At 39.9% G+C, this 121,896-nt stretch overlaps 3 protein-coding genes and 1 pseudogene across 9 annotated transcripts; 1 reads left to right on the top strand and 3 right to left on the bottom strand.

The window, feature by feature from the left end:
• The first annotated feature begins 268 nt into the window (after positions 1-268).
• nhsl3 (NHS like 3) lies at positions 269-48,412 on the top strand. 5 transcript variants are annotated; one of them, XM_084738314.1, is made up of 11 exons: positions 269-460; positions 2,303-2,733; positions 3,415-3,794; positions 38,947-39,105; positions 40,137-40,180; positions 40,302-40,440; positions 41,415-41,522; positions 41,615-41,781; positions 41,890-42,084; positions 42,218-45,704; positions 47,160-48,412. In XM_084738314.1, the coding sequence occupies exons 3-11, from the start codon at positions 3,578-3,580 to the stop codon at positions 47,198-47,200; spliced, it is 4,557 nt and encodes a 1,518-aa protein (XP_084594440.1). In that variant the 5' UTR covers positions 269-460; positions 2,303-2,733; positions 3,415-3,577; the 3' UTR covers positions 47,201-48,412. The 5 variants fall into 5 exon arrangements, with proteins under 5 accessions (XP_084594440.1, XP_084594437.1, XP_084594438.1 ...); XM_084738311.1 differs by having other exon boundaries at positions 41,887-42,084; XM_084738312.1 differs by lacking the exon at positions 269-460 and having other exon boundaries at positions 2,259-2,733; positions 41,887-42,084.
• An 81-nt stretch (positions 48,413-48,493) lies between these two features.
• On the bottom strand, positions 48,494-56,924 carry yars1 (tyrosyl-tRNA synthetase 1). 3 transcript variants are annotated; one of them, XM_084738319.1, is made up of 14 exons: positions 56,253-56,924; positions 55,540-55,606; positions 55,300-55,446; positions 53,968-54,143; positions 53,710-53,839; positions 53,207-53,287; positions 52,447-52,539; positions 52,221-52,356; positions 52,027-52,112; positions 50,906-51,041; positions 50,601-50,701; positions 50,289-50,482; positions 49,508-49,649; positions 48,494-49,323 (listed from the first exon to the last, which is right to left on the bottom strand). In XM_084738319.1, the coding sequence occupies exons 2-14, from the start codon at positions 55,594-55,596 to the stop codon at positions 49,213-49,215; spliced, it is 1,590 nt and encodes a 529-aa protein (XP_084594445.1). In that variant the 5' UTR covers positions 55,597-55,606; positions 56,253-56,924; the 3' UTR covers positions 48,494-49,212. The 3 variants fall into 3 exon arrangements, with proteins under 3 accessions (XP_084594445.1, XP_084594443.1, XP_084594444.1); XM_084738317.1 differs by having other exon boundaries at positions 55,540-55,609; positions 56,253-56,923; XM_084738318.1 differs by lacking the exon at positions 56,253-56,924 and adding an exon at positions 56,136-56,155 and having other exon boundaries at positions 55,540-55,609.
• Positions 56,925-57,241: 317 nt separating this feature from the next.
• Positions 57,242-58,392, bottom strand: LOC146312783 (SOSS complex subunit C pseudogene; annotated as a pseudogene).
• Positions 58,393-63,017: 4,625 nt separating this feature from the next.
• On the bottom strand, positions 63,018-84,680 carry mfsd2ab (MFSD2 lysolipid transporter A, lysophospholipid b). The gene is made up of 14 exons (XM_084739111.1): positions 84,460-84,680; positions 80,099-80,224; positions 78,377-78,501; positions 72,213-72,336; positions 71,459-71,537; positions 71,163-71,338; positions 70,952-71,042; positions 69,902-70,020; positions 69,567-69,650; positions 66,445-66,528; positions 66,135-66,247; positions 65,470-65,613; positions 64,417-64,593; positions 63,018-64,061 (listed from the first exon to the last, which is right to left on the bottom strand). Exons 1-14 carry the CDS (start codon positions 84,547-84,549, stop codon positions 64,007-64,009), a joined length of 1,587 nt encoding a protein of 528 aa, XP_084595237.1. The 5' UTR covers positions 84,550-84,680; the 3' UTR covers positions 63,018-64,006.
• Between the last annotated feature and the right edge of the window lie 37,216 nt (positions 84,681-121,896).

Below are 121,896 nucleotides of genomic sequence, written 5' to 3'. Positions count from 1 at the left end.
ATCCTTAGGATGTTTGCTCAGGAGATATAGCATGAGGCTGCTGAAAAGCACTGAGGGTACACTGCATGAGCTACTTGAGGCATGGAGGCCATTAAAGTCTCAGTATATGCATACCAAACTGACAGAGATATCTTTAGGTGGTGTGCCAGAATTAGCCCAGGAATCCCAACAGACAGGTAATTTGGCTTCCTCATCTCAGGAGCTAAATGAAGACAGTGACCCAAAGCTCTCTGACAAAAGATGAAACAGACTGCACTGACAGTGCAAGAGTTAGGTCATAATTATCACGTATCATATCACAAAGATATGCACGTATTTTTTTCCTCATGTCAACTTAGTGTAGATGCAAATGAAAATCTGTATGGGAGTAACTTTCAACCTGTCGGTAATCAATATTAGATGGTGGCTTGACCTGAGAGAGGATTCAAAAGCAAATCTCTGCACCAGCTGGAAAATCAATGTGAGTGTAAAATATTCTTGTCTCACTAAATAATTATTGATGCCATTATTAAGCCAGGTGCTTTGTGAGGTTTTTAGTGTAGCCGAGAAAAGATAAAAGCCCAGAGTTTTGGTTTAAAGAATTAAAACACAGGTTGAATTATTATACTTTTATGTGGTTTGGGGATGATTCCCTCGTTAGTGATATTTCTTTTGGAACTCTAGTTTATTTCAGTGATGCTGGTTGTTTTTTGGGGTTACTGTTTGGTTATGGTTAATCAGTGGGGATTCTGACTAGAGATGAATGATTATAGTGACCAGAATTATCACAGTTATCAGTGTTATTGCTGTATTGTAAAATGTGCTGAAAATGTTCAAAAAGCACTGATACGCACGCTGAAATGATTTCAAAAAGTTTTCTGTTCTGTTCTAACTCTCAGTTTGGAATGGCCACTAATCCTTTGCAATGTCATGGCTTTCTTGACTGTTTAATACTGCCGACTTTGTTCCCTGTTGATTGTGAAATTGCCAGAACACACGTCTGAAACGTCTGTGTAGGTATATTAAACAGTCAAATTGTGTGTGCTGTGCTGTCCTAGTCTTGAATACACATGTAACAATTATTTAGTGTTGCACAGAGATGTCATTATTTGTGTCTGTATCTGTTCAACCAACAAAATCATCTGTCTGTATCTATATTTGGATAGAAGACCAGAATTGGGTGCAGATTATACTGGAAGTCATGTTAGATCAAGCAAATGTTTTATTTTCTAGTACAACATTGATTAGCACTACGTTTGGTGTGCCTTTTTATCTAAACTAGCTAGGTTTTTGAATTGTCTAAAGCCCATCACCACCTCTCCTTTACATGGGAGATATTGAAAAATCAGAAATTAAAAACTATGTTTTATAAATCAAAAGATTTTCCATTAGAAACAGAAGTTTTAAGTAAAGATATACAAGCATATAAGTGCATTAAATAAGTGATTGATTAAGGTAGGTGCAGCCTTTGTTTTTTTGGTTTTTTTTTAACTCTGCCAAGGTGATCATGGAGCTGTCCTTTTCCGAATAACAATTAGCAACTTCGGACAGAAGAAATATATTTCCATTTACAATAACAATAACATATTTGTGCATTTCTATCTGTTAGCACAGGGTTCACCACATGTTGAATGAAGCCCCGTGTTGCTACTTGACAAATTGTAGACTGTAGTCACAGGTGTGTCTCAGTCTGTTCCCCCAAGGCTGCTGCACCTCCTCCACCTTCTGTCCTCCTGCCTCCCCTTCTTTACCCCAGTGGACTCTCTCCACATTCAAACCAGATGAGCCAGTCCCACGACACACACACACATACACTCCACCTCCCACTTCTGACAAGAGTGTCTCCCCCTACCCACCCACCCACACACATACAGTGATGTCAGCTTGTGTCGTCTCCACCACAGAGCAATTTGAACCTTACGTCAGAGGTCAGCGGCGGAGCTTGCATGTTGAAGTACAACTGGACATGACTGAAAGGTTACTGGCACCTTGTGACTCGCCCCTACCTGTCTCTCTAATTGTGTGTAAGTGTGTGTCATGTTTAACAAGGGGTATTGGGTTTCCACATGGCTGCACAGTGACAAGAAAGAGCCACTCCCTCTTGTCTGTAGTAAAACAGCTGAACCTCTTCACCTTTGCCAGACCACCTTTTCAACACTGGACTGCTTAGTAGTTTCACAGGGAACTTTGTCATCAGATTTCCTTTTTTTTTGTACTTCAGAAGAAAAAAAACACCTGTCCCCATCTGGGAAAGCTACACAAGAGTTACTTTAGGATCTATCTATGTATACACTGATCCAAGGTGTGTATTTTTCTTTCCTAGCTGCCATAATGCTTCGTCGCATAGGGGTTCCCCTCCTGTGGGATGCTGGGATGACTGCACCTGATCCCCGGAAAGGAGGCTAGGAGATGAAAGGAAAGCCAACAGCAGGACTAGAAAGTGATAATGACCCATACAGCTCAAGAGAAGGACCCTGTGCTGAAACTAAAATACTGAATACCATCTGTCTGGAACGTGAGGAGAAGTCAACCAGCACTGGAATGGTGTGGCTAACTCCTAACAACACTGTGAGAGGTGGGAGGAGAGACTGGCTTTCATACAGAGGGAGGGACTCAGAGAGCATGGAGCTTCATTCACTCTGCTAAACACACACACACACACACACACACACACACACACACACACGCTCTGCAAAGCTGTTCTCAGGCTGAGAGAAAAGAGGGGAACGGAGGAGAGGACAGCACGCTCGCTGAGTAAGTTGTATACTGTTATTATGTCCTGTCTGTCCATTTTACAGCAAATACTGTGTTCTGCATTGTTCTTACTTACGTGACAGCATGTAGGTGACGTGCACATGTTCATGTGTTCTTTAAATGTGTCTTTATGAGGTAAAAAGTATGCATTTGAGTATTTTTTTCCACTGCTGGATTTATTGAATTCAGCTTCTTTCTCTTCTCTAACTCAAGCATACACACTTTTCTGCTGATGTGAACCACATGTCACACATGCATGCACACACACGCACGCGCGCGCACACACACACACAGACGCTGCAGAGGTCCAGCTCTCCTCCCTGGGGCTTCTCCTCTACATACACAAAAATGAGAAAATAGAAAAAAAGGGGGAGAGTCGGGGCAGAGGAATTGAGGGAAAACTTTAGTAGGACAATGTGGGAATGTTCTTGATACATTGTTAACAGTTAAGCTGGTGTATTTTCCTCTTTAATCCTTATATTTTCATCTTTTTTTTCCGTTTTAGTTTGCTATAATCCTATGTGGGTTTGACTTATTCCAGCTAATCTCCCTATTTTAATGGATCTGCTCTTTTTCTTCATCTTGTTCTTTCTTTCTCATGTCACTCTGTCCTCCCTCTGGCTTTCATTTTCACTCTATTTTTCTGTCTCTCTCATCCTGCTGATCTCATTGTTGTCCCAGGTGGTGACAGACAGGAAAAACAGAGACACTGAGCGAGGCCAAAGAGGGACAGAGGGGTTCATCAAACTGTGGAGAGCAGGGAGATTTCGGACTCTGGGACTTCAGCAGGAGGCACGTTGATCCAGGTGGAGGGACCGGGGCCTTAGCTCCCAGGACCTCCAGGATGTCCCGGAGGAGGTCTACAGGCGACCTGGTGCCCAGAGATATCACTGAGATCTTAGCCCGAGAGGCGAGGGCTCAGCGTGGGCAGAAGAAGCCAGGAAGCTCCCTGGGACAGGCCTTCAACTGGTTAAAAGGGAGCCGGAAGAAGAAGAGCATCACCAATGGGCTGAACAGAACTGGTGTCGGAGTGACGGATCAGAATCATGAACCTGCAAAAGGTGAGTGGGTCAAGATGTTTTGCTTAACCTTTTTTTAATTTTAGGTATTCACCTGAAGCTTCTATACAGACTGATGACACGTACATCACCAAGACACCAAAAATGACGACTCATGCCTCATGCCATGGCATGACTCAAAGTTGTCAGATCGCTGTACTGTCCACACCACACAGCTTTCTGTCTTGTAATCTGGAATCTTGAATCTTTGCACACCACATGACCAATCAGAAACCGAGGATCACTCATTTAAAATCTGTCACCAGGAGGAATCCCTGACAAATCTGTCTTTGTCACGAAAACACTAAATCAAACTGTTTTATAACTACGACTACTTTATAACCTTTTTGCTGATTTTTTTCTGTAGCTGGGCTTTCCTTCCCTACCACTCTCCTCCCACAACCTGTGTCTGCTCTCATTGGCTGTTGCTAGTTGTATTTCTCCCCAACTTGTCCAGATTTAAATCTGGTAACTTTCTGGCATTTGTGAGGGTGTGGGGAGCTCACAGATAGATCACATCTTTGAACAGTTCATGCATAACAATTGAGCAGACGCTGATTTGGCTCTTATCTGGGGGCTTTTGTTGGCGATTTCCAAAATTTGTCATTGAGTAGAAAATCAGGGCTACATTTTTGTAGTGTGAACTCAACATTAGGTGTCAAGGCCCATGTTCAATGTTTTTTGACCATCACAGGCTCAGCTGAGTTTTAAAAAAAAGTTCAGTAGAGGAGGCTCAGTCTTCATGAACAGGAAAACACAGATTTTGAAGTCTGAATCTAATCTAATGTGCACCAATGAACATTTTTACATTAACAACGGATCAAATGAAAGTTGTCACTCTTAGTGAGAAGCCAACAGAGAATTATATCCCGACTCTGCAGCTTGCCTCAGCTCTAAGGAACATTTCAGCCTCTTTCAGCTCATTGTTTTGGTTTTGTGACTGCAACTTTACTCTTTTAATTCACTCTCACCGATATCATGAACCAAATTTTTAGCCACAGCAGGCCGTTGTTTTCAGTGAAAAACACCGCTTCATGAGTTTATGGAGACACAAACAGAGATAAAAGGAGCAAAAGAGAGCCAAAATTTTCCAGGTGGTCAGGAAGACACAACTCAGATGAATATATTAATATATTATGCCATAACAACTTTAGAAGGTCGTCTAGAGAATGAGCCTTATATCAGTAACAAATGTTGTCTGTCTAGAAGCTCTGTTGGGATGGATATTCCCTCTCAAAGTTCAGTTCAGTTGAGGATCAGAGTTACGAAGCCACAGCTTGCTTGTTTGGCATCTCTACTGTGTAATTCTGCCCTGTTTTGTCTGCCGTGATGATCACAGACTGTATGGTCATGACGTTTCAGATAAACAAGTTGACTTTTGGATTAAGATGGAAAGGTAACAGGGATTTTGTTATCGTCAGCACATCAGTCTGTACATTTATAACTTGGCAGAAGTGACACACCCACACCCACATGTAGACTGACATGAGTCTAATCCCTCTTTCTGTTTACTGATGCGTTTGCTTGGTCGGCAGCACAGAGATTACCCACAGTCCCCATTTCCTGTTTTTGTTCCACCACTAAAGCCATCCCTTTCTCTTCTGTCATTGTGTGTGTGTGTGTGTTACTGTAGTAACTATCCAACAACTCTTGGAAATCCAGATTCACGGTCTTTTAAACCCTTTTTGGTCTTTTGTGGTTTTTATGCTCGTTCCGCCTAAAAGGGACTTCTATGATCCCTTATTATGCCTTACATTGTGGTTTTGTAAGGTCTATTGAGAACTATGAATACTGGATGGGTAACAGACAGTGACTGTCTTTAAAACCAAAGTTTAACTAGTAGTAGGGCTAATAATTCCCTAGCAGAGGATGTGGTCAAAGGCTGATGGCAAGAATGTGTGGGAACCGTAGTTTTTAGCTTTTTGTCTCAGTGAGTTTCTGATTTTAATACTACAGTGGACCACTGTCAAAGCATGTTCAAGAAACAGATCATAGATAATTGTGAACCCAGCCAGCCAGGAGATGTAGATTAAAAAATGTGATGCAGAGTTTTGGTTATTCATTGTATTCCCTCAATGTTTTAGGTTGTGTTTATTGCAAGATAGTAACCCTAGCTTTGAGTTGTGGTTAAGTGTTGCTAATTGATTTTGATTGACCGGAGGTAGGTCCTGATGTAACTACAGACGTGTTTGCTATTGGTTGAAATTTTATTTTGGAGAGAAAATCAGTAAAATCAGGAAAGCAGAAAGTGAAAGGTGGACATGATGCCTTTTCCTGTTTTGACTTCAAGGGATAGTTCAGAGTGCTTGATGTGGGGTTGTATGAGGTATTTATTGCAAGTTTATAAGCTAAATATCTCTGTCTCCAAACCAACCAGTCTCCACAGGCATAATTGGTAATTTTACATTGCAGAACACAGTTAGTATAGTAGTCTGTGTTATTGTGTGACTTTGGTGAATCTGGACTATCCTTTTAAAACAGAAAGGTCACGCAATAACACTAACTAACTAACACTTTGAGGTATTGTTGGACCTGCAACTCCCTTCTTCTGTGAGTTTAAATTACTGATTTCACCTGTGGAGACTGGTTGGTTTGGAAAGAGAGATATTTTAGAAAACGGTAAAGTATAGCAGTGAAAATATTCCAAATATAGCGTGCACTTAAACTGATATTGATTTTTTTTTTTTTGGCTAAGTGGCTAAAATACCTTTTGTTGCTGACCCTGTCCACAGCAGTTCATTGCTTAACTTCCATTCTGGTACTCCTCTCTACTTCTCCAAACTGAGGGTGTGCTGACGGGCATCTACTGTAGCTAATACACTGATCGTCAGTAAGTACCTGATACAACCCCACATCAACTAATCCCGAACTATCCCTTTAATTTTCATAGCCATGAATCATTAGTTAGTAAGTTAACTTGCTGTCAACATATGCAGGTGGGCTGTAGCCTGGGGAGTCTCATTTTATTGTAACAAAAGCAACAATCATGCAGTTTGACAGAATGATTTGTTCTTAATTTCACGAACAGCCGGTGCTTTCTCTCTCACCTGTGTGTGTGAACAAATTGTTAGGTTTGGTTTGTCTTGTTTTCTTTGGCACTTTGTGTCCTGCACAGAAAGTGAAGAAAGCCTGTTTTCCCACCAGTAAATAATAATAAGTATTTTTCCTCTTGCTGCGGTTCATTCTTCCTGAACCTGCTGGGTGACTTTTACCAACTTAATAAGACAAAGCATACAAAGAAAACTGTCACACACAGACGCATACTGTACATGATGTACTCATCCAGATAGTCCCCTAGTCTAATTGTCCACTGCCATAATTCTTACTGTAAGAATTAAATCCTGTGTTGTTTATGACTGAGCATGGTTGCTCAGGACTGCAGCAATGAACACACCTATAATGTTAGTTACTGCCTTTACATGTTCCGAATCTGCAATGAGAGGCTGCCTGAATGCTGTAGAGAGAAGGACTCGCAATCCTGCCTGTTTTTGTCTTGTTCTGTTTATCGACACGTTTGGGTGATGCTGTCGTAAATGACATGCTTGAAGTCACATCAGATATATCCGTCTTCAGTGGAACAGTGCCACCATACAGTTTTTTGTCTGATCGACTAATATTTATCCATTTTCACAGTGACTCACCGGGGGACCGTAACGCGTTACCATACAGTGGACATAAATGTCATGGGAGGAACCTTCAGCTCTGGTCTCTCAATTGTGTTTGCCAGCGACATTTCATGAGCTTGGCTGACCGGGCAGTGCTGCCCAAATTTCTTGTTGGAACTCGGACTCTAGAATCCTTCTTCCTGGGCTATTTTGACAATAATTTTCTTGTCACAGGTAGGGTTGGGCATCGAGAACTGATTCCAGATAAGAGTTGATTCCAAAATTACTATTCCAAAGGCATCATTAATACATTTCAATAACAATCCTGCTTATTGATATTACACAATTTGTATATTCCTACACAAAAAGTACCCTAAGTAAATGCCGTTACAATTATCTAGCTAACGATATCTTAGCCCAGTGTTTGAACTGTAATATGGAATCATCAAGAACCTAAATCAATGAGCAGAATCAGAATCGTTAAAATCCAAACGATACCCAAACCCAGTCATAGGAAGTACCGAACTAAGCAAGTCATATAACCAAGTGGATGTTCTGTACATATGTACCGAACAGTTCGGGACAAGACACGTACTGTCACACCCCTATCATCTAATCACTGCACCTTCTTGTTTCCTTAGCAGCGACATGTTGCTTGTACTATAATATGCCTTTGTTGGTGGGTTTGTGTTGACCGTGTCCTCCCTGCATGATTGGCTCAGATCTGCTCATCCGTGATCCGCAGCTCTGCAGTCCAGCGCTGACTGCCGGCTATATTTTACAGAGATTCTTCCCATATAAAAGAAAAACAGCCTTTGATGTGCTGAATTCCTGGGAGCCGTGCATCAGGGCGATTTGTGTGTGTGTGTGTGTGTGTGTGTGTGTGTCAAGGTCTGTCAGCGTGCACGTGTGCGTGCGCGGCAGCCTGGATGCCAGATTGGGCCTAGAGTTATGCGATGGAGAGGAGAGATTACAACGAATCACAAAGCCCCATTCAGCCTTGAGAGGACTCTTAGGGAACACTCTCTCAATGCTTTTTTAATTAGAGCAACTTCTCAGAAAACACACACACACACACACACACACACACACACACACACACACACACACACACACACACACACACACACACACCTATCTGTCTTTCTCTCAGATTTCTCTTTGCCTATTCATTACTGCATATTACTGTTTTTGATTTGCTTCTCAGATTGCTTAATGCCCTCTTTTCAGCACTGCTCTGGGTGTGTTGGTCTTCACTGCTTATTATTGTGTAATCAGCATGTGTTTAAAGTTGTGTGTGTCGATGTCTGCACTGCTGTGTGAGGGCGTGTGACCAAGTGCTACCCTGTATCAGAGGGTATCTCTGTGTTTGTGTGTCAGCAGCATATTGCTGGGCTTAGGGCGGCGCCAACCCAGCGCCAGCACTCATTACATCACCTCCACACGCACACACACACAAACACACACACACAAAGGCGTATAGAGCCCCTGCAACTACCTGCTTTGTCTGGCACAGCCCATCTTCAGCTGCTGGCCGTTTGAGCGGTGAGGTCATTTTTCACAATCCCTGGGATTCCACATGTGCGTCCATGTGTGTAGTCATTGTTTTCTGCATCTGTGAAGTCATGTGTGTGTACGTGTCTGTTTGAGAATACTCTTTATGGTGTCACAAATGCGAACCTTGTAATGGATCCCCTGCTTTGCTTGAGTTTCTCCATTTGCATATGTGTGTATGTATATTAAGAAGTGCTTAGTCTGTTATTGTGATGCTAACGTGTAATGGGAAATACCATTCATGCACTAACAGAAATCAGCATTGTGAATGTGGTAATATTATCTTAACAAACATCCATTTCACCTCAGATGCTTAAAACTACTACAAGGACTTTTTAACTGGTTATAAAATAGTCTTGGTTTAATACTGATGCCTGTTTTTGACCTACATAAGCAAACAAGACCATCAACAAGGAGACTGGCTGTTTCTATATAGTTGTTCTTAATTCTGGCCACCATCACTGCAGGTACAGCCACCAGCATGTACTTCTAGTGAGTCATAAGATTACATTTTATGAGTCTATACATTCTTAAGGAAAATGTTGCAGATTATACCTTTAACAAAAGCTAACAAAAATTGCAATAAATTGTCATATTGAATTGCAATATTTCTAGAATCGCAATAATTAAGAATCTCAATACATGTTGAATCTCTCCTCAGTTATCATGATAGTATCGAATTGGGAGCTAAGTGTATCGTCCCAGCCCTAGTGTGTGTGTGTGTGTGTGTGTGTGTGTGTGTGTGTGCCCACCACATCACAAAACGCAGTCAGGGTGTGTAGTTTCACAAACTATAGTGCAGATTACAGACCTGGCAGAGTAATTGAAGAGCAAACATCTCATTACATAGAGAACGTTGTATACAGCTTTAGTTCTATTACAGGCCACAACTCAGGGCTACTTTAATACAGTGTGACAGGATGAAGGCAGTGAGAGGAGGGCAAAGAAAGGCATGCAGCAGAGAGGGAGGAGTGTGAAAGTTTAATGCCACCACACAATGTTCCCTGCGAGCATCATTCACCGCTCACGCACACACTTTGATGAGGGAGGTAATTTTACCTGGGCAAGCAGATACCTCCAGCCCTCATCCATCACCGCAGACCTGAAGCCACACAGGTGAGGTAAACGTCTCGCGGGCAACAGCATTGTGAGGAGCACGCTGCTGTGGCAGCAATGCTGTATGAGGCAACAATGGGGTCCGACTGTGATGTCAGGGAAACATTAGTCGTCTTTCAGGTCACGTTTAATGTGAGGATGTACAGTGGTTTAGCATGCAGAGGTGTGTTGCAGCAAAGTGATGAAGTTAGAGAGAAAGAAGAGACGAGCATCCTAAGAATTTAGGTCACAAGCACCCACTGTTAATATGTCTAAGTCAATCAGATTTACTTTCACCCTCATTATCACATGTGCGCAAGCAGAGAAAAATACGTTGTAGAAAAATCATTATAATACAGAAACACGGTTACACTTTCATGAAGTTGTCTCCATTAAATTTAACAGTGTTAACCGAGCGTGGCATCATGCTCTGAATCCATACAGAGCTTTGGGGGACACTAACATCACATTTAGTCTTAAAAAGGAATTAACATCCATGTTATCAAATTAATTAACTTACATAAATGAAATTTATCTTGGCAGACCCTGTGGGACAGTGTGTTTCAGGTATCTTTTCAAATTGGTTGTGCTTTTTATGCACAATTTAAATCTACAAGGTGCTCCGTCCTCATCGGGAACAATACACCTAGTCTTTCTTTAGGTTTGATTATAAGAGAGTGTCCACAGGTCGATTCTCCTCTTTTTCCCAACAGAACCAACTGTTTCGTCTCATTTTTACTCATCAGGGCACAACAAACAAACTGTGAAAACCCATGTAACCAACACAGACACACTTATGTACGTAGGAAGAGGTTACTAAAATTACTTGTGATCAGCACCATTACTTTGCTGTAGAGGTTCTGTTTACGGAATATGAGTTAATGGGTTGTTTTATAGGACATAGAGTGTGTTTGATGTGGTGGGGAAGCAGCTGGAAGACATCAGTGTGGGACTGAGGGAGTGGGAGTCCGTATACAGACGGATATACAACTGATTTACCCTCAAGACCCTTTATGTGTGTGTGTGTGTGTGTGTGTGTGTGGCTCCTGTTATGTAACTTGTTGTAATAGATACACCTGTTGAACACTGTTTCCTGGATCCAGCTGCATGTTCTCTCTGTCTGACTTTTTCTTTCTTTTTAAGAGAAGAATAGACCATAAGATCACAAAGCAGTTGAGGAATTCAGTCAGTCTGGAGTTAAAGTGACATTTGAGACCATATATGTTCTTATGCTGTGTCAGTGTCACTTCATCTTAATATGTTTGTTTATGCTCTAAGCTGCAATGTTACATTAAGATATATCATCTGACTGGCCTCTTGTGGCCTCACAGGCTCAAACTCAAACCTATTTATATTTGCAGACTGCAGCAACAAGAACAAGAATGGAAGGAAAAGTAACAGCAGCGACATTTTAGAGCCAAACATGTACATGTCAATGACACCCATAAATGGAAAGATACATTCTTGATCAACGCTGCCTTGTTTTACAGTTTGATTAGAGTTTCGGGAGGCTCTGTTTGAAAGTGGAAACACCATGGCGGCCACCTGGTTGCAATCTTACTTGTATTACAGCTAACCTGTACACTAAAAGATGCTTCTGAAAACATTTTAAGTGAGAAATGGGCAACACAGTGACAGAATTTTGATCTAAATTGGATCAATACCATCTAGTTCAACAGTTTTATCTTTTCGTGAGCCCTGTGTGTTGCACTGGGTGGACTCACTGAGAATGACCCCTTCTTTATCATCTATGTTTCTCTAAATTGGACCATAATTTACAAAATGAACATCATGCTGTATTGAATAAGACTTGAAACTAGTGATTGAGACCATAAACTCATTAGGAAACTGTTTACTGAGGTCATAAATCAATTGAGAATAGGCTCATTTTGCCATATGTGTACATACAACTGGACTTCTTTTTGCAACCAACAGAGACGCCCCCTAATGGGCATTAGAAAGGCTGCAGGTTTAAGGCACTTCTGCAGTTACTTCAATTTTCAGACCCTGAAGCTCTGTCCATTATTTAATTCATAACCTGGGCATGGTTTTGAGAGCTTTGGATCAATGTCACTGTATGTCCTCAGGGTTTATATTGTGATAGCAGTTGCAGTTCCTTGCCACAAGATGGGAGTGCTGGGCTGATGTTGATAGGTTCATTGGATGTAGAAATTAAACTGAGAAGAATTTGCACCAAGTAAAACAGATGCCATCAATGTCATATAGGTCAATCTGTAATGAATGCCAGTGGTTCATTTTGTTACTTTCAGTTGTCTGAATTCAGGCCCATCAGTCTCAGATCTCCCCTGTCTCGGGTTTACACTCAACAATTACAGTGCACATAGAAACATTTAGAAAGGTAGATTCCCATAATTCTGTCCATAGGCCTTGGTGATGGTCACCCTGACAACCACCTCCCCTGACAACTATTCCCTGACAACGGCATTCCTCTACACAAATGTCCTTTAATGTACGCTTGCGTATGTGCACGCACACACACAAACATGCACGTACTGACTTGCTACGCTCTCCTTTGAGTTCTATGCAGCTGTCAAATCCTGAAATCTCTCCTGACAATGACACACACTTTGATCACACTCAATTACATGTATCTAGGGCATGTTTGGCACATCGTATTGCAGCTTGTAGGTGAAGTCGGGGTACAGAGCATCCAACACACACACACACACACACACACACACACACACTTGCTCAATGCACTCTCGTAGCTCTATGACAGATGAGATAGTGAGTGCTCTACCAGCACAAATGTACTGGGTGTGGTTCTGGTGGGGCTGCATTAAGAGGCAGCGTCTCTCTGCGAGTGTTTTTATTGCAGATCATTTTACACTCTGCAACAGGAAGCTTGAGTGATATCATCATCTCACATCTGTCATTTCTCTGTCTCGTATGCAGATGCATTTGTACACATGTGCTGTAAGCATTCACATTCAGAAATTCCCAGTAACTCCTCCTGCTCTACATACACCAAATCGATTCCTCCTCTAGAAGAACGAGGGATTGTAAATTCCTCCTCTCGACTCCTGCAGCAGTCAGTAAATCTGCTTTTTATTGGCTGCTTTTTTTTTTTCTTCCAGCAGTTCACTCTACACATGAGAGGGGGTGGGGGAAGAAACGTGATCAGGGTGACCACGATGAGTAGTCTGTGTGGTTTCATTTTTTCATTCTTCATCGTAACACTCCCTTCCTCTTCCTCCATTTTGTACCTACAAGGAATCTCTGTTTCAGTGTGCTACATGCTGATCTAGTTCATGCCATTTCTCTTCTTCCATATTTCTTCCTCTAACCTCCTTCTGAATGACTGCTATCGATCCACAACCTCTGGGAGTGGTGTCACCAGCGCTGAGTGAAGGCAAAGGTCATGACATCATCATTGTGGGACATACCCCGCCAAGTTGTCATGGTATTTAGGGATTGTTCAGTGCAGTTAAATGTGTTTATTTCAGATAGAGGCAAATGGGAGGAGGCAAGAAACAGAACACCAGGAGTGAGGAAGAGGTTGTTGGTTGTTTTTGCTCACTGTTGCCCACTTCATTGTTTATATTTGCTTTCTCATGTTTCCTACTGTGTTTGTGCTGTTAAACAGAAACAGTATTGCTTTTCTGGAATTCCCCATCACCCCTACACCCCTTAGACATAAGTCGCCATAGGAGAACCCTTTCTGGTTCCTTGTACAAACAAAAGGGTTATATCTAGAACTATCTGGGAAAGGTTCCACCCAGAACCCCTTATTAGAGGTTCTACAGAGAACCCTTTTATGGTGTAATGGTCCTACCCATAACTCTCTCTGAGGGTTCTATCCAGAATCACCTTCTACGAGTGCTAACAAGAACCCACCCAGTGGTTCTACCAAGAACCCTTTTATAATCCAAGGTTTCAACTAGAACTCACCCAGGGGGTTCTACCGCAAACCTTTTCACGTTCCAAGGGTTTCATCTAGAAACCGAGAACCCTTGTATACTCTGTTTCATGTAGAACATCGCCCAGGGATCTAAAAATATATTTTCCAAGGGTTTCACCGATAAAACTCTTGTCCTCCAACGGTTCTACGAGGAACCGTTTTGAATCCCTTATCAGTGTTACAGTTACCGTTGTTTAAATTGAAAACACACATCTTTTAACACCCACGCTTTTAGCAATCCTTGAAGTACTCTTTCATTCAAAAAGGGTTCTTTGGATTATAAAGGTTCTTAATGGAACCCATCGCCTTACAAAGAACTCTTGACAAACCCTTTCTTCAAAAAAGCATTCTTCAGAGGTAAATGGTTTCAGGTAGAACTTCAGTCCTTCAGAGAGAACTCTTTTGGAACTCTTATTTCTAAGAGTGTATTTCTGTAACTCACCCATGTGCCTCAGCTCCTGTAATTTTCCCGAAGCATAGCTGGAACGTTCGCATCACAAAACAAGCTTTGATCTGTCTGACCTGGCATATATCCCGCTCTTTCTACTTTTTATCTACATCGCAGAGTGCATGTGTACGTTTGCACTTTTTGTATGTTGTGAGGAATTTCAAAAGGTGTCAGACAGGAGAGCTACACCTGTGAAGATCACTTGAATTATTGAGTATCTCTATGCTGTTTTTAGTTTCCAGTCTTACCTTTAGCTCAGTATTTATTCCCTTTTTGTGCTTTCATAAACACCACAGATATACGGCTCTGTTCCTGTTTGCAGCTGTGTGTGAGACTGTTGTAGAGGAATCTGTGTTTTCTCCATCACCACATTGTGATGACAGGATCTGCCAGCTGAGCTTATAATGGTTTGGGAATAAAGATAACTGATCACTGCTCGCTAAAAGTGGAAATTAGGGGAGGTGTACAACTGAAGAGCGCCATTCACCCCGAGAGAAAGGTGTATGAATCATTTCTATATGATGGAGGCAAGCGTGCGTGTTTATGTGTGTGTTTGTGTTTTCACCCCTCAGAAATGCTCAGCTGTGTGAACACTCGTCTTGGGAGCTCAGCGATCACAGAGGCAGAGAGTGGGAGGGGCACTTCCACACACAGTCACACACATACACACACTTGCTAGTGAGCCTGTCAGTGTTGGATGCTGCCATTGCTTCAGCAGCTGGATGTACAAGACTGGAAGTGTGTCAGCTCGGAAAATAGGACTGATTTGAGTGTTTGTGTTGCATTTTTACATGCTGGATCTGTGTGTGTGTGTGTGTGGTATCATCAGTGTGTTTGTTTTATAGGAATGGTGTCAGTGGGTCTTTAGCACTCACACACTATACCATGGTGTGTGTGTGTGTCAGCAGGACTGAATCAGCAGGAACTGTTTGACCACAGGGATTCAGGAGCGTGGTATTGACTTTGACTGAGGGTGTGTTTTCATGCTGGAGAGCGACGGACTGTGGGAAGGTCTCAAGAGAAGGAATACAGATGTAACGTTGCAGGACGATGAGATGATAGACCCCCTTTAGGGGCTTCAGGACTGCCCCAACATGGGGAACAGCATCCAGAAGAAGAAGAAGACTCAGACAGAGAAAAACTTCTCTGAACAGCCGTCCTCGAGCCCCAGCCGGGAAAAACCTAAAGGCTCCTGGCTGTTTGGACGTCAAGACAAACCGAAGACAGGTAAGAGGAACACAGGATATCTGGAGTGGATGCATAGGTATCAGTTGTAATAAATGTTTGATGATGATCTTGTTCTTGAAAAACTGAAAAGTAGCATCTTGTGAGCAGTTTGAGAAGCTGACTGTGGCTGTGCATGCCTGTAGGTGTGTACATGTGAATTAGTTCCTACGGTAAGCTTTTTAGATGCAGAGTGACAATATTCCCGTGCTGACTTTACCTTACTCAGCTTCAAGGCTTCCTGCGTATTGCACAAGTGTGCAGAAGGGGGTTGTGTGTGGGCAAGAGTGATTTTTCTGTGTTTGTTCCGGGGATTTGATTCCTGCTGACAGATGAGTAGGGTTACAGAAAATTTTAATTTACAACAGATGCTGAATTTTCCCCCGAACCTCTACACACCTCAGTGACACTCTGTATGTGTGTTTATGCAATCCTGTGTGGCTAAGAGAGGGTATTATTTTGTGATTCTGTGGCTTGTTATTGCCCACCACTATACCTGCATTGGAAAACATCTTAGCCTGTCCCACGCTGATCTTTGTCTCTGTTTAAACTCCCTGAAGCAACAAAAACACCTGACAAACAGGTTTAACACAAGCTCACAGTGACACAGACAGATTACCAGATAATGCTGAGATTCTTAACATTTTCTGTTTCTGAGGTGTTGCTTTCTGTTTCCTTTTTTCTGTTCTCAACCAAGACTTTTTTTTTTTTTTACTCTACCTGTGTTTCTTGCATCTCAATAGGTTATGCTTTTGGTTTGGTTTGTTTGTTGGTTGGTTTGTTTATCTGTTTGTCAGTAGGAATACAGAAAAATCTACATTCCCAGTTTTCATGAAACTTGCTGGCAGGGTGTACTGTGGGCAGAGGAAGTGCCCATTTTGATCCAAATCATAGGGTGGATACACAAATGATTCCACTGGACTTTGTAGTTCCCCTCAATTCTGCAGAGCTTTGTAGAATCATATCTACCAAATGGCCAGAAACCTTTTACCTTTTTCAGGTCAAGTCAGTGTTGTGTTTACAGCTTGTTCCACAGTCCCAATTGGCCAAAAATACATTATTGATGGTTTGGTAAAAAAAAAAATTCAATTTGACTTTCTAATATTTTAGGCTGTACTGTTACATTGCTCTGATAAACAGAGCATAACTGCAAGTAAAGATGCTGATGTGCCTTTCTCTTTCATTTCTATTGCTGGTTTGGCAAGTTCGTTATTACCTTGGCAAAGACCGTCACCTGAGTAATAAGACACAATTGAAAGTGATGGCTCAACGTAAGCCTACACACAGTTTCATTTTGACTTTAATCAGTCTATTTCTATTCAAGTACTTTGTCCTGAAAATAAGGGTGCAATATTGTCTGGATTTTCCCAAACTGTCTGTGTCACATGTGTTCTCACATATTGGAAATGCTCCATATGGTTAAGGCGAGGGGTGGCGCTTGCAGAGGACATCAGAGAAAGAATCAGAGAAAGCTGAAACAGAGGAAAGTCTGTCTGCTTGGCAGATGAGTCGCTTGGATTTTGGAACTGGACGCACACTTTTACTTTCTCTGACTGTTTTCTCTGACTGCTTTTTACATAGATGACAAAGAAAGACATTGAGACTTGAGCTAAAAAATGAGACCCATGTAGGCTAGAATTGATCAGCAGATAATGAAACGATCAATAAAAGAGTGGAAAATAAACAGGCAAGCAGAAAAGATTATGCAGGCTCTCCCTGACTTTGGACTAGGAAGCTGGCTGGGTTAAGTTTGGGGCAAATAAGCAGACATTTGCATTCACCAATATAGTTCCTCTGCTCCTCTGGGTAATGTCTAGATAAGTGCAGAGTTTCAGTGCATGTGTGTAAAGGCTCTATAATATACCAAAGTTCTGATAAAATATTTCCACTTTTGCAACGCATTTGCTTCAAGCTGATGCTTTAAAATTAGTTTGTGATAAATGGTGGTGTAAAGACTTTTTATGAACAGATGCTGATGGAACAATTTGTCCACCGCAAATTGGCAATAGATCTGTGTTGCCTCTTTGGTCAGACAGCTGTCATGGTTTATTACCATTAGTTGGAGCTGGTGCATTACATTATTACCAAATGCATTTACCTGCTCGTGTCATTAGAGCACATGAAATATGACCAACATTAGCTGGAACCAAACAACAATAACAAGCAGACCAGACTAATCAATTCTTGACAGACTTCCTCTTTGCTTGTGGGTGTGTTTTCTGTTGCAGTGGTTACACTTTCAGATGAGACAAAAGCAGCTATTTTATTTTATTATTTTCACTTTGTAGCCTGTAGTATTTTGCAAAAAAGGTCACTTATAATTGCCTTGACAGTTCACTTCAGCCTTCAGTGCATCTTGTGTTTCACAAATGTAGCTGAAATTGGTCCCTGATGCTACTGGTTTCCATAGTGACAGCTGACCCACATGAACCCTGTGTTTTAAAGGTATGGAGGTATACATCAGCTCGCAGTAAACAAGACACTCTTATCAAAACATCAGGATGTATCTGTGGGTGTGTGTACAAAAAAGATGGACCATGTTCACTCTGGATAATGAGTGTGTGTGTGTATACAAGCACATCTTGATTTCATTTTCTCTCAGGGTGGTCGATGTCTATGTGGGTGTGTGTGATTGTGTCGTCCTCTGTTCTCCTGTATTCACCGCCTCATTCATGGGGAGTTTATTCAGACACTTGGGGTGTGAATGCATTCCTACATTCCAGCCGATTTCCTCACGCATGGGCACCCATCCAGCACACAAACACACAACTTCTCTACACCCTTCAACTTCTTCCTGAAATAAAGCAGGATTCCTCTTTTTTGAAGTGATTTTAGCTGCTTTTTGCTACTCAGTAGCCTAAATGAAGCCATATTTAGGGAGATAGAGAAGGGATGAGTGAACTGTATCACATAGAATTTTCTTTCCACGTGTTTATATGAAGCCCTATTGATGCAATACCCCTCAAAGTTGTCTCCAAGTTGTTGATTTTATTTATATACCAGTAAACCGTAGCTAACAGCCACAGAAAAGGCAACAACCACACAGTACAGGGTGTCTGTGCTGCAATAAGGCAGCTTCTCTGTGTAGCAGCAGGCAAATGAAACATGCAGGAGATGAACTCAGTGACTAGATCTTCACTCTGTGCTCCTGAAATATGCGTCACGTCTGTGGAATTGGACGTATTCCAAATCAGAAACCCCGCCCGCGTCCTTCACAACACCTGAGGGGTGTTGTTTATGATGGGGAATACAACACTTAACAGACTGAGAGACGACTGGATGTCACACGTTGAGCACTTTGCTTTTTCTGTATCTATGGTCAAGGTCATCTGTGGGTGGATTTTTTTTTCTTCACATCACATTTCACATAAGATGTTGATTTGTCCAAATCTGGGATGTAAAAAAAAACAGCTGGGAAATAATTACGTTAACACATGTTCTGAACGTTTGGACCTTAACCCTCAGGCAGCATGAGCTCAACGTCCTTTGAGGTCACTTTCAATGTGATCCTGAAAACCCGTCATAATTGCCAAGACCTGTAGTCAAGCAGTGTGTCTCCAGCATGAAAGGATGCCATGCCAAGGTTATTATAGTTATGAAACACTAAATAGTGTTGTCATGATACTGGAATTTATCATTTTGATATTGACTTTAAATACTGTTGGCAATAAGTGACTCAACATTTGAGGTTAAAATTTAGATTTATATTAAAAGATAAATATGACAAGGCTAAAACATGATAACAGATACAGCAAATGAGACGAGTGACAAGAGGAAGACAGTACCATTGAGTGAGAGGAGCCAGGACTATGTGGCCACTGCAGGGGTGTGTGTCAGCTCGCTGCTGGAAAGAAGAGAGAGCAAGGAAATGCAGCTGGTACCAGAGTGTTGAAAGTGTGACAAATGAGAATTGAAAACCTTTTAAATATTTAATATTAATATTTATCGAAATATAAATAAAGAACATTTTAATTAACCGAAATAGAACTGAGGTAGGAATGGTTAGTTCTGACAATATGAAGCTGCTCACAAAAAGGTCTGTGGATTATCTTAAGTAACCAGGTCATGACATTTTGGAAAGAGATGCTGGTTTTTAATTTTTCAAAAGTATTTTTTTGGTGCTTGGAGCAACACATGACATTTGCCATTTAGTCTCATTATATTTGAGAGAAAGCAAGCATTTTCCAAACCTCTGCAACTCACACCAAGACAGTCTAGATGGATAAACAGTACTACAGGCCAGGGGAAAATATATAGGTTTGATATGGGGGTGAACTGTCCCTTTAAAGTATTAGTTACCAATGACTGCATGCGTTTGTCTATATATAAGACACAGTATGGTGTGCTGCAGAGTTGAGATGTTACCAGCTGAGCTCCACAGTCACAAAGATGCCTATTCATCTGGTGATGTGAGCAGCAGGACAGTGGCTGCTGATGATAAGATTAGCTCACTATGAACTCACTTTACTGCATCCACAGGTGGTCAGTGACGCAGAGGGAGCCAGGCACACACACACACACACACACACACACACACACACACACACACACACACACACACACACACACACACAGACACACACACACAAATTCTCTTTGCGCTGTCATCCTTTCCTTCTTGGGTCCTTTTGAGGTTTTATGAACTCATGCGATGCAGCTGATGGCTCTCCAGATGTTTCATATTATCTTCTTATAAGTGTCCGCTCTGCAGGGAGAACCTCAGCTGGTTTTCATTACAGGATAGACTGACTCAGTGTTTCTGAGATGTCAGGATGATCCATCCAACGAACTAGTATCGCTGTAAACCGAAATATTGGGACTTATTGTTGAGATCACACGCCTTATCTGCCTTTTACTTTCATCTCATTCCTTCGCACTCCCCTCGTCTTCCTCTCCTTTATGCTGTTATCTTGTTGACCTTGGATTGTCGGCTGGTTATTCATCTTCCAGCATTCTACATGAGAGATATTTGCATGTACACGCAGTGAAATTTACTCTGACTACTCAACTTTCACTGTGAAAAATGGAAATATTGTGACTTAAGTGACAATGACAGATTGAGAGATGAAGTAAAGTGAAAACTGATGACAGAATTAGGGAGGCAGAATGGAAAGAAGGTGACTTTAGTCTAGAGAATGTAATAGGTAGAGAAGAACAGAGAAACATGTTGTATAGAGCTGCGTATAATTCGAGAACAAGACTGCCAGAAGATTTCCCTGCCATTTTCATTACGACTGGTCTTGTGCGGGGTGTGATATTCCATATTCCATTATCCTGCTGGCTAAGGCTTGCCTAAGCCTTTTGATTTCTGTAAGCGGGGCTAAGACGCTCCCTTCTTGGTCCTCCTTTGAAGATCCCATTTACTGTGTGCCACTGACTCCCCGCAGAGAGCTTAGGCAACGCACAGTTGGATAAAGACAAGATGACTTTTCGTCTTTGCTATCTACCCCTCCTACGCCTCGCCCCATCTTGTCTTCCAGCCCTGATCTTTTATGTTCTGTTGCTGTTTCCCTCTGTGCATCTCCTCTACTTTTTGTGCAAGCAATACCTGCACACATAGGTACATCTTGATGGTATACACATATAACCTCAATTTCCTCTTCTTTTAGTTTTAGTTTGAAGCTCTATTTCCTGACACAGAAGAAAAACAATAGGGAGAATGAGGGAGTTCTTCTATAACAAACCTCTGGCTTCTTACTTTCTTCTGTTTCCCTTTCTTCTCCATCTACAACCTTTTAAATGATCTTTGCTGTAGACTGTGTAAAAAGCCCTCAGCCTGTTTAAAGTCAGTGAAAAGCCCTGTCATTCATCACTCCTCTCCTCCTTCCTGTGACATTAGGCTCTCAAGATCTTAATGGCAGCGCTGCCTGCTTCGGCTCTGCCTGTTTTAATTGACATCAATTTTTCACCTGCAACTTCATGTTCTGCCCTGTTGCACCAAAGTGTCACCTGTGTTTTTTCGCAGATGGAAGGAGCTAGTCTTCCTCCATCCTGTCCTCTTATGCCCTTTAGCAGTAGGAACTTTAGCTGCCCTACTCAGAATGAGAGGACATTTTTGGCAGCATGCAATTGTGGTTAGTCTGCATACTCTGGTTCTAAATGTAGCATGGGAAATTTTTTAGCCATTGGATGGCATTCTGAGAGCACTTTAAAGTCAGGATAATTCCTCTAAATGATGCACAACCCGTTAGTAAGTCTCATGCATGCACAAAGAAAGTGTATGTGGAGCGTATTCATTGGCTATGCAATGACATGTCCCAAATTCAACTTAAGCTGCCACTGGCAAAGAAATCCTGTTATTTCATTCATGGTTAGGAGCAGTGTTGGACCCATTACTCATTTATAAACTATGATTACTACCTGAAGGCAGTAATCCATTACCCCACCTATTAGATTTGTTTTCCATTTTAATGCTACGGTTAACGCTACTTCAAGGAACTGTCATATTTTTTTTACTATAGAGGCCCCTGTGGATAAAAGTGGTAGTGTTTTCATCATAATAAAAACAAAATATAAAATTAACCAAATTAAAATCTCTTCTAATTAAAGCTGCACTAGGCAACAGTTTTATATGAAAAATGGATCAAATTCAAACTCTTTTCACTCGGTCTACGATGCCTTTTAGCATCTTTCAGCTCATTGTTTTGGTTGAACAACCCTCAGACTTTTCTGTTAAAATTCCAGGTAGCTGTTATCAATAAAAAAAATAAAGTACACCTACTGTATTATTGCTGCCCAGCACCAAACAACAGACACACCAAGGTAAGCAATTAGCTGGTGAACATGCTAGAGTATTTAGCAGGTTAAGACCCAGAATTGTGCTGTCTGACCAAAATCCCAAGTTTTTCCAAATTAGCCTTTTAAGATTGCTCGAAAATCACTCCCTCTGTGCCCAAGTTTGCTGCCATCATTATCACACAGTAGCTGTTGATTTTTTTGCTGGTTCAGCTTGACCTACATTTCATTTTCAGCCAATGAAGTTGATGTTTTCTGACTTCTGTCATGCTGTGCATTCAGTGCAGCAGCACAAGCAAGAAATCGGAAGGCAGACAGCTGAGGTAGTTCTGCCTTTCTTTTTTGTTTATACAATCAAATATTGATTTTCCCAGTCAAATGTCTTGTTGTTTTTTTTAAACACTTATATAGTCAAATTTAGAAGATTTTTTGACAGCCCTAATCAGTAGTATTTAGTAGTGTTAATATGAAAATGAGCTAACAGGGAAAACAGTAACCATATTTTTTTGGTGTCATTGGACTTTGTGTTTGAGTAACATTGATTTCATGGAACATAACACTGTTTATGAGTGTGTATAAGCCATGTTGCTGCTTGAATCTGTGTAGCTTCAGTGTGTCAGAGTGATCTCACTGTCTCCAGCACAAAAGGACTCAGTGTTTGGATTGCTCTGTAAATGGAGCTCAGTCCAGTGACTTCCTGCATCGCCACCTTAATTGTATTAAAGCATCAGACCACACCATTTAACAGTACACACACACACACACAAACACACAGACCTGCTTGTGACCTTGCTTTTCAAAGGTCATTATTTCAACCCTGGTCATGGTTTAGATTTGATGTTTATCATTTTAAAACGAGAACAAAATCATCTTTTATTGCTTATGTTAGGCTTATTTTTCCAACATTACTGTGTCCAATCTGTAATTTGAAACTTGTGACAGTCTTAGCTAAGGAGGTCTTGCCCTGCTGATGGAGAAGAAAGCAATATCAGACCTGAGATTAAACTAAAAGGAAATTAAGTTACACATCAAACAAAACCTAAAGTGCTCATTTAGAGACACTGATGAAAATAAATCTGGTTTACTAAACTGCAGTAATTATTTGGGTTCTGTCTCGGGTTAGAAAACCAGGACAGGAAAGCCAATATTTTTGGGTTGATTTAACAAAAAATAAGAAAACTGTGAAATTCAGAAAATAAGCAAGCAACAGGAAATGTAAACAATACAGACTTAAAATAGTCCATCATATTTGGTGAGAAGCAATACATGTAAGCACAACTTTTGTGTTCTTACAAGCCTAAAGCTAAATGTACGTGTGAGTGCTTGTGTAACATCACCAACCTTTTCTCCTACATGTCAATCAGTGTAATACTTTGATGACACCAGCTTTAATTAACTTGAACAACTAAAGTTATGTCATCTTACTGGTGTCAGAAGACGTTGGGGAGGAGGTCACACTGGGGATCCGAGTGACCGTGCCAAGCAGATGGTGTCGAGCCAGCGCCAGCCTCGTCCACTTTTTGTTCTTCAACGTCTGGCAGCAGGTTTCCTCAAACACGCCGTCGTCTTTTCACGCAGATTTACAAATGTTTTCAAAACGATTCAGTCAAAATGGTTTCAACTTGTTTACGAAAGGGAAGCTTAGTTCATTGGCCATGCATAATGGGATTTTACTGAGGCGGAGTGATGAGGAGGAGTGTGTTTGAAGGTTCACAAATGGCAGAATGAGGCGTTGTTTTCCGCAGGCAGGAGGAAGCACATGCAAGAGTTAAAATGCGTACACACACAACTCTCATTCTCTGCATATCTCTCTCTAACATACACTAACACTTATACTGCTGCTGAACATACTAGTACTTTCACTGCCTGTGCATGTATGTGTGTGTGTTACATGTGTGGTGCGTTGAAAACAGGGGGTGTGTGTTCGAGCCTAATGTGTTCAGTGTGATTCTGATGACACACAGTCAAATTAACTTAAAGCTGTCAGTCTCCTCACCTCACAGCTCAGCACTTAGGACGTCAGCAGATATGTTTTTCAGGTAAACTTCACTGCTACCAATATTCTTATATTGATGAAAAGCATCAATATTTCCACGGTGACAGAGGGAGCACTTCATCCCGAAGACAGAGTTTTATATTTTCCATTGTGAAACAGCTTCTATACCAATTCCTCTGCGTTTCAGTAATTTGTGGCTGAATCACATGAGTTTAATCCATTATAATGGACAGAGACTCCATGTACAGAACAGAACAAGGGGTGATTGTCTCGCAGAAAAGTCTGTGCCTGGAAATCTTTACCATCTCTAAAATTTCCAGAGGAGGATGAGAATATGACATGGTGCAAATGACATTTTGGTGAAAAGGAAAGTCAAATGCAGATATACATTCTGATTTGCTAATGAGACCAACCAGACTGTGACATTTGTATTTTATGTCATTATACCAACTGAGAAAAGGTCAAGGACCTTGACCAGCTGCTACATGTGAAACATTTTTTCCTGTAAAATAAAAATCTTTATCTCAGTGGAAGTTTTATGGTAATAATCCAGGCTGCATGAGTATCAGTCTGTGACACTGGAGAGATAAAGTATCTTCTCATTTACCATCTGTCAGTCTGAGTCTCGTGTCTGTCCAAGAAAAAAGATTTTTTGATAAGAGGATAGATAAGTACATCCACTCACTTGTACATTAAGTAAGAGTAAGTGTTTTCAGTGATGGGCAAGAGTTACTTGGATGAACTTGCACATAGAAAAATGGTAGTGAGGTGTAGTTCAGTTTCAGTTCAGTGGTTTTCTCACTGAGGTCTGGGGACCAGCAGGAGTCCTTGAGTGAGTTAAAGGAAAGAATATTTTAACTTTTATCACAGTTTTTTGGAAGTTGGAACAACAGGAGAAGAAATAGGATTGGATGTATTGACGACTTGTACTTTATAGTGATCCTAGTTTGATCATTGACTATGATCAAACTAGGATCACCATAAATCACAATCTTTTTTTGATAAGTGGAGAATTTGACCCAGTGATGAGCATTAAGAACAACTATACAGTAGTACCCGACCTTCTCACAGATAGTCTGATTAACTTATGAAGGTCATATAGATGCATCAGTAAAAAACTGAGATAGTTTCCAGTTAAAAACCAGTTAAAAAGTCCACGTAGTAGCTTTAAAGTAGTCGTCTGCTGGTGAGGAGAGGTATTTAAATTCTTAACTAACTAAAATGGCTTTCAAAGCATAGTTCAACATTTTGGTAACACTTATTTTTTTCTGGCTGAAAGCTAAATAAGATTGATACCACTCTCACATGACTTAGCTTAGCATAAGATGGAAGTAGGCAAAGACAAAACTCCCTGTAAAACCACAACTTGCCGTATATACTATGACTTTTGTAAGGAACTAATTAACTAAAGCTAATTGAGCTGTTGGCTTTAGTTTCTCATCTAACTTTCAACAAGAGAGTGAATTTCCCAAAATGTTACCATAAACTATTAACTATTTTATCATTGCAGTATGTCTCCACGTCCCGTTTACTATTTTCTTAAACCCAAGATGCTCGGCTACACTGGTGGCAGCTGTGTTTCTTTTCTGCGGGCTGTTGTTACTGTGTTTCTTCCACTCGTGCCAATTCTTTCTTAGCTTGGCTTACTCAGTATAGCTGACTGGCTAACTTTGTTTCAGGCTAAACACAGCTAAGTTACGGTCATGTGGTGATGAAACGAAGACACTTTGAAACTTGGCGTGGAGACAAAGGAATCAGACTCGAGGGCGTTGGGCCTGTCCTGTCCTGTCCTGCTGGGAGATGAGTCTGTGCGGAAGCTTTAGGTCTCTCATTAACTCATCAATCATACTAAATGAGACCATTCACCATTAGGGAGACATGCCCTCAAATAACTTGCAGCACCTGTGCCCTTTTTTTTCTATTTTCAGCTGTTAACTGTGTTGCTTATGGACTTTATGTGACTGACTACACTTAACAAAATCCACCTGTCATGAAGTAAATAAATCTACCAAAGCGTGATGTTTCTGTACTGACTACTAGTTATTTTAGAGGCTGAGCTTTCCAGGATTCTTGTCAAGTTATCACAGGATCTGTCTCTGTGACTCTGCATTTAAAACACCTACAAAATAAGCTCAGACGGACTTTTTGGGCAGTATTCTCAACACTTGTACTCTATCTGTCTTCTCCCAGGACATTTTTGTCTGGAGGCCTTTGTGTCTCCTCATACCCTCTAATTTTCCAGGGTCACCCTGAGGACTCCTATGCTCACTCCCACACCAACTGGAAACAAATAGATTTATTATCTTGTTTTAGGAGTGGAGATGAATGTAGTGAACAGTGGGTCAACTGTGTTGCAGCTGTGAGGCATCCATATCTGTATCTGTGTGTTTACAGAGCTTTCGGTTTGGCTCGCAAAAAGCTTTTAACTTGGAACGACAAGGAGCAAAAAACAGCCCATCCTCGTTAAGGAAAAATACCCACAATCCCCTTATCAGAGAGAAAGAGAGGGATAATTACAAAAGAGTGATAGTTACTATTTTTGAGCACGGTGGGTGCTGCAGCAGCTTAGTTTAGCTCCGTGTTTGTGTCCTGAAGTGCAATCAGTCACCTCAGCTCAGGTGCACAACCTGCTTCAGGTCAGGATTAAGAAGTGGAGCAAATACAGTTGATTCAGCTGAGGAAGTGAGACACCAGGGTTAGACTGGGAGGACATACAGTACAATATAAACCATCATTAAAAATATGCTTGATGATTTTGTTTATACTGAATAACATGTCAGTTTAACTGCCTCTAAACCAGAGCTGCACCATGAATCAAAATATATGGAAATCGCAGTATTGTCAAATACAATATCCATTTTTTTAATAAAGGAGTAAAGAAGTAGTTTAGTACTGCAGAGATTCCCTTGCCTACAAATCTTGTTCCTCAGTTATAAGAAAACATGTTTGCTCAGCACTAACCCCAATAATTGTTCCCACTAATCAGGAATCATATCACAATTGCAATATCTGTCAAACTTAATCACAATATGTTTGTTTTTTTAGCATATTGTACACTCCTATTCCTAATCCTTCAGAGTTGTTGTCAAGACCACCTAAAACAAGTCATGACGAAGACCAGAGTATGTCTAGACTGAAACAAGATCAAGATGTTAAGAGGTTGAGACCAAATCTAGACCAAGACCAAGGCAGGGCGAGACCCGAGTCAAGACCGAGTTCCACACTGCATGAAACACTTGCGATAAAGTGTGGAACATGGAAACCATAGGTGTTCCTCAAAAAAAAAAAGGTAATGGTGCGTTTCATGCTAGCTAGTTGCTAAAATTTCCAGGAAAACACAGGATATGTTGGATACATCAGAGAGTGAGGGAAAAATCCAGTGAGCATGACTAAACATGACATGATTAAAACTTTTATATCACCACCAAGAACATTATTTCTGACTGAGTCACGTCAGTTGGTGGTTGCTTAACGGTGAAGAAGACAACTCTCATGATCCAATGCTACTTCATAACGTCATCACACTACCATGTCTTTTTTTTATTGTTTTAATGTGAGAGAGACCCCTTGCGGCTGAATTTACATATTGTACTTTTAAAGGATATTATTGAAATTTTGCCCACAGATGCCAAAATAAAGTGCCTTCTTCAGCTTAAATCTTAACCAAATTTGAGGCTTCCCACAGGAAAACCTAAACTTTTTCTAGGCTATTTGTCTTATAACTGCTATCTTACATATTAATGTGTCAAAGGAATAAAATGATCTCTCATTTTTTATTTATTCACATTATCCAATTAATGGTGGAGAAGCAGAATGTCCACACAATACTATATGCCCGCAAGATAATCTGGGGTTTAGAGTTTCTGCAAATTTCATAAAGTTTTATGACACAGTTTTGCTCTGCAGTGACTCATTTCTCTCTTTCTTTTTTCCTTTGCCCTCTTCGTCCTCCTTCTCACCATTTCTATTCAGCCCGCTCTCTTCCTTTCTTGTTCCCTCTTTATCTCGCTCGCTCTGTGAGCCACCCAGAGGACATCAGAAATGCAGATGGTTCATGGGTAGTGACACTTACTGTACTCAGTGATTTATGTCCTTCCCCCTGCCCTGCTCCCTTCTGTCCTCCCGTTTCTTCGCCTTCCTTCAGTCTCCTTCCTCATGTCTCTGCCCTTCTGTCTCCGCCGCTCCCGCTGTCATCTTACCATCTTCGCCAGGGTCCTGTAGTTTTACATTTTGTGTGATTTGTTTTTTATGCTCCCGTTACCACTATTAGCTCGTATCAGATAGATACAATAACAAATGAGTCAAATATCTCAGGTCATATTTCATTCTGTACAGGCCACCTGAACAGACGGTGTGGTGCCAGATATTATCATAACAAGATACATGAAATATTCCACTATAGATATGAGCATGGAGGATGCAGGTTAGCTTTCCTTGCTCTCCCTCTGGTTAATACCACACCACTCAATATAGGCGAGCTCATAACTCAAGTCCACCACAGCAGCCATAGAATACAAATCAGGGGAGCAGCAACGAGCTGAATAATGACACCTGTGTGTGTGTGTGTGTGTGTGTGTGTGTGTGTGTGTGTGTGTGTGTGTGTGTGTGTGTGTGTGTGTGTGTGTGCTGAGGGGACTGGAGGTTTATTGCTGGTCACATTTTAACCCTCTCTTCCTGTACTCTGGCAGTTTCATTACCTCTGTCTATAGGGTTGGAGAGCAACTGGGAGGGAAAAGCATTACGGCAAATCATTGTGGTCGCGGGACAAACACACCACTGTGTAACTGCTCTGACGATAACGCTGAAGACGGCGTGGAGAGTAAACCCATCTTAAAGTACAACGCTGTTCCATATTTACTTCCAGCAAATCCCATGACAAAAATAAATCCCATATGTTCCTGCATCACCATTAGCATGTGTAAAAATTGAAAATAGTCCACAGTTTCACTTTATTTTGCGGTTCACTAGTAAGACATAATCAGCTATATCTTGTATTAAATTAGGCAAAAAAAAGAAATAATATATATTTTATTAACCCTTAATTAGAGGGTAATTAGGGAAACATTACAACAGCAGTGCACTGTAAACGAAAGTGAAATTAAATATCTCCTACTTGAGACACACCTTCTTTGGCTGCTCCAACAATTAGCAGAATAAAGACTGATGCCTGCTTCATGGATCAAATCATATTATTGGCCTCCAGTATTACAATAAATCTGTGGAGTCATCCAGAGACAAAATATTACAGCTATACCACTTTAATTTTGGCCTTTACTTGGTAGATCTGGTTACCACATTGTTTTTAAATGGGGAAGTAGCAGGTATGAGATTTCACTTTATTAGAGGATAATTACAACAGAACTGTACTGTAAACTAAAGTTTAATTAGGCTCTGTAATAGCGTCTGATACTGTCTAATAAAGAACATATTTTTTCTGGCTTTTGTTGAGTTGATACAAATTATGGCTTGTTACATCTTGTGTACAGTAAAATAAAGTGTGACCAGAAATTACTAAGCCTTTTTAATTAAATTGAAAGTTTATATTTGTCACTTGTTTTTAAAGTTTGCCACAGACAGGGTAGGACAAAGTATTGAATGATGAGCTAATACATCATTGGTTTTGTCTTGTACTTGGATTGCACTTTGTTTGAAGGGGTGGCTACAACATAAGAAGTATTGATCTGACTGAATTACTGATATTGCAAATACAAATTAAACTTTTTAGCACAAAAGTAATAAAAATCAATTGCTTTCCCAGTTTTTTTCTGGTGAGGTCAGCAGAGGTCACGATCAGTGGGATTGGTTGGTTTGTCTGTCTGCATGGCAGTCACATTTTGCTGCAGTGAAAGTGACTAAAGATGAACAGAATGAAAACTTTATCTTATGAGATGAAATAGAGGCTGACAAAGGTTTCCTTTCAGAACATAATTTGCACTTGAAAAAAGGTAATAGATTGCAATTCACTATTCAAATTGTATCATCTTCTTGTGACTTAAATACTGTGATAATATCCTATAATGGGGCCTTTGGTGATTCCTACCCCTAGTGTACATAAGACTGACATGAAGCCATCAAAAGCATGACATGACGTCTGTCATGAACATGAAGGATGTTGAATAAGCATCAGTCACTCAACTATGTTATTTTTAATTAACAGTTGACATTGTTTGATATATGTTATGACAACCTGACATTAACCAAAACAACAATGTATTTGTGGAACAAAAAATGTTTGCAACAGTGTCAAAACCACCAACATATGATGTAATATTAACACATGAAGCTAAATAGTTTGCTTTAAAAATGACATAATTGACAAATGACACTTAATGACAACAGTCATAAACATTCAGTGAGACTCCTTTATATTCATGACGTGTCATGTTTATGACAGTGTTATGTCAGCCTTATGCATACCCCTTCAAATTAAGTGTTACCAGAAAACTATAAGAAAAATGTAGAATAAAGACAGCCTCATACATTAACACACTGTTTCAGAATTATTACAGTAAACCAGAAGCATCAAGGCAGAGCCTGTTGTCCTCATGTCTTCTGCAGCTGTGATGTCGTGTGACGTTATTTAGAGTCAGCAAGTGTGCACCTAAGACCTGGTGGACAACACTGCTCCTTCATCAGTCATCAGTATTTTCTTTTTTACATGTTGCTCATTTTTGTCCTTACAGCTCTGTCCCCGTGTCCCCATGTCCTCCCACTTTTTTTCTCTTGAACCCAGCATGCATGCACTGAACCACACACCCGTTAATACACACACACACACATACACACACACATATACACACAGTGGCTGTTTTCAAGCCCAGCCGGGCATGAAGTGGAAACCCTGTTACCCCACATGCCTCAGTGGCCTGTGTGCTCACCTGATACTGATGTTGAGATCATGACAAAGGCAGAACAGCTATCACTTTTTATTCTCCCTGTCTCTGCTTCTCTGTTTACATCCTTTCTCCGCCGTGCAAGACGTGAGGGGTTGAGCTGAGGTCATGAGATGAGCTAATACTCACCACGTTGTCACAGGATTACGGTTTTTCAATTAGTGTGTATGTGTGTGTTAGCGTCAGAGTTTGGGCTTGGTCAGCCCACTGGGAGTCATATTTTACATTTAGCAGCTTTCTCATCCGGCGTCAGTACAAACTGGCCCCCTGTGTATCTACAGTGAACGTCCTCATCAGATGAGCCGCTGTTTTTGCAGTCTCATACTTGCAGTCCAGACAGAGTCTGAGTTGATACAGCACTCTCTGGTGGGGCAAGAAGTTATATGTGTATGTGCAAACAATGACAGTGTTGATGTAGAGCAGATTTCCCTCAGAGAGACGAGGTCAGTGTCTGCTCAACTAAAACTGATAAATTTGGCTTTTATTTAATTTAAATAGTTCAGTCATTGTCTGATTGTTGTCAGTCTCGTCTGGTTGTTTTATAAATGATTTAGTTGAGGGTGTGTACTTATATATTTCATTTAGAGGCAGTGTTATAGTCCAGATTTCTTCCTGTTGTTGAATAGGTGTGTTGGGTCACTTTGTCTTGACACTAATGCACATGTTTATATCCAGCCAGCTAGACTATTGCAATGATTGCAATGACCTTTCATATTTTGTTGATTTTGGAGGCCTCCGTGGACAGAAGTTGTTGTTGAAGTTGATGTTTCCACAGTGATACCCACAAAATATATAATGTCAAAAATAAAATAATCTAAATAAAAACCTCCTTTTGCTTCTTTTTAACCTGCTAACAAACTGCTCACTGTAACTTTGCCTGGGAACATATAAATACAGCCTTACGTCATCTGATTTCATCTGACTCGGTTTATATTTTATGGCCTTTACTTATTTGATCAAATAATTCATTTTCTTGTATTCATGTTTCAAAATTTCGGCTTATCAGTTGTTTTTAGATTGAGGAAAACAATAACTGTCTCCAGCAATACCTGGCTGGAATCTGCACTACGAGATGTAAATCAGAAAAAAGAGAATGGCATGTCAGATCATTACCGTTATTTTAAATGTGGCTCTTACCAATGAGGCGTGTGTGTTTTTTGGCCTTTGACATTCTAACAGCCCTGTTTTGTTGGCTGCCTGAACTGTGATTGTCCTCCAACAGGCTGTTGGTCCTGCTAACAAGTCCAACAGTCTGGTTCAGTTGATTTATGATGTTATATTTGGCCTTACACATTAAACACTTAAAAAAACCTTCTGAATAGTCCTTAAAAAGGTGCAGTTCCTTGATTTAAAATTGTTGAAAGGAAGTATTTAGCAGCCTGGAGTTGGATATTTGTGCATTTGTTACTTTATTTTAATGGTCAAAATGAGAATTTTTGGGGAAATCAACCTTAGCGTGATGTTAGCATATGTTACTTTTCTCTATTGTAACACCCTGTGTCATTTTGCTTATGCAGTGGAATGGCGTGTTGTGTGCGTTGAATCAAAGGTATTTGAAGCCCCACTCTCCCCTCTGCCCTCTCCCCCAAGACCAGATGGTGTCTCTTTAGGTCCTCTAATGAATATTGATATGAGGGGTCTTGGTTAACAACAGGGGGGTACACAGACTGGGCCAGAGACCTCCTAAAATTGGCAGTTAGTAAAGGTCTGCATTGAGGGGACTGGGTGTGGAAGGGATTTATTTCTGAGGAAAAGGGAGTGTTTGAGCCACATCACTGCAAGACAAAGTGGTTTTCGTATGCCCATCAGCTCCCACATGTCCCATACTGTTAACTATCTTGCATAAATTAGTATGGATTAGCAGTTAATGAGTAGTGACACTGTGGGGCTGGCTGATATGATTTATAAATAATATCTCAGTATTTTAAGGCTTGGCCACCATATACAATCTATATCTTGATATGCATCAGAACTTTGCTTTTTAATTTTGCCGTAAGTATCGTGGACTTTTTTATCATGGTTTATCATGGTAAACATGATTATCTTGACACGATGGATTGCTGTAGATTCAATCACCCAACCGTAGGGTTGGTTATCTGTACAAATTTAATTATCACAATATTTTTGACCAAATACTTAATATTGATATTGCAATAAGATTGTAGGGATGACTGTTGGTGCTTTCATAAAATATTAAACCAATTAAATAGTTATCTAATCTGTTCTCATTAACGTAATGTAAATGTTCAAGTTTTATTGGTTTAAGATAATTAAATTTAAAATTTCTAGTATTTATTTTCTTACCACTTAACACTTAACTCTTAAGCTTGGTGTAAAGTTAAAAAAAACATTTAAAAAGGAGCAGAGGTAGAATCAGCAGGATTTGTCTGAGTTGCAAACATACCAGAGAGATGGTTGATTGTTGAGTCTCATTCCCACGGTGTCAAATAACAACATTTTGGTTTGGTAAAGCGTCCCAAGCACAGCAAAGTAATGAGAAAAAAAATTAATACAGGAAGGAGGGCGGATTCTCTGCAGATACAGCCACCACCACACATTTCAAGGGGATTATGTTTATATGAAATATATATGAAAATGTTGCATATTGTGCCTTTAAGCAAAAGAGTGAGATGAGAGGTTGTGACCGAGGGAAAACAAATGTCACGAGCAAGCTAAGGTGAAGAGTTGGACAGGTTAAGCCACTGGCAGAGTTAATCCTCTGGCATGACTCCCATATTCTAAAGCTGCTCTCCTGGAGGCCTCGGCTTATTCCATCCTCCACGCGACCCGAGGCTGAAGCACCGCCAGCACCCCGGGGGCCGGGCAGTCTGACCCTGGACGCTGGGGTGGAGATTTCTTCACTGGAGGAGCTTAGTATCCCCACTGGTTTTTTGTCCAGTCCTGGAGTTGTGTGTTGGTGCAGCTTGAAGAGGGATGGTGGGTGTATGGATGAAGGTGGTAATTGTGTTACTGCCCTCCAGCTGGTCTGGGAGTATGAGCCAGCTGTAGCCCCCTGCTGTGCCACTTTATTGGGAATAAACATGCATTCAGAGGGCAACTGGACCAAAGTGCTATTGAAATAATGCTGGATCACGGCACCAGTTGCTCGTTTGGCACAGAATCAGCCTTTTTAGTGTTTTTTTTTTCTCATAGCCGTGTTGTATTTCATACCCTCTGCAGTTTGTCAGGAAACATTAGTAGGCACATAGAAACTCATCCACACACATACACACACACAGCGCCATCGGAGCCGCGATGAGAAGCCAAGGCTGTGTCAGCTATTTATAACTCGAACTAGACCTCTGTGGCTAAAAGGCAAAAGGGGCAGACAGGAAGAGAAAAGCAGAGAAAAAGAAAGATGTGAAGGAGTAGAGATTGGCAGAGACAGAGGGGAGAGAAGAGGGCCCCGGAGAGAATGATGCAGGGATACAGAAGAGGGTAAGACACACAGTACAGTGCACTGAAAAAAGCTTTTCACCGTGAGGACACAACCTCTACTGTCAAAATGTAGCCCCTGAAGCCTTTAGATAATGAGACAGAGCGTCAGACAGAAACACGATGCTGAAGGCTTTCATTAGGGAGAGGACACTGACAAATACAACTATATAACCCTAATATATATCAGTGATCATGGTGTCGTTTTAGCTTTCATTATACAATAAACACATGGAGGAATGCCTCCAGTGCTGCTCTGCTAGAGAATTAAGTTTATTTAAAGTAACATTTTTGATTCGCATTTCTGGTTTCTTTTCCTACTACAAATAGGGTATTTCTGAGGATCTACTTACAATGGAAGTTTACATTTGTGAATTTTGAATTAAGAGTAATTTAATTTAAAGTTACTACAAGGAGTTTTTAACTGGTTATGAAACAGTTTCAATTTGACACTGATGCATCTAATGTACATGACCTACATAAACGAACAAGACCATCTGTGAGAAAATTGTCTTTTTCTGTGTAGTTATTCTTAATGCCTGCCACTGGGTCTCTTTGAAATCACATGAATTCAGCCTGTGAGGTAGAACTTTTACAGTTACAATGAGTAGGAGACTTTTACTATGTAATTTTATTTTGATTTTTATTATATTTTGCAGTGATGGTGAGGCAAACACCAGCCCTTTGTCCACAGGGGCCCTTACAAAATCAACCCAATATTAAAGTTCCTTGTTGTAGCTTTAAAGTAACAATTTTGATCCTTTTTGTGCAAATTATTACATTTCTGTTTTGTTTTACTACAAAAAATATGGTATTTATTGTTTGGAGGATATAGTTCATTAAGTTCATTAAGACTTTGAATGAAGAATAATTTAATTTAAGTTGTTTTAGTCATTACGATATGTTGTAATTTTTGTGTGATTTGAGGAATTATTGGTTTTTCAAACCAAGAAACACTGACTTTTTTCCCTTCACAATTACCCAAACCAATTAATTGATTATCAAAATAGTTGGCAATTAGTTTTAATGAACAATTAATAGATTAATTGATGCAGCTCAATTCCCAACCTGTGGTCAGAATCCCTCTAGGGGTCTCAAGCATTAACTGGGGATTCACATGCATGGTGTGTGTGTGTGTGTGTGCATACACACAATCACACGTGTCGGCCTGTATTGAGTGAAGTGGGGGTGGATGCCTCCTGAAAGCCAAACTTTGACAGCCGCTTTTAGCTGGTGGGGGGGTTTCTTAATTTGACAATAGAGAGGGAAGCGCAATGGAGAGAGCCAGTGTGAGCGACAGAGCAAAATAGAGGGAGGGAGAGGGAGAGGGAGAGGGAGAGCGGAGGGGGAAGGGAGGAGGGTATCAGACTCAGGGATAAGGCAGCTGGGACAGGCTGCTCAGCTGGAAGCAGATCTTATTGTGCACTTGTCCTTCCCAAGTCGCTCAGACACTGTGTAGAAAAGAGGAGAGAGCTTCATCTCTTGCTGGCACACTTCATCATTTTTCTATCCTCATTTGGATCTTCTTTCTAAAACAAACAGATTTTTCTCACCACTGACAGGCAGTGGACTTGTTGGACTTTACCACAATATTTCGTATTTTGTACCTGCTATGGCTCCGGTGTAGGCATGGTGATCTACTTGAGGAAGAGCATCCACTCTCTGCTGTCTGTCTTCAAGAAGAAGGGTGAGTGCTGACTCACGTGGAGGAACTTGGCAGGCGGCAGGTTTGACTTTAGGCTGCTGACAAAAGTGAGCACCGATTTATGTGACAGTAATACTATTCAACTCTGCTTTGATTGAAGTTTCTGGAGTGAAGCTGACCTTTTTCAGATACTTAATATATCCAAAAAAGTTTGTGTTGCACGGTTAAGATGATTCATTCATAAAGTGGAGAGAAGGGATGATATCTGCTGCTTTTGTCTTTCTTTCACACACAAACACAGACACACTGGCAAGCGAGTATTAACATTGAAGGCAGTTGGGGGGTCCTCTCTAATGAGATAAAGGGCTTAACTGAGTCTTTTGGTGATCGTCTAAATCATCCTAAACCTCCTGCAGGGGTCTGGCGGAATCTCATCCAGTGCTGCTTTTCCAGTTAATCACAACGGGTAGTTAGAGCACAGCACCTTAAATGTAAGTAACATGCCCTCTGCTGTGTGATTTAGAATGAAATGTGTCTCCGCTCCTTGGATTGCATCAGACAGTCGCAGGTTCACAGTGACCTGAGATTTCCCACAGCCACACACAGGGGAAGGCATTGTGTCTGGGCCGCCTCACCTGTGTGAATGTGGGAGGATAGGGGTGGGAGTGTCTGTTACATTACGCACACAGACATGTACACTATGTACATCCACAGTGGCACAGTGTTACCTAACCAGGCGAGACTGAGAGCCACAGTGTTGACAGTGACAAAGGAGGGAAAGGGGACACCTCGTTTTGACCTTTGATAAGCTAATAACAGACAATATACATCTTACATCACTTATATAGCCTGCACAGCTAAAAGCAAACAAAAGCCATGTACACTAATACTAATAGTCAAAAACAAAACAAACTAGAAGAGTGCACTTAGCAGTGACTGCAACAGATTACAGTTACATTTATTTTGCAATTTAATTACATATAAGTAGTTTAATCTAACTAGTTACTGCTAGTATTCTCTTAGACATTTGTGTGAAATTTTGTCTTAAATAGCGTATCAGTTCTTCAGTTATGGCCAAAAACATGTTTGGTGAGGTCACAGTGGCCTTTCACCATCAAAATCTAATAAGTTCATCCAAGTGGATGTTTGTGCCAAGCCTGATGAAATCCCCTCCCTCTTTGACCACCGAGATCAAAGCCAACATTGAGGAAATTCCATCAAGGATATCAAAGATATTGCGCTCACAAGAATGGGATGACAAAAAAAATTAGGCTGGTGAGTTTTAGAGATATTGGCGATAAAGATGTCTGGATTCTAATGGAACCAGGTGATACTTGGCTTGTGGTGCTCAGTGCTAGAGCTCAACTGATACTGATACTAAAAATATTCTGGTATGTTGGTCAATACTCTAAAATAGAATATAATATACAGAATATAGAATACGTACATAAACACATTGTTTGTAATGACTTGTGACAAAGATGTGTAATGAAGCAAAGACGTTTCACAGTTTAACGTTATTGTCCAAAATGACATCACAGCACTGAGACAGAGAGAGAGACTGCTATAGCTGTGATAGGCCAATATTTGGCCAATATATTGGTATGTATTTTCGGTATGTATGTATTTTTGCTTTTTGGGTTGAGCTGTCCCTTCAAGGTTTGTGTGCACTTACTCAGTGCATTAGAATATAAATCCAGCCATCTCTTGATTTCCACCCACAAGGCTGCAACATCAGGACAAAAATAATTCAATCATTAGCTCAGATTTTACGACTCTGCAAAACCAGCTGGCCCTGAAAGCTTTGACTGCTGTTCATCTAGTGCTTGACTTTATTTTCAATTCTGTTTTTTCTCCACTTGTTTCTGGCCGTCCTTTACCATTGAGTAAAGCTCTCCTGAAGGGAGAGCCCGGTCCAGTTCCCATGCAGGAGGTCCCCCAGCAGGAGGTCCAGTGGCATCTTTACATGGGGACAATCCAGATCATCTAATCCTCCATGGCCTAGTGAGAAAGAGAGATACTGCAGGAGATTAGCTTGGCAATAGTTGAATACCTTTGAGAGTCTGCTCAAGCTGGGACGTCTGCCCGCCAAACTGCTTGGCTGAGGAGATTTGAAGTGTGTGCTGCGTCAAAGGTGCACAGATAAACACACGCTCACGCCAGGTGGAGGTGCAGAGGATTCACTGTAAAGCTGATAACTGTTTTGGCAAATGGACACTTGTTGCGTATGTTTGTACTTGTGTTGATGTTTATATTTAAGAGGTGAATTATGTGCCTGTGGGAAGACTTCAGTGGGAAATTGAGTTTTAACAGCCTGGAGAAAGCTGATGTACATCAGAATTAAGTGTGTTGTTTTTTGTCCAAAGAGCAAAAATGGGCAAAAAGGTAGATACACAGTAATTAGGAGAGGAAGTGTACTAAGCTGCTGTTGAATGACATTTAAGGTCAGTGTTAGCCTGGTACCCATTCCAGCTGATTTACAGTGACTATAATGCTCCCTGAAATGCTCGCTCTAGGACACAGCAGCACAAAAATTGCCATGTAAACCAATTACATTTGTCTTCTTCTCTGTTTTTCATTTTCTTTCTCCACCATCACAACAGCTGGCCCAAAGGGGAATGAAGACCAGAAGAGGTTGGCCGTCCACTACACGACCTCTCAGCACTACCAGGAGAATGTTTTCATCGAGGGCAGCAGGCCACAGTACCTGGAGGACCTGCACACTGAGGCCCAGGAGGGACTCAAGATCCTACAGCAGGAAGGTCAGACAGCTCACTATAAATATGAAAGCATATTTGTTCACACTGTAGACACTTGTGTAGGAAGTACGCAGCTGGGAAGTAGCAGGGACCCGTTTTGGGGTGAATAAATTATGTGACATTAGCTTAGTGCTTAGATGCACATGTGCCGATATCCGCTGCATCAGAGACATTTCCGATACAGGTATCCAAGGCAGGAATTTCACCACACTGCGATGGCTTTGGATGCTGTGCCCCCTCAGTTTGGCCTTATGCCCCTTAAAATTAAATGATACACTCTGCGGCCTTAATGCCCCGTGTGCACTGCCCCAACTGATTTTGTAGTTTTCTCCTTTTTTCTGTCATTACATTTTTTTTAACCAGTGTCTTTTATTGAGATTCCCACTGGGCACCATCAAGTTAAATGCTGCACACATAATAAGTGGCGGGTGTGATTTGGGAACTGGGCTGTTGAAGTGCGAGAACAGCAGCAGAGAGAGAAAGAAAGTGTCCATGTGAACAAGCACGAGAAAAGGAGGGTGCTAATAATGAACAGATGTGGCATTGTGTTATAAACTTTATTTGATCATGAAGCTTAATGGTATGCTACAATTCTGTGGTTTACACTGCAGACAGGAGTCTCTGTTAACACTGATCGGCGGCTAGATCCATGTTACATACACTCATATTTTCACTGCTCTGTGGAAGTCCATAATGAAAGAAAAGAAGATACTGTGAGTCATTATACTGAGAAACTTCAAAACTGTCAAACTACTGACTTAGAATCTCAAAATAATGAAAGCTTAGAAAAAAAAATACAAATTAACAGAATAATCCTTAACCCTTAAGGTAAATGAATAATTTCTGTGGACTGGATTTGGCCTTTGTACCCTCAAAGAATTGACAACACCTTAGGCCAAGTTGCCTTGTGCCTAAGATGACTAAATTCCAGGTCTGCTGGTATCAGTATTTGAACAACCCTGCTGTATGTACATGGTTATGGATGGAGTTTGAGTGTATTTGTCTTCTGATCTTTGTCTGCTCGGTTCACACAGAACACAAGAATGGAGTGAGCTTTCCTGACGATGAGAGCATTGCAGTAAGTATCCCAAAAGCTCTGTGGATAACATCATATCATTTTCCTTTACTTCCTCTACACAAAGAATGCTACCTAACTAAACACTGCTCTTTGCGTGTGTGTGTGTGTGTGTCCTCTGCAGTCCACCGACACTCTGCGTCCGGAGCAGGATATCAGCTCCAAGGACGGAGGTGGCTCTCCGGAGACAAGATCCACCACCGGGAGTACTGATACCACAGTAACCTCTGCTGTGTCGACTAGGCCTGTGCTCACCCGCCAAGGTAAACGGCCACCCTGTTTATGTATGTGTGCAAATGTGTGTGTGTGTTTACAGAGAGACTTGGAAAAGGAAGCATCCATATCTTGCTCATCTCAGTGAAATAGGAGCTAATCATTGTACTTGTGCCTGTGAAAGCACTTTGAGCTTGAGTTTACTGCTTTATGACGAGTCACGGGCGAGTACTTATTTAGCATGCACGTCTCATTCCCAGCTGCTCCGTTCCTCTGCAGTTATGGTGTGAAATCAAAGGAAAATGAACTTGACTCACACGCAGACACACACAGCTGAAGCTTTTTTTGGTTTCTTAAAAGTTCTGAGCGTCTGAAGACAGCGCTGCGGCTGCCTCTGCATATCACAGCTGGAAGGCAGAGTGTGTCGTTCTGTGTATGTGTGTGTGACTGTGTGCATGTGCAGAAAAAGATGTGTGATTGGTATTCTGATCCATAATTCAAACATCATCTTTAAAATCCTTTGGAGAAGCCAGTTTCCCAATATATGTTGCTGGGTTTCAATGCACTATAGTGCATTGCTCCCTTTCACACATGGGAAAAGTTAAAAACAAACTTCTAACACGTGGTTAACGATCTATTTTAATCCAAACCATGAATTTTTTTGCTTTTTGGGCTTTCTGACAGACCAAATATGTATGCTTGGTCAATTCTTCAGTCAGTACCCCTGACCAAGGCATTGGCTTAGAACTGGAGTTGTGTCCTTGAGTGCAACACAGCAGTTTCCCACTGCTCCTAAACTATGTGTTAAATGCAATGACTGAATCTCACTGTACATTGTGCTCTTTATAATTGTATATGTAATCATGAAGTTGAAAAGAAAGAAAAAAGAGCTTTCTGGTAGACAGGCTAATTAACCATGTGCCATTATTTCACAATTTTTTTTATTGTGCTGGATAGTTTTTCATTGCAAAAATAACCACCCTCAAATTCAGTTACTATAATAATGGTTTGTCCTGTCTCTCAGGTTCTACATTTAAGCCTCTGAATCCAGTAAAAAGATTAGATAAGACCAGGAAGAGGAGCAGGAGGACCACCATCATGGGTATTCCCAACCAGGTTCAGAAAGAACTTGGTATGTCCACACCATCATCCTTTCTAAACCTGTAGACATCATGTATCCTCATTGGTAAACATGTTGTTGACAGTGATCTTCCCTCTTCCCAGCATTGCACAGAAGCTCAACCTTCCAGCAGCTTGTTTCTACCCAGCCCCCAAATAATGATGGACAGGTCAAAAACAGTCAGTCAGGTGTTGTTATCATTCCCACGGTTGATGGAGGGACTTCAGTAGCAAATAAGGAAGGAGCGAGGGTGCACCTTTCAGAGCTGGAGGTAAGGGGTTCTCCAGAAAGAATTAATTCATCCAGAATAGTTTTAACATCCATTACAGATTTTGTGTTCTTTAATCACATATGAATGGTTGTCTCCACTCCCAAGCAGGCATCCAGAGATGAACAGCTGCTGAGGAAACACCTCCAGGAAATGTACCAAGATGAGCAGCCTGACAACCAACAGGGCTTTGGCTCCCATCCCTGCCCCTCAACCCTGAGACCAAAGTCTGTTGCCGTACCTGGCATGACCACTTCTTCCTCCTTCTGTCCTTCAACATTACTTAGCTTCCTCCAGGAACCCCAGGTAAGAATTAAAGCAGTTAGTTATAGATATGGCTGTCAAATTCAAGTTATTTTTCTGAAACGTCACTCTTTAGTATCTTACCCTATTCTGTTGTGATATTTAAGAGGGAAATTCTTATTTCTGTTTTCTGTAGGGCCCAGTGATGTCCATATCTCCTCAGGCCACATATTTGTCTACAATCATCCCTAATGCGGTCTTGCCAGCCTCGATTGAAGTTATAGAGATTGACCGCAGCAGCAGCCGGACACGTGGTAGCAGTGTAAACCATGGTAGTAGTGTCCGCACTGTAAGCAAAAGCAGCCTGACATCCGGGGACTCATCAGTCAGCCCTTTGTTGTCCAGAAGATCAGATGGTGATGGTTCCCAGACTGACAATTCCCATGACTCCATGCTGATGCCCACATCAACTTCAGGGTCAAACTGGAGCGAGTCACAGTCTTCAAAGACCATTATTTCAAACTCCTCCCCTGCATCCTCTAAGGGTAGCACACGTAGTAGCAACTCACAGCGAGTGCGTCTAAATGGACAGGAAACCCAGACAGAGCAGTTGAGTATGGACCAAGACCTTGTTAGTCTCCGTAGCTCAATTAGCATGATTAGCAGCCACAGCTGTAAAAGTGAAATGGCTGTTAAAGGTCAAGGACCCGAGTCTGGTGTTTCAGGGTCAGTTGCTGCTGGGGAGGATGCAAAGACCAAACAGAATTTTACTCGTAGTCTATCTGTGATGAAGACCAAGCAACCCCCAGCACCTCCACGGAGAACGAACTCTCTTCATAATAATAAAATCAGGAGCAATACCATAGTTCTGGTGGAGAGCAAAGATCTCAATGACTCTGTGTCTGGAGAGGTGACAAATGCCACAGGAAATTTTGTAGCAAAGGATGAGATCAAATCAGTTACTGCGGATAGCAGTAAGATCACCACCAGTGTGCTGAACTCCACTGGATCCAGTTCTGTGGACACTTCCTCCAGTCCTTTGAGCCCCACTCAGGCCTCTTCCAATGAGGCAGAATCCAGCAGCTCCTCCCCACAGAAAACTCCCTCGGAAGGGGGTAAATTTGAACGGACCATGTCCCCTTCCAGTGGCTACTCCAGCCAGAGCGGCACTCCAACCCTTTCCCCAAAAGGCATCTCCCCAACCTCCCCTGACAAACAGAAGAAGAAACCGGTCAAACCAGAGAGGTCTGTGTCTCGAGCCTCATCCTCAGCAGCCTCCCCTTCCTCCTCTCTTACCTCTCTGTCATCCGGCACATCTGAGCCTGTAAATTCAGATGTTTCCACATGTAGTCCCAGTGTGCCCCCACAGGGATTTCCACCCGCTACTGCAAAAGAAGCTGCTCCGAATAACAATCCTTCGACTTTGAGCGCTGAAGTCAGAGAACTGTTGAACATCCCACCACCTCCCAAAGTCAAAGCACCATGTCCTCCTCCTCCAGAGACATGGATTCACAACAGACGCTCTTTTGAGCTCCTGTGTGGGCCTTACCCGAATGTCAGCAAAGTAACCCAGAAACCAGCACAGATACGGGATAGCACAGTTAAACAGGCAGCAACCCAGACTGAAACCAGCAAGGAGCAGATGCAGGTTTTAGCTGAAGAACAATCAACTCCTGACAAATCTGTCTTAGAATTGTCAGAAAGCAAAGCAAAGCCTGAGACATCGATAGCAACAGGTCCTGAAGGTGGTCACAAGGAGCTGGAGACTAAGGAAGAATGTCCATGTACTGAAGAAGAGAAGGTGGAAGCAAGTGTAGATGTTCAGAAAGAAGAGCAGAGTAGTAACCCTGTAGTGAAGGCATCAGAAAGTCAAGAGAGAACTCCAAAGAAAGAACCCCCTCCTGTCATGAAGAAACCCACAACAGTACTGCACAGAGAGGAACTGGTGTCACCAGAGCTCCCAGTGGCTATAGAATTAAAGACAACAAGCAGCAGTGCTGCGACAGAAGTTCCTTTACCTGTTGAGAGCCAAGGAACCTCTGAACAGAATGGGATCATAGTTGTAGTTGATAAGAGCGAGAATGAGATGGAGAAAAATGAGGTCACATCCATGCAGACGATTTCTGTAGAGGTCCCCAAAATTTGTAAGACCTCGCCACCACCTACGCCTCCCCCACCTTACCACCCTACGCCTCCTCTGTCGAGGAAGACACCTCCTTCATCGGTATCTACCCCACCAGAGGACTTACAAAGGGTACAGGAGGAGAGCCATGTCACAGAATCCTGCTGGCCACCTCCCCCACCTCCTTTGGAAGGGGACTCTGTCTTTGATGGAGGCGATGAGGTTGACTTTCCTCCACCTCCTCCACCTTTTGAGACAGACAGTGTGCCAAATGGGACAGAAAGTTGTATCCCAGTCCTGGATGTCTCAGAAAGACCAACAGAGGAAGTTGCAAAGACAGCTGAGGATTCGAGTGAAGCTGGGACTAAACAAATTCCAGATTTGCCCTCTGCTGTTCCAGAAACAGTAACTGACACCAAACCAGAAGTTGTCATGCAAACCTCTGAAGCTAACGCTGGTGTGGAGATTTCTGTCAGACCAGTGCAGCATGACAGTGTCCCATCTCCACCGGTGGAGGCATCTCCTTTGACACCTATTACAAGAACTGAAAATTCAGTATCAGTCTCTGCGATAGTTCCTCCCATTAGCTTCCTGAAGCGAGACTCTCTGAAAAATGAAGATCAGTCTCCCACTGAGCCTCTCGTCAGTGCCCAACCTCCAATTACTGTCCCAGTAGCACCCCCTCTACCAGCAGAGAATTTAACCCATGGGGTTAATTTCCGAAGACAGCCCAGTGTGGGATATCGAGATGCAAGGAGTAAGGAGCTCCTTTCCCGCCACAAAAGTGCACCCATTCCCAAAGAAGATGCTAACATACCTCTAGTCACCCCCTCCCTACTTCAGATGGTTCGTCTCAGATCAGTCAACATGACTGAAGATCAGGTGAAAACTCCATCAGAAGACAAGTCAACAAACCAGGAAGCTCCGGTTCAAGAGAGCTGTCCAGTCTCAGTTGCAGGACCTCAGAACACTCCACAGAAGCCCATTCGCAAGTCTCTGTCACTAAAATCTCCCCCTCAGATGGTAAAAACATCCTCTGTGACACTAAACACCCCTTCCATGCGCTTACAGGAAGCCATACGTATGAAAACTGCAGCCATGTCTTCAAGAGATGGTCTTCCATCTCGACTGGGTGCGAGAACGTCCACATACAGTTTTGGTGGTGAACCAGGGGCTCTGTCCCTGAAATCGCCTGAAGGATGTGACATGCACAAGTCCCCAGCCTCTACCGCCAGCTTTATCTTCTCCAGGAGCACAAAAAAGGTTGTCATAGAGACTGCAGCTGCCTCCTCCCCTGAAGCTCAGGCAAGTCTGAAGCAAAGCTTGACAGCCGAACTCATGCAGGTTTCTGACCAATCAAAGGCCACGGCTTTCTCCAATGGTGGGGTGAAGTCTGACAAAGTTCCTCCACCAGTAGCTAAGAAACCAGCGCATGGGACTATCAGTCCTTCACCTAATCTTCCTGCTTGTTCAGCAAATATGGACTTCAGTGCTGACGGAAACGGAGCAGTGTTAGGAGGAGTACAACATCTGAGTGGAATAACACCTCATGAGACAACAAGTAAGACCATTCATCATTATTTGTAACCATGGTTTTCAGTCATAAGTAGATGTGTCACCATTTTCCAAACTACCGTTTGATTTGACTTTTGATTTTAAAGCCACAATTTTGAGTTATACATTTTATTTAGTAATGACAGCTATGGCATTATTAGACAATAGATTCTTGAGTTGGATCATTAGTTTTACACTCTGATAGCTCTTATTTACATTTTGAAATTATTTAAAGAATAATGGTGTGAAATGTGATACAGCAGCCATAGTTTTTGGGAATGTACCTCAGTGAGACCATATGGTCAAATTTAAATAATTTATTTCAGAATTTAATAATACTTGGATTTCTTTTGATTTTTGATTTAGAGGACGTGACAGCCCTAGTCATTATTATAGCTGCCCCCAACACAAGATTTTTCTAGTTGACTAGTGGTCACCACTTCAAGGCTTTAGTCAACTACTAGTTTCTGGTATTGATTTAATTATTTAAATAGACATTTTTTGGGGCACAAAGCGAGCCGCCTGTTGTTGCTGACAGCAAAAGCCCCAATGATTTTGAATGTCTTGGAACAACCAGCAAGAAGACTGAACGCTTTGTTAATTTATTTCAACACAGTATAACATCAATGTACAAAACATGAGACTAAACAACTCGTAACTTCACAAAAACAAAATACTAGCAGATTTATCAACACAGTTGATGATGTATACTTACAAAATTAACCTCTCAACTATTTATACCTACTGTCCCCGTCTGACCCCATGTCTTCATCGTCCCCACAGTCAGAGTTCTGGTCAGAGCCGCATTAAATCACCTCAGTACTGTATTCCCTGTCTGCTGTGTTTCAGTCTAATAGGACTGCTAACTGAGATAACTAACTATTGGCAGCTACAGCAGAGTTAGCAGCAGTGGCTGCAGGTGTTAAGAGAAAAGTTCCATGTTGCAACAACCGTAGGCGTATCAGCAAGGTGTCGCTCCTGAATGGAGGTTTTTTTTTTCCTGCTACAAACGAATAAATGAAAAATTATGATATTAACTTTAAGGTCATGCTGCTGAGTGTGTAAACTCATTAAGGCATGTGCCAGCATCAATCAGTAATTCACGTGCCACTCTATTGTCATGAAAAAGCAAAATGCAAATTCCATCATTACCATGATCTTAAACAGCTAAGCAGTTTGACGTTGCCTTAAAGAGCACATTTTTTTGCTCCCCAAGCCATCCAGAGAAAACTGCACACACAAGCCCCCTTACACACAAGCACAATGCAAAGTCCACCAGCTCGCCTACAGCTTCCAGTCAAAATGTGCGAGCATGTGCTTCAGTCAGCCATAACCTGAAACTCATGATCATGTCTCAGTAACTGAATTACATTAGGACAGAATACTCATTACATGTGTTCCTGTAACTGTATTATGTTGATGCCCTAACGTCTAACCTCCTCCTCTCATCTCCCCCCTTCAGCTACGAGAGTGACAGCGGACACAATTGAAACACTGTTTTGAAAGGATCACGCCAGAGGAGCAAGCAAGTGAAAGGACGACTCACAGCAAGGACTGACGTTACTGAGACGTATAACTATCAGAGTGTTGCGTGTATTCTCCAAAAGCCTTAGCCTATAATGGCCTTCCTACATATTTATGCAAAAAAATGTGTCGCTCCCAATTTCTTATGATAGCTTTATCCTGGAGTATTTTTCTAAGCTATAGTTTATCTCTTATTAAGGTCCCTCAGGATGAAATGGTGTACATGAACTGGCTGGACTGTAAATATTTGGCTTGTGTGAGATCGCCTCCCAGAGGCAGGATTAGGTAGTGGTCACTGCAGCTCAGAGAAAAAAGGGTTTGTCTTGACAAAGCATTTCTGTACAGAGTTTACTGTCTGTTTAGTCTTTTTTTCCCTGTTGTAATATAAGATATACTTTTCCTGGTGATGTAAGCAGAAAAGGCAGTCAATAGCATCCACTAAAGGGCAAATAAGTATTTTATCGCTTTCTTTGCTTACAGATCTGAGTAAAATCAAATCGTCTCAGCCAGTTTCTTTTCACTGTGTGGATAGATATATATCAGGAATCGTATTTCAGAAAAAGGGATGCTGCATACTCACAAGAATGAGAGGAAGATATTTTAGGACAGAGGCACTTTTGTAAAGCTACAGATGATAAACTTTAAATACAGAAAAGCATCTGATTACAGCAACTGAAAAAAACAACCATTAGATGCATCCATATATCCTGCACAATCTTCTTCTTGGGTTTTAGTAAAGGTCGGACCGACACACTCTGAGAAAGGTTTTAGGAAAACAGTAACACAAGTATCCTATTTATTTATGTGTGGTTGTTTCCACTAGTAGCACTGTCAGTCACCTTTTCCTACCAAATCTGAAATATTTAAGAATCTGTTTCATCTGAAAACCACTTTTAGAGGGCTGTGGGTGTGACGCTTGGCCCTGGATGATTGATACACTGGAGTAGACTTAGTGTGAGGTCAGTGTTTTTATTAAATGTTCTGTATCTAACACTTTGGCCCCAAGCCTTTTTTTTTTTTGGTGGAAAATCCAGCTCGTCACTATTTGCACAAAAATGCTTTCCCCCAGCAAAATCATTGGTGTGTGAATTATACTGACTCTTTGTAACGAGTCAAAAATCAACTTCTTGATGATTATAAAGAATTATGTACAGTTATTACTTCTATAAATAAAAAATTAAGTGTACTAAAGGTGTGGTTCTCTGCTTTCTGTCTTAAAACATGTAAATGTGGCAACTATACACATGTAATATCTCATCTACCACAAATATATTCAATTTCTGTGACCACAGAATTCAACCAGTATTTATTTCATATTACAGATGATGCATTATTTGATTACATGATGAGAGAACCCGCAATGCAACCGTCCTATGCCTTACAGTACATCACATAGATTTTTATATACATCTGATGTTTGAAACCCATAAAACCATTCTTATTAAGTAGTTTTGGCAGATTGGCCTCTGCCCTTACATGTACGATGAAGGCAATCAACACAGTGCAATTTTAATCCGGAGAATTACTGAAGCATTAAGTCCCTTCTAAAACACCTGAGATTCCTTACCAGTTACTTCCAGAACAACCAGTACCTCACATTCAAGACAGAAGTCCTTCGTTATGTGACTAACAGTATGTTTTACAGAAATAGTCGTGTCTGATATATTTAAGTGCGTTAGCAACACCAAACATCCCCTGGTTTAAACAAAACAGACAGTAATGAATCATAGGTTGATTAATTACATCATTTTTGTTGTATAAGGCTCTTATTTTTCCCATTGAGTCAAAGTAATGTGATATAATTTGTCTAAGCCAGTCCAAAGCATCTGAGACTTTTGGCGTCAAATGTCCCATCATTCTCCAGGAAAAAAAACATCCAGACGAAGTTTGAATGCTGGTTGCCATTACGATTCGTGGATGAGAGTATTCTTGTGGTAATGTGGCCGGCAGGAGCAGCTTCGGTGGTGATGAATGTGATGTGAATTGTGGATCTAACTGATGTTGCCTCCTTTTAGTGTCTTGCATGTGATCTGTCCCAGTTTGGTCATCAGATGTTTGTCTTTCCACTGAGCTGCACACTCGTCTGATATCTTCAGGTCCACCTGAGGAGACAGAAAAACAACACAATCATTATGCACATACAGTCAATGGATTTTATTTCAATATGCCATAATTCCATTAAAAAAACATTACACTATCTGAATACACTGGCTCATATTTTGAAGAAAGACTAACAACTAACTGGAATTTACTGACCCAGGCTGAGTAGAATAACAGTACACATACCTGTAGTTTCTCCCACACCTTCTTCTTTGGGTTGAGCTTCTCGTCTGGTTTGCCCGTCTCATATCCCTCGACAAAGACCTGCTCTCCTGGCGATGACCCCTCTGGAGGGTCCAAAGGTTCCACCCTCCTGGGCTCCCCTTCACTAGATATCAACCAGTCAGGGAGAGCAGAGGAATTTTTAAAAAAAACTGAAGCTGAGGGATGCCCCATGTGTGCAAAGTAAGGGTTAATGTACAGTGAACAGGACATTATTGAGAAATATACACCAACATGGTGATGCAGGACCCCAACACAAAGCACGAGGGTCTTTAATCACTTTCTCATAATGACCCACTAGTACATTATCCAGCATACTATACAGCTCCTTACTAAAAAGAAAAATCAAAAATTTGACATAAAATATTGATTAAAAAATGATCCTCCAAAGTCTATGATCAGAAGTGCATCCAACAGCAATGGTCTGTTATAAAGGATGTACATGTGACGTCACAGTATGTGGAAATCACTGCAGTTACACCCACTAGTGTTCATCTTGAACACTGCAAAAAAAAAAAAAAAAAAAAAATCTAAAACTGGAAAGAGCTGCAACTGACTGTACAAACAGATTCAACAGGAAATCTGAGCAATATCTTTACAAACTGTCAAAATCTAAAAAAAAAGACAATGTATGTCAGACTTCTGTGTAAAATCATACCTTCGGTTATATACTGTATTGACTAATGACACGTGATCAGATTGGAGTATTCAACAAGGCCTTGCAATGAACAGATATAACACTCACATCGAGGCACAAAGCAGCATGGCTTGAGACTCGATCCCTCTCATCTTCTGGGGCTTCAGATTGCACAGGACCAGCACCATTCTGTCCTGCAGGTCCTCCTGTGAAACGTAGGCCACCAGCCCGCTCACTACCGTCCTCGGCTCTGCCTCTCCCACATCAATCTTCTCCAGGTACAACGAATCAGCATCTGGGTGCTGGAAATCAGACAACAAAGAAACCCATGTGAACACAGAGAAAGAGGATTGTGATCATCTTAAGAAATATTTTATCGATCAGCTGAGCAGGGATCAAGTGACAATCTTGGCGTCCTACCTTCTCCACGCTGATGACCTTGCCCACCCTGATGTCCAATCTGGAGGGGGCCAGCTCATCGTCCTCTCCTCCTCCTGCCTTGGCACCTTTTACTGGTCCCTCTGATCGCACACACACACACACACACACACACACACACACACACACACACACACACACACACAAATGATGACAATTCACATGACACTCACCCACATCCCATTTTATGCAGGACATTTTAGTCACACCTCGATATTTGGATTAAGAGGATTACAAGGATGTGTGAGAGAGAAGACACAGTGAGGATGATGGGTAAAAATACTGACTCGTCTTTGAGGCGCTGGGGTAGGCAGAGTTGGTAAGTTTCCGGAGCTCAGGAGACTCAAACTTCTTTCTGATTGGGTCCAGCAGTTCATTTAGTGCAACTTCCACTGAGGCCTTCAGGTCTCCTGGGTGGATCGTCTAACAGGGTCAAACATTACTGATAGTTAGACCAGAGCACACAGGGAAAACTAAGCATTTGAACAGGAGCATACTTTGAATGGATAGTTCAGATTTTTTTGTAGCGGGGTTGTAAGAGGTACTTATTGATAGTCAGTGTATTTCCTACAGGAGTATTAAGAGCATATCATAGAGAGGACTACAAGCCTGGAGGCTCAGAAATGTACTGCAGTGGACAGGGTCAGCAACAAAAGGTATTTTAGCCACTTAAAAAAAAGTCCAAATAGATATGTATATGCCATATTTAGAATATTTTCACTGCTTTGCCTTGCTATAACACAGCGTTTTCTGACAGGAAACCGCTGTTATATAAGACAAATATCACTCTTCCCAAAACCACCAGACTCCACTGGCAAAATCAGTAATTTTACCTTGCAGAACAGAGGAGTTGCTGGTCTACCACTGCCTCGATCTGTTCATTTGTTTGTGTTATTGGATGACTTCAGTGAATCAAAACTGCCCTTTTAAAACACCAATGTGACACAAGAACACAAATAAATTAACTGATCGAGGCAGCAGTAGACCAGGAACCCCCGAGTTCTGTGAGGTAAAATTAGTGATTTTGCCTGTGGAGTTTGGTTGGTTTGGAGAGAGCAAAACTTGGCTTATATACTGGTGGTGTCCCCTTAGAGAAGACTGTCTGGTGGCAAAGTAAAGCAGCCAGTACTCTAAACATAGATTTAAGATATAAATATATTAAGCTGATAGATTTATTTTAGGTTTCGCTGCTGACCCTGCCTACAGTGGTTCATTGCTTAGCTTCTGTGCTGATGCTCCTCTCCCCTTCTCCAAACTGGGAGTGTGTTAGGCTCCAGCTACTGTAGGAAATATACTGACTATCAATAGGTACCTTATACAATCCCACCTCAAATAATCAGAACTATCCCTTTAGGGCTTTTTAAGGGCTTTTATTCTAATTAAATATACAAATATGTTAATATTTTACCTCCTCAGCAAAGTCCTTCTCCACCTCCTCAAACACGGAGTAGATTTTGTCTCCGCCCCACTTGGGGTCTCTTTTGATGGTGAACCCTGAAACACAATGATCCCAATTCTCAGCTCATTTTACATTCTTTATACAAACAGAGTACAAGTCTGAAGCCAAGACAACAGAAGAAGATTCAATGGGGAGTCTTCTACCTCCACGCAGAGGGAAGAGGACGTATTTGACGAAGGAGAGGACTCCGTTGTTCTGGATGTTGCCTGGCTCACAGAAAGCCTTCTTCAGCTTCTTCTTCACGTCTTCTTTGGAGTCCAGCAGATCGATCTTTGACTCCTGCGGCCAAAACAGATCATGTTATGACTGACCACAGGCAGTAAAAGAACATGTGCACACAGATCTTGACTTATATCTGCTGTGCCATACTTCTTCTGAGGAGCTCATCTTGGCCCCTGTCAGTCCTGGTACCATCGGATTCATCAGATGGGCACGTTTGGCGTAACCAAGAGAGGGCAGGTACTGTGGTAAATGACAGGTACATATAAATACATATGCTCAAAATGATAAGGCCCTTGATCCATTTCTTCATTAGATTAATTCAGATGTCATTGTGCTATAAACAAACAATATTATGTTTTGCGATTCTACAGATGGTGACAAATTAAAGGAAAGTTTCAGATTTCAAAAGGCTGTTGCTGGTATGCTATCAATATGACATATCAAAAAATTATTGTCACTGCCTATTTTTGCCTAGAACCAAGTGCATCATGCAAATGCACGTTATGGGTGCTGAAATCAAATGCAAGAGGTTCTGTGATGCACACAAGCTGCAGTGTGTCCAAGGCATGACAGTTTTAAATGAGGATATCTGCTGCTTTCTTTTGACGGTACAAAGGCCGATTCAAAACAGAGCATGCCAAACTGCCCATGAGGATATTCGAAGAACTTTTTCATAGGATCGTCCTTGCTTTGACAATTATTTCTGTACATGATCTTCATAATCTGTTCTTCATGTCTACTCCTGAAACTTACTATCCCCAGACTGATCATCAAGTTCCACAAGAGCTGAAGGGATAATTGATGTGTTGTAAAATGAGAGAGAAGAGGTCAGTAATGTAAGGAAGACACAGCAAAGAGGTGAAAGGGTGATATAAATGAAATGTACACAGATGGAGGGAGGCTGTACCTTCTCTGCCAGAGTGAAAATCTTCCTCTGGTCAACTCCTCCAAACTGGGCGTCCACCTTGAGGTACTCCTCATCCAGGGCCTGAGGACATATATAACATCTTAGTAGCAGTGGGATGAGTCTGACAGCAATGCTGCATTCAAGACAATGTTGGAGGTTGGAATTTCTCAGTTCAAATTTAGTCAAACTTCAACTGAATCTTCAGCAGAACAGCCTCCTTGCATTAACGACACAGAGGAGGAAAAACAACTTATGAGGTAACAGGCGCCATCCTATGTTTTATTTTACAGCGCTTCATAACATTGGTGAAATATTTGGACTTCAAAATGTTAAAGGTTTTACAGTATGATAGTGTGTATTAATTCAAGCTTTGATGGGTGCTGCCACAGTTGTGTAACATCAAACCGCTGTTTCTTCATGAAGTTCACAAATAGGAACATTGGCATTTCCGAGTTGTCTGGAACACAGCATTAGTACTCCATCTAGAACACTGCTATTATTACCTGCAGGCCAGGGTAGAGCAGACCACTCAGCAGAGGATGCTCCACCTGTTTGACGACCTCAGCTCCAGCCTTCTTAGCGTCGTGCTCCGTCACCATGGAGGACAGACGGTACACATCCAGAGTGTACTCTCTGACAAACATGACAACACACATGACCTGAAACATTAGTTTAAGTCCAGGCTGCAGCTACAAAGTGTGTTTGTTTAAAGCCAAATAAATACATATTAAGACTGTCTGAGTACTGTGAGCACAACTGACCTGCTGAGCTGGAAGTCGGTTCCTTTGACAAACTTGAGTTTATCCAGAGGCACACCGATGCTCTCCAGCATGGCCTTGATGACCTGCTCATAGTATTTCACCCTGAGCTCCAGCAGCTCCCAGGGAGCCTTCATGTTGTCTAGGTAGGCATGCAAGTCTGCAAACAGGATAGTGACCTGTGGAAAATAAGAAGAAGAAATATATGACATATGTGTAAGCTACTGGTAAGCTGAGCTTTGACTGTGCTACAAGTATAAATCAACTTCCCAAGATTCGCCACTTTTTCTATAGATGTCCCCTCAGTGTTGCTAGTAAATTTTGTCAATTGAAACAATAAATTCCTCAGAGCGTGCTATACTGTAAAGATGCACGATAAATTGACTGGCAACTAGAGTCAGCCAGTCAAGACGTGTTGTTAGTGCTAAGAGGAATGATGGACTCTAATATAAAGACAAGAGTCAGGGAAAGACAGGAAGGAGAAAAAGAGGAGAGGAAATGAGTAGAGAGAAACAAAATCTGAAAGAACACAGGTGGTGAGAAGGGAGAGAAGAAGAAATGTTGTAAAAAGGAAAAGGGAGAGGGACAGGGAGAGGGAAAAGAGAAAAAGAGGACAAGACCTCGCAGTAACCTGGAAAACTTCTGGACACAACATGTTTAATAGTCAAGTGAACATACAATTTAATTTTCCATCAAAGAAAAGTTAATAAAAAGTGTATATATGCATTGCATCTCTGCCATATAGGCCAAAAAAACTGAATTCTCCTGGCCTTACTGTTCATGAGCTTTGGATGCCAATGATGCCATGTATTACCTTCCTAGCCTTTAGTTATTATTTTATCAGCAAGAACACTGTGTCAGGCTGGAGATATGCTTGCTTTGCAATCACATGTTTGCCTTTGTATAAACATAGCATTAATTTCTGAGGACATGAACAACCATCGCTCCAAGTGGACGCAGGACACACAAGGCAGAAATGATGCTTATGGATGTATATGCAATTGTGTAGTTAAAAGTAAGTGAATCTCCAGCCTCAGGTGACACAAATAATCATATAGCACACCACCTGCCTACCCAGAGACCAGACATCCAAGCTGAAACAGCCTGTAGTTCTTCCTTAACACCGATAATATCACTGTGACATCACTCAATGTAGGAAAAACAACAGATTTTACAGCAGAATAAAACTCTATTTTCTCAGTCAATATAGCACCATTGAAGAATTTATGACTCCAAAAGACAACTTCCATCAACACTGATTGGACATCCACAAAAAAGTTCAGTTGTAAGTTTTCCCTTTAATTACTGACAAGATACTCAGAGAGACGTCCCCACCTCACATCCAGCCTTAAGGAAGTCTGCTATCTTGGACATGGGGACGAAATAAGCAACGTGGGGTTTGCCAGTGGTCGCTGTGCCCCAGTACACCTTCAGCTCTCTCTCCTGAAGAACCTGCTTCACCTTCTCCTCTCCAAGAACCTCCTGCAACACACATCCAGGAGATTAATGACACCACCCAGCCGCTGGGAGATTTCAGTCACTGTGAGTGAAGGTTGGTTTGTTTGTGTTTCTCACCTGGAGGTTTCTGGTAATGAGGTGTAACTTCTCATCTGGACTTAGCTGGTCTGCCATGGTGCAGGGCCTTCTGACGAGGAAGACAGGAGTGCAAGCGTTGTTATTAGTCAATACCTGCAGCTTCATTACATTTTGTCTTTAGAGGATATTGTACACATCATCACTGAACGATAGCGGGCGGTAGCACCCGGCTGGGACTCATTTTTACATTTTATGAACAATGAATAACAGATAAACTAATTTCCTACATGCCGATTTTAAAATTAAACCATACCGGTTAATGAAACCTATTAGACATGCTCTGTCTGAGTAAGTTAACCATTGAGGAAGCCAAGTAAACGCTGATGTTAACCAAACTTGGAGGTTGGCGTAAGTATTTAGCATAGCCTTGCATGAAACGGGGAGCTACTGGCTAACGTTAGCTATGTTTTACAACTAAAATCTCATTTTCTTCCATATGTCAGTTTTAAGATAACATGCCAGCTGCCGTACTGGCCAGCTCAGCTTTATCGTCACGGTGATAGTGAATGAACGAGTCAGCTAACGTTAGGGCTGTTTAGCCCGTTAGCAGCAAAACCATGTGCAGCTAACCTTACCTCGCTCCGGTGATGTTTCTACTTAAAGCCGTGACCAATTTAGCATCGATATATTCAGTTTACCTGACAGCAGTGTCCGTCTGCTGTAAACCTACACTGTATAATGTCCTGACTCACCTCAAACCCGGTTTTCTTACAGTGAGACGTGAATGGGAAAAGCCGGCTGGATGGACCTGTCAGTGTGTTGCATCAGCGAAAGCGTCAACTCTGCTATCGACTCACACAACACCGCAGGGGAAAGCAATCGAGTGCCGATTTCTTCGATCTGCGCTTTTTTTTGTTTGCAAATGATTACAAAATGATTGCACTCGATTACAGTGCAATCTGTTGGGTCCCTACCGCCCCTACTGTACCGGAGTATGTAGAACAGGATCCAGTCTATGTTAGTCTCTGAGTTTCCCACACCTTATCTCAATTTCTTCCTTATAACCCTTTCAAATACCACTTCGCCCTATTTTACCAGTGCATAACGTGGAAAGCATTTTTTTCAGCGTTATTACAATGCGCGCATCCTTTACTTTTCCCTATGGATGGAGTCTTATTTAGGCAATCGAGTGCAGACTGCACAGCCTCTGATAAAATGTTTATGTGAAATATTTTACACATCAGACCTTCAAATAATGGAATATTCTTGATTAATCACGCGTGCAACATGTAAGTACAATATAAAGTAATTTAAGTCTTGCAGGACAAATTCCTAATAATTTTTCAGATTGACCAAATTATGTGACACAACGAAAAACTTGGGCATTTGGAGGTTGCAAGGATTTATGTAGGTTTTAAGTTAAATGTAAAAGTTATTAAGACCTTTATCAACGCAATTTTAAACGGATTTCACACCCATATTAGCAATAACATATATCTCTTAATTAACATGAATTAATCTCTTATTGAAATCAGTCAATCCGAATCGCCTGACTTAAACTACTAATACATTACTAAAATGTAGTTGAAGGAGGAGAAAGTTAGCTGGGTGTGCAACGAGAAGTTCTGATAGGCTGCACAGTTTGTATGAATGCTTAATGTCTCTATGTTGGTTTTGTTCTATACTTGTTACAGCCTGATCAATGCGATTTTTTCCCAAAAACACATTTAAAAAACAAGGCTGAAGTTTCTGTAGCTTTATATGGGTTTGAATCTTGGTTCTGACTCTGTGAAGCGTTTGCATGTTCTCCCACCATCACAATACACATATTACACTCAGTCAATCCAGTGCTCCTGACCAAGGTGCTGGCTGAGAGTTTGTCTCCAGGCGCTGTTAACTATCTACCCACTGCTCCAACAGTGAGAACAGGTTAAATGTAGAGAACAAATTTTACTGTATAATTGTCCTTTGTATTGTTGTACAATCACACTAAAGTGGACCTTTACCTTTTCTGTCCTCCTGCTTTTGCCTTCCAACTCTCACTGTGCAAATGATTCCCCTCCACTATATCACATTTCTGTCCTACATCTGATTAGTGTTTTATCAGCGAGTTATTACACTCTTACAGCAATACATTTACTATCATAATAGGTGAACAGCAAGGTAATGACTATAAATCCAGCAGAATGTATTCATTATTTACAGGAGGACTGACAGCACTGTTCTTTCCAGGGACTCTGATTTTTTTTATGTACACGTCTGCTAATAGATCAACACTGTTTGCGTTCAAATATCATATTTTATTCTGTAAGTGGAGCTTTTGGCGCTCTAATTAACACTGATTACAGAACCGAGAACGCAAAGCAGAGAGAAACAGAACAACATGTATTACAGCATGTGACTTCATGTCCATGATGTCCGCCCGGGCCGGGGCTCCTGTCAGTATTTCTCCGGTGGTTCAGAGTTAGAAGTCGGGCTCCAGCCGGGGCAGCACCGGGAGGATGAGGTTCCCGAACGAGGAGTCCTGAGTGATGAAGAAGCCGGAGGAGTGGACATGAGCGTGCTGCAGGGCGGCCTTCTGCTGGGCGGCGATGTGCTGCTGCTCGGCGCTGTCCCTCACCTCCTTCAGGCTGGGTCTGGAGGACAGGGGGATGTTTGCTCCTGGGCTGTTCATGGACTGGCTCTGCAGCAGCCGCCTCTTCTCCTTGTCCAGCTCCGCCAGGATGGCCACTCGCGTCTTGTTCTGAAAGCCCGGCGGTCCTGGAGGGTTAGCAGCCATGTCAGGCAAGCCGAGTTAGCGGGAATAGTAACGGCTTGATACGTCCATGAAGCGGATAACTGAGAGTGTTTTGACGTTATGTGCTTGTCCAGCTAACGTCGCTGTAGTTTATGGTTAGGACAGACATTGAGTGAAAAATAGACAGGAATAGTTGTGAAGTTCAGGTGCTTTGCGCTCGCTGAAATAGGCTAACAGGATGTAAACACTTCCTGCCTGTTCGTCTTTCAAAATAAAAGTGCCTCTAACAAAGGACTTCGAACAGAGTCCTTTACTGTATTTAGACTGTAGTCAGCATTCATTTTGTAACACTTATGCCAAATAACATTATTACTGAATTCGAATGCACTAATGAACATTTAAGTTTCATGATTAATTTTATAGTCATACCTGGTAAATTTCACACGCACAAGTCCCTCTCCAACCTTTATAATTCTTTTTTTTGTTGAATTTAATCGAATCTTATCTGTATATTGATACATTGTGCCTTCTGACAAGCAAAAAAAGGTAAACACACTGTCATATTATGAAGAATTATTTCCTGTAGCCCCTGATTAAATTCAACTCACTTCAATTCTCACAAAACAACTGAAATTAAAAAGCATGAAGCTGAATATCTCAAATGTTAATGTCTGTTTGTACCTGTTTGATTTTATGTATTGAGTGTTTGTACTTCTCTCTCATGTTAAATATTCTGCTGACGTAACAAAACTTTTATATGATCTTAAAATAAGTTTTTCACCAGATGTAATTAGTGACTTTTCCACTGACCAACCCCTGGGGTGCCCCACGTTCATCTTTACAGAGAATGACCGCAAGTTGCCAAAAGCTACACCAAAGATTTAGTCTATAAAATATCAGAAAACAAATACACAGTTTCCCAGAGATGTCATGAAATGTTTTAGTTTAACCAGCAGTCCAAAACACAGAAACAATCCATGTACAAAGATACAAAACCTTACAGCGGGAAGCCAAAGAATATCGGATTTCAGTGGGTTTTTGTTTGTTTGTTTGTTTGTTTGTTTGTTTGTTTGCACTGTGGTAAATAATATTTATTTAAGATAATATTGTTTCAGAGTAAAAAGGAGCAAAAAATACATTAAAACAACCAAAGATAGTCAATGTTTAGTAGATTTTAGTAGAACTAAATTTGAGATTTCATTTCGTCACATCACTTGTTGAAAAAGTCAACCAGTATAAAATGAAGGCTACCAAAGTACAAGGTTCAATATGGAGCAGAGAGAGAAAAAATTAAATTGTCAAACCACTGATCATTACTCATTCATCTGCCAACAGCTACCACTTAAATATACAAACAAATCGATGGATAAATAACAGGTGCTTGATAAATTATTACAAGCAGCAGCTCTATTTTCTTAAAATGTGCAGAAAAACTGTGGTGAAATGGTCAAAAGCTGCAGACAAGCTACTAAATTAATTTTGGTGAGATACTGGAGCAGAGGTCTTCAGCATTTTTCAGGCAATGGACCCCTTACTACATATGTTACACTGACTATTTTTGTCATTTTGCAAATATTGTGATTTAAAATATAATCATAAATGTGGTTCAGTCGAAGATGCTGTGTGAGCCAGAGGTCGAAGGTCAACATCATAATGTTCAGCTCTCTATCAGTCCCAAATTATTCACTAGAATCACACTTACAGAGTGAGAACTCCAATTCTGTCAGAAAATAACTTTATTGGCATGAGCAAAAATAATTTTATTGGCGTGAACAAAATCTGAAAACAAAACAATTTACATAGAATTCTAACATATTTATTACATTTTACATACACACAAAAAAATACAATACATTCTATATTATATTTTTGTTTGTTTGATTTCAGGTTCACATTCAAAATCACTTTAAATATTAACACAAGTGCTCCCCTAGCAACAATCAAAACATGTTTTGAAACCCGTTATTAATCACAGACAGATTAATCGCTCTAACAATAACTTCACACAGCAGGAATGTCTCATTAACGATCAGGTGAGAATCACAAAATGCGCCGTTTTCATCTTTAAGGTATATTGACGTATTTGCTGTCATTGTTTATTTTATGTTTGATGTTATATTTTCTTTAGATTTAATTGAACTTGTTTACTTTTTTCAGTTTCATTTGATTTGAAATGTGCACTGTACATATTAATTCTGGAATGTCCACTTCCTGCTTTTCTATGTTCAATAAAGAAGAGAAGAAGAACAAAAAAACAAAACACTGTAGTCATCCAATGACTACAGTTGTTTACAAAATTCACAGTGGTACAACACTGTTACACTAAAACAGCTAAAATCACATCCCAATAACTGGATAATAGATATAATAATATCACTGGTGGGATCAACAGGGGGACAAGGGGGCAACTGCTCCTCTCTGATGGCCCCATGTTAAAAAAAAAAGTAGATAAAACACAAAAAAGTGTCAGCATGTCGGTCCCCTCATTGTTTTTGTCCACCACTGGATCGTAAGTCATTAAAAATAGTATCAGGATATTTTTTGTTTTCCATTTTGCTTTTTTCTCCTCCAGTCAACTGTGTCCATAGATGTAATAAGAAAGAAAGAGAGAGGAACAAAAGGAATAGGCAGTAGTGTGTTTGACTACAAGCCTATTTTCTGCTAATCTGTATTTAATAAAACTGAAACAAACAAACAAAAACCACTAGATGGCAGCATTTTATCATAAATAATGCTCAATGTGCTGGAAATGGACCTACTAACCTACTTTCAGTGATGGTTTTCGGCCTTTCTCCAAATTCACTGAATCTATTTATGACATTAAGGACTGCAGATATGAAATCCTTAAATTCCTTCCAGTTTTGTGTTGAGAAACGTTGTTCTTAAACTGTTAAAATTGGCCCACAGTTTTTCACAAAGTGGTGAACCTCAACCCATCCGCTTCTGAGAATGACTGAGGCTTTCACAGATGCCCCTTTAATACCCCACAACAATCCCATCATATGTCACCAGTTAACCTGTTTACCTGTTGAATGTTCCAGATAGGTGTTTTTTTATTTATTTATTTTAATTTTTTTTGAGTAGTCCACAACTTTCAGAGTCTTTTGTTGCCTCTGTCAGTTTGAAAATTAAATATCTTGTCTTTGCACTGTTTAAATTGAATCCAAGTCATAAAGTATTTGCAAATATCCTCTTTTAAATTATGTTTTAAACAGCATCCCAACTCTTTTGGAAGTGGGGTTTATATTTCAATATTTAATAAAGTTGTGACAAAACCCTGACACTAGATGACAGTAGTTTACCATGAATAATGCTCAATGTGTAAATGGAAATTGACCTATTGTAAACTGTAGTGTGTAGCCTTTGAGAACTCTGCAAGGATTAAAATTAGCCACTGACTTCTTTGCATTATGTCATATTTGATTTTAAAATATAGGGACATAAATGAGTAACTTTAGTAATCTAGTTTTTTGAATTTACTCTTACACCTGGTTCCTGACCCAGAACTTACTGGATGTTTTGAAGACAGGAATATAAGAAGCTACTAAAATATCATCTCTCTCTAGGAGTTGTGTTATGGCTCATTATCCATGTAATGAAAGAACAAACACCAACAATCTCATCCTCACATTAAATCTTATTTAAATTGTCACAAGCCCATATTGTATAGTTGTTTCAAGTAAAGAAATGCTGACAACTCGTTCACAGTACACTTATCAATTAGTATTTATTAACAATATCTTTTTAAATCTCGACATTTTTTTCTTAAATAACTACAGTACAGTGTACATAGGTTCATTTCACTTGCAGACACAAATATCAAAGATATTTACAGGTTTACATACAATATATACATTATGCACAGGAGGCATGTACACAAGGCTTCTGTGTGTCCCCGTGGGATTAAAGCTCACACATTTGGCTACAGCCTCAAGAGTCATGAGGGACGTTCACTGACAGATCCATAAAAGGCACAAAAAAAAAAAAAAAACACTGGAAAAAAAAAATTAAAACTGGATGAGATTTACAGGATGTACAATTATTACAGGCTTAGTGAGTGAAAATGGCACCATGTCGGCATGTACATTATGTAAAGGAACCTCTAGGGAGGACAAAGAATAATAATAAAGTGAATGAAACATGAACATTTTCACATCGGCAACCCAGTTGTCAGAAACAACATGTCAAAGATGTAACAGTATGTATAACATATGACACTGTATGTACACATTTCCATATCAATGGATATGAAATATGACAACCCACACTTTCATGACTGGGACTGAGATGATCACATCGCATCCCGGTTGTTCCTTCAATAAACACACACATACATATATATATACAAAAAACAAAAAACACTCAACAATTTCTCTAATCCGTCTCCCAGTCCCCCCCCCCCCCCCCCCCCCCCAATAATGTGCTTCCCTTTTTGAATGCATATGGAGCAAAGACAGTAGCATTGGCAACATGCATAAAAAGGCGTGTATGTGTTTAAAAAAAAACAAAAAAATAAACTGTCTGATCCTGTTTTCCTCATCCTAAAACTTATGATTCAGGTGGAACTTTTACAGGCCTTGAATATGTTTAGATAATGCAAGAAGCACGACTTTTCCTGCAAACATTAAATCAAAAAAAAAAGAAAGAAAAGAAAAAAAACAAACAAACAGTAAAATCAAAACTAATAAATATTTAAATAATGATATCACTAAATTAGTACCGGCTGTAGTCACGGTTACGCTCAGTGTCTGAGAGGAGCACTGAGAGGAGAGAAGCTGGATAAACAGTTATGTATGTAAACAAACTGCTTCTGCTATTGTAGTGGTTTCAGTACTATGGTGGGGAACTAAAAGGAAGGAGCCCTTCAGAGCACAGCTGTTCCAACACCACTTTATTACAGCTTCTTTAAAAAAAGGGACAGTTCAGTCATAAATACAAATTTTTCCTCTTGCCCGCAGTGCTACATATCCATCTAGAACATCCTATTTATCTATCTAGAACAATTTAGATGGATAAATAGCACTATAGGAAAAAGAAAAAATATGTATTTCTGATTTTAGGATGAATTGTTCCCTTTGTTGAGCCAGTGGGATGGGAATGAGGTGGAAACATGCTGAAACAAACTGTCTGACTCGTTTAAGTATACTTTGAGGATTAACTGTAAAAAATTACAAAAGCACATTTAAACATGTTCAAAATACACACCGAGTCAATGACTTGAGAGCAAATGACCGACACCCACGATGTCACTGTGTCAGTTTTGAAATTCACCCTGAAACGGGGCTGAAGTTAAGGCGTTTATTCGAGTGTCTTTCGATGTTTACGTGTCAGAACTGTCAAGTTGTTTTCAAGTGCAGTGCTCAAGGTCATCAATGTTTGACGTGTTACATACAAGGATGGAAACTGTTCAGCGAGTAGCACCGGTAATAAAAATGGCAGCACTGACAACACATGCCCCCATCACATTTCATAGTTCTGTGCAATTTCAACTGAGAACAAAACCAACCTTAAAAAAATGATTTTTTGCACAGTACTCAAAAGATGTACAAAAAGTAAGGCTTTTGAGCTCTGACTGAACAAAAAGAGGAGAGTGAGATTTCATGCCGGGAAAATGTTTTTTTGCAGTCAGGTTTTGTAGATGTGGAACAGCAGCAGATTGATTGGACAAGGCAGTGTCTGTACGATCCGACAGGCCCAGGTCCGTTGGTCCCGCCCAGTGCAAAATAACCAGTCGATCGCCCGATTGGTCTGTGGGGTCTCTAAAAGGTGCTACACTATGTTGCCCAGTTCTGTCGAGTCTGTTTCTGAGTCTGCCTCGTTGTCCCTGCAAGAGACAATAAAGAGTCTTCAGTTGAAGTTTTGATTCATGGACACATAAACACAAGAGAAAAGTTGTTTATTAACCAAATCAGCTCACCAAATTGTAATTTCAAACAAGATTTTTTACCGATGACATACTTAACTGGATTGCACCAACAAAGATTAATTTAAATCCTCAAGTATAAATTTTAAGAGAAGATTAACGTGAATCTTTCTTAAATATAATTCAAAAGTTTTATTGCAACATAATTTGAAGTTAAACCATCATTTAATTGGGTCTGAGGCGTGCACCGCTACATCCTACAGCACCACGCCCATCCACAAAGTTTTTCAGAAGTCTCTTTAGTCCACAGCCTCACCTCTGTTCCTGCAGCATTTTGCGGTTGCCTTGCCTCCTCTCCTCATCGATTGGATAGGAGTACAGTATGGACAGGCCAATTACGATGAGAGCCAGGGGGGCGGCGGAAACCAGCAGTTTCAAGGTCAAATCTACTTCCTTTGGTTGAGTACAGCCTCTCGTGATGTAACCTGCGAAACTAAGAAAGAAAAAACATAGGTATGAAACTAAAAGCAGGAGAACTTCTCATCATGCAGTGTTTTGTTTTTAGATGATGTTTTTGGTGGTTTCGAACCCCAGCCACCACCTTCAGTACATGAGGAATGTCCTCTACCAGGTGAACTACTGGGGTGCCCAGGAATCCTTTTTTTTTTTTTTTTCCCATAAGGCCATGATCTTAATATGAAGGCACCCAGTCCCTGATCAAAGGCCAACAGTCTGCTGTAAAGTCACTCATGTGATGCTACGCTACAGCCTTACTGTACTTAATCTAATGAAAGATTTGCTTTGATGTGGGATTTGGCTCCTGGGAGATTTGGATTAGCCTCATTTAGACTTTTTTTTTATTGTGTCGCAGCACATTGGATAAAAACTGAATGAAACACCTACAAACACATTTTGAATGACTTAGAGTACAAGTTTCAAGGAGTGGTGGAATGTAACCAAGTACAAGCACCAAGCACTCAAGTACTGAACTTTACTTGAGGATTTCCATTTTATGCAGATTTACACTTCTTCCTTACATCTCAGAAGGAAATATTGTACTTTTTACTGCACTAAACTTGTCTGACAGCTTTAGTTATAAGTTACTTTTCATATGGCAGTGATATCCAGTGAAGCTGGCAAATTTTACTATACAATGAGTACTATACAATGAGTACTTTTAATTTTCATGCAAGTTTAAGTGTGCAAGTTTTATCAGCAAAATGTACTGAAGTAAAATTTCGACAAAGAATGCAGGACTTTTACATGTAGTGGAATACTTTGACAGTGAGGTTTTACAATCTTTTCTTAAGTTAAAGATCTGAATAATTTTTCCACGTCTGGTTGTGTGTGTGTATAAGTGAGTGCTTACTCTAAACTCAGAGTGGAGATGCCAAGAGAGACTCCGGAGGCGAACTTGGTGAAGAAGACGTAGAAGGAGTAGAAGAGAGCTTCGTGGCCGGTGGAGTCGGGGTTCTGTACTTGGAAATCGTCAACAACATCGGGAAGCATAGACCTAAAAAAAAAACAAAAACAAAAAGTTAACAGTCACTGCTGGTTATGTATGTTAGGGTTTCTGCAGGTCCTTAATCCAATCATTTGAGTTTTAAGGCCTTAAAATGTCTTAAAACACGACAGAAAGCAAAATGTTGCAAATACAATATTGACAGGTCTTATTATGTTACTTTTATTAAGCTGCATCAATTTCAGTCTTGTTTTTAACTGTGTTTTTGGGGTGGAACAAGTATTGATGAGGCTTTAACACCTACAAAACAAACATTGAACGAATATGACCATCAAAATCTGGCCCATCTGACCCACTCTGCACTAACAACATTCTGGGACTCAAATTTTTCATATCCTTTGGAATTTTTATGGAAAGAAATAGGTCTTAAATTTAATTTATAATGGTCTTAAAAAGCTCTTAAAAGTCTTGCTAAAACCCACAGAAACGATGATATGTGTATTCCTGATGAAAAAACATGAAAAAAGAAAAAAAATAAAGAAAAAAAGGTGAATAGTCATCGGGGGTCTTACCAGGGCAACAGGAAGGCTGCAGCCACTCCAACTCCAGCAGCGAAGGAGACGATGTATGTGACAATCAGGTTACTCTTCACACACACCACCAGGATAAGGAAGGGAACCACAGACTGGAAAGAACAGGAGCGTATTAGACCACAAAACCACACCAGACCAGCTGTCAGTCAAAGATTCACTTTCCAAAATATGTCTCTTAATGACACGAGAGCCGTTTTCCTTCATCTGCTAAAATACGACTTAATTCCTGTCAGTTTTACAGGCTTCATACGGCTTAGAAGTGGTGTTTGTACGTGGTTGTGGGCCTTACCAAGGTGCCAGCGTAAACCGCAGTCTTTTTCCCAAAGCGAGTCAGGAACCACTGCCAGAATGGGATGGCCAGAGTGGCGGAGAGCTGAGGGGAGAAAAGGAAACATTCAAAGTCTGGTTAAACAGCTGTCTGGTTTTACTTTGACAACCTCATGGACGTTCCCGTGAGCTCTACAAAAAGGCCCTCTATGTGATTTTGCAGAAGGTGGGACCCTCAGTGGTGTTGCATAACCAGAGAGACGCATTCTCGACATGCTTCAGCCTCCGTTTGGGTTTGACTCACTCGTGCTCGGTGATGCACGTTTGACCTCTCGCATCTGCCAAGCACAACAGCGACGGTGGAAGACAATATGGTTTCTGCGACTCTTCCCAAAACAAATTTGAGCTCAACGTGATGCAGACTTCCGCAGGGGTCATCCTATGACTCTACAGGGCTCGCTCAGATCAGTCTGGCCTCTGACCCCGGCGTGTTTGACTAAGGTAAAGATAACACGAAGCTCCGGATTACAATATTTTCCCACCTCTTCTCATGAAATGAGTGAAACGTTAAGCTAAGAGATAAAGCGCCGACACATCCCTTCTGTCTGTCTGCTGTCAGAGAAATGTTGGTCTGTGGCCACAGAAGCTGCTTTATGTGGTTTCTCAGTATGAGTTAATTTGGTTTTTAAATCATTTCCTTCCATTTTGCATATTTAATTTTGTGTCATATCAGCAGTATGTGTCTGGACCGACATTTCTTTGTACCAGGGTGTCTACATGTATTAGTTAAATTTAAGTTAAGACTTTTTAATCCCTATGTTAATTAAATTTAAGGCCAATTTTGCAATAAAACTAAAAATTAAATGTACCCAGCATTCTCTTCTGAGTAAATACATATATCATCAGTTCAAAATTATGAGTAAGGCAAAATGACAATCATTTGTTGAGTTAAAGAACATTTGGGAAAAAAAAAAATGCAAAAATCTAAAAGACTGTAACAGGATCACAAAGGCATTCAAAATAAACTCTTGCACTTGGAATAACTTTTAAACCATTAGAGCATTCAGCAAATAAATATTTTAGACCTTACCAAACAAGATTTAAGTCTATTAAAGGCATTTTAAGACTTTTTTTTAAGATGTCAACCTCTGCTCTGTGAGCCTTATCGGACTTTGCCTCAGGAATCAAATCTAATTGTCATTTGATAGGGCTTTATCTTCTCCACAGACCTCATAAAGCATGTTTTACACAACTGACTTCAGTGTATTCCTGCCAAAGGAAAGTGAGCTGCACAACATGGCAGCTCCTCTGACATAAACGCTGTTCAGCCCTTGAAAATGAGTTAATTTGCGGTGCAGCAGAGAGGCAAGAGAACAACGTAACATACAGCACGCTTTCTGCAACGTGCCTCACGTCCCTGTTGCCCTCACATGTTAAATTACATTTGACTTTGACCATTTGAATCCATTGACTGATATCTGGGTGGACGTAACAAAAATAAGAAAAAGGAGGTGATAAAAATGCATGTGCAAAAAATGGATGAGAAATGAAAATTAATTATTAAGTGATTTGATTGATTTAAAGATAATTTGATTAAAACAGTTGTGATTTTTCAGAAACCTGGGAGAGACTATTATGACTCACAGGAAGAGCCACACCTACCCCGTCACAAATATCCCAATTTCACTGACTAATTGTTTTAGTTAGTCTTTGTTTTTCACTCACAAAAGTGAGATGAACTAAATAAAAAACAATTTATAATGACAAATACTATGACAATGAGTTCTACACACACTTTTGTTCACTAATAAAAATGAAATGAAAACATTAGAAAGGGACGAGTTGGGAGGAGATCCAATCTCTTTGTGTGGCAGAGAAGTCAAATGGACATAATTGGATAGAACTGCATTTAGGAGGAAGAAAAGAATATGGATACATTTCATAATTGATGATTGATTGATTGATTATAAACCGTGTGGAGTGACAATTGCCACTAAAATGTGACAAACTTGAAGCAAACTTTGCAGATGAGTCATCCTGAAATTCATGCAACTACAGTTATTTTATCAGCTAACTGTAACTGGTATGTTTTTGCTTGGTAATTTTGTAATTTTATATTTAATCTTAAATGGGATGTGATGGCAGAAAGGAGGAGAAATGTTGATTACTTTGGTAACAGTTTAATAGAGGTTTCCACCAGGTCTACATTTGAAATTCTACAGAAGCCTTACACTAACCCTGTTAGTTAGTTGACTAAATCTACAGTACATTAAGTTGAGTAAAATATATTTGTAGACAACAATTCAGATGACCAGAAGACTAAGACTAAAACTAATTTAAAATCTGTTGTCAAAGTTAAAAATGATATCCAGTATAAATCCTGTTAGTTGATTTCTTTAACTTATCTTTGTTCTAATAAGACCAGAGTTTCCAGGATTACTCCGACATCTCATCAAATGACCGAAGGTGAGGATTAGGATCGCTCAGTGATGATTACGGCTAACTTCATGAGGAGCGGCTTCTGCGAAAGCTCGCACTGTCAAAGTCCCTAAAAAGTCATTTCACTAAATAAATGTACTTAAACAGAAAGGTCACTGCCTTGGCTCCATAATCCTTTCCATAAAGTAAAGGATCAAAGCGTGTAATCTTTCCAACCTCACTAACCTAGACTTTCTCAGCCTGTACATTTGTACTGTGCATGTGACTGAAGGCACATCTGTGGATTAATTGGGTTTAATACCTGTCAGAAGAGGTGATTCTTTGATATGAGGAGCTTTTTATTATTCTAAGAGGGGTCAGGAGAGATAAATGAAAGGATAATAAAACGTGGCTCCTTTGCTGTCTGTGGGAATGGGATGGCATTCAGGCACAGTGGACACACATCACAGAAATGGGCAGTGAGGAGACACTGCTCTCTAACCGAGCACAGACGAGCCTTGTGATAGAAGACAATTTATGTGTTCGCCAAGGGAGGGAAGCTTTTGTCTGCACTCCGCTAATGGCTTAACTTATTCCACACAAATGGGCTGCTCGAGGTTTCATACGCTGAGAGAAATGCGGCCATTGCTATGGAAACAGAGCACCTATCTGTCTGCGTGTCTGAAAATGCCACCTGCGTGTTTGTCGTTGTATGTGTGTACTCACCATGATGACCAGCAGAATGTTCTGGAAGTCGTTTCTGAAGCCAAGTGTATAGCTGCAGAACAGGGCGAAGTTTCCCTCCAGGAGCTGCGGGACGAAGCACAGAGACTCACTCAGTCAAATCCCACTGCTAAAACACACAAACACACACACACACCTCGGGCCAACTCTGCAGGCGCCAAGTGCACTCCAGCTATGAACACAAACCAGCAACAGACTCCCAACGTTTAATATAAGATGAGCCAGTTGAAATCAGTTAAAAAAATAAGAGTTAAGTGAGATTTACAGACACTAAACAAACCCACAGTGAAATTGTGTGTCTGGGTCTGTATACACACCATAAAAGCCAGCGACGTAAAGAGGAACACCATGACCAGTTTGGCGTATGGTCCGTGCCCCATCACCAGCTTAATCCCCTGGAAGAAAGACATGGGCTCAGACCTGGGACGACAAGACTCTGGAAAGAGGGAAAATTAGGAAAAAAATTAATCAAGATGCAAATAAATTACATCCAACACATTTTAATTCTGAAATTCATACTGCAATTTCTTTTCCAGCTCATTTCACACGAGGAGCAGCCTTTCACTGGATGTTTATCAGTCTCATCACTGGTCACAAGGTTTCTAATTTAACCCAGAGCCCGTGTGCTCTGTCAGCCCAAAGTCAAACCATAGCATACAGCTATAACTGTGCATCCGTACTGCACTAGAGTGAAAACGTGAAAAAGCAATCAATAGTCAGTTTATCATCCACAGAAGCAGAGAGGAGTACCAACACGGAAACCACGCAATGGAACAGGTGTTTAAGCCACTTTAAAAAGGTCCATCTTAAAAAGAAAAAAGAAACTATATCAGTTAAAGTGTACTCTATGTTAAGAATATTTTCAGTGCCTCTTTGCTACTCTAACCTTTCTGGCAGGAAACCACTGTTATACAAGCCAAACTAACCAAATGAGGCAGCAGGATATCAGCTAATCTTTTGATCATTTGGTTGTGTTGGTCAAAGTGATATCTGGCTTATATAATGGCAGTTTCCTGTCAGAAAAAGCTGTCTGATTGCAATGGAAAATTTTCTAAAGCGTACACGTAAACTGATGAACTTTTTAAGTGGCTACAGTACTTGTAGTTGCTGACCCTGTTCATAGCAGTATAATGTTTAGCTTCCCTGCTTGTCCCCTCGTTTGTATGCCTCCCATCAGAAAGTTGTACCTGAGCAACTGACATTTTCAGGGGGTGTTGAACAGTGATAAAAATCCTTGGAGCTAGGCTTGTTTAACTTAAGTTTCGCACCTAAAAAAAAGTTTGAAACCACAAATTTTAGACCTGTTTTAGACCTGACTTCTGTTTTTCCCCCCATTCTGGCCTGGAGTGGATGGTTTGGCAGCTTACCTTTCTGCTCACGCACACCGAAGAAGAGAACAACAGCGCAGAGGACATAGATTAAGCAGATGACACCGGAAGCAATCATGTAGGCCGCTTTCTGTGAGGAAGGAACGGGGACCACAGTTAGCAAACACCATTTGTTCCCTAAATTCTACTTCATCTTCTTGTTTGAACAGTAAAGCTGTTATTTGTGCTATTAATGAATATTTCTGTTTACCGTGTGGTCCAGGGAAATGACGGGCTCAGAGTCATTGAGTCCGACAGACTTTGAGGAGTTGCTCAGGTCCGCTACGATGTCGAAGGGTCCGGGGAGGCAGGGAGCGTTCGCCATACCCACAATCTGCCCCTGGATGGCTGTACCAAGAACAGTGCCCATAACCTCCACCGTCATCCCTGATTGGAAAAAAAACAAGGAGACGTTTAGTCATTGGTGACGCACATACTTCACTTTTCTTTTCAGTCGAGGGGCTCATTTAGGAACTTAGCATTTTGCATGCAGATAATGGTACTCACTGTACGCAGTGGCTGAGTCTCTTTCTTTCTGCTCTGAGCTGATGAACATGGTGAGGGCAGAGTAGGGCACATGGAAGCACTGATTTGCAAAGGAAAGAAGGAGCAAGGGGAAGAATAAGCATTTTTCACAAAATGTCAAACTATTTTAAGTTAATTATTTTAGATTATTGTGTGATTTACTGATGGACAGTAAGAGTTAAAATTATTACACTTGAGTATCACAATGCAAAAACTGCTACTGTGTTGTGATATTGTGACAAATGGAAAGATTTGTGGCAGTGGTTCAATTTGTGTCATATTTAAACAACTTGCATTGTTATCCTTCTTCACTGTCGTGACTGCATAAGAAGAAAACTTAAACTCAGATTTTCTGCAGGTGATATTGTGCCCTTTATACTAACACAATTTTCCTAAAATTAGACTTAAAAAATAGCAATATATCACTATGCTTACAATATTGCAATATACTGAAAACCCTGTATCGTGACAAAGAGTCATATCACCAGATTTATGCCATTACACAGCCTTAATGAACACAATGCTACACTTTGTGATGATCAAGTAAGTTTAAAAAACTTCCACAATTAAGGCTGCTTCATATTGCTCCATAAAAGGGAGTCACTGGGTTGTAAATTGTAAAACATGTCATGTGCAGTTCAGGGTCGTGGAACTGTTTGATTTCCCATGTGAGTAGTCACTGGTTGTGTGTGTGTGTGTGTGTGTGTATGCATATGTGCATGAGGGTGGTACTCACAGTCTGAAGGCTCTGGAAGATGCAGTAGAAAAAAAGATACCAGATGACTTTGCCGTCCTCAAAGGGAGGCACGTACCATATGAGGAAATAGGAAAGCACAGCCAGAGGGGTTGAGAGCAGGATCCTTCAATTGGACAAAAGAGAAGAGAGGAGAGGAGGGGAATGAGAACAGACAACAACAACAACAACATCAGTGGACCAAAACGTGAGTCTACTCGAGCATGAAACGGTCTTTGAAAAGAGGGGCCACTTATTACATAACAAACTGTGACCATTTATGCATAGCTTTCATTCTATTAGTGCCAATTTTCATCCTCATTAATAGAGACACAGTGTTCCCTGTGTTCACATGCCTGAAACAGGTTGGCTTTAATGACTGGATCATCTGACGGTTATGTGAGGATATAACAAACAGAGAATACTGCCAAACAAAACACTTGCATATACAGTCTTTGCATATACAGTTGCCTCATCTAACACCCTGTTACATAAAAATGTTTGAATAAGTAACCTGTGTGTGTATGAGTCTAAGGAAAATGTGAATATGAAGAAAAAAACACGTCATTTTAGATTTGTAATCAAATGCCATCCTGTACTCCTCCCCCTCTTCATACGTCTAACATCCAGTAGATTTTGTACCATGAGGTCATTTTATCAGGAAGAATTCAGGAATCCTGCAGGAATAGAATTCCAGTGTTTGCTCACTTCCTTCCTCTCATGGCCTGATCGCTGCTCTCCAATCACATACGAGACTGTGAGAGTGACTACACCCCTGGAAACAAGAGTCTGGCTTGCGGAACAGGAAGCAGTGTGCGGCATCCTGCTTGGTCCGCTGACTGTTAAGCGTTTTTACATTAGATTACTCATTCTTATCAGATGGGATGTGAAGTCATAGACGCATCACAATGTACAACACGCAACAGATAAACAATCAAAATGACTAAATGTCTCGCCATGGTAGGGACTAATATCTAACCAATCCTGAAACTGAACAGCTTCACTTCAGACTCACCATTAAATGACTTAAAGGGATAGTTCTGATTATTTGAGGTGGAGTTGTATGAGTTACTTATTGATAGCCAGTGTATTGCCTACAACAGATGGTGATCAGCACAGTCAGTTAGGAGAAGCAGAGAGGGGCACCACCACAGAAGCTAAGCAATGAACTGGGAAACCGTTTGGTGGGAAACCGCTGTAATATAAGCCAAATATCACTCTCTCCTAACCAACCAAACTCAATTGGCAAAATGAGCAATTTTAACTCGCAGAACACAGGAGCCTTTTAAAACACAGAAGTCACACAATTACACAAACTAAGTAACTGATCAAGGCAGCGATAGAAGAGCAATCCCTGTGTTCTGCGAGCAACAATTACTGATTTTGTTAACGGAGTTTGATTGGTTTGGAGAGAGTGATATTTTGCTTATCCAACAATGGCTTCCCATCAGAAGTAAGTGACTGACAGCAAAGAAAATGAGTAAAAACTATTTTTTATATAGCGCACAAGAAAATTTTAAGTGGCTAAAATAAGTTTTGTTGCATCTACAGTAGCTAATACACTGACAATAGAGAAATACCTCATACAGCCCCACATCAAATAACCAGAACTATCCCTTTAAGCCTATGTACAGACAGACTTCAATGAACAGTATGTGCATTACAGAGACAAATTTCATGAGGAGTGGCATTCTGCAGACTCTGATGCATGTGACAGGATTAAAGTCACCATGGAAATGTGAAGGAGTGGTGTGCAAGTTCAAGCAGGTGTTTTATCTAGAGACTAGACTTATCTATGACTTTATACTTAGGAATGCATTCTCTTAAGCTTTATTTTTCTCTGTGCCAAATCAGACCAGCAGCCCTTACAAAAATAGGCATCAGTTTATTTATATTTTTTTTAACTGTATGCTGTTCTCAAACTGGTTGCAAGTCTAAGCCAACTACTGCACTGTGCTTGCAGACCTGCAGTGACACAGTGGGCCATATAAGTACTGGCCAGAAGCTCCTCCTGGAATCATATTTAAATGTCTTCTGAAATAGCCGTGCTGACGAGGGGAGGGATGATTTTATCTCAGCAAGTTAACTTGGGTGACAGCTTTTAATCAGGTGTCTATTAACTGTGAGAGCCTGTTTTATGGGCTAACGGCAATATGTAAATTCAATCTTTTGGCAGCCATCGTTGGGCTGAACAACAGCAGCAAGAAAAGATGAAAACCAAGCCAAGATTCTGATTGTGAGGGCTTGACTTCATGTTGTAATTCTAAGACCAGGGTTTTTGCAGGTTTCAACAAGTTAAATTTATTTTAAGACCTTTTTAAGATCATTATGAAGGCAATGTGGTATGTGCACATTTTGCATGAGTGATTATTAGTTCAACATTGGTTTTGTTTTGAAGTTTTTACAGCATGGTCAAGACCATTTTTTTCCTAAAACTACATTTAATAGTGAGACTGAAGTTACTGCAACTTAATAAAAAGTAACCTCCTCATTAAATTAAGTTTTAAGAGCTGCCATAATCATGTTTAATATATTACATACAGGACCAAGCGAAAATCCTGTTTGACAATAACTAAATTTAAAAAATAAATCATGCTTTATGTGAAATTTATGTGAAAAATCAATCAATGGCAAGGTAAAACACCCACATCTAAGCCTCCAGCACACTTGACTCAAATTTTAAATTTGTATCAGGCAAGACAGACAGTCAGTATTTGCTGTGATACAAACTCTGGATGCTTCACAGTCCAAAGAAATTAATTTAAATGCATGTCTGGGGAATAGCAGGAAACCTTCAGTCTGTCACTTGTGACTTCTCCAGTTGCTCTGCATCAACAGTGCAGCTCATTCTACCACTGCTTCGCAACTTGAACTGTAGTAACCTCCCGGATTCCTCCACCAGTCTTTAAAAATTCTACTGGGGCTTGCATAGCTGAAAGCTGAGATGTCATTGGCTCGTGTATGTGGTGTGTTGTGGGCTGGACCAATCAGGAGCTGGCCTGACCCCATCTCCCCTCCCCCACTTCCTAAATACAGAGCTCATAAGATGGAGCAGCTCCGCTCAGCCGCCTCTCTGCCGCTTCTTCCTGCTCTCAGCCACCGCACTCATCTCCCCACGTCTTTTATGACTGAACTGACCATAATGTGACTGAAAATGCCAATCATTCCTCCAGTCTTTCTTCCTCCTACACCCCCACCCATGTGCATGGTTCACGCCCCATTTCTGACAATGCATGGATGATATGAATCTTACTTGCAGCGACAAGGCAAAGCAGCTCAAGCGTGACCCACTTTTGAGATTTCAAGAATCAGCATCTTGATGGTGGCAGAAAATTACAATAATGGTACACTAATCTCACCCTACCCATACATTAGTTCAATTAAGCTTTATATAACACTGTTGCGTGCGTAAGCATCAAGTCTAAAATTACATTTCTTTCAAGTAAGCATACACTTCCAGATCTTTTTGGATTAAAAAGTAATTCAAGCTGTAGATCCATGACATGTACTAGGGTTTCTGCAACCCAGTACATGACTGTTCATGTCTGTTTCTTGTTTCATCCACAACCCAAAGACACTCAGTTTACTGTCAGAGAGGAGTAAAGAAATCAGAAAATAGTCACATTTGAGAAACTGATAAATAACTGAAAATAATTATCAAAATAATTGCAGATTAACTCAATAGTCGATTCATCGTTACAGCTCTGAATTTTATAACTAGTATTATCTTTATAATCCAATCAATTTATACGACCTATCAAAATCATATTCAAGACATTTAAGGCCTAAAATTAGGATTATTGGATTTTAGACATTTCAAGGACCCACAGAAACACTGATAGTGTGTGACAGTACCAACTTTGTGCATATTATTTACTGTTTTCCACCCTTCAAACAATGTTCCTACGTTGTAAAACCTCTTTTAATAAATCATTTGACTTAATAGCAAATTCCCTTCCATTTTCAGAGGCGGCCCTTTGCCTTTCCAAACCTTCATTTTAACTTGCAAGATGAAAAGCTATTAGAATATGTTGATAACTATGTTAAATAACTGCTTGATTTAAATACCAAAGAGGTACATTTCTGACACTTCACGAGGAAGTGCTAACTGACAGCTGAACAGGATGATCATTCCTTTGTTTTCTAAATTAATGTTGCAGGTGTTGTAACTGTACGTGCACCCAAGAGGACGTAAATACAGCAAACTGAGGAGGGGGCCACATGAGACCTCAACGACTGGATTCATCTCCCACTTGTGCCCCTTCTTTCACACACTTAAGCAACCAGGGAGATTATACGTTTAATTAAGAAGACAGGAGAGTAAATAAGCTCGATAATAAATGCTCAGCCCTGCACCTCCCTGTGGTACTCATTATGTGTGCTGCTCTGAGACATTTACCTCGTCACCTTTCTGCCCAATCACTTTATGAGGTGCTGCATGTTATCTAACACTGACAAGCCAGTAGCTCTAAAATATATTCAGTGTTGACAGGAGACGTCTTCTATAAGCAGCAGCTCATGGTGACACCCTACACCGGACGTCTCTGATGTAACAGTGTGAATTAAACCCTTTAGACATGAGGGTTCAAGGAGGGTCTGACATTTTTTGGGCACTTCGTCCACCGCACTTTAACAGTCGTGCAATATTCATGAACAGACAAATAACTTAACGAGATAAGGGCGAGTCGGTTGCAGAGAGACCAAGAGGCAGATATGTGGGGGAGGGGGATATAGAAGCTGAGAAGAAAAGGGGTCAGAAACCTCTCAGTGAAAAAGGTCTGACCACAGGCCTCCCACTCCCTCAGCCATGTGGCTTGTAATGAGAGGGTGTCACTAGTGTACTGGTCACACAGAGAACAACAGCAAAATAACTAGGCAGGTTTCAAATGGGCCAGAAATCTTCTTGCCTGAAGTCAATTTTTACTTACGCCTATGCATCAAATAACTGCAAAGATTAATCATCATGCTTAATCTAGGGCTGCAGCATGAAGGAAAATGTCAGAAAATAGTCCAAGGTAATGTCATTAAATGTGAAATGTGAAATTACTTTAACAATTAATCCATTAACAAAACAGTGTACAGTGAGTGTCTGAGTCCTACAGGGGCATTCCCTGTCTGAAAAATAGTTTGTGTGCTTGCTGAAAGAAGCAGACTCTGTAACAGGCAGGAGTTATATTTGTCAATGCCTTACCAAAGGCCATGCTGTGGGAAAAGTGCAAGACTAGCGCCTACAGGAACTCCCTATATTTCTTTGGTAAAAGGAAAAAAAACAAAAAAAAAAAACAGACAGGCTTAGGGCTTCTGCATTTTGGCTTCAGCAGTCCAGCCAGGACCATTTCACATTTTTCAATATATTCTTCGATGGCCTGAGTGTGTGCATGTCTTTTGTTTTGTTTAGGAAGTCTTGCTGTCAGTTCAGTTTAATTTCAGGTAGTTTCCAGAGCGGAGTTTCCAGAGAGTTTTTTTTTTTCATTTAAAAATGTTTAGTTTTTGTTCAGTTCTAATTAGTTTCATTTTTTTAATACAATGTGGGAGGTATTTCTCAGGGGGATACATTTAAGCTGTTCAGTTTGTGAAAGCAAACTGAATTCTAGTCTCAAGAAACACACGCACCAGTGCCTCTTCAGATTTAACCAAACTGACAGATTAAAACTGTCAAAAAGTTTGTGGTTTTTTTTTGAAACTCTTGTTTTTACTTTTATTTCTGTTAACCAAAATGTTTTTTTTTGTTTTTTTTACATCTACTTAAATTTTTAATCAACTATAATAACCTTGGAAGGGAGCTTGAATGGACACATGGACACATGTGCGCAGTGACAAAGTAGTACAACAGGGATTGCATCAGCATGACCTGCAGTAACCCCTCTTGAGAGAATTCAAACGTGGCCCTACGCACAAAGCCCCGCCCCCAAACAATGACATGTGGAGTGTATAGCTGGAAATCTTCCACTCGCAGCTCTGACTCACCGAGGCTCACGGCAGCCCCCCATCATGTGATAAGTGCTTCAATGACATAACAGGACTTTTTATCATCAAACTAATGGTAACGGTCTGCTGGAGGAGGAGGAAGAGGAGCAAGAGGATGCTCTAAAGAAAATATCCAAATAGAGCAACCAAAAAGCTCTAAGCTTATCATATAAATCAAGTCAAACAGACTGTAGACCTACCAGGGAAGCATGCGTCCAAAACGTGTCCATGGGCTTCGGGAGACCAGGAAGCCCACCGTGGGGTCCGTTACAGCGTCCCACGCTCGGCCAACAAACAAGATGATGGAGGCATAGAAGGGATCCAGCTGCCAAAGGAGAAAACACAAAGATTATTGAAACTGTGGCTGTTAAAGTGCACAGTTATCAGTATAGTGGGTCATTTCTTCATAACAGAGCTGCAACTATTAGTTGATTTTCTATTAGTCTATTCTGGTAATCCATAATTTGTTTCAGTCTTTTATCAGGAAAAATGTCAAACATTTGTGGGTTCTAGCTTCTCAAATGTGACGATTGGCTACTTTTCTGTCATTCATGATATTCTTTGGGTTTTGGACTGTTTGGACAAACAATGCAATTTGAAGATGTTACTTTGGGCAAATTGTGATGATCTTTTTTCAAGAAGTTTTTTGACACTTTAGAGACTAAACAATTAATCATGAAACAATCAGCAGATCACAAAAAAAAGTTGCAGCCCCACTTGATACTCAAAACAAAAACTCCAGGTACACATTTGCTACCAAAAAATATTAATTGATTAATTGTTTAGTACATAAAATGTCAAAAAACAGTGAAAATGTCTTCACAATTTCCCCAGACGCGAAACTGATGTCTACAAATTGCACCCTTTGTCCAACCAACAGTCCAAATCCCAAAGACTCTTCATTTACCGTCACAGATGACAAAGAGAAATCAGCAAATTGTCACATTTAGGAAGCTGGGAAAAAACGATCAATCAATTATCAAAACGGTTGGCTTCTCATTTTCTCTCTATCGACTAATCGATTAATTAACTAGTCATTTCAGCTTTTATGTATACCAGTATACCATCTACAGCAGAATGATTAAATGTCATGAACAAGCTGAGAAACTCTACACGGTCTTCAGTGCAGCTTTATAACACGACACTGAACTTGACATTACAGTGAGTAGTTATCCGCTTGTTTTAAGTCAATAGTCAAAAGGCAGCAATTTCCAAGAATCAAGTTAAACAGTGAAGATGCCACTTGGCAGCTCAGCCTGTCTGCTGTTCACCCAGCGCTGTACAGAGAGAGACAGGCCTGACTGGACGCCGGGCGGGATGAATGCTCGACTCCTGACTGTACAATCTGCGCCATGCTGTGTCAGCCAATAGACTCTTAATCAAGAGTCGTGGTAGCCGGACAAAGCTAAACCCCTGGGAAGCGGCTGACTTACACGCTTTTTTGGCCTTAACCATCAGATTAGTGTCAGAGCCCATTAAAACAAGCCACCTCCTCACCATGCTACCATTGTCCCCCTTACCCATTTTTTCAGAATGATCCTTTACAGGCCTTTTAGTACAGTGCAACCCCACTGTCAAGTCAATAATGGAAACAACAGAGAAACTTTTTCCACCTCTTCATTTTTCCAGGATAATCACCCCCTTTGTTAGTGAGCTTTGGCGGTCACAATGTCCCATGTGTGCCCTTATGAGAAAGGTGATTTGAGGGCAGGGGGCGGATCATGTACAGCTCCTTGTCCTCAACTCTGTAAATGCCACCACACATACTGTGGAAGACAAGGACAGTGGTGGGTGTACAGCATGTTCCCATTCCCAAGAAGGTGGTCCTTTAAGAGCAGCAGGGTGGATATATTTAGGTCTGTGTCGTGACACGGACACTAAATGTCACGCGGGCAGGTGTGAAATAATCTCAGCCAACTCACCTGAGCTACGTCCAGTAGGTAGATCTGCAGGAAAAAACCCAGGGCACATCCTGTGATCTGGTAGGGTGCTCCACCGATGGCATAGCATATCTTGTTGCAGATTGACAACCTGTTCCTATGCTCATGCTGGAGAAAACAAACAAGGAAAGGGAACAGAAAAAACAGTTAGTCAAGTTAAATTATTAACCATTATAATTTTTAAATTGCAGGAGGCACAATATTTATTAAAGACAGGGTTCAACAGCTGTTTTTTTCACTTGCTCTGTTAGGCAAGTGGGTCAGAAATATACTTGTCCAAAGTCAATTTTTGCCCCTATATAAACTGGTTTATTTATTCGTGATTATCAAATAATGCCTTCAACAGGATATGCTGATGTGATACTGGGTACACAGGACAATCCTGTTCTTCTAATGAGGGACAATCGCAATATAGTACTTACTGAATGGCTGCGCATTATTTTGAAACACGATAGGTTGTGGTAATCAATTCTGCAATACTTACATCAGCTGAAATGTTTCATACAAGCACCGGCAAGCCATGGAGGAGAGGTTGTCAGCAGACCTCTTATAAAGCGAGATAGTTGGCTCTGTTATGACACACCCGCAACGTTTTTTGTGAAGAGTCGCTTTGTTTAATCCGCCTCGCTTTCAAACTTGCAGCAAACTATATAATACAATTCGAGTTTCACTCACATCCTCCAATGCCACCTAACTAAACTCCTGTTTCCACGATACTTGAAATGCTCAGTTGTGCTTTAGCTCATAAACTTTGTTTTTACCCGTTGTCATTGTCACATGACTGCCCAATCGCTACAGTGCATGTGCAACTTTCAACGGAGATGAGAAGGAAGCTAGATGGCTCACTCCCTAGCAACTTTCATCACCATGGGAACAATTATGTGTTTTACTATTTTTCACCACTTTGTTTGGTACAGATCTCTAAAACAAAAAACAACAACAAAAAAAGATATATAATGAATATATATATTAGATATATCGTGCATTCAGCATTAACAAACTTTTGAACAAAGTGTCCTACAGGCAAAGTATTTGCAGCTGTCTGCAAACCTTTTCAAGCTTTGACAGGGCCAAGCCCTTGCAGTTATAGGAGGGGTTCAATTCTGCAGAGTTGACAACAGCAGCTTAATCCTAACAGGGTGACTGTAATACAGCAGGATACAGTTGTACACCCAAGGCTTATAAAAGGGCAACTTTCTCCATTTCTGTATGAACTATTTAATCTTAAACCTGTTTTTACTCCAATTTCCAGCCTATTTCTCACTAATTCCAATTCACACACGTTTTTAAATGCCTCCTAAGGAATGTGGCCTAAATTCTTAATCACCAAAGTCTTGAGAGCAAAGAGTTCAGCTAGCAAAAAGCTAACCATCATGTAGCATATTTGGCAGAAGTCGGGGACAGCCACTGGGAAACAAGAAGCCCTTAGTTTTCTAACAAGTGCTCATTCTTCTCCATCTTCTCCACTGTAGATGTAATAATTTCCTCAACAGACAGATGCTAAACAACTCCTCTAATAGCAACACAAATCTCTGCAGATCAGTGCCAGGGCATGACAACACTGCAGTGTCACACACACCAAAAGCCAGGGTGACAGCACCTTGGTGGCAGGCTGAACTGGCTTGATATCCAAACAGATGCCTGCCAGTTTAACCAGTGCGCCGAGTGTCCAGCCCACAGGCTGGTGAAAACACACCCACCTCCCTGACCAATCAAAAAGTTGTGTTGGTGCTGCCTAATAACCTGCCCTCTTTTTGAAGAACTTTTCATCACTGGAGCTGAATGAGGAAACTGTTAGACAAGAGACAGCATTGCCAGCTTATGAACATGACCTTGACCTGCAGGAGGCACAATTCAGTGCCCCTCAAGTACATGTCACTGATACGCATGAGAAGAAAACTGCCGTTGCCTCATACGAGATCACACCACAGCACAAAACACTGCTCTGTGCGTAACCGCAACTGAATGAACCGGCCTCTGTCTTGTTGATACACCCAGCCCAGCTTTTGTTTAGGTGACAAAACCACTCTCTGGTTGAAATAAGAAACCTGCAGAATCAAATCATAGACACAATTATTCAGATTTTAGTGACTGAACACAATGGCTGGCTTTACAACCGATTATATCTCCATGGTAGTGAATGTGGAGTCTCAAGGATCAAACTTGAAGACTCTAAACAAACTAAACACGACAGAGTTGTCACTTAAGAGCCGTTTATGCATGATTAAGATCTATAACCAAAACATTTTTGCTGATTGTGCTTGGGAGTCCATTTCTTCTTCACTATGTGTTAATCACCTACACCTGTTCTACCTGTGTGCACATTTTTGCCCCTCCTAAAATTGCATTGCAGTGAGTGTACCGATGTGTCATGTAACTGTAGTAGGAAAGTGTATTAGCGTCACTCTCTTCACACAGCTTTAGAGCAATCCACTTAAATGACTCCTCTTTGCACTGCTGATCGTAATGACATCAATTACAGAGGGAGGGGAATGTATCTTGTGGTGTTGAGTTGTCCTGATACTGATTCCAGTATCAGAAAATGCCTCTGATGCTGTCTAAAATCTGTTATCAATAAGTACACAAGTCTATGCACCAATCCAAAACCACATCATTTATTAACCCTAAACTGGAACCTTGCTTCTTCCCAGCAGTGTTACATACGGCACTTTTTCCCCCAGGATGACAACATCTTGCTCTATGGCATTCATCCTCTATATGAATTTGTTTGTCCTTTGGAAAGGGTTTACTCTGAGTCAAACTGTTAACAGTAATAGCACTCACATCCAAATGGTATTGGTACAGCTTGTCTTCAGCCTGCTTTACACAGTGTGTATTTAATGGGGAGGCTCTGTGAGCCTGACATGAAGACCATCCACCTATTACTATACTATCTCACTGGCAGCACCTCTGTTATCAGTGCTACCAGTAATCATATGCTGCTACTGTAGAAAACATGCTTAGGTCACATACAATTCAGAAACAGGTGGGATCACTCAAAAAATATCAAAAATGTTTTGATTAATATTGCAGTTAGAGAAGGAAATGTAAAAACTCTGATTTTGGATGAGCTTTGAGCTAATTATCCCCTGCCTGCTCACTCCGTGTCTGACACGTCGCCTTGCTGCGTGCTTCCTGCTGCATTCACAACTGTAGGGAATATGGGAATAACCTCTCAGAAGGCACCCCAAGTTAGGCTGGGATTTTCTTAGGCGAAATGGAGACTCAAGAGAAGACAGATCACATGACAGTGCAAAATGATCAATTGCTTACATATCGTTTCACAACAACCCACTACTCAGTCGGTGCATTCACGCGCTGATGCCAAATTCTCTCCTCCCCGTTCATCTACTACAACTGAAAGCATTGTGTCACGTTATTTCTGGAACAGAAATACTTTAATCTAGCCAGTTTTTTCCCCAGTTATTTTGATTTATGTGCATTTGCCAATAAATGTTCGAACTGAAGTCCCTTCTCCAAGATGTGGGTGGGCTTCAGAGGCAGCCCGTGAACGCAGCACTACACACCCATTTGGCGACTAAATTCGAAATGAACTGATGAGAAAGCCTGTAGCCTGTATATCTCACGCTGTTATCGGTCGACAACACAATAAAACGGTTTATGAGACTCACATTTTCAGAGTGACTGCACTGTAGGTGGATTTTTCAGTTAATTAAATTCAATTAATTAGAGAGAAATGAGAAATTCCAGTGTATGCGGCTACTTAGACGAGCTAGCTATCTTTTACGTAATATAAAATGAATACATTTAAACGGCAGCCGTTAAGAGAGACGAGTGAACTCGCTAACGTTCGCATATTCAGGGTTTAAATTTAGCTCTGTGTGGCTGTGGTAATGAGAGCACCGAAAACCACTATCATTACAGTCTACACACAAATTATGACTTAAACCTGCCATATTTAACCGTGTCTAACACCGTCCAAAGCCTCGGTTTATTTGATTTATACGACTTTAAAAGAATATCTCGTGATAAGCAAATGAGGAGAGAGAAAGGGCTGAGTTAGTACTGAAATTATTTAGCTATATGTTCGAGTTTAACATTTTTACCAATTAATTAGCTCATTTAAGAATTTATTTAGACACTGAAGAGACATATTTGGGTGAACTCTAGTGATGAAATATCACAATGAGCAGCGCGCCTAGCTGACGTGTGGCACTCCCTGGACATGTCATTTTACCGGTAAGCTCATTCATTCAAATCTTCAACATATATTCCCGTCAAAAGGGAGCTTTTTCCGTCTTGTACTATCTGCTCTAATTGTTTCAGATAAGAAACCGTCGTTAAAGCTTCATTTTGATTTACTGATAAATGAATTAACTCACCTTCCTGGCGAGCTTGATGCCATCCGAGCTGACCGGTTTATTCAATAAACTGGCGTTGGAGTATTGTTCGCCTCCTTCTCCTTTTGCCATAGCAGGACAGCTCTCGGTCTGAACTCGACACAAAAAGAAGAAATATCAAACACCGTCTTCTGAAAAGATCTGAGGAAACGCGTCCAGTCGTATCGTCGTGGTAGACAATCTGTTTGAAAACTGAGAAGATGCGATAGAAAGGGTGGATGTAGTACGCGTAGTAACGCCCCTCCAACGTGCCATTCACCCCATGTTTCACCCCGCCCTTAAAGGCGGGTCTGCCCCGAGAGGTTGGTCATGCTTATTCTGTGTCATCAAGCGGCAGCTGCAAAGACATTTATCTGTCAGTGAAAACACTTCAGAAGAAATTCAGTGTAATGATTGGCGATATGTCTCTATATAAGAGGAAGCCTTTATCATATCCCTTAACCAAAATGTAACACGTTATACACGTAGCTACCATCGAGGTCACTGAGGTCATGTTTTTTTTTTTTTTTTTACCTCAGTAGATTTAAATTTGACCACTGTTGGACCACATAATGATATCCCAAATCTTATTCCTGGCAGTAGAGCTGAAGGCTAAACTCATCCATCCCATTCTCCATCAGAATACTAAGTTTATTTAGGGACTAAGATACACTTCAGTACAATCAAATCTTAACTTAATATAAATATACAAGTTTTATTTATTCAAGTTAATGAAACTTTAACTTTCAAATAATGTTCAAACATTTAATTAAACTTTAGATCTTTTGACTGAGTTGATTGAATGTACTCAATCAACTCTTTAAATTAAGTTTCTAAATAAGTATCATTAAATTTGCAGGCTTCCCAGCATGCAGTGTTTGAGAGTGCTCCTTCTTCTTCTTCAGTGTGACTCAACCTATATATATATATATATATAATATCATAATATCTTAAGTTTCTTGAACATGTTTCATTGTGAACATGTCTCAAGTACACCTGAATTCATTTGTATAGAAAAGTTTATTTGTTTTGAATCGTTTTTGTTTCAGTTTAATTTTGACCACCTTTGGACCACAAAAAGATATCCAGAATCTTATTCCTGGCAGTAGAGTTGAAGGCTAAACTCATCCATCTCATCAAATATTAAATAGCAACATATAGCAGTATTACAGTATATTATATTTATTTAGGGACTAAGATACACTGTAAAAATATACAGGAATTTAGTGGAATCAACACATATTTTCTCATTAACTTAATGTAAATACACAAATTTTATTCACCCAGGTTAGTCTTAAATCTGTCTTAAATCTTTTAATTAAACTTGTAGTCTTTTGACTTGAAATAATGAGTTGAATAAATGTAGAGCTCAATCAGCTCTTTAAATTAAGTTTCTAAAGAAACATTAGCTTATTGGCAGACTTCCCACCACGCATTGTCTGAGACCCTTCCTCTTCTTCAGTATGACTGAAAAGGTGTTGGTTCAACTGAAATAATAGCAAGTTTATTTGACTAGAAAAGTTGTCTTTTATTACTTTTCGTGTGTTAAATAACTACTGTTGCACACTCAACATGTAAATTTAAGCATGTTTATGCAAGTGTGTGTTATAGATATATGTGACCTTGGAAAGCAGTGGCAGACTCAGGCTTTCTGAATTTTCTTATAATGTGACTTATAATATTATACTTACACTATAATGTACAACAACTACTATACATCTTTAATTAAAAAACACACTGGATTATAACTATTATTAACCAACTAATTTTCAGGGCTGCCTATATGGCATTGCTTAGCATTTTCTCCACTGGAAAGGCACTCTAGCAGGCATTTTATCATGTTTTATCTACTCAAGAGGCAATCAGGGAATTTCTGCAGCATTTTTTCAAACATGGGGGTACCAGGGGGGGAATCACCTCTCCTGCCCCCAGCTGAGTCCACTGGTGTTGCAAAGTAGGCTATACTATATGTTGCGTGATCCTGCAGCTTGGAGTCCAAAGCAAATTTCCCTGCAGTCAATAAAGTATACTTTACCTTATCTTACCTTAAACAGCATTTTGATCTTCATATTGTGAAATAAAACCCATAGAGATCATGGTTAATAGTTAACTGAGTAACTTAATAAGTAGTTAAATTTTGTCAGGTGGTTGGGTTGTGGTGTGTGTTAAAGGAGCTTGGCATTGCGACGTCAGCGTTTCTCCAGTTTTAGTCCTGGTCCCCTGTTCAGCTATTACTTTGCTACCCTTGTAATGCTACAACAGTCTGCGCAGGCTACAAATATGTGAAGTTAGGTATACTTTTCTTTAGTTTCAGGGTATGTTTCGTTTCATTGTCCATCTACTATAATTTTTTCTATAAGATTCAATTATTCAAACCAACAAGGAACTTTCATACTGAGTTGATTTTGGAGCTCTCTCTCTTTCCACTTCCAAGCCACAAAATAAAACTTTAACTTTATCTAAATAAATATCTCCACCCGCTTCTTTTTAACTGACTAATGTACTACTCACTATTGCCTGGGAAAATGTAAACACAGGCTTGTTTCAAGAATCTGACTGGTAGCAGGCATGAAGAATAACTATATAGAAACAGCCAGTCATCTTGCTGACGGACTTGTTTGCCTTTGTAGGTCATATAGAGGCATCAGCATTAAACTGAGATTGTTTCATAACCAGGTAAGAACTCCTTGAAGTACATTTAGTACACTACTGTCAAATACTCAACATGTGAATTTAAGCATGTTTGTGCAAGAAGAATCTATGCATGATCTATGTTTTGTGCATATATGTAATGTTGTGAGATGTGGCGCCCTAGAGACCAAAACAAATTTCCCTGCAAGTCAGTGATGTATACTTAACCTTGCCTTACCTTACCTTACTTTCAACTGCATTTTGATTTAAAAGTTAACTGAGTAAATTGATAAAAAGTTTATGTGAGGTGATGGAGGTGTGGTGTGTGTTAAGGGAGTTAAGTCTCATGACCTCAGTATTTTGGCTATGTTCCTGGGTTAGGGTTTGGTCCTCTGTCCTTATTCAGCTATTAATTTGCTACTATTGTAATACCACAACAGTTCACATATATGTAAACCAGGGTCTAGTTTAGTGTTTCAGTTTAAATTATGTTTCATTCTCTACCTGCCATAATTCTGTTTGTACTCTGTGTATTTATTTGTTTGTTTGTTTGTTTTGTGTATGTTGAAATGTCCCTCTCTCATCCAGGTCTGAATGGAGTGAACTAGAAGGTCATATTTTGTCATTTTGAGTGATCAAAATATCAGAGTGAATACACAAAGATCATACAGTGTTTATCTGTTTAAATATATTCTTATGCACATTTACTATAGTTTCCTGCATACTTAACCAAAAACAGACATTTCAGACACCATAACAAATATATTAAGTAACTCTAAAATTAATTTTAGATGGGCAGCAACAAAACTTGTCTTCGTAAGAATATTATCACCTAATACAGTGCAGTGAAGATATTGCAAAATCGACACAGCTGACAATAAAATTCAGGGAAACCATGTTATCTGCATTACTGGATTTTTGGGGCCAATACTGATATTAGGCAGTTAAAAAAATCTGATATCGACATATCAGCTATTATTCTTTATTTATATTTAGAAAAAGAAATATAAGGTAAACTTTCACAGGTATTTTTTAATAATTACAAACAACTATAATAAAAAAAAACACAAATAGAAATACGTGGATTAAGAAAAAGGATCAAATATGCATAAAATGTTGCCTATAAAAATTTTTAAATGAAAACAACCGAACAAATAAAAAAAACGAAATTGCATTATATTCCCTAAAAAATATTGGACAAAATAACACTGATACTGATATTGACTGAAATAGCTGTGCAAATCAAATATCTAAACATCTAATATATCCAATATATGTCGGCTGACCAATATATCACTGCATATACAAACACTTATTTTTCATTTTTTTATGTTGTTGGCAAATGAGTGTCAGTGCAGTGTGTGTGTGTATGACTCTGCTAGTCATGCTCTATTTCTGCCTTAAACTGTCGTCAACTCAAAGTGACCACCGTCACTGACCACCAAAGTGACCGTCTTAACATCCTTTGATACGGACACACATATAGCCTGGCTGCTAAATGGAAGCATACACGAGATCCCTCATGTGTCTCATGTGTGGCAGAACAAACAACAACTTTTCTTGTGTGGGTAGTCGGAGGTTGCCTCCTCGCTGCCTGAGTCAAAGTCTCAAAGTCTGACTGAGGTCTTTATTTGCAAAGCGTGTTCTGCTCTGGCTGTGCATGTATATGTTCCCATTTTAGCTGAGCACACATACCATGAAGCCTACAGTACGTATACTGTATATGCAGTATACACACAGCACCACTGGCGGTGAGTTTGAATACTCATGTGTGTGTCTGGTAGCAACCTCTGGATCACAGAAGACGTATAGATATTTGCAATATTTACTTTCAGCCATGCATGCACACAGTCTTTCCACCCTCACACACACTTTAACACACAGCTCAAGTAGGAGCGCACATACTTGCTGCCTCCCCTAGTTCAAACACACATTTACAATGCAAGCTTATCTCTGAATCATACACCTATTTGTTTACACACACACACACACACACACACACACACACACACACACACACACACACACACACACACACACACACACACACAATACACACAAACCTGTAAGAGGGGCCTTCCCAGCTGTATTATTAAACATCTGATAGTTGAACCATGACCTTGCCAACAGTGCAGTCAAGTTCAGAGCCAGAGTACACGTGGTGTGAATTTGTAATGGTACGGACAGATCAATGTGTGTCAACACACTGCAGATTAGATAAGTCTTTAGGACCTGGCTGAAGTTGTGTTGGTAAATTTAGGTGACAGAGACACTGTATACTCTGCAAGGATTACACAGATTGATATGAAAAATGCTGTCGAGCTACTTCAAATTAAAAAATGTCACTCTTTACTGAATGTCTCCACACTGTGACAGCTGTCTTGTCTGCCCACCTTTCATCTCATTTGGATAGAATGAAAAGATTTGTTGTAATACTTCTGGTGCAACAAGTTACTGGTCCGTTGCAAAATGTTGTATGAATGCTGAAATATCACTGTCTGCCAGTAACACTATTGTCTGTATCTAAGACCAGTTCACACAGGAGGAAGTAAGATTTGAGACGTGATTGTTGCAAGATTGACGGACAGAGGTTGGTGAAAATATCCAGGAGGAAAAAAAAATATGGCAACAAAGTTTAATGAAATAAAGACATGGTAGGAGAGCATCACTGATATTTTGCATAAATCAGTCTCACAACATAATTTGTATAATTTAACATTGTAAAAATAAACACTCAAAAAAGTCTGGGCTCTTGAAATTTTAAGTTGACTGAAATTGAAAACATAAGTTGACATTAACACTAATTCTAGCTAACATCTATGTTCAATAGATCAAAGCTGTATCTGGAAATACACTGTACAAATAAATTATCTGTTTTAACTGTAAAAAGTTACTATATGGGATGCCTTAAAAGGCTGCCTTAAAATTTTATGTTGACCAAATTTGAAAAGACAAGTTGTAATTTGTGATTATTCTAAACAAATAAACTTTTCTAGTCAAATAAACTTCATATTAATTCAGGTGTACTTCAGAAAACATGTTCGATAGGCTGAAGATATTAAGCTGAACCAACAAGTCTTCAGTCATACCAAAGAAGAAGAAGCATCTCAGGAGAGTTTCTCAAACAATCTCCCACACAGTGCATGCTGGGAAGTTTGCTAATCTGCTGATCATATTTGTTCAGAAACCTAATTTGATCTTTGTAGAGTACATTCATTCAACTCATCATTTCAAGTCAAAAAACCTCAAGTTTGAAAAACTCGAGTTCTTAAGTGGTCTGAAAATAAATACTAGAAAATTTTAGTTCAATTAAATTGAACAAATAAAACATGTATATTTATATGAAGTTCATAAGAATAGATTAGTTAATTCCACTAAACTCCTGCATGTTTTTTTTAAAGTGATATGTATTGAATGGAGCAATGGTATGTTTTATTGTGAATTAATTAAACTTTTAATTTGTAACAGAAGAAAAAGGGAAAGTTTTATATAGTTATTTCTTCTTTTAAAAGTTACATAGTCTGACTTTAAACATGAACTGTGTGAAAGGGCATGATTGTATGGATGACTGTAAATGCAAGTTCAACAGTAGCACAAGTACAAAGATCAACATACAGACACAAATACAGCAATATTTATCTAAAGTTAGCTAATATTAGCTAATGACCCTACACTGCTGGTCACATCAAGCCAAGTAAGGCCTCTGCCTTAGTGTATAGAACTGAGCAAGGGTGCATTTTATTGCAAATTAATTGAAAATGAAGTGGAATTAAATCCAATCCAAGGAGAGTTTTAACTCTCAAGCAATGCATGCTGGGAAGCTGAACTGGCATGCTAAACTTCAGACACTTGAGTTGATTGAACTCTATAGAGTCCATTCATTGAACTCATCATTTCAAGTCAAAAGACTTCAAGTTAGAAAAACATGTCTATAAATTCTCAAAATTAATGTATTAATGTTCTGAAATAAATTCTGGAAATTCAAACTTTAATAAACTTGAATAAATAAAACTTGTATGTTTATGTTGGCTTTATTAGAATAGTTGATTCCACTAAATTCCTGCTTGATTTTCAGCAGTGAATGAAGAGCAACTGATGGATCACTACATTTTCTCACAGATCATTCCTAGGTCAGTTCACTGAACTCTTCTCTACTTCTGTAAGTTTAACTTGTAACTGCTACATTTTAGCCCTATCCTGTAACTTACCCTCCATAAGTCCTTCCCTTTTTGCTTTATGTTCCATTAACAGTTGAGTTACTTGGTAGATCTACTCAGCAGTTAACTTTCCCATACTAAAATATGTGCTAGGATCGTCTATGTTGAAAAGAAAACCACATTTTTAAGATGCTTAAAGGATGTTGCAAGGGGACATATAAAAGTGACATATACACACATCATAAGTTAGCTAATGTTAACTAAATGCTAGCTAACTATTGGCATTGTTTAGCTAGATATCAAGCATTTTGCTGTCAGACGTAACTAGTGATATATATAAATCTATGTGTGTGTGTAGAGTCAATTGTCTTCCCATTTTTGCATAGTTTTTACCATTTTAGCCGAAGTCAAGCATCTTATTGGTTGTAAGGAGATACACTCAACTAATGAGAGAGCTGTTCTTCCCAAAGCACATCTAAACCAAGAGGGATTTATCCTAACTTATTAGAAACCAAACCCCCTCGCATTTTATGGCAACGAGATAAAGACTGCACACTGTGTACTCTGCATCCTGAGAGACCTAACCCTTAATCCAACAAAGTACTTTCCCATGGATCACCTTACCTGTCCCATTTCTTTTAGCTCGACTACTGAGAAGAAGCACTAGAAATGGTTCGGTGTGCATCCCCTATGGAGCTGCTGTGACCCCCTGTGTAACTTGGGAGAGACATTTAAATTGTTGAAATAATGTCTGGGATTTGGCCTGTGGTGCTGCGATTGTAGTTTTGGAAAATGAGTGCAAGCAGGGACACGGTCGCAGTGGAAAAGCTTGATCCAGGCATGGGCACAACAAAGCCTAAGTCGGCTGGCATGAGTATGCAGAGTGTGTGTGTGTCTGTGTGTGTGTGTGTTAGTCTGAGTGCACATGTGCGTGTACTTGTGCCATCTCAACTTATAAAGTGACACCGCTGTTGTTAAAGTCACGCTACTTGTTGATAGACATAACACTGGCATCTGTGACGACTGTACTGTGGACAAGTGGATGTATTTATTGTGTGTGTGCATCTGTGCAATGTGTCTATGAGTAGAACCTCATGACTGTATTTGTTACCAAACACAGTGTGTGTGAAAGCTTGAGAGAGCAATGCAATGCGGTGAATGCAGAGGCTGTCCAGTAGGTCGAGCGTTGTGTGCGTCATGTCAGCCAAGCAGAGGGGGTATACATAGCTACAGGTGGGGTGGAAACTCAGGAGGGAGAACAAAACACACACATAGACACACATTAAATTGTGTGAGGGGAGTCGCAAGGGAATTGGGTGTTGTCATGTGCCTTGTGTCAAGTATTTTCCCATGAAGTGGGTTTCACAGAAGACATTACATTAGTTAGGAAGCGGTTGTTCCCCTTTGTTGCTCACAACACTGTAAAAATCCCTTTATTTATTCAAGTTAATTAAACTGATTTATTTTCAAAACACTTCAGAACTTATAAACATGAGTTCTTCTAACCTGAAGTCTTTTGACTTGGGATTTTTACTTCATTGAATGTACTGTATAGAGTTTAATCCACTCAGTAATTAAGTTTCTAAAGAAACATGATCGGCATATTAGCAGACTCCCAAGTATGCATTGTTTGAGAGTTAAAGCTCTCCTGAGACCTTTCCTCTCCCTCAAATGTGACTGAAGACTCATAAGCTTATTGAACATGTTTTTTCAAGAAGAACTGAATCGATATAAAGTTTCTTTGACTAGAAAAAATTAGGCCAATTTGGCTTTTCAAATCAGTTAACTTAGAATTTTAAGGTAGCCTTTTAAGGCAGCCCAGACAAATAGTGCATTTAGCAGCCACAACCCACATCTAATGAACAGTGGCGTATGTTAGCTAGTGTTAGATAACTTCAAACAGATATTGCTGTATAACTGACAATATTGAGTCAGTTCACTGAAATCTTCTCTACTTGTGCAATTGTTGCACTATATTTGAACATTTAGGTCTACTCCTCTTCTGTAAAATATCACACAGTTCTTATCATTTAAGCACTTATTATGTCATGCACAAGCATGTTGTTGCTTGTACGTAACCAGGCCATCATACAGGAATATGATGTAAAATCTAAATCTTTTTTCAGTAACTTCAGTTTTACTTTTTCAAATTTAACTTAAGATTCCTAGTATTTATTATTTATTATTTACATCTGATTTTTTTTTTTTTTTTTTACATGAAATGAATGTCAAATGAATGTGAGTTGAATGAATATACTGTGCACAGTAAGTGTCTTCTGTTCAGCATGCAAGTTCAGCTTCCCAGTATGCATTGCTCGACAGTTAAAACTCTCTTGAGACCCTTTCTTATTTATAGTTTGAAGAAAACATATGAAAACTTTCTCTGTATCTCTAATACACTTTAAAATAAGTCATGGTTGCTTGTTTTCACAGTAATGAATACACCATGAACCGTGATGAAAGTTTTCAAACTCAGAAAATGTAAAAGGAATTCAAATGTGCTTGTAACGTTCGTCAGCATAAGTTTTCTAAAGTTGTAGTTCTGACTTAACAGGTCTTTGTGGCTGTTATCACAGCTGATCCTCCAATACGAGATCTGACTGATGAGAATGGACGAGTCTTATCTTAAATTTTTCCTCTGCCTGTTGTGACTTGCACCAAAAGCCCTTCCCTTTCACTTGCCAACACCCATATTAAACTATAGCAGGGTTTGTCAGCATACTGCTATTTCCAAACCAAGACAATGCATGCTGTACAAATGGCTCATTCTTCCTTCACATGCATCAAAAGTACTACCTGAAGGAAACACTTGGGTATATAATATTTGCTGACGAAGGGTGGAGTTCATATCAGTCATTCAGTCACTTAATTCTGAGTAAGCACCTTTGGACTATTGCAAAGCATTTCTGTGTTGATTAAATCTCAAGTACTTACTTATTTACTCTCAATTTTTAAGCATATCCATCCTGGTTGTCATGAAACAAACAAAGCAAGACCAGCAGTCACATCCTGTCTTTTCCTGTCCCATCCAGCATATTTAATCTCATCTGGATTCTTCTTGCATGTCTGTGCACTTATCTGCAGGACATCAGAGGTCATGGGCTGGTTTAAACATTAAAAGATTTATCCTAAATCCACATCACAACGTTGTCTGTCATGCCAAGTAGTCACCTGTAGAAGGGTAGGTTTGTACTGGTTTGAACTGTACGTACAGAGAGTAAGGATGGTAATGAATAGGATGGAAATTGACCAGTCAGTGTTTTAAACTGTGCATAATTATATGTCCTATATATTTATTGTCCACGGAGTTGGGACTTGAGAGTTGGCCTTGGGTGTCTTGGTAGTAGGTGCAGGCTTGGACCAGTAGGATTTGTCTGAGCTGCTAGTCAAGGCACTAGAAAGATAATTGTTGAGGCTAGGACATCAAATAATGATGTTTTAGGTTGATAAAAACATCCCGAGCACAGCAAAAATAATGAGAAAATAAGAAAATACAGGCAGAGGACAGAGTCTCTGCAGATACAGCCACCACCACCACACACAAGTGGGTCATAAGTGATGCTTGTAAAGGATTATGATCTGAGCCTACACATTGTTTATTTTATAGGAAAATGTTGCACAACACCGCGGCACAGGAGCTGCACAACTGTGTGACATGCAGTCACGAATCTTTACAGTTGTGGAGCAGAGATCAAAATGAAGGTGAGTGCGAAGATGGGTGTGGTCCAACTTCATGGGAAAGAACGTGTTGACAGGTGTCACAACTGGTGTGATCCCATTGCAAGATGGTCTCTAGTTCTTTTGTGTTTCTGTAAATTGTTTTCTTGCTTGTCTTAGTACTTTGTTTTCTTATTTTTGCAAAGACATGGTCAAATGCAGATGATGTCCCTTCAAGTCATTTCAAATAATAAATCCTCTGCATAGTCATAGTCACGCATAGTGTGTCTGCTTTCAAAGCTGGAAAGACATTTCCACTGTAATTGTTTTCATTGTTTAAGACAGATACTGGCATATTTAATGGAATATCCAGCAGAACACAGTGCTGTGCAGGCACAAAGCATGCTGTGTTTTTAGTAAAGGGCACTTTTTCTTGACTGGAAAACTTTATGAAACTTCACTGTTGCTGCATTTCTCCTCTAATAATGAAACTCACTGAGAGGAAAGTGTGAAAGTGCACGTCCACACCAGTCCACAGCAGTGCACAACCCCTTGTTGTTTGCAAAAATGCAATATGGAAAAGGCAGCACAAGAAAAAGATGAGTATAAAAAAAAGATGCACTGGAAATCCCCAATTGATATTTTTCAGTAACATTGTTAACCTGTATCTCTGTCATGACCCCACTTCTGCAGACAAACAGACAAACACAGCATAGTGAGGAAACTGAGGTGACTGTTTCAAAGTCCATATTTCTTGACAGAGTGGCTCACAGTGACAGAACATTGAACCTTGTTGTAATCAGGGTAGACTGACCTGGTTGGCATCAAGACATTTCACCCAGACTAGTGATGTCACCGTGTTTACATTGACTGTCTGCCTGCTCCCACGTCTTGCATTTTACATCAGGTGGGTCAGGCACAAAGTACTGCTATAGGGGCATTTACACATTGGTTGGCAAAAACTGCTTTGGAGCTCAGTTCCCAGAAATCATTAGATGCCATGCTAATAAACTGAATTTGCTGTGTTGAAGTGGGTAATATGGGGACTATCTTGTACTGGGAAAAATATGCTTCTCACTACAGGGGCTTCAGGTATTCATACATAAAGCGTTGCAGCTTTAGATACAGTGGCAGACTCACACTGTCTGAGGGACGGGGGCAGGAGAAAAAGGGCACCAGCTGTATGTGTTGGGGCACCAGTGCATTGAAACTGTGATGCATTTATGGTCAAACAGTTTCAATCCTAGGTTTAGATTCAAATTATTTTATTATGTGACTTTTAGAATAACTACTACCATACTATAACCACTTCACTTCTGTAATAAAAACACATGTGGAACTAAGCATGTAGGGAAACATATGACACTTGTTTGTCCTGTTTTGTCCATGGGAAGGGCACTCTAGATGGCATTTTAGCATGTTGTTCTCACTGGAAGGGCACATCAGAGGGCACTTTCTTGTGTTTTTCACACTGGAAGGGCACTCTGGAGGGCACCTTATTGTGTTTTTTTTTCCACTGGAAGGGCACTTTGTTTTGTTTTTCCACTGGAAGGGCACTCACTTTTGCATGTTTTCCCCTTGAGGACCACTCTAGATGACAGTTTATTGTGTTTTGTCCACTGGAAGGGCACTTTATCATGTTTCAGGTACTATAGTAGCATTTGCTCCTGTCCCCCCTCTGATTGCCAGAGTTTAGATGCAAACTGCAAAGCATCAAAAAGGGTCAGAGGAGTCTTTGCTCAACTCAAAGGGTCAAGAACAGTGAAAATTTGAGTATAGTCCCACTACAGCAGGGGGTTGTGATCGGAGAGTTGATACCTTTTCAAGTACGTTCCCTGCACAGCAAGGTACATAAAGTGGGCAGGAAAAGAAGAAAAGATCAAGATCTTATTTTTAAAAAAAGTATAGAGTAATAATAAAAACCTCACACTGAGACAGATCTATAACACAAGATGTGTTTTTAATGTCAACAGCGCTGCGCGTCGGTAGACGGGATCTTGATGAGACGTTGCAGATATCAGAGAAACTCTAGGGAATTTCAGACACCTCCGAGGGGAAAGGATGAGAACAGGAGAATTGTGAGAAAGGATGAAGAAGACAATGTTAACATGCACAAAACATGCGCACAAAATAGCACTACAATTACCTTAGTGATGACAGAAAGAAAACATCAACAACACAAATATACAAGTAAATACATGCACATGAAAGAAAGCCGTTGACAATCCGATCTGGTTTAGCAATTATTTTCTTCTGTCATAAATTCCTGGTTACTGCACCCCACCCTTCTCTCCTGAATTCACCTGAACTTGAAACAACTTGCATCAGCAACATATTTTTACTGTAGCTGCACTTCGATGCAAGCACAGTACATCAGACTTAGGCTAAAAGTCTCTCCATTGCATCAGTTGGGACGCCCCTTTCAATGGATAGATCATGACGATGAATGGATCTGATTGGCACAGGTGCTGCAACAACTGCCCAAATATAAAATATAGATATAAGGTATAAAAGTATATGAAGTATAAATGCATGAAATGACAATTTCAGTTTCAATTTCAATTTCAACTCCTGACTCGGTGTCATTTTAATGTGTGAGAGCCCCATAGCGCCAGAATTTATAAATTTTCCATTTTAAAAAACAAGATGTAACTTGTTGATTTGTGATCTTTAGAGGTGCTGGTAATAGGATTTTACTGCTTTCAGATAAAGCTAAGCTAGCTGTTTCCCTCTGGCTCCAGTCTTTGTGCTAAGCTAAGCTAATTCACTGTCTCTTCATATTTACGATACAAGCATGACAGTATAATTAATGTTTCATGTAACTCTCTGCAAGATAGTGACAAAGTGAATTTCCCAAATGTCAAACTTTCCTCAAAGGAGCAGTCTGACATTTGTTAACACTGGGTGGATATCAGTTTCAGCTCAGATCAGATGTCTTTAGTTCTTTGTATTTAGTATAAAAACTCGGGAAGACTGCTGGCCTTTGTATTTGGACAATGGCATCGATAGTTGAAGATTACTTAATGCAAGAATGCTGAGTAGGAGTAATCAAGATGGTCATGTTTCATCTCTGAGACTTTCATTTTAACAATATCATTGTTTGAATTCGCTGCAGACTGGAGGAGTTCAAAGAGGGTCCAGATCAATAATGTACAGGATGTTCTTACATGTTTGTTTGAACCATGTAGACTGCAGCAGGTGATGTGGAAACATTAAGTAGAGTAAAGGGCACCTATGATATACATACACACACATTGGGTAACATCGGGCCGTGCATAATATTGACATGTTACTGTCATGACACTGTCATAAGCAGGGGTGAAAGTAAAAGTAAGGCCTGTGTCATTTTACTCACACTTATTAAGTATTAAGTATTCATTTCAGTATGTGCAGCAGGCATAGGTTTGGAGAGGTGACTGTGACCCCTGAGCAGAACGCAGGAGTTGAGAGATTGAGATGTACACTGGAGAACATTTTGGAGACGCACAAATCCCTTTTAATTGAAGGCCTGTTATTCAAGTATTTTTTTTTAAGTGGTTTTTGAGAATAATACTTTTTTTGTACAGTACAGATTTTCAGCACTCTTATCCCCACTGGTCATAACCATGACACCTGTTATATCTTCATGAATGTTTATGAGTGTTGTGTTCTGTCAGTTACATCATTTTTAATGCATGACCTTGTTAGGCTTTTAAGATGACATCATTGCAGCTCTCAAATAAGGGTTTGGGGTCCTCCAGGCATCCGTTGCGCTCTGCCAAGGGGTCCGTGAAAGGTTTTCAGATTCAATTATTTAGATTATCATGATAGAGGTTTTTTTTTCATCAAAAGGGTTCATAGTTTACTTAATATTTTGTAAAAAATTTAATATAAAATAGTTCATAGTTTTGGTCATAGGTATGTCCAGCAAGTCAGTTTAGTGTCTCCCATACTAAGTCATAGCAACTCATAACTAGCTAGTGACAGCTAGCAGGAAACACAGTTACCTTAAATTATGGATTTCTCTGTGTTTGAACATTGTTTGGAAACATTTGGGATAATTTAAGTGCAGAATTTAGCAAAATATATAACATGTCCTGGACTTTTAGACATTTTGATTCAGAAATGTTAAATTTTGAAAGAAATTTCCCTAAATTGCCTCACTGTTTTAGACATATAATAGCACATTTAATGGGATAGCGCTTTTATTTTGCAAAAACATGGTCAAATGTGAATGATTACATCAGTTTATTTCCAACAGGGAATCCCAGCAGACCACAGTGCTCTGAAAGCACAAACATGTTGTGTTTTCAGTGAAGGACACTTTTTCATTTTCTTGAATGGAAAACCTGATGTCTCAATATGGCACAATATTGCTCTTCTAATAATGAAACTTAAGGAATAGAGGAATATGGGAAAGTGCACGTCCACATCAGTCCACATCTCCTCCATCTCCTGTTAGTTGTTGAAATCCAATATGGAAAACGCAACTCAAGAGAAAAGAGGGTAAAATGTTGGAATATATTTTTAAAGTAACTCTCCCCACCCTCTTTATGACTGTGTGCAACAAGCCTTATTCATTCATGCTAGGATGAAGATACTCACACTGTTAGACCATTAGTGCATCTAACTAGCACAAGATGTTCTAAAGCCATCTCCAAGTAAAGCAGCCATGTCAAAATAGACCACACAACAGTATTTTATCTCACACGCACACACACACAAATGAGCGATTGAATAGCATCTTTAAAATTTGTAACATCTGTCATACAACTCAAGGTAGGCCTGTGCTCTATGCATAAACAAAGGTCAGTAACTATAAAACTATAAATAACACTACAATATCACTGTAAAACATTGCATATTTTTGGAACACTATCCTTACAGAGACAAAAAGCAAATGTGGAAAGTGAAATTAAATGTATTTCTGATGTATTGCAACTGTCCCTTGATTCTGTTGCAGCTGTCCCCAGGGTTGGTGTCAACATCTGACTTCTTCCTTCTGAGTAAATATTGTGAATGGTATGTCATTTGCAATCATCTTTAAATTATATGGTGTAAGCTCAATTTATAGAGATTTGGTTGGTCTAGTCCAAATAGTCTATAGGTAACAGAGTTTGGCAAAAAGTGTTGCAACCATCCCCAGTCTCCCCTACTAACTGTGTTCACTTATGTTAGAAATTTCCACATCACCCTCTAAAAACACCTTTAACAGGAACAATCCTAAAGATTCATTAAGTCTCCTTCAAGTTCAGGTTTTGTGTCATGGTTATGCTGGTGTCAGGTCAGTCTTATGCACTGCACACCCCGTCACATTTTTGGTTGTTGTTTTGTGCTCTCACTCAGATATGAAAATTAATCGCACACACGCACACAGTCATAAGTCAAAGTCCCGTTGTGTAGGTGTGAGATGGAGAATTCCACTGAAGTTTATTAAAATAAAACTTAGTTTAACTAAGTCAAGTCCGTTATCACTTCAGCTTTTATTGAATTATATTTATATATTATATATTATATATATTAATATATAATATATTATATTATATATTATATCACAGGCAAATAAAATGAGACTTTATATCATCTATTAGCACTGACTGATAAGCTCTTTATTATGTTTCCTGTCTTCGTCATGGATCATGTGCTCAGTGCCTCATGGGAGGTTATTATTGTATAGTTGTGTAATGATTTAGCCGAATGTTGCCTCAGGCTGCTGAAGGCCATTTCAGCTCTCAAGTTTTCAGGTCATAATATTAACCTCAACGATATATCGGTCAGAATCCTTCAGCACAATGATTTGTGGGAGAACGAGTGGTTCGGATTGTTTCTGTTGCTCCATCAAACGTTGTGTTGTCATTAGCCGCTAAAGAGCTCTCCGATAAAACATTCACTCCTCATGTGATGCTGCTCAACAAGTAGACAAGAGCAGCTGGGGTGTCATAATAGACCCCGTCCAGCTGACTGTGTATGGTTATGCTCTCAGGAGAGGGTTTATTTATGTTTAGAATGGAAACTGTGACGTGTGCATAAGTGTGCATGTGGTTTTATCCTGTGAGTGTGTGTGTGTGTGTGTGTGTGTGTGTGTGTGTGTGTGTGTGTGTGTGTGTGTGTGTGTGTGAAGTACACCCACCTACAGGCATGTCTGACCCTTTCCCTTGGGAGAAAATAGACAAGGACAGTCAAAGGAAATTGAAGTTTAAAGCCAGCCTTGTGGCTCTGAATTATGGGTCTTCTCTGCCACCCCTGCTTTGTTTCTACTATTTTCTCAGGTAAAAAAAAAAGTATTATACTTTAGTCTATTAGAATTCTAATTATAAGTAAGTATATGTAACTATACAAAACTTTTAAAAAGTGTACTTCCAAATAGATGTCAATAAAATGTACAAATTCTGCAGTACTTAAATTGTATTTTGCCGTAGTAACAAGAAGTGTACTTCATTGTAAATTGTACATTAGTGTGCTTGTTTTTTTTTTTATTAAAATGTACTTTAATTTCACTTTTTTAGAAGTGTATGTAAGTGTGCACTTCTGTAAAATATTTACTGTAAAAAATCATAAAATGACCACGATATGTAATCAGAGATCAGAGGAACATGTAAAGTTGAAATACTCGCTTCTCTGACAGCAACGCTGCAGTTGCTTTTCCAGGCCACAATAAGAGTTTTTGTTTGCCCCTTTCACATTAAATAGACTTCAAATTAATGTCAAATATTTGCCAAATCAGTGGGCGTCTGTTTGTAAGTTGTATCTTTATTAATCTTTTAGGTGGAGCAGATGTTTATAACGATTAAACCCAGTTTCACACCATTGCAGCTTTACACATTAGCACATAAAAGTACACTCATTGTGTTTTAAACTGTGATTTTCTACAATTTAATTACAACTAAAATATAGTTAATACAAAATAAGTTGCTCCAAAAGAGCAAACTGCAAGTAAACTTGTCACTAACACACTTGAAGAAGGCCTATACTGATAATTAATCTGACTACAAGTACATTCAAATATGCTAAAATTTAAATAGCATCTTCAATTTTTTTACCAGTGTATGTCAGACTACACACACATTTCTTATTATATTTACATCTCAGTATTTATACCAAGATAAACAACACAGGTAATGCATGTTTGTCAGTAGAAATTCATCAACATTTGATCTACATTTTCCTACACGTTTATTCAAGTTGTTTTCTGCAGTAGACTTGAGTCACAAACGGGACCTTTCCAATAAAACAATAAACACACCCTCACGTTACTTATCTCCAAGAGTGGACCATTATCTAGAATGATTAGCCACTTTCTTTATTACCTCTTTAGAGATATCCCACTTATTGCTTCCTGCTCTCTCTGACCTCTTTAAGTGTCTCTGAAGAGTGCATCTTTAAAATGTGATAGAAGATAGAAGGTGAGAGGAAGTTTGATTGGATCAGATGTTATGTTGTGTATAATGAGACATACTGGCCCAATTATGGCCTACAACAGCTATATTGATCTGTATTGGTATTGGTGTTCTTGTTGTCCTACGTGTGCTGGTAAGACTTTTTTTTTATTTTAATTTTTAAACAGAACACGATGCAGATGGTTTTTCTTTCCTTTTTATAGGTTAGGCTTAACAGGCAGCATTTTATGTATATTTGATCCTTTTTTCTTTAAAAACTTAATTTCTAACTTACATGTATCTAAATATCAAACAAAAAAGGATTAAAGAATAAAGTATAATGGTTGATATATTGATATGGGATTTTTTTTACTGCAGTGTAGTGGCACAGTAAAAAATGGCTACAAGTCTATAAAATTGTATATTAAACTGTAAACAATGGACACCTTCTCCAGTGCTGTTAACTTTTATTTCTGAATTTCCTTGAAGGCTGGAGCTGTTCCCTTTATATGCAGTGACTACAAGGACAATATTTCCCATTCAAGCAGGACTCGTCTGACTGTAACAGCTACTGTCACCTCCCTTCAGCTGCTAGCTATGTGCTTGGAAATCAGCTTTATATTGCAGAACAACGTACATCTTCAGGGTGAAGACCTGGCATTAGGTTTTTGCAAATCTGCTGCCACCTACTGGGATTTATATGGAATTACAGTGTGTGCTGCTGACATGAGGACACCACACAGGCATACAAAAACACAATAATTTTCATTAATTACTCTTTCCCCCTATAATTAATTTCAAGCATTTCTCAATATTGACTTCACTTTTACTCACTAACCCTTCACATACTCACACAGCACAACTGTGGACCACTTTTCATTGCTTTGACTCAAAATGCATTCAGTGTAGGTAGCTAGCATTTCATCTTTTTTCCCCATAGGGAAATTCAGTCTCATAGCAACTGAAATATTCCATTAATAAATAAGGAATAGCTTGGCAATCCGATAAAAGGAATGAAGACGCAACCAGTATGTGAGAAGTGGCTGCATCAATAAAATTAAAAAATGTCAGTGCAAAGCATATGTATTGTATAAAAGACATAAAAAAATGATCATGTCTTTCAAATTTCATCAGCTGTTCTCTCACTCATGTTTACATACTAATTTATGTAACACAAAGGAAAACTATAGGAATTATTTTCCTCATGGATGTGGGAAATTGATGCATGCATCCCTGGAGGTACAGTATCTACATTACTGACTACCATTCATATCTGTTACTATCCTATACTTTAATTTATTGTGAATATACTGTATATGTTTGTTTTGTATCGCATAGCTGGAATTAATAGAGGGAAAACGCCTACTGAAGCATTTCATAACAATTCTGATTCATGTCTGTAATATATATATGTTTCAAGGTTGCACAATCCATGCATTAAACATGCAGCCTTGTATTAAAAAAATGTCAGTGTTATGGTACAAGAGCTGATCCTAAAGCGTGCATGAAGTGACTTATTATATGATTAGTGCACTTTAGAAAAACGTGAACTCCAAAACGACTTAAGTCAAATAACAGTACAAACAAAAACACATTCATCACTCACCGTGATTTGTTGTGATGTGGAACTTAAGAAATACAAAGACACTTCATTTAGATGTCAGGCGAGGCTGATGGGGATAATTGATCCTGTGTGCAGGAAAACAACACGCCCAGCAGGGAGCAGTAAAAGTCAATGCTCCTGCCATGGTGACAGAGACAGGATCATTCATGTGCAATGCAGTTATTCCAAGAGATGCTTCTTCTTTCCTGGAATAACTGCATTCTTCTCAGTACATGCTGTATGCTGTTTTTTTGCATGTAGGGTATTTTCTGTCATAGCAGAAAGGTATGAATGGAAGGCAGCAGGTGAAAGGTCACAGATCCACCTTTACTGAAGAAACATGACCCAGACATTTCACACAAAGCACTTATAACACAAACAACAGCAGTGGGTGCTGAGTACTGCTGGAGGTCAGTAATAATGCTCCCCCTTTCTCTGTAAGTGTACAGTGTGTGGGTGAACATGACAGGGAGGTCTTCTGTGCAGTGACTCCATCGGCAGATCTTCTCTTTCCAGAGCAGTTTGGCACTTACAAACAGTGTTCAGGGTCACATACAGAGAATTCTTCCTCCTGGTCCTTGAACTGAAGCTGCGCCTTTGATGCTGTACAGAGTGAAAGAGTGAAAAAGAACCCACTAAGGTTGTGAGATACTGGCACACTGCTCCTGTTAAAGTATGACTCTGATTCTTGTCACTGTTGAGTTTTTGTGTGTGAGGTGAAACTGCACCATTTAAGCAAGATTCACACGTCACAAATGGAAAAAAATAATGATATTCATCATCTAGCATTTATAATTTGTGGTCTGAACAAGGTTTATATATTGATATAGCCTTTAGATTAGATAGATATCAGTCATTCTTGCTTTAACTATGCAAGCCGATAAGCCTGCTGCCACTCAATCAGCATAATGCATTATGAATATTTATGTTATTATGTAATATTAAACAGCTTGAAAAAAAAAAAGAAAATACATCCAGCTATAAAAGGCTATTCTGTGATTAATGTGTGTTATTTTCTGTGCTTATTTACTGTATTAAATGCTCATAAGTATGACAGCACCAAATGAAAGATTGGCACCTCCGAGCCTCCAGGATAGCACAGCGAGAGGAGAGCTGCAGGCTTTGATCACTTCAAGGTTGGGATCATAAATTTGGAGCTGATTACTGCAAATGATCTCTTGTCTTACAAAGACATGAGACTACACAGCAACACGTTACACTTCTTTTCCAACAGTGATGAATGTGAATAATTGTGAATAATTATATGGTTGGAGAGACACTTTCTACACCATGTATACACATGGCTGACCATGCCAGGTATAAAAAGAAAAGAAAAAAGAAATATATCCATCCTGTTTCTGAATTACTTGATCAGCTGATCAGTGGCACTGCCAGAAGTTTTTCATAGGATTATCCAGATGGGGCAACTGAAAATCTTGTTGTGACACACCAAAACCAAAAGCCATAACTGCATTTCAGGAATTCTTTTAACTATTATGATGTTGTAGTATACAGACTAGTAGTGAAAACTATGTAACTATGCATATACATATACATACATGCATACATACATACATATCTATATGTATGTATGTATGTATGTATGTATATGTATAACTGCTGTCTATTGTGGTTAAAGAGATAATTTAAAGATACCGTTTTGTTTACTTGAGTGTAAACTATTTTTTAATTTATAATATCAGTATCATATATCAGTGGGGACACTCCCTCTCACTGGCTAGAAATCATTGCCTCCCTTGGTTAGGTTGGTTATAGAGGCTACTTTGCATGGATATGTATGCAGTTATGTCTTGAGATGTTGGCTTCCCCTTTGATGGATCATAATCAGTTACTAAGAGCCCTGCAATTTGACTGTGACCATTGAGCAGAACAGTGTGGATGGTGAAGATTTGAAGAAACAGAGCCTGCTTTTGATTGAATGTCTGCTGACGATAATGCACGAAACATAAACAATTAAATGTAACTAATACTTAGTTTTTGAGAGGAATACTTTTCCCTTTTACTTAACTAATTTTGCTGTCTGCTGTGTTTGCTGTCTCTAGTTTATGACTTTCTGTGAACTGACTTCAGCTTAGTCATTGTGTGCAAATCAACATCGATCAGATACAAGTTGTACCTAATGTCTAATTTTGAAATATAAATTATAAACTGCACCCGAGTCCACTGAAGTCTGCAAAATTTCCTTAAAAGGAATTGCTCTGTGGTGGTTACAACCTGTCTGCAGAGAGCTGTTGCATAGATTATAAACTCTGTGCTGCTTCTATGGATATTAAAGAAACTGATATTGAAGTTTTGTTGATGGACAATAAAAAGTGTGCATGTACAATGCTTTGTTTCTAATGCAGATATATTAGCTCCTTTTTGAATAGCAATAAAGTAATTTCCTTGTTACACTGCTCTGTTTCACAAAGTGAATGTAAATATGATTACTTCAGGGACCACTGGGACGCAGTGGGTCTGTTGTCATCACTTAGCTGACCACCGATTCTCAGTGTCTCTGAAAGTGGCGTGGGGGGGAGTATTGGATGATGTCACTGCTACCTGTCTGACTGACTGAGTGATTAATCACCGGGGGGTTTGGACTGGGAGGAGAGGGCGAGGAGGATCGGATTGGAATGAGGGAGGGAGGGGCCGAAAACTGATCAATCACAATGACTGACAGGCTCAGTGATCTGAGGATCAGCATCCCTGGAGGAGGCTACATCACCAGAGTCAGACACAGGCACACGTACACACACACACACAGATGGACACACACTCAAACACACATAGACGCACATACACATGCAGTATAATCACAGACACGTGTACATAAATGCAAAAATACACACAAACACACCAAGACACGTGAAAATTGCCGTCACAGTACCACCCACTCATGGGTGAAGAATGTGTCAGCATGGGCGAAATACACTCAGATACAGGTCGGATAATAACAGCCTGAGTACAGGTGGATTTACTGCTGTGATTGGGACACACACACACACACACACACGCACACACAATCAGTAATCATCACCATCTATTCATGTCAGCGACACATTCTCATCATGGTCACTGTACCTGGAGTATAAGGGTGGAGTGGGGGGAGAGCGAGAGCAGAGTCAGGGACAGATATACAGTCAATGCTAGATTTACTGTAACACCACCACATACAAACATGTGCACAGATACTCAGAAGAGCAGTACACAGAAAAAGTCCTCTGCCCAGCTGCATAAATACCTCAAGTGTCAAAGTCGAATTGAAATGAAAAATGCCCATAAAACCCTTTTTAGATCACCTCTTCAGTCTTATTGTGATCCTATTTTACAATATATGCCAAAAAGTCAATTTCTTTGTATTTTAGATCAAAATAAAGAAAAAATCTGTTCATCTTTTCCTTCCTTTAAAACAAAACATGATGTGTCCTTACATAAGGTAGAATCAAACTTTTTCAACCAATAATATGACACCCACCTGTCAGTCTTCTTGTGCAGAACTAAGGGAAATATTCATTAGTTAGCTTGTTAGCAACAGTATGGTAGGTTGGCCAAAAACAGTGTTGTTATGGGCCAGCTGACAAGAATTTATTTACGTATGGTATGAGTAAGAGTTTTAACAGTGGACTAGTTCAGCAGCTAGCTAACGCTGGCTACATGGAGCACACGGGCCTCACTGATTAATGTAACCGTACAAAAGCACAATTTTATATCTTGTACAAAAAAACAACTGATTTTGGGGAAACTGGGTCATATTTTTGACAGAAAATGCATCTTGGTTTTCCCTCTGATGTTCTCCGGCTGCACAGCTTCATCTCTGGGTCTGAGTTTCAGCTAGCTCAGCTACCATTAGCGGCCAACAGAGCCAGGCTCAGCAGCTTCCACTGAGCACGGCTGAGCATCCTGATAGCTTAATCTGTAGCGAACTACAAGCAGCAGCAGTTAGCACCATTAGCTGTTCAGCTAAGCTAGCTGACTCAGCCAAACCCAGCAAGCAAACCACCTTTGTATTGTTTTCCCTGTTGTCACGCCTCTGTTGGCTAAGAGGCAGTATTCTACGCCAGTCTGGCTACGTTAATGCTTATTCAGCACTATTGGCTACTGAGATAAGTCCCTCCTATAGTTGCCTATTTTTACAGGAAACGTAAATATGCAAAAGCAAATAGCATTTTGGTTTCTGTTTCATGTGGACTTAATATTTCTCAAAGCTAAGGGGTTCACTAAGGACCCTCTTAGGTTGTGTCCTTCCCTCTTTTAATATAGCACATGTGCATTCCAGTGACTACAGTTATGCTCAGCTAGCTTAGCTAACACACTTAGCAAAGAAAAAAACATGAAAGCCAAACCGACAGGAGATGAGAATATTGTTCTCCCTTGAAGAACGTGGAAAGAGCAACATGATCCAAAGTAAATTCAACCCTGCCAGAGCAAATGCATACAATTATAAGATGTGGCAAGAAGTAACTGACAAAATCAATGTGACAAATTAGCTGTGAAACGAACTATAGTAGAAGTAATGAGCAAATATGAAAATAATGCTGTGACAAAGGAAAGACCAAGTTATGTTAATGTTGGGTCTCTAGCTGTTGAATTGCTAGTACTAATGCCAAAGTGATACTAACATGTTCCACATTGGTTGAATGTGTCTTGCTGTCCCCTCCTCCCCTCCAATCACCATAAATTCATCCATTGTCTTACGTTCCACAAACTATTTGACTTATGAGCGACTGTTCCTTTATATTTTCTGAGGAGACTGGCCACCAAGGACCTTCTAGTAACACATGAGGGGATTCTTAAGTAGCTATAGGGGCAAACACTGAAAGATTTAAGGGTTTTCATTTACAACATCCTAAAGAATTCCTAATGGTGATTTCATGCAACTCATCTTTTCTAAGGCATCAGATGAAATTTTAAGGGAAACTGTAATAGTTTTATGCAACCAGGCAGTGTATCACTTGCTTTCAGGAAAAGTGAATGACTATTCACAAACTCCCTCCCCCTCCTCGTTCTTCTTCCCTCTCTGTAATTCGTCCTGCTCCTCCTCTCTTACAGTATCATCTGCTGATTAGGGCTGAATTATTGCTGTTTCAGACAGAGAGACATCTGTCACTGACCACGGCTGACATGTGGAAGCTCATCCAGAGCCCCGAGGCAGGAGGCTGCCACCTGAGAGACCGCGGCCCACCATCAGAGCCTCTTCTCCCTGGGGTCTCATCACTTCACCCCCCCCTCCCCCACCTGCCCCTCCTGCTCAAAACCATTCTTGCCCGCCATCTCTGGTCTAAATGTCTGCTCTTTCCCTTTATTTTCCTCACCTCTTTGTTATATCTTCACTCCTTACTTTATTTGTTTCTTAGACATACAATGCTGTCAGTATTATAGAAACATTTGCATTTTTCTATCTTTATTCCACCCCCATGTTTTACTCCTCATCCCTCCCCCCATGGTAGTAGAATTACAATGGGGCCAGTGTCCCTCCCTGCCTGTAGTTAAGATGTAACAAGATGCTCCTTATTGATATCTGCTCCTGATAGCATCTGGCGAGTCTGATTGTCTGTGTGGCTGTGTGGGGTGTAATGGTACGCAAGACTCACAGTTCAATACATACCACAGTAAGTACAGTTTGGGATCATGGGTTGTTGTGTTTTTCGTACAGTGTGGAAGACGAAAGGTGATATTTCTTTGCGTTTATTTAGAAAATCTTAGAAAAAGGGAAGTGAACAAACTGCAACAAAGAACAAAAGGCAATGTATGCACTGTAATTTAATAATTAAAAAAAAACAAGGAGAATGTGAGCAAAGCTTTCATTTTTTCTTTTCTAGGAAACCATGATGACCTAAATTCAATTCAAAATGTATTTATAGAGCCCAATTTCATAAATCACAATTTCTCTACGCCCCCCAAAAACTTATTACAAGGGAAAAAATATATTTGTGAGGACAGATACATAAAATTATGAAACAGAATAAAAAAATTAAGTAAGAGTACACAAGTGTTATCAGCAAAATGAGGTGTGGTGATGGCTGAATGATAATAAAATGTTTCATCTGTTGATAATCTGTTGATATCGTTAGTTATTGCTAATATTTAAGGAGAAAAGGTTTAATTTACCCACCTTACACTGAATTTAAACATTTAATTTTTCAAGGCACACAGGTGATAGGGTAAAAGACTTAAAAAAATGACACAGTGGCAGGCTGATCTGTCCTTTTTTTTAATAATTTCCTCCCCATCTGCACTCATTTTGTCACTCTATCCACGCTGTTTCTGTTGTTGTGTCACGTGTCGATGGTGCAACTGAACAACACACCTGTTAAATGATTGGCTGGTTGTATGTCACTCATTGCACGCTCCATAATCACAGTATATGATAGCCTGTTTATGAGCCAGGGCGTATTCTTTATGTGCTTTCCTGGAGGTTTTCATGTGAAACTAGTGAACATTTTATTAAAAAATGATATGCCATTTATGATGTGTGTATTGCAGATACATAACACTATTGTTTTACTGCCCATTCCCACTTATATATAAAATAGAATACGCTGAATTTCACAATGTTACATTATTATATATGCATGATATTACTGGTTGATGAACACGTAAAATGTTGAAGCTGCTCCATAATTTACTGTGTGCTCAATGTAAAATCTCAATCTCCAAAGTAGCTTGTATATATAACTGTCAAATAAATGTAGTGGTGTAAAGAATGCCATATTTAGCTGGTGGAGCATTTTGCAGCTGTGGAGACAGATGTTTCCCTTGGGAGATGATGAAGACCGTAAACAGCAGACAGAAGATTAGAGTTAAATTCACAACGTGGCCGGAAACATAACTTTAAATGAATGCTAATGTTGCTCTGTCTGCTGGACATGTGGACATACAAATGTTGGCTTAAAAATCAGCAAATGCAGGTATAAGTACAGTATTAGAGTAGAAATATTTAGTTATTTTCTACCACTGAGGGTTGGCAAAAAAAAAAAAAAAAATACAGAGAAATTTTTAGTCTAATCATCTAATCTTTTTCATTAATTTAACTTAATTATACAAGTTTTATTTATGTATTTATTTATCCATTCATTTATGTATTTATTTATTTAAAGTTTTATTCATTTGATTTAATGAAACTAATTTCTAGTATTTAATTTTGGAACTTATACACATATGTTCCTCTACTTGAGGTCTTTTGACTTGAAATGATGAGTTGAATGAATGCACTGTTCAGAGTTCAATCAACTCTTTAAATTGAATGTCTGAAGAAACGTGATCAGCATATTAGCAGACTCCCCAGCATGCACTGTTTGAAAGTTAAAACTCTCCAGAGAAACTTCTTTCTTATAGTTTTAAGAAAACATATGATGAAAACATTTGAAATTTCATTTGAAATAAAAGTTTATTTGTTTGATGGATGGATGGGTGACTCAAACAAGCACAGGGCTTTAACCAAGTAGACCACAATTCAGGTCCGGTGTGAAATGAAAAGTCGGCATGGAGTTTTGAGTAACTCATCATGGATGTCTTCCTTCTTGTGAGTGACGTCACTTCTGTGACACGACATACATAACATGCTTATTTTAACCCAAACCACAATCTTTTCTAAAACCTGACCAAGTATGTTTTGTGCTTAACCAAACTGTGACCATTTCATGATGTAAACCACATGTGTAATGTCACGAGAGTTTTGTCACATGATTTATGTAATGTAGTTATGTCTTTAATATATGTCATTGTGGGAATCATTGACAATCGACCTGTTCTGTCATTTAGTTAGGAGGACGTGTTGGTAATTTGACTGTATTAGGCTAAGAATGCTGCCTATTAGGAGTGTAGCAAACAATACGGGGAAATTATGTTTAATACGGTGGGTGTGTGTGGGGGCATGTGGATGCCTGTGAGAGTGTGTGTCTATGCGTGGCTGCACTTTCAAGCATGAGTGCCTTATAACTAAGTTTGTTAGAGGCAGAAAGATTCCCAGACTGACATGAATTCCTTCACTCAGTGACCTTCTGCCTTCCATGTCAGAAGGCCATATGCTCTGCAGACAATAAGGAGAAGATACACACACAGTGACGGCCTGGGTTTAGAAACACATGAGGAGGAGCTGGAGGAGGTATTGTTAAAAGTTAACCATTGTGTCTTCCTCAGCAGGGACGGTGAGGGACAATCGCTGGGTGCTTGTGTGCTTGTGGAGGGGGAGGTAAGAAGTTGGCGAGGGGTGAAGGGAGAGCGGCAAAGTGTTTTGTTGCAAACCGAGGACCCAAAGACACCCAATGAATATATGGCCTTCAACAGCAGATTGAGTGTGGGCAGGGAGCGCTCACAATGTGTCATTTGGGGGACACCTTACGTCAAACGCTGAACAATCATGAGAAACTCCCACAGTTCTTCTGGGCTGTGTCTCATATAATTTGATGATATCATATTCGCATCACGGTTATTTTGTCTGCGAGACGGCGAAGATAAGTGCTCTCTTAGCGATCATCTGCCATTAGGCAGATCATTGATCTATGATGGGAGGTGCCATTTGAAAACAGGAAAACATCACCTAATTCAATTCACCTAATAATGTTTCTTGAGTTTTGTGTCTTAGGAACGTGCGACAACAAATTGCTGATCGAGAGTAAAAAGCATACATTAGTACTTAAAGCTACGTTAGCAGAAACTTAAAACACAACACTGACGTAATTAATATGGCAAACATCCAGTACCTGGTGAATCTAAGTGCAACATTCACCCTCCCTGGGACAAAAATGAAAATGTCACTCAAACGTACACCCACTATCTGACTAAGAGGGCGAGACACATCACCAAAAGGCGTCATGAGCAAAATATTGTTTACCTATGGTATGGGTGCACTTGGTGTGAGCTGCTGTCTTGCATTACATGTCATGTTTTTCTAGTGGTTTTTCGATGGCATAAAAGTTAAGACTTTAAACTACAAGGCATGTATCATTTCACTGTTCGTCAATGTAATTATGTGTGATCACCCAGTTGCACATGCAGCCCCGCTCCACAGGCGCACCGGCTGTTTTGCCTTTGCCATGGTGTTTTTGAGCTGGCCACACCTGTAGCTGTGTGTGTCTGTGGGTTTACTAAGATTGTATTCAGACACAATCCTCCCCTCCATCTCAATGGGAGAAGAGTGTGTAGGCTCCAGCAGTGGGGATGCCGGCAAACAAATGCAGCAGCCTTATGGCGAAAAGTTGAAACAGTCAGATTTTGGGGGAAACACAACCCAATGTCATGTAAACCGTTGATCATAATTTCCAAAGATCCATGTACTCAAACTGGACACTTCCCAGGTTGAGTACATGGATCAAATGATGGTACTCTCCCAGTTTTGTTGAATGTACCCAGCTTCGGCATCTACATGTGACTTGCAGTTTATGCTGCAAAATAGGGACACCAAGAAGCTTCCTTTAGGTTTGTGTTCAAACCAGAGAGAGTGCAGCGGTGGTCAAGCCAGTTAGAAAATGAATAACAAGAGGGAAGCAGTGAAATAAAATAAAACATTATTGGTTATGATCTAAACATAAAAAACATGCCCACACTGCCTTCCTTGGTGTGAAATTAGCCTAAGGGACCTAATTGTGTCTGTTGCCATTTGGTACAGGGCATGTCATGTAAAGTGAGCTTTTTTTCACTGAAATCAGTCACCTGCGACGTCTGTAAATAAGGTTCAGGAGACCAGTGAGAATGAACCAACACTGGCTCATCAGAAAACCAGAACAATGAGTTGAAAGATGCTAAAATTCTCTACAGAGAAACAGAGCTGGTCAGTCATCAGATCCTCTAGGTTCATCACTACAGATTTCTCCTTTCACATACAAGTAGTCATGTGATCTGTTGTTAATATATAAACATTGCTTGCAGCAGCTTTAAATAGAAGATTTTCCCCATTCAGATGGTTCAGATTCAGATTTACTTTACGCTGATCACTCTGCAAACATGCTTCAGACTGTATTTGCTTGTCTTCTCAGTCTTCTCTGAGATAAATCAGGCACTGTACGATGAGACAGTGCTAACAGCTGAGGCGATCTGTGTCTACAGTCTTGTTTTGTTTTGAGTCATCCTCGTGTGGGGAATCACACCCACACGTCCAACAGGAATTACCCCCCACTCTCCAAAAGGCAATTAATCTTAATTAGGAATAATTATGAGGTGAGGTGGTCTCTCTCTCTCTCTCTCTCTCTCTTGGATCCTTTCATGTCCACTTACCCTCCTCTGTTGTGTGGGCAACTATGTTTATAGCTTGTACATTTGTGGCAGGAGGAGAAAGAAAACAGATGTGGTTTTCCCATCTCATCCGCAGTGACAGGGTCAGTGCATTTGAATAACAAATAGAACGTCACAAAGCTGTCCTGATGGAAATCACCCCGAGTTTATTCAAGCCTATGTGATCAGTTACGTCAGATTTTTACAGGGAACAACACGTGTGCTGATTTTGTGTTTATTTTATGTCAGTTATGTATTTAGTTGCTAAATTAATGAGTCCTTCCCAACTTCCTATCAAACCCAGATCTTGTTTTCCATGAAGTGAATGTGATGATAATGAGGAAGACAGTGCGTTGATCTCTTCTTCCTCTCTCAACTTCCTCAACACAGATGCCTCCGTCTATCAGTCTTCACTGTTGACAAGCCAAAGCCACACTCCCTCTTTTGATCTAACTGCAGGGCCCTTTGTTTGTGTGTGTGTGTGTGTGTGTGTGTGTGTGTGTGTGTGTGTTTGTGTGTGTGCCCATCTGTGTCTGGGCGCCCATCTGTAGGTTACCACACATCCCTGCCTCTCATCCTGCCCCCAGGCTACAAGACCAGCTCAGGACCAGCAGTCAGCAGCCTCTGCACACATTTAGCACCTCCCTTTATAGCTGACAGAGGTGAGCTTTTTCTTTAAAAGAAAAAAAATAACACCAATCCTACTAATAATAATTGGAGAGTGTCTGAGTGTTTGTGTGTCCCACCAATCAACATTCATCCAAAAAAACCCTAAAAATGTTAAGAGGTCCAGTCTTTGCGTATGGTTGCTTGTTATCTGTGTTTTTAATAACTTTAATTTGAAATACTTAGTTTTACTTTTTACTTTATTTTGAAATCCAGAATTATCATCTGTAACTCCTTTTTTCACAGTATCACAAAACAGCATAGACATATGTACAAAGAGATATCTCAAGCACTAGGCCGAACTGGTCACTGCAGCATTTATGTATAATGTGCCTATGACACAAAGCATCTAATATACTTGAAATATAACAGAAGAAGTGGGAAAAAATTACAGTAATGTCTGCATTATGTCTAAAAAGAAGCATAAATCACTGACAACAACTGTCAAATGCAGGAGCTGGTGCAGACAGGTCAGAATTCTGATGTATACTGCTGTTTTACTAACATAAATACATAAGTTTTATTGATCTCGAGTTAGTTGTATTGAAATATTCTATCAACATGAATCAGAAACTAGATCTGTGACAAGAAAAATGCCTCAGTCTGACATCGAGATGCCACAGATCGGCCCTGAATGTGGTGAATGTTAATTAGTATCATTGATGAAAGCTCTGATTACTCTACTGTTTAATATCAAAATGGCTGCTTTTGGCTCACACATTACTTACACATTTTCTATTGTCAATTACGTACACGTGCTATAAATCCTGTATCTTGTCTCTCCAACAAAAGCTGAGCCTGTTTAATATCCGTACAACCCAGCGGCTTTAATGATTCATGTTAGCTCCAACTAATAAATTTAGTTATCCAGCTCCACATGGAACACCTCTCACCATCTGGAGGAGCCGCAAACAAATTTCTATTGTAGGCTAAAATAAAAAATAAAGCCTCCCAGGCACACCCACCTTCCTTCGCTGGCATTGCCAAAACTAACCCAACTATTGCCTTAACCTTTACCTTAAAGTGTAGAGACACACAGCAAGTTTCCACCAGATATGTTTTATTCAGACCACAAAAGGAGGGGTTTTAACTCGCAGTCTGCTACTAAGATGATCATGTTCCTTTAGAAACTTAATTTATTTTGTTAAAGTCTGTACAGTGCATTCATTCAAATCCCCAGTGTAATTAACTTGAAAAAATAACTTGTATTAATGAGAAAAGATTAATTGATTCCACTAAATTCCTGTATGTTTTTTTTTTTTTTTACCCATATCAGGGTCACAGGAGGCAGCACCCAGGACCCTTCAGTCATTTACAGTCTGTACAAGTGACAGTGCCAATTCAATCTGTGCTGGTCACACATTTAAAGTTGCATTAATCGATATTCTTATGTATGAAATCAATGTCAAATCTCAACGTGTAATATGAAAGTAATCACTTGTAGTGACAAACTCACAGAGATTTACTTGAATCTACAGCTAATCCGCTCTTTGAAGCATTTTCAGCATCTTTCAGTTCATTGTTCGGGTTTTACAGCCTGGAACTGGATGTTGTTTTCAGCTGCACCAGGAAAAACCTCTGATGAACCCACTGCTGACAGACCTGCCCAGCACCAAATACACTCAGGACTAGATATTTTCTTCAGGAGTTGGTGGAGACCAAAAACATATTATTACCTCCACCAACGAGGTTATGTCTTTGGTTTGGTTTGTTTGTTGGTTGGGTTGTTTATCAGGAGGATTACAGAAAAACTGCTGACCTGATTTTCATAAAACTTCTGAAGGGTGTAGCATGTAATTAAAGTGTATGGTGTCCAAAACACCATGTCAAACTAATCATACAACCACACACAATACCCACTTCAAACATCACTACTGAAACAAAAGTATGTAATAAATAAGCAATGTCTAAATTATCATGAATGTTTTTTTTTCAAATATGTAACCAAAACAAGTCTATTTAAAGATCATGCATATACATACATCCTTTACAATACATAAGCTTTAACAATCATACATTTTAACTGTGTTGTGGATTAAACATCCATACAGATTGTCTTAATTGAAGCCAGCTTTTGGCTCAAAATATGTTGCGGGATCCTAAATACTTTTGGAAATATATCTGAACACACTGGGTTTAGAGCTTGCAGATTTGCAAACCTGGACTATTGTGGAGGTTAGCGCCCTCTGAATGCCCTTCTGAATGGAGGTTTGTGCTGAATTCAGTCCATACTTCCTTACACTTAAAATTAAATTAATTCACTGGGAGCAGTTTCACATATCGTCTTTGTATCAGTGGAACAAAGTAGCTCCAACAGGAACAGCTACAGCTGTAAGTTCCTTGTGTGAAACGAAGAACTGACTCTTCAAACTGAGAAAATGTGAAAGAAAATCAAATTAGCTTGTTGTGTTTGTCAGTGCTTTAGAGCTGTCGGTTCAGCTTAATATTTTAAGCTTACTGAACATATTTTCTCAACTGAATTAATACCAAGTTTTCTTTTGACAATGACTTGTTCAAATTCATGCAACTTAAAATTTCAAAGTGGTTCGCACGCTAACTTTTTATAGTTAAAACAAATTTCTTTTTTACAGTGTAAAAACATCTTAGAGGAAATGTTGCTGGGATTTTTTGGCAGAGCTGGTCGGCCCTATATACAAGCTACATAAGTTGCGTAGGGTGGAGTACGCAGGCCTCGTCTCTCCCTCGTGTCAAAGCGGGTGTCAGTGTTTACAACTTTGATGAGAGGACGAAGCAGAACTAAAGAGAAAATAATATCCTGAGAGTGAAAGTGGTTAACAGTAATCATGTAAACTTGTGTTTCCTCCTCTCTAAGCTCATTCACAGTAAATTGCTGCTCCTCCTCTGTCTGTCTGATGTTAGCTGAGCTGCAGTCTGTCTGTCTGTGTCCTGCTTACAGACACATCCAGGGCTGCTCTGTGACTTTGTGTCTGACAGAAGTGAGAATAAAATAAAACTATTTTATCACATTTGATGAGCTCCAACATGCAGCAGCATTTATAATCTGTAGTTGAGAGAAGATAACCGCGTCATGTGTGAACATGCGTTCATATGTGCGAGCACACTTTCCTGCAGAAGCCTCTGTGGAGACCAGTCTGTCTGTCTGTCCAGACAATATATGGACATGATGTTACTCACCCGAGGTGCAAGTATTCAGATCCTTAACTAATGCAAAAGTGCTAATATCACACTGTAAAAAAAAATACTTCACTACAAGTAAAAGTCCTGCATTCACAAAACATTATTGAAATAAAAATATAGAAATATTATCAGATAAATATACTTAAAGTAAAAGTATTTGTGTTGCAGTAAAATGTTCCCTGTCCGTGTTATTATGTCTGATGTTTTGGGTTAATATTATGACTTTAATGTTACTGCTGTTTACTGCTGTAGATATAGTCAAACTAAAACACTTTAATATATATATATATTTAATGTATTTAAGTATGTAAAAGTTCAATAAATTGATTAAATAAATCATTTTTTGTGATTGAGAGAGTGTTTTCATTTTACAGTTTGTAATTATTCTAGTTATTCATTTATAGTATTAAACTTAAAGTGATGCTTTTTACAGTAGTTGAATTAGTGTTGTGATAAACAACACAGCATGCTGATTATTACAGTAATAACAATTACAGTACTGCCTGATGATTGATTAAATATGGAATTTAAAATCAATTAACTGACTAATTACCAGGCAGAAGACCCAAAGCTCAGTGTTTATGTTTTAGTATTTTCTACATTCTAAAATTTCTTATTTATTTCAGTGTCAATATTAATTTGTCTGAAGATTCGACACAAAATATTCTATTCAGTGAATGTTGTTTTTTGCACCTCATTCTGTTCTATGTAGGTCTACTTATTCTTTGACCAACAGATGGAGCTGAAATGTGAACTGTGTGAAAGGAGGAGGGATGGTAGTGGGGTGTCAGGTGTGACTGTGGCAAATGGTATACGTGGCTCTCCGGTCAGATCGGAGGGCCCCTTCGCAGAATTTTGCTGAGGGCCCCATGGAGGTCAGGACCTGCTCTTTTTGGTCATTGAAAGGCAATCTAACCGAGAAAGCCCATCGTTATTAAAGCAGCTTTACACAATAAGAGACATTTATATGCCACATTCTCACATTTTTTTTTATTTTTTTTGTTGCAGGCTGTTGTTTTGACATCTGCTCTGCTTCCTGTGTTTGCCAAGATGTTGTTGTCTGCACATACATACAAAGCATGTTCTGTATCAGCTTGTCAAGGTTACATCTCTACTGTGTTCAAAAGCCAAATGAGGTCTTCAGTCTTGTCAGTAGGCAGAGAACAGATTCAAGGCTGCAGCCACAGCTCACACTGCTTTGTCTGTAAATTCTTGATTGAATTAGTACAGCATTCTTGCTCCTGCGTACATAAAGAAAATATTATATTTCAGATGTTGCTGCCTTGACAACTATTTGCCCTCTTGTGGTTAGTTCTATCCACGTTTTGTACATCACGTACACAACAGAGCAGCAGAATTAGACTGATCACGTAGCTGAGCGCATGAATTTGGAAAATGTGCAGACGGCATAGAGGTGCTGTCTCTTGGCATTCAAGGCTCGCATGTCAGTCAAGTAGGCAGGAGACGTTGGCTCTCACCACTAGATGTCTCACTACTGAACAGTATGTTCTGATCTGCTGCAGAGAGGACACAGTGGGTGAGTGTACCCAAACAGCACAGGGACACAGAGATGCTGTATTTGGACATCGCCGTATTTGAAGTTATGATCGATGTGGTGGTGGGTAAACACTTCATTCAACATCCAAGTCAGGTCAAGTAGTCTGATATTAAGAAAGCATGTCTAAAAGGGCTGCATAAAACAGCAACAAACAACACTGGCAAAATCTATAAAGATACAAAGTATGCACATAAAAATTTATGCACATTTAACCCTGGATACAGATCAAAAGACATACATATACAAACTATGTAACATGTACTTAACCATGCACATGTAAAACTGTAGATGAGCTGGATGACCATTCAATTAATGGATTACAAATAAGACGGCGATTACTTAAAGATGCTCTAATCAATATTTTTATATTGACAGTGGATAAAATTACTATGTGTGATCAAAAGGGTCGCCCATAGTGACAAACTCCTTATGGCATCTTTAAGCTTATTGTTTTGGAATTGTGGCCCTGAACTTTGCTGTTTTGATTCACTTTCACTGCTTTTATCTTCTGTTTCTTGTAGCCGCAGGCAGTTGTGTGTTTGACCATGGTTGGAAACTTTTGGATCACAACTCAACTGTATATGTCTAACGTTTAAGGATATTTGAGTGCATAAATGTTACGTATTATACCTTTTATGCAGCTTTAAATGTTTTAACAGTTAATGAAGAACAAATTTTGTTTTGTTTTGTTTTTTCAGGTAATTTTCTATTACAAGCAAACATGATAGAAAAGGTCTGTTTCCACCACAAAAACAGTACTGAATGTTTGTCTGGTAACAATGAGTTTTGAGCATCACCAGCTGGACACCACATGGGCTTCATCCACCTTTCATACTTATCATTGCATCACCAATTATTACTAACATTGCAGGATGTCTGAAGTCCGACCAAAAGGAGACATTTTTCACCAATTGAACATAACATTTGATATTTATTCATTCACATAACATGACATGACATTTAATATTCATCCTAAATGACCTGTCTGCTGTCAGAGATCAACACACAAAAGAAGTGATGGCTTCCACAGCAGAAGTCCAAATCAGCCCTCTGGACACATTCAAAACAATCAGCTCAGTCAGTTGTAATGTATACAGACGTGCACACAGACAGACACTGATAATGTCCCAGACATTTTGCATTTGTGTTATGCAACCTAAATCCTAAACAGCAGGCGGTGTATCGGAGAAAATTTTAGCTGACTACTATTTGGTTGTATTTGTTTACTACCGTTTGCATGCATATATGTGGGATTATCTGTTCTATGTTGACTGAGTGTGCGTTTGTGTACATGTGTGGCTGTGTGTGTGTGTGTGTGTGTGTGTGTGTGTGTGTGTGTGTGTGTGTGTGTGTGTGTGTGTGTGTGTGTGTGTGTGTGAGTGTGTGTGTGACTATGTGTCATCGTGTGCAATGCTTCAAGAATGCTCAATAACACTGCCCTGCCAAATATCAGTTATGTAATTGAATCGTTTTCTTCAAGTCTGTTCCTGTGAACTGCGATTTCTTCACCTCCCCAAGTCTCCATCAGGCTATTTCTTTCCTGTCTCTCTCCTCTGTCTCTCCCCCTTCTCCCCTCGCTCTCTTGATATATAAAACACTTCCCCCTTCCTCCCCCAGTTTTTACATCCTCCTCTTATTCATTGTTTTGGGCAGCATCTTTCTTCTCTGTTTCCCCTCCTCTTCTCCTTCTTCGTCTTCTTCTCTCTTCCTCCTTGCAGACACTTGTTATTCTCGTGCTTTCTGACACACACAGACGTGCACATATACCCCTCTCTTTTTCACACACTCACACCCGCTCTCTCTTTACCTCTTCTGCTCTCTCTGTCTCTCCAGGGTACAGTCTGTGCTGACAGCCTGTTCCTCCAGAATTGATTTCTACCCAGAATGCAATAAAAGTCACTGAAGAAGGAAGAGGAGCAACTGAGTAACAACAGCATGTCATTCAGTACTGCTCATGTATGTGTGTGTGTTATATGGGTTGGGCTGTTCTATATTCTTGTGCAGGTAAACTTGATTTACCTGTCCACACACTACTACAGTGCACATTACATGTGATGTACGCTCACTCCTGGTATTCAGAGTTCTGTCGTGTCCTCATCAGGCTCGATGGATTTCCTGCCACCTTGATGCTTTTTCTATAACTGCTAATCATTAGCTGTGCTGCCATTTGATTAAAATCAATTCCTCATTTGATTACACACAGCTGTTGTCTTTGCACACATGTGGTTGTGTACAGATAGTTGTGGAAATATGTCACTCAGTGACAGAGGAGACACAGATTATAAAGCCAGAAATATACTGCAGGAGAGAGTCAGGGGGAGTCAGAATTGATGGTGTGCTGTATTTCCTGCTTTGATTTTCCAGGTAAATGGAAATGCATTGCTGGAAAGCCCAGTTCAGGGTTAGGAAATAGCAAGTATTATCTGTTTAATGTTAAATATT

Source organism: Lutjanus erythropterus, chromosome 16 (assembly GCF_056507025.1).
Source record: "Lutjanus erythropterus isolate fLutEry1 chromosome 16, fLutEry1.hap2, whole genome shotgun sequence".
In the NCBI taxonomy this organism is placed as follows: Eukaryota; Metazoa; Chordata; class Actinopteri; order Lutjaniformes; family Lutjanidae; genus Lutjanus; species Lutjanus erythropterus.
This window is presented reverse-complemented; position numbering and strand designations above follow the sequence as displayed.

Excerpts from the sequence above, each read along its gene's own strand:
- mfsd2ab (XM_084739111.1), bottom strand. The coding sequence starts at position 84,549 with ATGGCAAAAGGAGAAGGAGGCGAACAATACTCCAACGCCAGTTTATTG. Across the intron at positions 71,339-71,458 it reads AGACTCAGCCACTGCGTACA|GGATGACGGTGGAGGTTATG; the intron begins GTGAGTACCATT and ends TTTTCCAATCAG. Across the intron at positions 66,248-66,444 it reads CGGTTTACGCTGGCACCTTG|TCTGTGGTTCCCTTCCTTAT; the intron begins GTAAGGCCCACA and ends TGTTCTTTCCAG.
- yars1 (XM_084738319.1), bottom strand. The coding sequence starts at position 55,596 with ATGGCAGACCAGCTAAGTCCAGATGAGAAGTTACACCTCATTACCAGA. Across the intron at positions 53,288-53,709 it reads TGCTCTACCCTGGCCTGCAG|GCCCTGGATGAGGAGTACCT; the intron begins GTAATAATAGCA and ends ATATGTCCTCAG. Across the intron at positions 49,324-49,507 it reads AGGTGTGGGAGAAACTACAG|GTGGACCTGAAGATATCAGA; the intron begins GTATGTGTACTG and ends CTGTCTCCTCAG.
- nhsl3 (XM_084738311.1), top strand. The coding sequence starts at position 3,578 with ATGTCCCGGAGGAGGTCTACAGGCGACCTGGTGCCCAGAGATATCACT. Across the intron at positions 3,795-38,946 it reads GAATCATGAACCTGCAAAAG|CTGGCCCAAAGGGGAATGAA; the intron begins GTGAGTGGGTCA and ends CCATCACAACAG. Across the intron at positions 41,782-41,886 it reads TGCACCTTTCAGAGCTGGAG|CAGGCATCCAGAGATGAACA; the intron begins GTAAGGGGTTCT and ends TCCACTCCCAAG.